General features: G+C 41.4%; 1 protein-coding gene across 10 annotated transcripts; it reads left to right on the top strand.

Annotated features, from left to right (window-relative positions):
• Nucleotides 1-44,715: 44,715 nt before the first annotated feature.
• On the top strand, nucleotides 44,716-119,162 carry Igf1 (insulin like growth factor 1). Of its 10 annotated transcripts, none has more exons than XM_052165034.1 (7): nucleotides 45,312-45,395; nucleotides 46,473-46,603; nucleotides 46,914-46,972; nucleotides 50,189-50,345; nucleotides 101,132-101,313; nucleotides 102,687-102,738; nucleotides 118,935-119,162. In XM_052165034.1, the coding sequence occupies exons 3-7, from the start codon at nucleotides 46,958-46,960 to the stop codon at nucleotides 118,958-118,960; spliced, it is 432 nt and encodes a 143-aa protein (XP_052020994.1). In that variant the 5' UTR covers nucleotides 45,312-45,395; nucleotides 46,473-46,603; nucleotides 46,914-46,957; the 3' UTR covers nucleotides 118,961-119,162. The 10 variants fall into 10 exon arrangements, with proteins under 10 accessions (XP_052020991.1, XP_052020989.1, XP_052020992.1 ...); XM_052165033.1 differs by having other exon boundaries at nucleotides 46,882-46,972; XM_052165036.1 differs by lacking the exon at nucleotides 46,914-46,972 and having other exon boundaries at nucleotides 45,313-45,395.
• Nucleotides 119,163-144,179: the final 25,017 nt, after the last annotated feature.

The following is a 144,179-nucleotide window of genomic DNA, read 5'->3' as shown; positions in this document are numbered from 1 at the left end:
CAGAAAATGCAATGCCCGCAAGCAGAGACAGGAGGCAGTACAGAGAGGTGCAAGCTGAAGCTACCACTGTACCCTAAAACCTCAAGCGTGCTTAACCCTTCAAAAATGAGGTTTAGTCAAATCTCCTGCTGCCAAAGAGCTTGTGACATGCAACTTGACATATTCTCTGTTTGACACCAGGTAGGGGTCAAGATGAACTAAACTGGCTTGATAAGTGCTCAGCAGTTTCCTGGCTGTCGGAACATAAATCCTCAGCTCTTCTGCCTGACCTTTGAAACTCTATAGACACGAGCCTGCCTGTCCCATTATATAACAACCGTAAGCCCTGTAAACACATGATCTGTTTTGCCATTTGCGGACAGGGCTATTCCGAAGCCTTTATTAACATATTCTCTCCAATTCCTATGAACCTTTTCTCTGTTCCCTTTACCAAAGTCCCAGTGGAAATGTCTAGACTTTCAACAAATTGGAACTCTGTTGGATTAGTTAATGAAATCAATGAAAACCTGAAGCCAAGTTTTACAAGTATTAATACACTGATGCCTACCATTAGGAAGAAGATGACTGAAATGTATTACGGTTTGAATATTTGTGAAGCCCCAACATGTATATGTTGAAACCTACGCTTGAGGCACTGGGGTTATATGAAGTTCTGGGACCTTTGGGAAGGAATTAGATCCATGAAGGCGGAATCCACACAAAAGGGATATGAACTCTTTTACAAATGAGAACCCTAAAGACCACCACTGTAGTCTTTCTATTGTGTGAGGCCACAGTGAGAAGGTGGCACCCAGGCGTCAGGAAGCAGACTCTGCAGACTCTCCCAGTACCAGTAGAAGCAGAAGAAGTAAATGTGCATTCTGTAGATGCCAGAGCATCCCAGAGGGAGAGGACAGACTGGATACCTTGATGCTTAGAACAAGTCTCAGTTCAGTCACTGTACTCACCCTGCTTCCTGACTCCACTTTGCAAACACAAGGGACTACTCTGCCCACCTGGTGTAGATGGTCTTCTCTCCTCCCTCCTCCCTCCTCCCTCCTCCCTCCTCCCTCCTCCCTCCTCCTTCTTCCCTCCTCCCTCCTCCCTCCTCCCTCCTCCCTCCTCCCTCCTCTCTCCCCCATGCCTTTCTCACTGAACTGCACAGCTTGCCAGGATCAGTGATGTGTGCATATTGTAATTCCCAAGCCAAAACTGCTATCGTATATTTTCAAAGAGGCAGAGACTGGTTGATACACTAACTTAAGTATGTTATAATTTTCCCACTAAGGTGAGTCCAGAGCTGAGATCATGCTAAATTACCATGGGAATTTTGATTTCACTTTTGTTTTGTTAAGAAATGTTTATTATCATCATCATCATCATTTTACTTAATCACTTTACACCCCACTCACTGACCCTCTCCTGGTCAGCCCCTCCCACAATCCTTCCCCCATCTCACCCATCCCCAGCAAATTTATCCATCAGTGGCTGAAGAGTATACATTTTTCAGCATAGAGCATTACTGCTGACGGAAACCACTTTAGGAAGTAAGATTCCTTCCCTTATTCAGAGAATGATTCATGTCACACACATTTCAATTTTGACTCACACAGTACGTCACAACAGGCTTTGTAAGGCTTATAATTACTTAGGCTATTTTTGTGTCTCTATTCATTGCTTTTTCTCCCCCGCCTTCTCTGCATTAATAATCAGCTCCCCCTCTTCATTATCTAATACCCAACAAAATAGAACTGGTGCCAGCCAATCAGCATCTCGTATGGTGACTCAGTTTTAGGCAAAAGCTTAAAAACATTGGTTCTTATCAACAGAAATTAAGCCTGCTGCCACACTATTACTGAGGTGGGTCCCGGAGAACTCTGAAATAAGATGGGAACAGATCACATATCTAATTAGATCCTTTCTATCTCTGAGCATTGTATTTGGTACTGTAATTACTGCCAGCTGCTTGATGGCGTATAAGATGCTTTGTTTTTAGTTACTTCACATGAACATTAAGCAGAGAGCTTCCCCTCTACTGGATCCATTCAACAGACCAAACCACTGAGGCTCAAATTAAAAACCAGGCTCCATGTGATTTGATATTTCACAACCATACTTTTTTTTTAAAAATCTCACTCCATGTATCCTCTCAGTCCATAGCCCTTCCCAGCAGATATGGATAAAAATATTGCAGGGTGCTTTCAAAGAATAATTCTGGGTTTCTTCCATCAGGGTCATGTAGGGAGAGGGAGCTTGCTGAATGGCTTGTTAGATACACAGTGTAGCTTCCTGGGCTGGCCCAGTCAGGTGGTTGTTTCACAATACCAGAGATGACTCTACAGACCACTGAGCATCTGCAAAAGAGGCCCACAGCTATCAGCATCGAGTAAAAATTCAGCTAGACTACGTAAGATAGCTAGTAAGTTCTCCTAGATGAAGAGAGGTGAGCAAACTGGATTTTGGAGGATCGAATGGCGTCTGTAATCTGTTCCCAAAATCCATGGCAATCCCACAGTTAGCCTCACAGTCCATAACTTCCCCTTGAATCAATATCTAGATGATGCCATAAGACAGTTACTGAGCCAGGCATCTTACAGGCATGTCTCTGGGGCCTTAAACCTCTCCAGCACCATCAGCAGCTTTGGTCTGGCGCCGGCTGCAGCAGCTGGAAGTTCAGAAGTCAGTGTCTTGTGAAGCCAGGCGCTCTAAATCTAATTCCAGACACAATCTGCTGCCAGCTGCGAAGAGCTGCTTCTTCCTCGGGGACGTGTTTCTCCATGAGTTACATCAAGGTTCTCAAGAAGTTGGCATATGGTGATAATAAACAGCTGGACAAAAAGCCAGGGGTCTTGGGTTCAAATCCTGTCTCAGCCACTATAGTTGTACCGGTGTGATTGCAGGTCACCTAAGCCACTTTAGCTAACTGGGTAGTTGGGAGTGGAGGCATTCACTGAAAAATCACGGTAGAGTCTCAGCTCTTGGAGGTAGAGCCAGACTTCTCGACGGCATACTACTTCTTTCTCTCCTGGTCCTTTCTGCCTCATTCCAGGAATCTATTATCTTGCTTTCCCTAGCCATGATAGGTTTTCTTTTCTTTTGTTTGTTGTTTGTTTGTTTTGCCTCAGTGAATACGTGTTGGAGCACAGCTGCCTCTCTGCTTCTCTTACAGAATGAGCATTTCTCATCTAAAATGGAGAACCCCAAAATGCTTCCAGATCTGTAATCTTCTGAGCACCTAACAGAGCTGTAAAAGGGAAAGTCCACTCCCGAACTCATCGGGTGGGTCACAGGCAGTCAACTCAAGCTCAGGGAAAGTATTCTATATGCTTTATTTTAGGCTGTGTACATAATGAGAGCACGAGACATTGATGAAGTGGTGTTTAAACTTGGGTCTCATCTGAAAGTACCTCATTATGTATATGCAAACATTTCCAAAAAAAAACCCCACCTTTATTCACAAGCAGTTCAGATAAGAAATACTCAGTTTGTAACAGCCAACGTATACTAGACACTTTCTTAGATTATACTATGTTAAGTCCGTACTATACTAGACTATACTGTTAAGTGCTGTCAAATTTAATTGCCATAATTCTTTGTGGTAGGGGTGATGTAATTAGTCCCTTTACATAAATGATGGAAAGAGAGTCACACCGAAATTATGTAACTCACTCAAGAGCTCATAGCTGGTTTTATTGTGGATTTGAGGTAAGCTGATCCTAGAGACAGTGGTCTTTGCCTTTAGCCAGCTTCTTTTATGTCCATGCAAAGACTCATGTCTGTCCTTCCATCTCATTCTATATTACAGAGTAGAACTAGACTGTCTCTCAATGCAGAGAACCAAGCAGGCCATGCTCACAGAGCCAAGGGCCCAGGGATGTGACTGCATCCTACTAACGATCACTTCATGACTCATTCGTCCTTAGCCAAGCGATTTCCTACAAGTCCATCCCATAAGAAGACCAAACTACACAACCGATTCTTCCATGATGAAGTGAAGGTGTCAATTTAGTGGTACTTTTATTGTATTAATTATTTTTTTTAATTCCTCAGAGCATGTAGAAGGACATGTTAGCGGTGCACATAGTGAGCTTGGAGTTTAATGGAAGATGATATTTTACCAAACACCTCTTGGCCATTTACCTTGATCTTGTATGTAGTTAAAGCTCTAGCAAATCCTTTGGTGATATTCCTAAGGTTTACCTCTGTCATTTCCTCCCAGTTTCTCCTCCCATCTCTCCAGTCCACTCTTCCTTTAGTTCTCTTTAGAAAAGGGCAGGTATCCTATATGCACCAAACATGGACTATCAAGTTACAATAAGACTAAGCACGAACCCTCATATCAAGTTTGGCTGTAGCAACCCAGTAGGAGAAAGGGGGTTCCAAGAGCTGGGAAGGGAGTCTGAGATGACCCCTGCTCCCACTGTTAGAAATCCCATAAGAAGACCAAGCTACACAACTGTAACACATATGCAGAGCCCCCTCACCCCCATATAGGCTTACTGCTTATTGGCTCGGTCTCTGTGAGTCGCTATGGACCCAGGGTTATTGGTATCTTTGAAAATTCTTCCTTTCTCTCCCTCACAAGATTTTCCAAGCTCTGCCAACATTCAGCCTGGGTCTCTACAACTATTTCCATCTGTTGCTGGAGGAGGCATCTCTGATGACAGTTGGGCTAGGCACCAATCTGTAAGTATAGCAGAATATCACTAGGAATCAATTCATTGACCTTTTTTGCCAGTTGTGTTTGGTTCTATACTAGGTCTTTGGGACATCCAGCCTCTGGTTTCTAGACTTCCAGGCAGTATCAGAGGTAGGCTCTCTCTCATAGCACGGGTCCCAAGCTGGACTAGTCATTGGTTGACAACTCCCACAATTTCTAGGCCACCTTTACACCAGGACATGTTGTAGGCAGGGCAGATTGTAGGTCAAAGGATTTGTGGTTGGGTTGGTGTCCCAATTCCTCCTCTAGAAGTCTTGCGTGGTTATGGGAGATGGCTGGTTTCAGGCTCCATGTTCCCTATTACTAGGACTCTTAGCTAAGGTCACATTCGTAGAGTCCTGGGAATTTCCACTGAACTAGATTTCTAGCTCATCCCCAACATGCACCCCCCCACCAATTCCAGTCTCTCCCAGTATTCTTTCCTTCCATCTTTCCCCTACATGAATGTTCCTCTTCCCATCCTCACACTCATACTGTACCCATTATGTCCATGATGTCTGTCCTTTTTCTCCTTACCAGGGAGATTCACGTGTCTCCCCCTTGAGCCCTCCTTCTTACTTAGCTTCTGTCAGTCTGTGGGTTGTGGCATGGTAATTCCTTACAGCTAATATCTGCTTATAAATGAATACATACCATTTTTGCTTTCCTGTGTCTGGGTTACCTCACTCAGGATGATTTTTTCCTAGTTCCATCCACTTATCTGCAAATTTTATGATGTTTTTTTAACAGCCAATTAATACCCCATTGTATAAATGCTTCACATTTTTTTTTGTAATTCATTCTTTTATTCACATTGTGTCCTAATCACAGACTCCCTCTCTCCCAGTCTTACCCTTACAAATCCCTCCCCCTGTTGCTGTCTTCCTTTCTCTGAGGAGAAGTGGAAGCCTACTTTGGATATCACTCTACCCGGGTACATCTAGTCCCAGCAGAACTAAGTGCATCCTCTCCCACTGAGACCCAACCAGGCAGTCCAGATAGGGAAGGAGAACCAATGGCAGGCAACAAAGTCAGAGACAGCCCTCTCTGCAATTGTTAGCAGAACACATGAAGACCAAGCTGCACATCTGCTACAAATGTGTGTGTGTTGGGGTTGTTCCAATATTCATTTTATCCAAAGAAGTTCCTGTTGGGATCATCTATGGCCTCCATGTCACCTTGTCACTAAGTTTAAAGAGCAATCTGGTAGTCCCCTTCCTCTTTATCTGAAACACCAAGAATCAAGTCCTTCTATTAAAGCTCTTTCTAGAGAGCTTAAAGAAGGTCACTCCCCTTTCCCAACCTGTATCACTCCCAAGAAGTAACCCCTAAGATTTGTAGCTTTATGTCTCACTGAAGAGTGCCAGAATCTCTCATAGATGTTTCTCATTGTACCCAAAGCTTCAGGTCCAGTACCATCCCCACGATCAGTATCGGCTTTCCCTCATTTACTCCTCACCTCTACTATATACTCATTGACTACTGGCTTCAATTATGATCCATTCTTAATGGTTGGGTTGCTTCCTATTGTTTTAGGATGAAATAGAAACCTTCCTTCATGTGGCCTCCAAGATACTGCACCATGATTGTATATGGGTACATGCCAACTTATTCCCCAGTGGCACGTGTATTGGTGCCTCTCATGCATAGGGTGCCAATGTGAGAGGCAATCTAAGATCTTGAGGTGGGGCATATTGGGAGGCTCTTAGGCAAATCTGAAGCATCCCTTGAAAATAGATGGAGAGACTCCAAGACCTAATTGCTTTCTTTCTGGTAATTTGATGTTTTTCCTCACACATAAATGCCTGCCAAAATGTGATACTCCTTGATGTAGCATAGGCAGGAGAGTGCTCACAAGATCTAAGCCAGTGTCCCTATCATATTCCTTAACTTAAGTGGAACTCTTTGCTTTATAAAATTGGCCTGTCTCTGGTATTCTACTCTAGCAACAAAACAGATAAATCATCTATGTAGTACCTTCCTCCTCTCAGGTTTAACTGTCTATACACAGCCTCCTGCTTGTGGTATTGAGTGAATAGACACAAAGTGAAGCAGGATAAACTCACAGGAAAGTTCTCACAGCCAAGAATTACCCATCCACAAATATATATAGTATCTAGTCTTAAAAGCCTGCATCAAAGCTAATAATCTGCTAGGCTTGGGTTGACAAGATGGCTCAGTGTGTAAAGGCCTTTTTACCACAACCCTGACACCTGAATTCAATCCTCAGGAGGAAGGAGAGAATTGGCTCCAAAGAGTTGTCTTCAAACTTTATATGTTCACCATAACACTAATGTGTGTGTGTGTGTGTCTATATAAAATTGTTTTTAAAGTTAAAAATAAAATTCCAAGCTTAAGCCAATAAATATCACCGATCGTATCATTACCTTTATTGTTATTTCCACAGAATATCTGACAAAAACAAATTAAGGAACTAAGAATTGATTTTGTCTGCCCACTGGTGCTCACACTGTACTCACCGCCAGGAAGAGCCAAGATGGAAGCTAATCCACTTTCTCTGTCTGAGTACTGGCTTCAGTCCATTGGGCGGTGCTTCCCACATCCAGGGCAGGTCTTCCCACTCAGTTACCCCAACTTAGAAGCTCCTTCTCCAGAAATGTTTGATGATGTCTTCTAGTTGATCCTAGATCCTGTCAAGCTAACAGTCAGAATTAACTGTCACAGGTTCCTACCTAGTCACTGGGTTTGGTCCAGAAGTGAGAGCACGTTTCCTGAATTATTTCAGAGAACTACAGAATTGCAGCTCTCACTCTGTAGTTGAGGAATCTCTATCTCCTCCCTTCCTCCATCCCTTCCCAGTCACTGGTTGGAAAGAAGAAAGAAGAGTACCCTACCTACTACTGACAAACACTTTCTAAAAATTCAAGAATACAACCCATAAACTAAAGGTGATAATACAGACAGGAAAAAACCTGAACTTGATAGCATTGTTGAACTTCTAAGTCAACTAAACCTAAAGCCTTCATACTAGTGAACTTACTACATTAAACAAACAAACAATGTCAGTGTATTAGTTACTTCATGTTTCTGTTACCTGTGACACAGTAAATTGATCCATACAGCTTTTCTCAGTCCTTAGTTAAATGAGTCCATGATTCTAGGCATGGCTCAGACTGGCTGCAGGTATCTTCCATAGTCTAGGAACTGGTGGGTGATGACAGTGTAGACTACATTTTTAACACACTTGTATCATTCTTTGTCTCTTCTTTCCAGACCGATCCCTGATGCATTCAGGGCAGGACAGAAGGCAGATCATTTATTACATGGAGTTGACGACAGGTGTGTCTGTGACCCATTGCCCCTGCCTCCTGCCTCTCCTTATGAGTCCATTCCCCTACAATTGCTTCTTCCCACTTCTGATGCACTGGTTGTTAGGAAACATCTATCCCCATGGAATCAGTATCCATCAAACCTCCTCTACAGGACCAGAGGTGAGAGCCAAGAGACAGCTGTGGCCACCACCTGTTTTGACTGTTTGGGGTTGTTTTTCTAGACTCCCATGATGCATTTCGTGGTGGCATGGCATTTGAATGATATTAGTGATGCCCACAGTCGTTGCATACGGAGCTCTGCAGTGCCCTCACATCACAGAAGCTCAGCACTGATGCAGACATTCTTGTAAGCCCCATTTTCCACATGAGGTAATGGGCCAAGGGAGGAGAAATAAGTTGCCAAAGTCCACACAGCTGGTGAACGAAGCCCCTATTTCCTGGATCATAGAAAATAAAGGTAGAAAAAAATCGGGTCCTATGATTTATTTTGGTTTAATTAAATCAGTCTTTTCTAAAAGTTTCAATGAAAAACAATAGATATGAAAATGAACCTGACCAAACAGTATGAGAAACAGAAGCTTTTTGGGCTACTCGGCCCCCTTGCTCGTTGCATCCAGCCTTGTATGGATTACCAGTGCTAGAAAGTTCTGGAACATTTTTGCAAAAAATAAAAATCCTCTTTAAATATGCCAAAAGAAATAAATTAATTTTTTAAAAAGCCCTTTCTCCTTCAGGCCATCCCTTCCTCCCTCCTTTTTCTACAAGGCAGCATCTCTTGTCCTCTGCTTAGCTCCTGAGAATAGCAACTGCCCACTGCCAACGTCCGCATGGCCCTTGCCGCACAATCACTGAGGACAGTGCAGCTGTCTGCACCTGGTAAAGAGAGAAGAGTGGGAAAGAAAACCTGAAGAGCAGATGCTTCTGGAACAACCATTCCAGTCATTCTCCCAGCCCTGTTGGCCAACTGTCCTGTCTTCTGCCTGAGGTTTCACTATAAATCTAGAGTTCTGCCTCAGGCTGAAATGTCAGGGTGAACTTTCAGTTGGACAGTTAAATAAACGTACCAGGTCACTGGCAAGGACGGATGCTCACAAGGCCCTGTTCTGGAACTTTCCACGTGAAGACAGGCCCCTGTGTTAATTTGAGGTTCCACCCCGGGTTCTGCCTAGCTTTAGCAGTTTAAATCTCGGTGCAACTGTCTCAAAGAAATCCCCAAGAAATAACCTTTCAAACAGAACTTTCCAATGCATTAAAGGTTCTCCCAAACATGGCTCTGTCTGCTACAAATCCAAGCCCATTTTACATCTCTTCATTGAATACCTCAACAACATCACCCTAGTTCAGTGAGTGATAAGCTCTTCCTAAAAATGGATGGAACTTGGGCAGGGAAATTAGAAAATTGCTCTCAGGTAAATCCAATGGTTTTCATGAGCAACAAGGAAGCAAGGCTGGAGGCAGGGGGATGCCATGAGAGAGCTAAGAATGTAACTGGGAGGCTCTTTGAAGTGGCACTCAGTCCAGTATGATTTTGAACTCATAACTAAGTTCTTTCCTTCTCAGATAAGGTGTAAACCCAAATTCTAACATTGTTTTAGAGAGTTCGTTCCTCCCCTCCTCCAACCTTCACCCTGATGATCTCCTCCACGCACTTTTGTCTCAGACTAGGTATCTGGGACTCTACAGTTGCACCTTGTGCATGCTGATATTGTTTGAACGTGAGTGGGGCTATAATATAACTCCGTAATCTCCAGGAACCTGCACTGGGTTCATTCATGGATCTACCTTGTGGGCATCAACCAGTTCAAGAGAGAAAAGCCACAATTTGGTCATGGGTCCATCAGTAGAACCCTGAAGAATCGCATTGTTGGGAAATTTCTTCTCTCCTCTTCTTTCCTTGATATTTATCATTTCACAAGATCTGAGGCATTTGCTACTCTATATTATTTATTGGCCATATGTTGTGTCCTAGCAATGCTGTTGGCCTTTTGTATTTATTAGTGAAGACCCTTCTCTGCCTGTGATATTTGTTGGAGCAGCAAACACAAGCTGTCCTGACAAGGGAGACAGAGTCAACAAAAGGCATGGTAGCTTCATGAATTATATATGAAAACGTAGGGGCAATTACATCAGAATCAAAGGCGAGCGGAACTAATGTGGTATCGGATTGATGTTTCAAATTAAATATTTAGATAGGGCTCAGTGAAAAAAGGGTCAAACTGAAGCACAGAGCCTTCGTCCATGTCTGCTTGCATGAGATCAAGGTAGTGAGAGGGGCTGACGTAAGGTGGAATGGGAGAGAACAGAAGAGACAGAACATTGTCCCTACTGGCCAGCCGTCGGTCAGAGGCATCTGCTTTTTCCTTTTTTTTCTTTTTCCATAAGCTATGTCTCTAGGGTTTCCCTAGTATGTCCATCTTCTATACTCAGCCTATGGGTTTGAGTTGAGCCCTGTGAAATTTCACCAATGCAAGTCTAGAACAGCCAGAACTTGGGAACTAGTGCCCTGGTCCTTGTTAACTAGTCTCAAACTAAACATGGGACTTGTGTTAATTTTAAAATTTGGTCCTAAAGCTTTCACTGAACCTGGCCGGGGTTGTCATGTTGATGGAGCTCAACACGAGGCTTCCAGCAACTCTTGTGCAGTGTGAAGCAGGAAGTTGCTTAAGAAGGAGGACAGGACAAGGAGTCCTGGCAGCATTATTTGTATACCTGGATCCATCTCTCCCTGAAGCTAGAAGGCCTAGTCTTTTAGATGATGTATTTATTGGTAGCTCTCCTTTTGAACTCGAATGACTCTGAGGTTCTCCTTCTGAATGGAAGAAGTCCTGATCACAGCACTAATGAATGTGCACTGAGTTCTCAGTGGCCTTTCTTATTCAACCAAAGAGCAAGGGCCCAAGGAGTTCATGTGAGTTACAGGGTAAGACTTAAAAAGAAATTTGGACTACAGTCCTGTTGTTGGATGTTACAGCCGTGACCAACAGATCCCAATTCATCTGTTCCATTTCATTTCAGAGTCTAGATTTTTTTTCCACCTAGAAAACTTTTCCTGGAAAACACATAAATATTAAGATTAAAAGCTAATATTTGGGAATATAATGACTCTTGGATAGAAGTCCTTCTCACTTCTAGTAGCCTAGGAGGCCAGTTTCTAGCCTTTCTTCCCTAACATTCTGAAATACCAGGACTTGCTTTCCTTTTCCTGTACCTCGATTTCTCTGTGCAAATGTAACATTGATTCCTTCTCCCCAGTACTCACCGTGCTGTCTTCGTGAACAGGACATATTTTATTTTCCTTGCCTTTGGGTTCAGCTATATACTTTACCCTGAACAATAGATGTATGTAGAAACGTCAGTGTGCTACTCCCAAACTTTGGCTTCAAGTGGCCTTGTACTCTTGTGCTTAGTTAACACCATCAGAAGACTCTGCCCCAGTTGCCCCATTGGTGTCAGAATAAAGACCCTGTGCCCTATAGCGAACTATTCCAACTGAACCACAACTCTCCAACTGGAGATGAAGCTATTCATGCGAATCATCCGCCCTAGCTGAACAGACTGCACTGAATCTAGCAATAGGAAATGATGTCCGTCTTAAGATTCAGGAGTGCGGGGTCATTTGTTATACAGCTGTTGTTAACTAATATACTGACTTTGTAGTATCTGCCACCCACAGCAATTCTCTAGGGCCAATGTGCTTGGATACACACCCACCATCTGCCTTTCCCAGGCATTCTAGACACCTTGAAGTAAGATATTTAAACTCTGTGCCTATGAAAGACTTCTATTTTCTTGACTGTAGAATTTCTAGGCAAAACAAAAGTGCCTAGTTTAACTAGAATTTCAAGTAAAAACTGAATATTTTGGTATAAACATGCCCCAGGTATCATATCCAAACATTTGTCTCCAAATAAAATTTATTCAGAACTACAATCTGCTACTATTAAATATCACAATTCTATTCCTCTGGAATGCACTCTGATTTATAGAAACCAAGACATCTACCACCATTCACTTAAAGCTTTGGGCCATCTATTTCATCACTGCATGGCAGGACAACTTTCAGTAAATGCTAAGACCACATTTTGGCCACAGAGATAGGCATTGCATATTCTCTCTAAATTCCTAGGCACAGAGGTGAAGAATAGAAGCAACGGGGAGTTATTTCACTCCATATTCTGTTAGCTGAGCCCATTCACTCCATTTTGTTCTTGATTAGGAAAATTTTTCTATTCTCAACACACTGGGGGTGAAACAGAGTTGACTAGCAACAACCACGGCGTCAGATTGCAAATGGCTGCTTATCACAGCTCAGCTCGTAGAAGGACTGTATCTCATTGTCAAGTTGATTAAAGTCTTCAACTCTAGAATCAAACGCCTGTCCAAGAAGCTTTCAGTTTCCTTTTTGATAAATGGATATAAATCATTTTTCTCTAATGTTATTCCAAGTTGCGCTATGTTACAATGGGGTTTCTGTGAAGTCTCAAGACCTTTTGAAGCTTTTGTTATCTTTTCCATGTGTTTGCTAACAGCCATAACAGTGCTCTCTCTGGCATCGGGTATATACAATCATGCTCTAGCAAAGACTCGAGAAACTCTCTGGCCAGTAGAAGCCTTGGGTAGGAGAGACACAAGGTTGCATGTAAATTCTTTGTCATAGGGCTGGTGAGCTGGTTCAGTAGTGAGGGAGCTTGCTATCAAGTCTCATGACTTGTGTTTGATCCCTGGAAGTCACAGGTTAGGAGAGAACTAACTCTCACAAGTTGTCTTCTGACTTCTATATATTAACTATGGCACATGTACAACCGCCCCCACCCACCAACACGCGCACACACACACACACACACACACACACAAAGATAGATAGATAGATAGATAGATAGATAGATAGATAGATAGATAGATAGATAGATAGATAGGCAGCAGGCAGGCAGGCAGGCAGACAGACAGACAGACAGACAGTGGCTGGAATATAGCATACTGCAATATGCCAAGCAAATTGCTCCAGACTCACTTTTCAGTAAACATCTGAACAGCATTGCATATCAACTGATCCATGTGTGATACAGTGTGAATCTGAAATATCCCCAGATCTGATATGGTGACTGTTTGGTCAGATGTGGGGGCTGTAAAAACAAAAATCATTTGATAATGAGATGTGGCCCTAGTCCATACCTATTCTGTAGATATGTTCATATCTTTATTGGAAATGATACACACCTCAGGAGTCACTGGGGTCATTGAGGGATGTATCTTGGCCCTGGTCCCTTCTCCTCCACCGCCTTCCCATCAGCATGAGAGGAGCAGCTGTCCTTAGCTGTGTCCTTCTGCCATGAAACAATGGGACTATGTGAGTTTGGCTTTAACCTCTTTCGAAAAATTAATTATTTTATTTATTTGCATCCCAAATGTTGTTGCTCACACCTGTTCCCCTTCACTCTGAGATGGTGCCCTCGCCAGGGCATCCTCCTTCTATGGGGCATCAAGTCTCTTCAGGATTAGACGTGTTTTTTTTCTCACTGAGTCCAGATAAGGAATATGTGTCCTTGCTGCATATGCGCCAGAGACCTCCAACCAGGCTGCGTATGCTCTTTGGTTGGTGACTTAGTCTCTGGGAGCTCCCAGGGGTCCAGGTTAGTCGGCACTGCTGTTCTTCCTGTAGGGTTGCCATCCCCTTCAGTTCCTTGAATCCCTCCCATAACTCTTCCATAGGGGTCCCTGACCTTTGTTCTATGGTTGGCTTTAAGTATCTGCATCTGTCTCAATCGGCTGATTGTCAGACCTTTCAGAGGACAGCCGTGCCAGGCTCCTGTCTGCAAGCACCACATAGCATCAGTAATAGTGTCAGGGTTTGGTGCCTGCCCATCTCTTTTAAAGCTGTTTATCTCAGGCATTTTTTTCCACTCTGAGGGGAAGTAGACTAATACAATATGCAAATAGCTCTTGACCTTGACTAATGTTAGCATCGCCTAGAAAAACGTTTTAAGGGATACTGTTCCCTGGGGGTCCTCCTCCCTTAGCCTGTCTCAATTGATGCAGCATAAGCATCCTTAAGCCCTCAGAGGTCTACGATGGGGGAATCTAGAAGGACTTTCTACACATGCAGCAGTCGGACAGGACAGACAAGGACTCTGATCGATCCTGACTTCTTCCATGACTTCCTCTCTCAGCTTCCGCCCACACTGCTAACAAAGCAAGGCCACTTCTCAGCACCGTACTGCAAAGCAGGGCTTTGTCTTGCTTCATTTGTTCCTCATTGATTCCTCTATAGACAGTATAAATGCACAGCATAGCTCAGAAAATCAAATTCAGAACACCGAAAACATCATACAGCTTTTAAAAATGTCTGTTTATATAATGTTTACTACAGCATAGAACCCATGATCGTCAGCCTCACTACCCAGCACCCTGCTTCAACAGTCACAGTTTTTCCCTAGTCTTGTTTCTTCTGATTATTTTGTTTTAGGGCTTTATTAGGTATTTTAAAAGTAACGTCAGTGACTTGATCATGCACCTATAATTGCACCAGCGTTTTTCTCTAATACTTTAAAAATGTTCAACTAATCAACATAACACAACCATCACAGCAGCCATTGTTAAGTGCACAGTTTGGTGCCATCAAGTCTGTTTGTGCAGTGAGCATCACCACCATTAGTCTGTGTTTGGTTTCCATCGATGTGATAAACATCATAAGCAAAATCAGCTTGCAGAGAAAAGGGTTTATTGAGCTTAGGCATCCTGACCATAGTCAGTCACTGAGGGAAACCAAAGCAGGAATTCTAGCAAAGCAGGCCCCAGCAGCAAGAACTACAACAGAGGTCATGGAGGAATACTACTCACGGGCTTGCTCCCCATGGCTTGCTGTACCTTCCCACATTAATCAGTTTTGACGAAGATGCTCCTACAGACATACACCTACAGGTCAGATAGATACAACTCATCCATTGATGTTCCTTCATCCATGATGACTCCAGCTCATGTCTGATTGAAAAAAATCCAACAGTCACTACTACTATTCTCAAAAGCCATATAGTTGGCTCCTTAGACTAAAATTGTATTGACTCTGCATTAATGCCCAATTAATCTCTCCTGGCCCCTGGGAATGGCTATTCTTTTTCTGTTTCTAGGGATTTGACAATTCCAGGGACCTCATAAAAGCCACACAGTATTTGTCCTTTGTCTGTGGCATCTTTTGTTTAGTGGCATAATGCCATTAAGTTTCATCCATGTTACAGTATGAAAGGCTTAGGGCTGTGTCACAGCCAGACCCTACTGTTTCCCCCACCATTAGCAGAATATAATAATGCCATCTGATTGGGTTCCTTCCTCTTGGACATCCTAGAAGTACATGCAGGAAAAGGACTCTTCCCATGAGCTATCTCTTCAACCCCAGAATGGCTGTCTAAAGAAGAGTGTTTTAGTGGACATGTTGAAGATTTAGACCAAAATGTACAGAGACTATGCAAGATAATAGGCCTAGAATAGAGAGCGTAGCTGGGAAAATGGCTCATCTTCAAATAAAGATGAAGGATAATTCAGACTATGGAGCTAAGATGCAAAGACCAGACCAAGAGAGACGGTATAGGAATCTTTGTCAATGATTAGGAGGAACCAGGACCAAATTTACAAACAACCATCTGTAGTAGCTTCATATTTCTTATTTCAATTCTGTGTTTGGATAAAATTATGTACATGGGGTGTTCTATAGCTGCCACATCCTATGCTGGATGTGAAAAGAGCAGATCTCTTGCTCCCTAGGCACAGGTAGAAGTGACACTCAATTGACTGCTGTACTTAATGAGATAAGGGGACAAAACCTGGAGGTCTAGGAAAAAAGTTTATTTCATTTCACATAAGGATGAGCAGGAGTTATCCAAAGAGAAGATTATGGAAGAATGTATTTTCTAATGGTTTTTGATTCTATGTTCGCAAACTTGCAATGTGATCTAGACACCCCTCTTACCCTGTTTTGTGCTGCTACGACATAATAGCTGAGGCTGGATAATTAAATTGAATAGAAATCGATGATAAGGTCATTGAACCATTCATAGTGGCAAATCTCTTAAAGATCTCACCTCTTAATACAGTTAAAGGATATCAGCTTTCAGCTTGAGTCTGGAAATAGACAAGCCTCAAACCATAATACTGCCCTGCCAATCACGATGCTGGGTGACTTTCTGAGGCCAGGTCATTTCTATGTGACATGCTTCTGCCTTGCTATCTTGGGATATATATTCTTGGGGTTGAGCCACCATCCTATGAGGAAACCCAAAGAAGTCCCTGTTGAAATCACCAACCATGTGAGTAAGCAGGAAGTGAATGTTCCAATCTTAGAAGTCCCATCCTAGCCGACACCACGTAGAGAAGAAATGAACTCTCCCCATTGAACCCAGGCAACACTATAGGCCTGTGATCAAAATAATGCCTGCTGGGTTTTAAGCTATTCTTTTAGAGGAATCATTTATCACATAGCAATGGATAACCAAAATGGTTAGCAAAATGACACTCCCAAAGGTATTATGACCTCAGAATCCAAATCAACACCCGATCAAGAATGCTATGTTGCTCAGGTCCCTACTTAGAATATATATTCTCAGACCCACAGTCGTGACCTTTTCAAGGATAGCCTGCATCTAATGCCCAGCTGATAGATTGATATAAAAGCTAAAAAAAAGTCTTATCCCAACTGGGGCCAACTACAAAGGACTAGCCAGACCTCAGAGTCCTCTGTAGGGTCAATCAAGGCCTAGCTGCTCATGAGCCTAACTTCCCTCTTTCCCAGGTCTGCCTCTTTCACTTCCTCTGCAGATGCTGTTCCTGAGAAAACTAGCCCAAAGCTCTTACACACAAATTTCCACTGCAGTCTTTTGTAGGAGGCCCCTCTGCAGAGCTGCTCTTGACCATGATGAGAAAAGGAATGGACTGAAGATGCTTCCAAAGGAGGCCAACGGCAGGCACTCAGAGGCAACAGTTCATGAGCAGGGCTAGAGGAACTGACTATGTGTACGCAAGTTGGGTTGAATACCTACTCTGTGCTTTGAATTTAAGGATAAAAGGCCACATTGGTCTAAAAAAGTTTCCCATCTAAAAACAGATACAGGCAAAGAAATGAAAACACTCAAGACAGAGCAATAAATATTAACACAGAGGTAGGGTATAGCAGGTGCATGAAGCCCTAGAAAGCCAGCATTCTGAGTTTGATAATACAGAAGGTGAACTTCATACAGGAGGCAGGAAGTATTGCTGAAATATAAAAACATGGGAGATGGAAAGCAAGGTATCTAGAAAAGCTGATGGGCAAGTGGAATGTGTTTTACATTCCTATTTCTCTTTGTTTGGGAAGACAAAGGTCATCCATTTCCACACGGATTACTGCATTAGCAACTGTGAACACACATCCCGTCTCTAGCCACACACACTCACATTGTATATCAAGATGTGGGGCATAAGGGATATTTCATAGGACAATAAAGTCCTGCTAACTGCTTTCAAGCAGTAGATCATCAGGAGCTAGAGGAGATGACTCTGTAGCTAACAGTACTCGCTTGGCAAACATGAAACCTGTGTTCAGACCACCACCAATCACACTATGAGCTGAGCATGATATGAATACATGTAACCCCTAGCTCTTAGTGGTGTTGGTAGAGACAGGCAGGACCCAAGGGTTCACTGGGTGTGTGGCCTAGTGGAAACGGTGAGGTCCAGTGGGAGACTCTGCCTCCAGGTAATAAGTAGAGAGCAAAACAGGAAAGAATCTAATGTTTGGTTCCTGTGCCTGAGCACTCGTGTGCGCTCACACATAAGCAGAGGAAGCAATGGATCATTTAAGCTAAATCTATGTTTTACAAGGATCACCGTGGCCAATACTCTTAATATACAGTGTAGAAGTGCACAGCTGGAGACAGGCCATACACCTTTTGTTTATTATTTGATCATTTGTTTTGATGATTTTGTTTTGAATTCGGTAACTCCAAACAAAAAAGAAATGGAGATGCTGCAACTCTCATCATACAAATTGCAAAACAAATTAACAAACAAACAAACAGAAAGAAAAAAACAAGCAAACCACAAGCCATCCAGTCTGGGCACTTTAGGTCAGAGGTGGCTCTTGATAGTGACCGAATTGAGCAACTAGCTGATGAATCCCACTTTCTGAGACAGCAGAAAAATAAAAGTTTGCCAGTTTCATAAGAATATTAGTTCCTCTACCCCTTGCACCCTGCAGAAGGCACCAGTTCCTCAAAATGAGGAGGATCCATGCTTGTGAGACACTTTCTATAGTACCACAATACCCAGGCAGATATTGAGGTACCCCAGGTAACCTAGTAGAGGCTCAAGCATGCCATGGCCAGTGAAGGACTTTGCTCAAGGATGAACATTGCTACTCACAGCCTGCCATCAAGAACATTTAGTGTGAAGCTGGAGAGATGGTTCGGTGATGCTCTTACAGAGGATCCAGGTTTGAATCCCATATGGAATCTCCCCCATGAGGAAACTCCTGGCCATCTGTAACTCCCATTTCAGAAGATCCGATGCCCTTCGCTGACCCCCCCCCCATGGGCACCAGACATGCATACATTACACTTACATATGGACAGACAAACTGCTTATATATATAATATACAACAAATCAAATTTTTTCAAAGAACATTTGGTCTAGCCTGAGCTAGAATCTATTTGTCATTTGAGTTTGACACTTACAAGCCACCATGCCTTTGAGTCACAGAAAGGCATCAGCCATTGAACAAAGCAACACAGAGAGAACCCTCATGACATTACTCTCCGATTGACTTAAGGGGGTAGTCCCAACACAAGGGCATTGTCACCATGCCTTGGGAATCCCTCTTCTTTAGAATCAGAAGGTAGAAAACAGGCACTGGGAAACATTTGTGTTTTATACAGATATACAGTATGCATACACAACCAGAATTCCACTCCACTCAAAACTTTAAATTCTTAAATTTAAAATAAGTATGAACATGCCTTTAAAAAAAATCACACAATAAAACATTACAACTTCAAAATGTCCCTCTTCCATCTTGTCTGAAATTTTTTCCTCTCTTTTCAGTTTCCAGGGCAAAATGATCAATCATTGTTTCTAGCTTCTCGGTATCTCTATGTTGAAGTCCTATGTGTATGTGAAAATGTATGTAAATATGCATACCATATATGACAGCATGCTGTTCTATTCAATACATGATGCATCTTGCTTTTTAAAACTTAATGTGCAGTAGACTTTTTTGCTGTTGACACACGTAGATCATTTTAAAAACTCTATCCTAATCAATGCTGAGGCCATATTCAATATTTCCTTACTGAAATAGATTGACAGTGAATCACCTTGTGTTTCTCAAGCATATATGTTTAGATAAAAGTGTGAGGTTACTGCATGAAAGGACTGGTGCTTTGAATTTTGTTTGAAAGATACTGACAAGTTACTATGGTAGCTTTTCTTTTGAGGCTCCCCCTTCTCAGTTACTTACGGTTTTCTGCCACAGACATGTGTATCACTCTGTCTGGGAAATTTCTCCAACTGTAAAGACATGGTCTGCCCATTCACAGAGCAGATAGGAATTGTTGAGGACTGGACATTCCCAAGAGCAGCCCTCACTCACTGACATGTACATGTGATGAATAAATGACCCAGTTTGTTGCTTAGTCAAGAGACAATTCTGTGCCATCTCTCAAAGGTGTCCAGTGGCTCATTAATATATCCTCTTTTATCCTTCTCTCCTTTCTTTCTCTTCTTTCCCAGGCTTACTTGGGGTCACCTTTCAGATAAACTCTTCGTATTTCTGAACATGTCTTTCAGGACTTAAGCTTTGCAAGCTTAATTCCCAGTGTAGTACTGGAGGTGGGACCTAACAGGACATGCGTAAGTCGAGGGGATTCCATCCTCGGTTCCTGCCACTCTCTCTTGGCTTACCACTCTATGCCACTCAAAGAGAGAGCCAGAAGAGCATTGCAGATGCTGACACATTGGTTTTCAACTTCTCAGCACATCAGATGCCTCCCTGGACTGTGAATCATGTCAGGTAAGATTCCCAATCTCCATTGCCTGCACTCTGTCCACCATTAAGAACACCTCTCACCGTCTATTCTGTTTCTATGGCAAAATGCCCAAGGCCTGGCAGTTTCCTTTTTTTTTCTTTTTCTTTACTTTTATTAGATATATTCTTTATTTACATTTCAAATGCTGTCCCCTTTCCTGGTCTTGCCCCCCAAAACACACCCTAACCCATCTCCCCTCTCCTTGCTCACCAATCCACCCACTCCCTCTTCCCTGTCCTGGCATTCCCCGGCCTGGCATTTTCTAAAGAAAGGAGGTTTAGTTAGCTTAGTTTTAATGGTTGAAATTCAATATCAGATTGCCCCATTCTTGTCACCCTTTGGAAGAGCCTTTTGACTCAACCAATAACATGGCTGAAAGATGGTGTCACATGGTGAAGTTGTGTGTGTGTGTGTGTGTGTGTGTGAGAGAGAGAGAGAGAGAGAGAGAGAGAGAAAGAGAGAGAGGAGGGGGGAGGGAAAGAGTTAAAAGAGATCGTGCAAGAGACAGGAAACAAGAGAAAGTGAGCCTTTCTTTATAAATGAGCTTTATATATGTATTTATATAATATTATATATATGTAAATATTTATGTATATATAATTGCATTGTGTGTTTATTACTTATATAATATTTATATGTAAATATTTATGTATTATATAATTGCATATTTATATATTACTTATATATTGTATTTTATATGTAATTATATATCACATTTATATAAATGATTATAACTGAGCTTTATAATCACTTACTCTTTAGTGACCTACTAAGTCTCTTGAGACCTAAATTATTCTTTCCAATTAGGCATCAAACTTTTATAAGTATGGTTCCTCTGGTGACCTAATGCTCAGATCCCACAAAGCCCCACCTCTTAAAGATTTCTACCTCTTAATAGCATGGGGAACCAAGCTTTCAGAATGTGAGCCCATGGAGGATAAACCGGATCACTGGAACACCATCGTTCCTTCGAGGAAAAATAGCTCCAATACTATGTCACCGTCAGAAGGAAGGCGTGGGAGATGGCGATCCCAGCTAGAGGAGCGCATGAAGAGGACACCAGCAGTTGGTAATCAACAGCAGCAATGCTCATCCTCATCAAATCTTTCCCAGGTTTGCTAAGGGAGGCTGGTGGGCGCCGAAGGGACCAGAGATGTCAGGCCTTTGGAATAGGTCAGGTGGACCCGGGGCACAAGATGATCTTTGGAGAGTTCACATGTAGATCTAGGGTAGAGTCCTGGTCCGAGACAAAAAGCATCTGCAGACCAGGCAATTTTGTGATAAGGCTCCAGATGTTCTGCTGCTGTGATTTCTGGGCATGTTTCTGTTTTACAGAGGCCTGCTTTCATAGTAAAGGCTTTTATTCTCGGAGCCCCCATTAGTGGAGGTATTAGAGTCAAGGCACAGAAAGAAAGTCATCTCAACCTTGCTAAGCCCACCCAGCCTTTCCTGCTTCTAAACCAGGGCTGCGGAGCATTGGTGGAAAGACGTCTCTCTGTTCTTTAGTTTAATTATCAACTACAGTGTTCCCTTGATGCTCCTTTCTGAACAGCTATTGAAAAGGACCCCAAAGTCTCTTCACCTCATCCTCGTGTACTTTCTTGCTTGCTTTAAGCACAGGATCCTGTTTTCTTTTAAGGAAAAAGAACCGAGCAATCAAAACATGGGCTTCTTCATCCACACACGCTCCTCCTCAGACTCCAGCCCTCCCCTTACTAACTGTCCATCCCCTCCTCTGTACTTCACTTATTTTCTCTGCTTTTCTCCACCTCATGCACCTCGTGCCACTGGTTCTCCTCATCTCTCGTGTTTCTCAGGATCTCACTGCCTTTCTCAAACACTGCCAGGTAAATGTCCTCACACTCAGTCCACATGTGGATAGAAAGGCTTTCATTGGCACTCTCTGTAGCTGGCTTTGTTGGTTCTCTGCTCATCTCTCAGCTAACAGAATTAACTAAACCATCTCTGCCCCACACTGCTTCCCAGCTGCCCACATGATCCGCCAATCAACGTAACATAGATATACTCTCTTTCTCCACATGTTCACGTCTAATAAACCTCTGCCTGACTCAAAATTTATTATCAGTGTTCTCAGAGGTACGAACATACTATCAGCTGGGAACACGGTAGGCATGAACTTACTGACCCCATCCAACATCTGCTGGGGATGAAGCCCAGTAACTTGTCCTTTATCAAGTTCCTTGAGTAATTCCAATGTACACTTTTAATTTAAGCTTCATATTGTTACCCCCCCTTCTTTCTTTCTTTCTCTCTGTGTGTGTATGTGTGTGTGTGTGTGTGTGTGTGTGTGTATGTGTGTGTGTGGTGTGTGTGTGTGCCATGGACATGAGTACATGGATGTGTGCATACATGCATATACATACAGAGGCCAGAACAGGATGTAAAGTATACCCTTCTATCACCCTCTGTCTTGTTATCTCGAGACAGGGACACTCGCTAGCTAGAAGTTCACTATTTGGGCTGCCCTGGCTGCCCAACAAGCTCTCAGAACATACCTGTTTCTGCCCTCCAATGCTGGGCACAGTCACATGTGCCATGCCTGGCTTTTAACATAGAGGCTAGGGATTGAAACTAAAGTCATCCTTCTTGGAGAACAGGCAATCTCACTGAATCATCTTCCCAAGCCTCATTTCTTTTCTGTTATGCATTCTTTCTTGTTTTCTACCAATTTAATTTCTTTCCTCTATGTATCTGTCTTCTGAGCATTCATTGAATACATTTATAATCCCTTTTGTTCTAGCCACACATTATCTATTCTGTGCATATGACTTCCTCCATGCAGATCATTCACTTACAACTTGTATTAGCCCAGATTCTGCTGCTTTTAAATGGCAGAGAGGGTAATTAAAGTTCAGTAAGATTGATCAAAATTAGAGAAAAGTCAGAATGTGTTTGCTACTGTTACATGCTTGTGAGACATGAACTTACTGACCTCATCCAAGATCTGTTAGAGGCCCAAGGTCTTAAAGTCAGCATGACCTGGTTGTTTTCTTTTTGTCTCCCATCCCTGTTTTCATTTGAGTTGGCATTGCTTTTAGTTCAGGACCCTTGAAATGGTACGTGAAGACCTCCGGAAGTGTTTACTCACACTTCTAGGCTCTACTGGTTGATGTGACCACACTAAAGCCATCACTGACAGCAACAGGGTAGAGAATGCTGGCACCCTAAGCTGGAGTCACATCACTACTCCTGAAGGAAGGAGTGAGAGAAACTTGACTCACTATGTGCAGAGTATCACTCCTGGTTCTTAAATACGATGCTGGGCAAAGATGCCCATGGTCTCATGGACCTGGTAATCCAAAAGGAGATAAAGATAGGTAACAGGTCAAAATTCACTGTCAGCTACAAGTGTAAAAGAATAACACAATATAGAAGGGCAAGGCTGCAGAAGAGAGGGTACATATTGCTTCTCTGAGAATTTTAAGATGGTGCTAATCAGAGGTTCCTCGGTTCTCAGTGCCTGTTCTCTCCGCTTATGGCCTGCACTGCAATTCTAAGTTCTACTTCTTAAACTGCTATGTCCAGTCACCTAGCAGGTGCATCCTTCCATATGGAAATGGAGATGTCCCCAGTGGTAATTAGTGCATTCCTTCCCTTGGTTTGCGTGACATTTCTTCTCTTACATGGGGATTTTTATAGGGGGGAGGAGCCAGCATCTTTTCTCTATCCTCTCATCTTGAAGATAACAAATAGAAATAGTAGAATAAAAGGTATAAAAAATATATAAGAAAAGCGTGAAACATCAGGATTGAATCTTCGGAATGTTGATGGGTGGAAAGGGTAGCAAGGCAAAGAGAGACTTTCCTAATAAGTCTCCTCTGAGGAAGCACTCTGGGTAAATTGTTAAATTTAGAAATGACCGCCTTCACCCATGGCTTCCCGTTTCTACCCGGTTGGCTTAGATCGAGGCGGTGGTAATTGTCCCAGCTAATGACACTTAGCAAATCCTGCTCACCCACCTCTTAAAACGTGTCTAGAATTTCCCCATTGGCTCACACAACGATGGCCACTGGTATAGTCCAGGCTGAAACACCGAGCTCTGTTTTTTTGTTTGCTTGTTTTTCCTAATCTCTTATCTGAGTCCTGTCTGGTTTCCTTCCCTTGGGTTTTATCCTCTCTCTGAAGACTCTCCATGTTATTCCCAGAACCATCTGATTTCTAGTTCTGCTGAATGAAGACTGAAGAGGTCTGGCCAGATCTCTAAAGTGGAACCACTCAGTGAGCTTAGGTTTTCTCCAACTTCAGATGCCTGGAGCGTAAGCATGATAGAAACTCAGATGGGGTTTGTTTTGACAAAGCTGGGGAGAGGAGGAAAGGACAAAGCAGACCCACACAAGAGCTGAATTAGAAGAACGCTTCATGGAATTTAAGTTGGCCATTGGCCGCTGAGGCCACAAGGAGATAGTGAGTGGGGAAGCGGAGTAGACAAAGAATGGGCACAATTGAGACAGATCGACGTATGATTGAGGACAGATCGACGTATGATTGATAGTACATATGCAGCTGGGTTATTTAATTAGAGTTGTTGGAAGCAATGCAGCTACATATCTAGAGAAAGAGAATGGAGATCAAAAGGTGAGGTAAAGGTGGAGGAGAAAATTAAATGCAAGGAGACAAGAAGGAGCTGAGAGGAACCTCAGCCACGTGACGGTGTAGATGGATACTGATGGAGCCAAGAATGTTAGTAGAAACACTGATGGAAAGAAAAGCAGTGTCCAGATGGTAAGTCGTTATTGAAGGTGGGCACTGACTGGGAGGACAGTGGATAAGGGCTTCCCTGGGAGGAAGATGGTCTGCCCCGATGCTTGGACTCCAGAGGAGCGAGACATGGAGTAGTAGAGGGTCTGAACTTTTGAGAAAACATTCACAGGAAATGAGGAAGACACCTATCTGTCCTCTCCATCCCCCATGCGTGTGAGATGTGAAAAAAAAAAAGTAAGCCCCGCCCAGTGGATAAGATCAGTAAGCACATGGGTTTCGGAGCAAAATGGGGAAGTAAGAGAAGATGAAGAAGTGGAAGATTTTGCTGATGATGTGTGCTATGAGTTCTAGAGGACGCAATGAAAGGGCTGCGGGGGCAGGGAGGGCACAGATTACAACAGGTTACAAGAGGTGCAGGATAATATCAGGGGTCTCCTGGATGAAGTGAAAAGAGAGTTTAAATGACACAAAGTTCATCTGTATGAAGGCAGTGAGAGAGAGTTCTGACTGCAGCCTCCCTTTCGAGATTAGTCTTTTTTTCTCCTCTTTTATCTCTTATTTATTCTTCTCTCATACAATACATCCCAACCACAGCCTTCCCTCCCTCCAGGCCTCCCTGTCTTTTATATGCACACACACACACATACACACACACACACACACATACACACACACCCTCTCCCCCAAACCTACTGCTCCTCTGTTTCCCTTCAAAAAAGACCAAGGATAGCAACCGAACACGGCGTAACAAGATACAATAAGTCTAGGCACAGACCCTCATATCAAGGCTGGGTCAGACTTAAGAGCAGTTTTCAGTGGTGAGCTTGGAAGTACAGGGAGACAGCACAGGCTCACTAGGACAGGAGGAGTTCATTCTTAGTCTCCTAGGGAATACACATCCTCCGTGAATCACAACCTTCCCAGGGACTGTTTCCGGTTTCAAGCAAGGTCCTCTTCCTGAAGTAGACAGAGAGGAGAAGTGTGGCGCCTTGGATTCCTGCTTCCTCTAGCCTCCATTTATGTGTTTACCTTGACCTTTAACCTGACATTCTGCCCTTATCCCCATCCCAGTCAGTCCCTTACCTAGCAGGGGTGTACAAGCCTTGGTCAACAGGGTGTGAGAACAAATACACAGTTATTCTGCATGGTATTACAACACATTATCATACACAAAGTTCATGTTCAAGAACCATACACACACATACATACACACACACATACACACACACACACACACACACACGCCCCATAGTGTTTTAAGTATGTTTACAATGTTGTGTTAAGCCACATCCATAGCACTCCTGGAGCATATGTGGCCTGCAGGCTAAAGAATGAACAGGTTTGAAGGCATTAACAATACAACAAAGATTACAGCTGAAACTAATAATCATCAAACTATCAAAATCGAGTAAACATGCAATGATAACCTCCCTATGTACTGCCATAGTCTCTAAATTATGCTGGTATCTAGTAACAGAAGGTTAATACGGTTACTCATCACTTGAATTGAATTTGATAGTTTTAAATTTTTTTGAGACAACTATCAAGGTTGAACATTTAAAGTCAATGTTCCTGTAGGGGTAGTTAAAAAAGGAGAGAAGATTTGGAAGCAGATGGTATTCCCAAAGTTTTGCAATCATATGTTTTAGCTGGATTATTTCTCGAGACTTAAATACGTTGTAGATATTAAAATCAATTTAAACAGGTCACGTTGACCTTGACCCGACTTTGGCAAGTCACCAGAAACTTTATATATAGACGGCCATTGTAATGGATTCCATTAAGGAGCTTTGGGGGCTAGCAATTTGTGTTAAATGTGTACAAATATCTTCACAGTGGCAACTTCACTCTGTTACATTATTTGTGTTACCCCTAGGAGATGGGTATTGATAATCTTACTTTGATAAGAAAGAAGATTCCAGAGCACAGGTACTATGTCCAAGGCCCACAGCCAGTGACTGTTAGAATTTCTTTCTGGTCTCTTTCTGTCCTTGCTTTTGTTAAGATGAGGTTATGCTATGCATAACCAGGCTGGCCTCAACTCCTGGTCCTCCTGCACCTGCTTCTTGAGTGCTGGAATTACTGCATGGACCACCATACCATCTTCAGTCTGTCTCTGAGATAGTTGGCAAAGCCAGAAAGGACAACTGACTAGCTCAAGGCCAGAGAATTACAGGTGACACCTTTAATACTTACTTTGGGAACATTGTTTTTCTTTTATTAACATAATGCTTTACCTCTTTACTTAAATTATTGTGAAGCCTGGCCTATTTCCCAAAAGCCTGTTTCAAAATTTCTCTTACTTTAGTGTGGCAAATTTTCTGGGTACAGAAATCTAAGAAAAACTTTCCCCCCAACAAGTGCCTATCTTGTTTCTCATAAAAAGCAACATTAGTGAATGTATGTGGCAAAATATCCACTTCTTTGTTCTCTTGAGAAGTTTGGGGTCACTGCACCCAATTATTATGTGCAGAGCTCCTTATCAGATCCCCCTCTCTCCACCTCTATGAGCTATAAAATCAATAGAACGTTGGACTTTATACTGTTTTCAACGCAGGTCCCTTCCAGTTCTAACATTTCAACAATCCTGAAGTATTCTGGCCTTTAAAATTAGAATACAAAGGAACAGGTTTCCTCAGTGCATTCACACACACATACACATACACATACACACACACACACACACACACACACACACACTCACACTTACACATTCATAGACACACTCACACACTCACACACTCACACACACACACACACACACACACACACACAGTGTCTCAGTTCTCCTTCCCCACCCTCCCACATCCCCTCTCTACCTGTACCTTAAACCCTTCAGTATTCCTCTCCCCATGTCCATGTCACGTGTTCATGTCACGAGTGTTCTATTACCGACTCCACCGCACCCTCTTAATGTGTCTTGTCACTCTTGTGGTCCCTTTCTACTTTTAGGATCGTAACTCACATTTGCTCCTGTGTAACAGCACATATATCATATGCATTAGAAGCATATCTTTCTGAGTCTGGGTTAGTTGACTTAGTTTTCAACTTGATCCATTTTTTTCCCTGCAAATTTCAGTTCCACATTTTTTATTGCTGAGTAAAATTCCATGTGAATATGTAGCCCATTTTCATCATCCATCCGTTGATTGATGTATAGCTAGGTTGGCTCCATCTTGCTGCTACTGTGAATGGGACAGCAATGTACATGAGTATCTACATATCTCCACACTAGGATGCATACTCCTTTGGGTATATATCCAGTAATGGTATAGTCAGTCATATGGCATCCAAAGCATCACAATGGGTAGAAATTGCTTAAATATCAGACCTCCATTTTTCTCATCTCTTCCACGAGGTCGGGTGCACAGGCTGGAGCACAGGAAGGAAAAGGGTTGTGAGTTTCTGGGTTTGTGATCAGTGTTCCCAGGACTCAGTAATAAACTGAAAAGAAGCATGCGTTTGTCCTTGCCCTCGGGGATAAGAATCTGTCGAATTCCTCTAGAGCAGTGGTTCTCCCTCTTCCTAATCCTTCGATCCTTTAATACAGTTCCCATGTTGCGGTGACCCCCAACCATAAAATTATCTTGTTGCTATTTCATAATTACATATTTTGCTACTGTTATGAATTGTAATATAAATACCTGATATGCAGGATATCTGATATGTGACCCCCATAAAAAGGCACTTGCACCTCCAAAGGGATTGTGACCCACAAGTTGAGAACTGCTGTTCTAGACATCTGAGAATGTTAGAAACCTCCTGGCTGGTTACCACCTAAATTTTATTTGCTACAATTTCTCGTTTTCCAAAATAGGTATCCACCTGATTATAACAAATTTTGATGCAATTTCATAATTTAAATTAGCATTCACTACTACAGTTATGAAACCATTATGCCTAATGCACTAGTAATTTATAGTCTAAATTCTAGTAGAAACGAGTCAATAATTCAAAGAAATCAAAACTACATGTTTAACCAAAAGATGTCTATGTACTTGCTAGACAACTGACTGTCCATCATGGTAGAGAATCCCAGCACCCACTTTTAAGTAGTATTTGGGGCTCTCCCTCTCAAAGCAAAATGCTTGATCAGATTGGGATCAGACTAGAGCTGTGAGATTTTAAAATGTAACACAATTTTAAAATGTTAAAAACCAAAAGATTCAACAAAACAATGTTACAGTTCATGAAAGGAGAAAAATGAGGTAGCAGACGGATGGACGGACAGATGGACGGACAGACGGGTGGGCCAGCAGGCAGGCAGGCAGGCAGACAGACAGACACACAGACAGATGTGAGCTGGAAGAGGTACCACAGCATGTGTGTGAGGATGAGGATGAGAAAACAGAGGGAGACTGGGGATTCAGGTCGCTTAGTCAGTACTCGCAGCACCCACTTTTGCCTTCGTGGTTTCAGAAGGTGTGTTACTGGGGGTTCAGTGCCTTGGCTATCTGGGCACTTGGTATCAGGCCATGGTGGCTGAGAACCGTACCTCTGAATGCATGCAGATGGAAGCGATGACACTTAGGTCATTCTACACCTCTAGACACAATACCTGGGCATTTTAGGAAACAGCAGAAGCTGCAGGTCTCTTTGACCCCTCTCCCCACCTCCTCCTTTGAGTCAAGTCATAAGGTGCTAACAGGCTACAGAGGACCAGAATCAGGGCAGAGGCACATCAGAAGACAGAGGCACTGCACCATCAGTCCCCCACCCCCACCCCAGATCACCACCATGGCATCCTGCCATTGTCCTCCCATCCCTTGGGACCACTCATCCTTTGTGGAGCCTAGCATAGATGCCTCTGCTCATCTATGTCTTTGCAGCTTCATTTCCAAAGCATGTTAAATAAAGGAGAGGTAGGATATGATCAAAGGATTATATACATGTATACCTTTTATATAATTGGGATACGTTAATAAAAGGTATGTAAATATGGCAAATGCTTGATCATCAGTCAAATTAAATTATTCTTTTAATTTTCATTTCTATTTGGAATATTACACATTTCTCAGAATATTTATTCGCCACTTACTTTTCTCAGTTGTGAATGTAAAATTTAAACCACAAGTATGTCTTATAGATATATCTAAAAATATTTACCGTCTCTAAATAGTTCTGGTTGATGGCAATGTGAACACATGAAGACGTGAGATATGATAATTAAATAAATAACATTAAAAGCCTTAAAATAAACTTAATAAATGTGTATGTTTTTGTTAGCCCGATTTTTGTTTTAAGGATCACAGAAATAAGCTAAGCGGAGATGATGTGATTTTTTTTTTTCCTCCTGTTGGAGAGATCAACAAATAGAATGGTGACCTCTGAAAAGCTCAGGGAAATGAGACAGAAATGGCTCCCACTGGACTCCCTCTGACAGGGTCATCTCTGGGTCACTGGCAACGCGGCTCCTAGTTAACCCTCCCTGAGCTGGTTTGCTTTGCTCTCCCACTGCTGTTACCTTGACCTGTTCTATTGTGCTTAGTGCTTCCTGGAATTCTTTGTTTCTTTTTACGCTTATTTTCCAGTCTCATCCTCACACACACCAACATGCAAGCACACACACACACACACACACACACACACACGCCCACGCACGCACATGCACACACACGTACATGCACATACACACATGTACTTATACACACATGTAGACACAGACACACATTCACATACTCACACACAGGAACATGCACACACATACACTCATACATACATGTACACACAGCATACACACACACATACCGCACACACACCATCACCACACAAAGCTCATATGACTACTTAGACAGTCCGTAGACTGTAAGCTGAGTGACATCTGTGACACCGTGTGATCCTCATGGGCTCAGCAGCAGCTAGTGATGTCTGGTGTGTAGGCAGACTCCAGAAACATAACATGATGATGGAAGGAATGGCACATAGATGAGTAGCTATCTGTGGCCCATTCTAGACAGAAAGAAATACATACATGCACACCACACATGTACACACATACACACACACACACCACACACACCACACACACCACTACACACATATACAAACCACACACACACACACATACCACACATGTAGAAACACACATCACACCGCACATATACCACACACACACACACCAACCACTGCTTGGAAACTGATGGGGAGAATACTAAAAGTGGATACTGAGTGAATCTGCACATATATTTGTCTCTGTGTCATTGTGTCCCCAAGGAATACTCCCCATGTCTTCCTCTGGTGCCCTTGCTATCTTGCTTAAAAGCATAGATGCATATAAGAAATAACAATAGAAATCTTGCAGAGGCCATGTAGCTCACTGGTAAGCATCCACTTGTTAGTATGAGTAGCGAACGAAGCACTGTCTTCCTGCCCTGGATAGAAAGTTTCATAGAGGGAAAATGATGTGTCTTTAGTTTACTCTTTATCTAGTTCTTGGCATATGGCCTATTCCAAACAGTGACTGTTTTGTGAGTGAAACCATCGGTGAGTATATATATTTACATACATGAATATGTATTTACATACATGCATATAAAAAGACAAGGCACAGACAAAGGCAAAGTGAGATAGGAGTTCACAGGGATGAGCCATTGTTTCTAGGTTGTTCAGACAGGACAGTATAGTCACTGTCTACTTAATAGTCCAGTGTGGCCAGAACAATGGGTGAATTCCGTAAAGCCAAGTGTTCTCTTACAGAGCTCAGGTTAAACTTAACGGCAAAGGGCTTGGGCTGCTGTGTTGACTTCATTGTATCCCCAACATAAAGACTGATGATGGAATTCAATGTATCACACTCCTGAATAAAGAATGCTTTAAAGCAGGTTTCTGTGGTCTAGAAATCTGCATGCTGTGTGCTTTACACATAAATGTGAGTATTTTTTATTTGTGTGTGTGTGTGTGAAGGTTCATGTGTGTATGGGTGCATGTGTGTGTGCATGCTCATGTGTGTATGAGTACACGTATGTATAGTGTGTGTGTGCATGTGTTCTTGATCATGTGTGTGTGTGTGTGTGTGTGTGTGTGTGAAGGCTCATGTGTGTATGGGTATACGCATATGTGCATGCTCATGTGTGTATGAGTGCACGTATGTATGGTGTGTGTGTATGGGTGCATGTGTGTGTGCATGCTCATGTGTGTATGAGTGCACGTATGTATGGTGTGTGTGTGCATGTGTTCTTGATCGTGTGTGTGTGTGTGTGTGTGTGTGTGTGTGTATGTTTTCAGGGCCAAATGTCACACCACGTACTTTCCTCTATCACTTTATTTTTAAGGCAAGGACTCTCTCTGAATGTGGAAATCACAGATTCAGCTTCTAGCTCTCCCCAGCTTTTCGGAGTAAGGAGTGTGCCTCCATCTGGTTTGTCATGTTGGTAATGATGAACCCAGGTGCTACTGCTTGAGCAGGAGATGCTAAACCACCCCCTCAGTTTCAAATATACTATAGACTTTTCTTTTGTAAGACAAGTCAAGTTTATTTTGTCACCAGCATATTAGCACAGTAGCAAAAGGGGAAGGGTCAATGTTTCAAAGCCATATGTTCAGGGGTCACTTTCTTTATTAATTTTTTACACAGAAGCATAATTACTTACAGAAAAACATACATTCTTTTTAGAGGAACTCATTAGAAGTTGCTTACCATTAATGGAAGAGATTGTAAAATGTAAGCGATAGATCAGTGCGCCTTTTTCCTTGAAGGTGGGGGACATTAAAGAGTCTCATTTCCTACTAGCCTGTTACTCGGTGGTAGTATTGAGAGGACACAAATCTAAAATTTGCTTTCCATACCCTCAGACCTCCTGAAGATGATCATCAGTTTGACAATAGACAGGGTCGTGCTGCTCTACGAGCAGGAGAGAAGTACACAGGACCCAGGATGAAACTTTCTTTTTTGCGGGTTTTTTTGTTGTTGTTTTTGGTTTTGGTTTTTTTGGTTTTTCCAGACAGGGTTTCTCTGTATAGCCCTGGCTGTCCTGGAACTCACTCTGTAGACCAGGCTGGCCTTGAACTCAGAAATTCACCTGCCTCTGCCTCCCAAGTGCTGTGTGCTGCACCACCACCGTCCGGCACCCCCTCCCCCAGACTTTCTTCAGTGTTCCTTTCTTTCTTTTCTTTCTCTTTCTCAACACCCTCCTTACTTTTTGCTTGTTTTGCTTTTGTTGAAAATACACACACACACACACACACACACACACACACATACACACACACACTTACTTAACTGGAAGAATGGGAATTAACATGATAATCCCAAGGATATCAAGTTTCAAGTGTATTGCTGACTCACTTTCTAAAGTTTCTTTACATGATTACCCATGGACCCAATACCATTGGGTTTCTCCCACTAGCCTGTTCCTTGAGAGGAATCTGAAATTTGCTTTCCATACCTTCAGCCCTCCTGAAGATGACCCTCAATTTGACAATAGACAGGGGGATCCTGCTCTAGGGTACATCCTGTCTTTCTCCATGAACCGGAAAATATGTAACCTAGTTAAGCCTCACACATGATTTTGTCACATAGCATTTGTTTAAGAAAGTCACTGATAGATCCATTTAAAGTGATGTTGGAGTTCAGGACATCCATACAGCCCAGCCTGGCCTTTCTTGCTCACATTTTATGGACTGAACTAACTTGCACGATCCTAGGTTACTGCATCGAGGAAGAAAGGCTGTTGTTCTTCTTTAGGGTGATCCAGCTTCAGCACAAATGGACCGTGCCAGCAATGAGCCACATCCTCCAGCCATTCATTAATTTCATGGCTTTCCCCTTCCTAGAGAAAATTCCCCAGGGTAGGACAAATGCAGTGCTGGCATTCTTGGGCTCGTGACCTAGGTGCCACCGGTGGAAATGTTATCTGTGAGCTGCAGGATTTCACAGGAATGGCTGCTGGTGCAGAACAGGAAGGACTGTCATTAGTCAATTCTCTGTGACCTCACTTAGCATCTGCTCTGGGCTTATTTCTCCCACTGTAAAGATTCCATTCAGTCTCCCGGAGCCTTTGGGTTTTATGTTATGCTTCTTTTACATTGGGTCCTAAGAGGCATTTGGTTGCTCTATTGGGCTTGTACTTAGGGGGCAGCACCTGGCAAATTGTCAACACTTTCATTTGCATTATCTGCAGAATCCCCTGGAGTGAGAGGTTTGGTAAAGGCCAGGTGTCAGGAGGCTTGACCTTAAAAACCCCCTTGGTAAGAACAGAGACTCGCACTTAGACGCCTCGGGTTTCTCCCAACTCTGTAAATACTACAATCATCCCGGGATGTCTCTTGCTTTGCCAACCAGTGGAGTGAGATTAACAACCCTGGCTCCTTGCAGAGGAGTTCACCAAGGCCAGGATGTGGGATCACTACCTTGATGGAAGCCCAAGTTGGGAGAAAGCCTGCCAGTTGGGTTGGCAGGCCTCTGACCCCAGCAAGGTCCAAGTGTGAAGTCACCATTTTCCTTGGGAAGACTCAGGGATGTAAAGCCAGGGTTGATTCAAGGGGGCCAGTTCAGTGTGTACTTATTAGACAGGGAGAAAAAGAAAAGGAAGAAGTGAGGTGGAGAGGGACCCCAAAGAGTACCTGGCTTCTTCAGCCTTATAAAATCCAGGCATCAAAACTGGTGTTTGCTCTCAAGCCTAACTCTCTAAGAAGCTCATCTAAGTCACTTTGGGGGTCTCAGCAGGATGCCACTTAGCATTCAAGTTGCTTGACTGTAGCTTTTCACTCCTAAAGCTCCAAGAAGACTACAATGCAGGAAAGCCCATCTTTTATCCCTACCAGAAAAGTTTAAGTGCTTTCCTAAGTATAAGTCCAGCTTCAACTGAGCGGAATTCTTCCTTCTGCAAAGTAAATGTCTAACTGTGTTCCTCTGGCTTCCTGCTTTGTTTCATTGCAGACCAGTTTGCAAGGAAGTCTGTCTGAACGTGCATCAACTAGATCACTCTGTATATCAGACCAGCCTGAACTGAAATCTGGGGTCTGAAATGTACTATCCATACATTAGCAAAAGCACTTAAGTTCTCCCCTTGCTCTCCTTGTGTGTCTCACAGCTACTTGGAGAGTGTCATATATTCCTAGAACTGCACTAAGGCATTTTAACTCAACATGAAAATAGAATATGTCCATTAAAGGACATGAGATCATTAAATGAGATCATTAAAGTAAGATGAAAGAATTGAATATAATATACACTCAATAATGGTAGTAGTTATATCATCATACATTGACCAATTATATTGGCCAGCCATTAAATACCTAGAAGTATACTCAGAACTAGGGATATGTGGATAAATGGTGACAACTTAGCTGTGCAGATGCTATACTGGGACTAACAACAGATGAAGCTACTGAGGAAGAGGATGCTTTTAAAGTTAAGAGGAGAACTTAAATGGAACAAAGGACTCCAAGGACCCATTTCACGTCCAGGAACAGAGCATGTTAGGAAAATGGCTCCAGCCAAGGGCATTGACTGGATTGCTTGGGGGAAGACTGGTATAAAGAAAAAAGGAATTCCACAATGTAATAAGGTATACATCAATCCAATGGAGGATGAGGGAGGAAAGTAGAAATGAAGGGGGCAGGTCTTAAGGACATTGTCAGAGAATGGAAGCATATGGTGAATTCCAATGAGAAATTGTATAGAGTTGTGACGAAAGCAAGCTGAGACCTCACCCTTGAAGAGGTCAGGGTTCTTGAAGAATAAAAAGGAACACTGAGAAAATAAGTATGCACCTACACAAATGGACATACACACTAGAGATTCAGCTGACCTTAATAACAGAGAGTGAACCTAGTGCCTAACACCAGAAAACGATATTCTTAATAAATGTTGTAATACCTGACCAATGGAAAGAAATTGGAGAATGCAGAACAGCATTATGAATGTTAAAAAAAATTCCCTAATCACCCTGCAACTCAAATTGTATTGTTGTGACACAAACAAGGCCAAGCACTGAGGTCCCCTCTAAAGGCAAAGAATGTACAAATGTCTATCTTCATTGGGCCTTTTCCAGAACACAACCTGGCCTTGATTAGGCCTGAAATTTCTCTCCACTGATTCAAACAACAGATTGCACTGTGAGGTAATGAATACACTTCATCTCGTCTAAAAAAACATAGCACAGATGCTCAAGTAGGTACTTGTGTGAAGGTGTGCGTGTGGTGTGAAGGTATGCGTGTGATTTATGTATATTTATTTCTTTCAGCAAAAAAAAAAAATCCAAAACACTGTCACCAGTAAGCAGCAGTACCTTTGTAAAATGTTAATGGCAGAGTAAAGGCAAGTGCTGGAAAGGGGCCTCCTTTGAGCAAAAATCAAGCAGCAATATGTGAGGGAACCAAGCATTTGAGGAAATAAAACTCACAGATGAAAACGTAAAATCAGGAAACATGGACCATTCTCTTGAGATTTCTTCTTTGTAACCTGGGAAAGATTTGTATTATCACAATTCGGTTTTAGTGAGGGTGAGTGAGGGTGTCTTTGGGCAAGCCATTGGTTCATTCTGTGTCAGCTAACCTAGATACTTAGTCAAATGTCCTCTAAATGTTACTATTTAAAGTTTATTAATTTTTATTTAGAGTATGAGTGCACTTTTGTATGAATGTGCTCGTCTACATGAGCATTTACATGCATGTGCTGACAAACTTGAGGGAGTTGATTCTCTACCTTATGGTTCCTGGAGCTACAACTCAGGTTGTCAGGAAAGGCAGCAAATGACTTCACCTGCTGATCTATCTCAGTGGATTTCCTGTGATTGTTTTTCTAAAGAGTATTAATATTCAAATCAAATTCTTGGTAAAGCTGATTTCTATTTACGATGTAGCTGTGCCTTACCCAACTGATCGAAGGCCTCACTAGAGAGTAGCTGGCCTCCTTGAAGGAACTGTGATATCAAACTGCTTTTATTTGCTCAACAATTCATCCTTGGCTTTCCAGCCTACTGGTCTACCTGTTGATTTCAGCTATCCAACCCTCTACATCTGTGTAAGTCAGTTCCTTAAAAGGGAAATACTACATGCATCATATATTATACTTCTCTAAGGAATCTTGAATAATGCAGTTATGCTTAAATTTTTATTAGATCAATATTAAATAATTAATATTCATTATCTGAAAGAAGCTGAGACTGTCACCAAGATATTATAGGGTATAAAAATGTGTATTATAACTACATATGTGTCTTAAGGAGTTGATTCAAGGTTCAAGGTTCAAGGAAAGATATAAAGGGACTCTACAGTCCAGGGTGGCAGCCAAATCACCCCAGCACTTGAAACTTCTCATTCTTGTGTGCCTCTGCTTAAACTGTTCCCAAAGGCCAGGACAGCCTCCACTGTGCTCCAGCCTGGAGGTAAGCTCATGCTTCAAGAGTATATGCTTACGGAGTAGCTTATTACCAAAGGCCCCAGTGGATACCAATGTTTGAGTACTTTAATTGAGTACTCAAACATTTGTCCATGCAAGGAAGTAGTTTAAAAGGTTCCCAAGAGCCTCCTTGATGGTTTTTTTTTTTTTAAATGAGGCTGGAGGCCATGTTTCTTGTCTCAAAAAGCACCACAAAGCATCCTCAACCACATGAAGAGGTGGGGTGAGCTGATAATCCTGTTTCCTGGACAGTTCAGGACTTCATAGAAGTTAGACCCTTCATCTCAATTCTTAAATTATTATCAAGTATTATGCTCTCATATTTCCATACAAATCTATTTCTAAAAATATAAGCATTACAGTTGGGATTTTTCAAAAAATGGAATCACTGTGAACTCTATGGAGTCAGTGCAGATCCTCCGGGCTGCTGAAACCAACCCGAGTAATAATGGAAACTGTGTTACAGTAAATCCTAATTATCAACAGGATTTGCTATGGAGTCTGCAGAGATATGCCTCCAGGAGGGTCTCTGAGGGCATCTCCAGGAAGGACTATCTGAGGGAAGAAGACCCTTCACCTCAATGGGGGACATCTTCCAGATGCAACCTAATTCCTCCAGAAAAGTAATGTCCCTTGCCTGCTTGCCTTTGCTTCCTGGTTGTGAGGACATCTATTTTGTAAATGTCTCTGTTGCTACCATCCTTCCCAACACCAGAATCTAACTTTTCCAGCATTCCAATGTGGGCTGAAGGCCAGCAGCTCTACAGAAATCCTGCAGCTTTCAGTACCAGACTTAGGGTTCATCCAACTGGGTGGGCTGTAGAGCTACAGAATTCTGTCTATCAAGTTGCAGGTGGCCATTGTTGGACGATCTACGCCCTATTGTGTAAGTCAATCTAGTGCACTTGTTCTTTCAGTTCTGTCCTTCTAAAATCCCCAAATAACACAGTCCATTCCTGCACAGGATTTTGTGGGGTTTGCTTGTCTTGTTTTTGTTTTTGTTTTTGTTTTAAGCTCTGTGTTGTTCCCAGGGTTCAATGTATAAGAGAAACAGGAAAGGTTGAGACTCTCCTCCAGTCATTCAAGGAAGCGGCCAATGAGGGAGAGGATAAAGGGACTCCACAACCAGTACACCGTGACCATGGTAACAGCCTCATCTCCTATGTTACCCCAACACATGGAACTCACCTGGCTCGGGCCTGGAACAGCAGCACTAGCTGTGCTCCAGCTTAGAAATGAACCCCAACTCAATTCCAGCTTGTGACAACCTCTCCAGATCCTCCCAAAGACGGGCTCCAAATGATCATGAGACGAACAGAGATCTAAACTATCCAGAATGTGATGAACCCGTGTGTAGGGTGCCGTTTTTCCTTATCAGCATTTTGTCTTGTAACTGAAGTTGCTTTCCCAACACAATAACATGTCACACAACATGACACTCAACTGCTCTACCTCCATACTTTCACACTTCCATGTACTGTCCTATCTATTGAACATCTAGAGTGGTGTTTACTTGGTTTTAGAAATAATTGATATTTTTGAGTCTTGGATATATATATATATATATATATGCATATACATATATGTATATATAATATTCATTTTAAATTATTAAGGTCAAGCTCAGAAAGGCATAAAATTCAAGCTTTTTTTTCTCATAGGCAGACTCTGTATTTAAGTGTGTATGCCTCTGTGTGTGTGTGTGTGTGTGAGAGAGAGATGAGACTAGAAAGGGAGAGGAAGGGAAGATCTGAAAGAAGAAGGAAGAGACCAATGGAAGGCATGTGACACGAAAGTGGAAGAAAAAACTACTTAGGGCCAAGATAGGAGCAGGTATGGGAGGGAAGGTAACGGGAGCTGAATAAAAACAGATTATAATGATGTCTAGTATGGAAAAAGCATAGTGAAACCCACTACTTTGTATACTGACTATAAAATAAATTCATTCCTAGAAAATAATAATATGTTTATTCTAAATCCAGCATCCCTTCTCTTAAATAGGAATTCCTAAAATCAGATGCCTAAAACAAGCCTTGTAAATTTTAGTAGCATTAAATATTAATATTAATAATATAAGACCATATTATTGAATTCTGGCTAGAAAGTGCTACCTCTAAAGACTTTGGGCTTGAGGTCTTCTGTCCTGTTGTTATTAAAGGGAGAAGCAAGATGGGGGGAGGTGTTCGAACCAACTAGGGTCAGATTGAAACTTTCTTCTTCATAGATGCAGGATACAAAGAGTGTTAAAAATGGAGTCACGGCTGTATTTAGTGAGTCTGTGACTGCAGGCGTCCTAACCCACATTCTGAAAACCAAGGTGTCAGAAACTAGGAGGAGTACACAAGAAGACTGACTCAAGCCCCACTCGGGAGCAGCTAAATTTAGGTTCCATGTAAGACATCATTTTTCCATCCAGCGATCCTTACACCTTGTGTCTTTTTTTTTTATTAATAAAATAGGAAGCTTGTTCATTTTACTCAGAGGCTTTATGACTTTAAAAAATATTTTGCTTTTAATATTTATTTTTTTTTTGTACCCTACTTCTTTTAACACTGTGTTTTAAGTTCATACCAGGAGACTGGGCATGAAGAAGTCATTCCTGAAGTTTACAATATTTCTTTCCCCCTGAACACTTCTCCCTTTTAAATGATAGTGAGGGGAATACACACACACACACACACACACACACATATATACATATACACATATATCTATATATAAAGAATATATATATAAAGAATATATATGTATATATATATTCTTTATTTTAAAAGGTTTTATTAAAGATATGCACAGCTTATGTTTGAGTCTAGGACTGTTCAACCCTCTCCCAATACACAACTGCACGCGCGCGCGCGCGCGCGCGCGCGCGCGCGCGCACACACACACACACACACACACACATTCCTTCAGACACATGCCCAATAAAGACTGAAGTGGCAGTTTCCCAAATGTCCACAAGAGGGCACGCTTTTTTAATTCCCAAGGAAAGAGCCTGGGTGGGTTCTAGCCCCGAGGTTTGAAATTGGAGCGTCCTTGCCCACTTTCCTGCTCAATCTGGACAAGTACCGTGAACTCTCAAGTTCTCTCTCCCTCTCTCTACCAGCCCACACTCGCCCCTTGCGGTGACGCCTCATCTACCACCACTAAGACTGTTTTGCTCACAAACCCACATCAGTTTGGTTTCTGTTTCCAGTATTTGTCCTTTTGACATTTTAGAAGAAAACAAATCCAAGTTTGATGTTGAGGAGAAACACTGATGTCTTCAGTGAGTGCATTTGTAGTCCCCTTCCCCTCTGGGGAAAATGTTCCTTCAAGTGGTTACAGCAGCTCCCCGGAGACAGAGAATGTCTTTCTAGGATCAACTGGAAGGAGGCTCTAAGCAGGAGCGTTGGAAAACCTAGCAGGTCCCCTCTTTGGCACTCTGAGTTTTGGGGTGCATCCCTTTCCTCTAAGATCAATGTTAGATATATGTGTTCTCCACATGTATTGGAGACATTGGATCACAGTCCAGAAACCCTTTCCCAAAAAAGCACACCAAGAGAGACACCAGTGTCACCAAGTTCTCTGTCTGGTAGCCTTTGGGGATGGCAGAAGCCCTTTCCTCAAATTTTCATCCAGAACTTCTCTTCTTTCCTCCACTCCCACCCTGCTCTCTCTGCTTTCTTTCTTTCTTTCTCTCTCTCTCTCTCTTTCTTTCTTTTTATAGGATGTATTTTTTAATTTACATTTCAAATGTTATCCCCTTTCCCAGTGTCCCTCCCTACCCATGATTTCCCCATGCTGGGGCATCTATCAAGCCTTTATCGGACCAAGGGCCTCTCCTCTCCTCCCATTGATGTCTGACAAAGCAAAACCACCCTCTGCTACATATGCAGCCAGAGCCATGTGTGCTCCTCGGGTGATGACTTAGTCCCTGGGAGCTCTAGGGGGTGTGGCTGGTTGAGATTGTTGTTCTTCCCATGAGGTTGCAAAATGTGTTCTATTATTTACTTTGTCTTCTTGCTCCCTGCCTTTCTTCTATTTCCCTCCTCTGTAACACTGCACACACACACCACACACATCACTGACATTAATGTCAGCAACAATGTTAAAGACACAGATTATTAATACACCCAACAGTGCTGCATGACCTTTGAAGGTGACCCCTCTCTAAGGAACACAGAGGAGCTGGGGATGGGCGCCCCCCACACCCACACCCACCCCACCCTGTCAGAAAGGCCAGGGGACCAGGGAATGCCTCATTTTCTGTGACTCTCAGCCAACCTTCGCTTTCTGAAAATGAACAAGTTCATTTTCTTTCTTTCTTTCTTTCTTTCTTTCTTTCTTTCTTTCTTTCTTTCTTTCTTTCTTTCTTTCTTTTTTTAAGAAAAGTATCAGAAGTCTTCTGAAGCGGTGGCTTTATGCAAATCCCGCTCAAGTAGAAGGCTCCAGGGAGAGTTATTTATAACCACCAGGCATTACACATGCAAAGGTGAAACTGTGAATCCAAGTCTCCAGAGTGGATGCTCTCAGGATGAGCACATCTTTGCAGCTAGCTATTTTTGTGGCACGCAAGTTCCCATATCTGTTAGATTCTTTTTCCCAGACAGGCAATTATAGAAGCATTCACTAATTTCAAAATGACCATGGATATTCCTCACCAGTGGGATTTTCCTGGCCTGAACTCTCCCCGGACATTAACCTTGCTATCACCTGAGCTTCATCAACAGATGTGCCCCCTTGCTTTCTCTCCTAAACAGGTACTGGGACCACCATTAAAGGTCCTTTCATCTTCACACTTACTCCTGGAATCTACAAAGAAAACAGACACTTCCCCAGGAATCAGTGACCCCTGCTTCGTTGCTAGCTCACTCTCCCCACTAATAAAGACCATTCTCCAGCTTGAAATACATGGCAATCACTTCAGGAAATTGCTCCCCGCCCCCAATAGGAAACCGATAGTTCACCTCAGAATGTGGCCACGGCACAGCTGATGGTAATCGCAATGCGCTGAAATTCAGTTTGCTTTGACTGTGACATAAACGGAGACGTAAAGTAAAAGTCGATTATCCTTTAAGGATGACTGGGGTGACAAGCCTAAAGAGATTCCCTGTGTGGGCACTGATGGAGTGCAGTATCTCATGGAATGGTATGTGTTCCCTCCTCAAAGCAGCCCTTGAGAAGAAGGGTTAGGCGACCTCTGTTGTGTACCGCATAGCATCATTGCACGGCACGGCACTGCACGGCACAGCATAGCTCTGTATGGCAGGACACGCCAGCACAGCACAGCATGGCACAGTATGGTGTGGCACAGCACAGCACAGCACAGCACTGTGCTGCCCAGCACAGAGCAGCCCAGCACAGCACACACAGCTCAGCACAGCACCCAGAGTCACAAACCTGGAGGAATGCAGTAAGCTTCTAGAATGTATCAAGACAAAGTTTGCTACAACTGCAGTGGAGAGAAGTGATTTAAAGCACTGGTTTGCACAAAAGGTGCCCAGAAGTAGATGAGAATGCCTAGACTGGACTCAATTCTCCCGACTTACAAATCAAGGACCTGTCAACTCTCAACTGAGAAAGAATTGAAAGCAGGAGGTCTTTGGTTCCATATAATATACTCGTCGATGTCCTAAAAAGGAGGATGAACTATTTGTTCTCTCTCTCTCTCTCTCTCTCTCTCTCTCTCTCTCTCTCTCTCTCTCTCAGACACACACACACAGACACACACACACACACACAATTTCCAGAAGTTGTCATAAATCAAGTGCTCAAGGACAGCCTGTTCGCAGAAGCCTTGGGTTACTGTACGTGCAAGGGATTTCCCACACTGTAGGACCACCTGATGATGCCGCACTTCTGTGTGTCCTCAGAGTCGATCCTCACAGGACTACCCAGCCCGGTGCCCCTCACATAGCACTGTCCCCTCCCCCATTCTCCATTTCCAAAAGGCTTTCACTTCCTTCCTGCCTCCCTTAGAAACTGTCATCCCCTCCCACTGCTCATAAGTCTTCATGCTTTGCATACTCAACATATGGCCAAGAAGTGTCTCTCTCCCTGCCTGTTGCTTCTCCAGAGGTATGTGTAATCGAGCACATAGTAGGTGCTCTCATCACGTGATCCCTTCATCAAATGATACCTAACATCACCCACCACTGGAACTGCCTCACCCTGGGTTTCTAACGTTCCTGTCTGAAAGGTAAACATTGCTGTGAAGTATTGACCACACAGAGGGTTGGACCAAGCCCAAACCCCTTGCAAAACCAAACTGGTTTCATTTGAGGACAACCACCACCTCCCCAAGCAGATTTCTAGCCACGGGGCAGCGTAATGAGGCGGTGTAGAGTTTCCAGCTGGCCTCTGTTTCCACTGGTGTGTCAGTACCTTCAAATCCCCCGAGAGTCCGAGTCCAAGGGCGTCAGAGAAGGACACAAGTCTGCCTCCTTTCCATCTCCCCCTTTCCTGCCCCCCCAGGAAAGCACACCTGGAGAGACATCCATGGAAAGCACAGAGTGTAATCTGGGCTTCTGTAACCTTCTTTCATAATTCACTTTCTTATCTATCACCTCTAAAAACCACTGAGAAATAGGTACAAACTGTATCAACAAAAGATCAGAAATCGATTCTCTATGGCAAAGGCAAGCTTAGACATTATAAATAGCGAGGCAGCCGGCTTGAACGTGCTGCCAGCCACTTACCCAGTTGAGGGATTTGAATGACATCATAGGGTATTGCTAGCCAGCTGGTATTATTTGGAATACACACACACACACACACACACACACACACACATATAGACATACATATGCACACATGCACACACACACACACACACACACACACAACTGTGCCCCACTTCTACATACACACACATACAGTTTTGCAGGAAAATACAGCCAATGGGAAACAGTGTGTGCCTCCCATACTGCTTCCTTGGGGTCGAGGCATCTAGTTTTGTTGAAAACAAATAGGATCATTTTATTTTTCAGTCTGTCCCAGAGCTCAGCATAGCCTGATTCTCTGCACAAAGCATGATACAGTGTCCTAACAGGAGCCAATCCACTGCTGCCTGGCCACCTATAGGTTTTAGGAAATGAGATCATTCCCCTCACTTGGCAACTAGGACAAGGGTCGCCCCATCTCCTCCCCCCCCCAACCCTCCTGAAAGGAGAGCTGACTTTCAATGTAGTTTACCCTGGTCATTTCAGGGTTAACATCATTGTGCTTTCTGGACATGGTCTTTTTCTTCCTTTTTTTTTAAATTGTTGTTTTTTTCTTTTTTTAAATTTTGCATTTGCCCTAAAATATAAAATTGTTGCCTTGTCCCACTTAGACCCTCTAATCCTGGTGAGGTGTGTTAGCAAGTGTAAAGTGTACCTTCAAGCCCCGTGGAAAGTTAACCAGAGAACAGATGCTGTTCTCCTCTGGCAGGATTTAATGTCTGCTAACCCTGTCAGAAACACACATTCTTTTCAGGGGGGTGGGGGGAACGCTTCTGTGCTCCAGTTTTTAAAAGCAAAGGCATGATGTTATTTGTCACCGTGCCCAAAAAAGTCCTTACTCGATAACTTTGCCAGAAGAGGGAGAGAGAGAGAGAGAGAGAGAGAGAGAGAGAGAGAGAGAGAGAGAGAGAGAGAGAGAGAGCGGCGAATGCTCCCCCAGCTGTTTCCTGTCTACAGTGTCTGTGTTTTGTAGATAAATGTGAGGATTTTCTCTAAATCCCCCTTCTGCTTGCTAAATCTCACCGTCACTGCTAAATTCAGAGCAGATAGAGCCTGCGCAATGGAATAAAGTCCTCAAAATTGAAATGTGACATTGCTCTAACATCTCCTATCTCTCTGGATTTCTTTTCGCCTCATTATCCCTGCCCGCCAATTCATTTCCAGACTTTGTACTTCAGAAGCGATGGGGAAAATCAGCAGTCTTCCAACTCAATTATTTAAGATCTGCCTCTGTGACTTCTTGAAGGTAAATATCTCTTACTTCTTTTTTTTTTTTTTAACTCGTTGGAGAATTGTATTTAAACTGTGGACTGTTTTCTTCTGCCTAGAGTCATTATTCGCTTTAGAATTTGCATTGTTTCAGAACTGGGAGTTATTTACAAATTGCTGAATGTGCAGTTCTGTGCGAGCTGTAAAAGGACCTCCGGGAGATGAATGCATTTGCAGAGATATCTGTACGGGTAGAAACTATTGCAAGGTACTTTTGCTGAACCCTCCACTTCTACAGGGCTTCCACGCTGCTGTTTTAAAAGATTCCTTTAAATCCTGCCTATGGCTCGGGGCTAGAAAGCATGAATACAAACTCAGGATGCGTTTCTCTCTCACAGGTGCAGGCGTTTGCTTTTTCAGATCGTGGTTATGTGTCTGTATCTATGTATGTGTGTGATTTGTCAACTCTTTATTTACGAGGCATGTCACAGATTAAAAGTTACATTTTAGATGATAGGAAAGCTTTTTTAAAAAATGCTTTTTGGAGCCAAGAATCGGGAATTCTTTGCACTTCTGCCCAGAAAGTCAAAGTTAGAATGAAGTTTAATTTGCTGTTCTGTAAAACCTCGTAGACAACTTGCTGTTTTTGCATATTCAGAATTTTTAAACAGATCCACGCAGTGCTCCGAGAGCAGGAGCATACTGGCGGCTGCTTGTCCAACTTTTCTCTTTGGAAGGGGACTTTCGTGACTGAGTTTGGGGCTTTAATTTTGGTTTGAGGCTCTGCTCTTAAGACTCGGCGTGCAGTAAAGCCTCTTTAGGTGAAGCTGGCTGCCGATTGCTGCTGCCACTGCCGCTGCCGCTGCCGCTGCCCCTGCCTGCCGCTGCCCCTGCCTGCCGCTGCCCCTGCCTGCCGCTGCCCCTGCCTGCCGCTGCCCCCGTCGGTCCTTGCACTGCCTTCTCCTTTCGGTCACTGGCCCTACTTCAAGTTTCCATTCTCAGCAAAATTATATCCTTCCAGACTTGTGTTTTTTTCAATTTGCAAGCGCTTCTGAGCCGCTGTCACTGGCTCCTTGAAGGCAGTTGCCGGAGGGCTTAATTCATAAAAGATCCCAGTCAAAGAGTGCAGCAGCGGTTCCCGTGCTGCTTTCAAATGCTCCGTCGCTAAGACTTTTCTTAGGCAAGTAAGTCGCTTGGGACTTAGGGAGACCACTTGTCAAGCACCTAATTGTGCTGTCCTTACGGTGCCAGCAAGCTCCAGCCACCTTAAAGGAGTGAAGTCAGCGTTCCTATACGCTGTGTGGTCTGGCAGCCGAGATTGTGTCTCCCAAAGGGATTGTGGAATGTTACCTCTGCAGGCTTTCATTTCGCGTTTGGGAAACCGGCTCCAAATGAACTTTCTTTCCCTGCTGGGTGTGCAGAAGATTTCAGAAGCGGAGCTAGCAATACGCTTCAACTTTTCCCTCTACTTGCAGCAGGAGATGGCTGAAGCGAGCTGTTGCTGCTGCTGCGTGGTGGTCTTTGAAACGTAGCTCAAGGAATAGAGGTCAGCTGCCTAGAGCGGTGCACACAGGGCACAGGCTGGCTTTGTACCCTGAGGCTTAAGGTATTTCCCAGCGCCTGAGCCAGGGGAAGGAAGATGGGGGAGGAAGGGAAGGAGCTGGAACTTGGATCACTATTCTGGATAGATAGATAGCCATACAATGGAAATGAGTGGCTTCCCTTGGGGGAAAGGATGGACTCCAACACCCAGCTGTGCAATTTGCTCATTGTTTGAATGGACAAAAGGCAGTTTACCCAGGCTCAGAGCATACCTGCCTGGGTGTCCAAATGTAACTAGATGCTTTCACAAACCCCACCCACAAAACAACACATGTTCTTAAGTCCTCAGTTTTGTGTTCACCTCGGCCTCATAGTACCCACTCTGACCTGCCGTGTAAACGACCCGGGACCTACCAAAATGACCGCACCTCCAGTGAGTACCTGCTTACAACGATTGCCCTCGTATTTTGACCAGCCATTTTCACTCTTGTTCAGACATCTGGAATCAATTGATAGCTCTCTTGTTTAACAACAGAAAGGTCCTTGGAGACGTGGATTTGTCACTGATCTTTGAGGAAAGTGTTCTCAGTTCAGGATTGGTGCTTTTTGGCCCTCTCTTGCTCAGGTCCTTCCTTGTCATCTTCCTATTACATCTATGGCTTCTCTCTACTGGTTTTCCTTGTGGTTGACGAAATAAGAGGCTGGGGAAATGGAAAACATATGGGGAGACTTGTTTTGGACTTTTTTTAAACTCCTAAGCAAGTCCGTTATTGTTTTCTGTTTGGGGACCATGATGTGATAAACTCCGACTCTCTGTGGGTATGCGGGACTAGTCTCTGAGCTAAAGGAAAATGCACAAGAGGTCCTAGGATTGTAACTACTGATATTTATCAGGCAGTGGTTTTCAGTATAATTCCATGCAGAAAGGAAAAGAAAAATGGGTTCGAGCAATTTTCAGTTGTTTTCAATTCTACAGGTGCATATGTCTTGCTGGACTTAAATGCACTGCCCCTTAAAATAACTATTAAAATGTAGTTTGGGACAGCTCGTGACAGTCTAAATTTACAAAGGCTGTGAGATTGAGTAACAGTTCCTGTGGAGTTAGTCCAAACTATCCATTGCAGGTGCCTGGCCTTCACCCATTGCTGTCTGGAACTGAGCAGGGGTAGGGGGCAGTGTTTCAGAAATGGGTTTGTTGGAGTAACATTCATTCTAGAGCTGGCCTGGGGCCAGAGTGTAGGGAAGTGTTCTCCAAGACCAACTATGAGGATTACAGGCTTGTCCTTTCACAAAGAACCATGAAGCCCTGTTGGGTTGGATTTGATCAAGGTTCCATGAGAAATACGGAAGGGGGAGCTCCCCTTTCTTCTCTTTATAATGAAGAGGGATGAATGGATATTAGCTCATTTAAAGCTGGCGTCTTTGGTTGTATGAAGATGGAGCACTTCCATGCTGAAATCCTGCCGAGCAAAGGCACTAAGGGATTAACTGAGGATGTGCCTCCTCAACTGCCTGTCCTCTGTTTCTGATGACTTGAGAGTAAATGGTTCCTTCCATCTCCAGCCACTCTATATGCATGACTTAAATATTTACCTTGCGAGATCAAGAGTCGGGGCCTTTGGCTTCCTTGCCCCCTCCAAATGCTAGGCTGAAGAACTAGCCATTCAATTGAAAGCGGTTTTAAAATAGTTGAGAAAGATTTGCCAGTGGTACAGAGCCATTAAGTGGAGGACTCACACAGGGGAGTGACCATAAGCTAAATATCCGAGTTGGGATTGAATGAATTTGCCTCAACTGTGAAATTCAAAAACAAAAGCCTCCTATAAAAATTATAGCTTCCAGTATATATCCATGACCCTCACATCATTCCCTCTTGGTGACTCCTTCCACAGTATTAAAAGTGTATGTCTCTAAAAGGGGGGGTGAAGTCGCTCACCTTGGGGGGTCTTCTTGGAAGAAAGTACAAGCTGGCTCCACAAGTAGCAATACTGAAAAATGGACTGTCACCACGGTCTCTGTCTGCTTCTTAGAATGAAGAGAGACTCAAGCCCTGGGAATCCTGACTGCAGGGGTGCCATCTGGCTAACAACCATCGGCTAGTTTGTGCCAACCAAGGGTCCCTTGGTAGGTTTTGCTATCAAGTTGATTAAGAGGGGTACATGAGTGCTTCCCAGAGATGAGGTCAGAATTCTTGGGCTGCTGTGGGTTTTAAGCCCAGCACCCAGCATTTAAAAAACGACTCTCAAAGGGATGTACCTCTCTGATAGTGAGTTAGAAGTGAGGACCTTAGAATACAAGGCTGGCTACATTTATGTCCTGTCGAAGCTTGGGAGATGATTTTTAAACTCCCTGACCTTCTGCCAACCTCCCTTTTCCTGCTTGTCACTCTCCCCCAAAGGCAGGAATAGAAATGAGAAACCCTCTTGCCCAAGGCAGTCATAAAACATGGAAATTCCCTTCGGACCTCCCATGACTTTCAGTAGAGGAGTTGGCCAGTGAGAACTCTGCTGCCTGCCCTGTCTGATGGCAGCTCACTTGCCCCTCCCCCAAGGGGGCTTCTAAATCTTCTACCCAGGCTTTATGACTGCTTCACAAAGGGGCACAGAAGAATCAGGAGAGGCAAGATGTGCTGGGTTTGCCATCTCCATCTACATCATTAAATGCTAATTCTGTCCACTGTCCACACCCCGTTGAATTGAGGCAGCAACACATGGGAAAGTTTCCCTCCCCAATGTAGAGGCTCCCCCCCACCCCCCAAGGCTCTCACCACATATAAACCTTTGATTAAATAAAGACATTATGATCTCCGTCAATCTGCCTTTTGTTATGGAGGTACAGACTATGACCTCCTTGATGCGCCAGCTCACACCTTTCTGTCATGAAGCTTTTGTGAGACAATTGTGCTCCTACTTCTTCCATGCTTTTCCTGTTTTGAGATTGCTTGTTTGGTTTTCCACCTGTGGTTGTGTTAGCTGTTAACATGCACAGATAAGATTTCTCCTCCTCTTCCTCCACGTCTGCCCTCCCTGCCTCCCTTTCCATCTCCCTCTCTGAAATCTATCAGTGATGCTAGATTTTCATAATACCTTTCTGGGCAGTATAATAAAATCTTCTTAATCTATGGCCAGAAAATGATGCCCTGGTTAATTTAATATTCTGATCAATAATAAATAGAATGAATATATGTATGTACCATCTGGAGATGGTCAGGTTTTAGGTTATTTAAATCGAAACAATTTGAGTGCAAAGCTGAGAGAAAATTAATGTTTGATAATTCAGATGTTTTGTCTCAGATTGGCATGGGGATCCCAAACACACACACACACACACACACACACACAAATAACTGCATCTTTTGTTACCCAATAAACGTTTGTAGCCCTTTTACCCTATTTACTCATAACAGGAACTTATAAAAGCCTCAGGAGAACTTCCGAAGACCCAGTAGTGAAGGGACTAACCACGGTTTGTCTGATGTCAAGACAGACTCAGGCCAGGAGCCCTCATGCCACACTGCTCTTCTAGGTTGGAGAGTTTTAATGAATGATGATGACAAGGAGTACCAAGCCAGAGTCAACATATCGCTGCCCCATCCTTTCGGGACCCAGAAGGATACCTGACCCTCCTTTTTTTTTTCCGCCTCCGACAGATAAAGATACACATCATGTCGTCTTCCCATCTCTTCTACCTGGCACTCTGCTTGCTCACCTTCACCAGCTCCACCACGGCTGGACCAGAGACCCTTTGCGGGGCTGAACTGGTGGATGCTCTTCAGTTCGTGTGTGGACCCAGGGGCTTTTATTTCAGTGAGTAGCTATCCCATCCCAACCCCCCTCTCCCAGCCCAGTTCTAGGTGCTACAATGATTCTGAAGTATATGGTTTCCTGGATTTTTTACAACGGAAGGGATTGGGCGAATAACTGAATGACTGCCTGTGGCTGACAGCCATCCCCAGGCTCCTAGGGATATCCTTAAAGTATATATAACACTTCAGTGGGGCTTTGGCAGGTTTGGGAGATTTAAGGTCGAATTTTCTTCCTTAAGAGTTTGCCTTTAACTGCTTCCTCTGGGGCCCTCTTCCTGAATTTATGGTCGATCCCCACTCTCCTGTTCCTCGAAATGAAGAAATGAGACAGAATAACCCTAGAGTACTGCAGATTTTGTTCTTAGACATCGGGGCACATATATAAACATCCAGAGGGTGTACAGGACTACTTTGAGTGTTCTGAAATTTAAAGTAAAATGGTAAGGATCCTGCAGCCTACGTTCATGTGTATCTGAGAAATGAATCCAATGGAGAACAAAGTTCTCCATGCAACCCAAAGCCAGCGTGAGTGGACAAAAGGGGATCTTTGCCAAGAGATGTTCGTAGGTACGTAAGCTTGCTAACTGTGCATGGTGGTGTCGTGACCAAAGTACCCTCTATGCAGATTGACTTTGATACTTTCTTTTCTTCCTTTTGTCATTCCATTCCTTTGATGTAGTTCTTCCCCAGGTATTAATTATATCCGCCTAGAAAGGAGTCTTTGAAAAGTTCAGCACCACCTATCTTAAAAGTAGGTCTCAGATAATCGGAAAGTCAGCAGTCCGTGGGAAGGAGACAGAGGAATCAATGTCTGTAAATAACACACACCCACAAATCAATGACCACCGAGGGGAGCGATCACTTAAAAAAGAAAACCTACCTCACACGCATCCAGCTCACAGTATATTACAATGCAGTGAAAACACTGAAAGAGATGCGAACTCTGTACATTTCTTTGGAAGTGCAAAGAGTTCCTGGAACCTGGGCATGAATCATTCGCCAGGGCTCCTGTCACTCAAGTGCAGACAAATCATCTCAGCGAACCCTGCCCCGCCCCCAAGCTCAGGCTCTGCATAGCTCCTGAGTTGATTTACATTCTTGAAGTCTCTCTTGTCTTCTTGCCAAATGCTAGTCTCTCTTGGGGCAAATGGTAATGGCTGTGGCTTGTGTGTTATGGTGTGTGTGTGTGTGTGTGTGTGTGTGTGTGTGTGTGAGAGAGAGAGAGAGAGAGAGAGAGAGGCAAAATTTTATTCATATAAGTTTGAAACTATGAAGGGAACTACCAAGGAGACTGGTAATGTGTATTTACCATGGTTTTGGCAAAATAAAATAAAAAAGACAACTTGGCAGAATATCATCAGAGTCGAGCATACTTTCAGCTGTTGGAATGGGAAAATGTCCACTTTGTGTTCCCTGCCAGTCCTTTATTTGAATAAATTCACTTACTTTTCTGGCAATAGAACAGTTGCATCTAGTTCTCTGGTACAGGGTAAATGAATGAGTTCATTAGGTAGATGATTTTTTGTTTTAATACCAGACTTGCTTCACCTTTAAGAACATTCTATACCGAGTGAAACGAGATGTGAACACAATTGAACAATGAATTGAGAACATTCTATAATTCACTGTGATCGAGCCATGTTTTCTCTTTGGAAAACATAAGTTGTTCTTATCTCCAATTCCCAAGAACTTTGTTTTCCCTGGGCAAGGCACTTGTGCAAGGGCCTTCTGGGTAGTGCCAGGTTGAATTGTAACACCCATCATGATGTACTCCAGGACTTCCATACATGGTACATGACCGACCATGCCTGCGATATTTATGTTAGATAACAAAAACTAAGACAAGAAATAACGACTTAGCTCTGGATAACTAGGCAATACTTATATGTAATTATATGTTCAATGCACAGACACTTGAGCGCTGAACACTGACAATGGAATCTAATTTTAATGGGCTGGAAAGGTTTTTGCATTTGATCACATGAAGTTCAAATTTTGGTAAATGTGTTTAAGCTGTGTTTTAATAACAAAATGAGAAGAGCACATATAGTCATTTGATATTTATAGCAGGGTTCTGGGTATTAGAACAATGACTGGGTGAAACACGTGCTGTTTCGAATTCTGCCATTAAGAGTGTTTTTAATCACATTCCTCTGTATATGATTCCATGACTTAAGCTAAATCCTATCCCTACTTTGTTCCTTAAGCATGAAAGTATATTCTCGATAGCTTTCTGGTCAACCCCACCATCCTCTCTACATGGGAGCAGCTGATCCTTTTAAATTGTTTAAGTGTTCTCTAAAACACTGGGGGAGCATTTGTTGTGTGGTAGCACAAGATATAAATGAGAAACCAAGAGGTGACTAAGAGACTGACCTTGCCTTTGAAGTACTCAGAGTCTAGTCAGAGCTTAAAAAGAGAGTGTGTATATCATATGCTCTACGGGAAAAGAACCTTGGAAAAAGAAGTTCAATTCTTTAAGCCTTTCCTGAATCTTCCCCATTGCTTATGACATGTCTTTGCCAGGCTCTGCTCTCTAAGAGAACTCAAAGGCCACAGCTATTTATCTTTGAAGATCAGTGGTAAGTTATGAATGAAACAGTAGCTGATGGGCTCTATCAATTTGTACTGGCAAGACTGAATCCAAGTAAACTTAATAGAACTGTTTCTGTGGGACTCGCCCAGTAAGAACCACCAAGGATTGTGATAGCCAAATTCTTTAGAACATACTTCTCCCCTCATGCCTACCTAGTTATGTGATGAAACTGCTTGGCTTTCCTCGCAGAATGCAATGTATGTATACCAACAAGAACTTAGAAGCTGTCCTTTCGGTCTCCCCAAGCTATGCTCAAGGTCCATTTCCTTCCTGAACCAATTATTCTTACAGGCATTAACTGTCATCAACAAATTTTATTGAGTTTCCTTTTCATCCCCTAAGATTTACTGTGTGTGGGGAAGGCAGCGCTAAGCATTTACAGTCCTCGAAGCACCTTTTAAAGGAGAGAACCCTTCACATTTCTGTCCCCCCAGTTGACATTTACTAGATTTTACTCTTATTTACAAAGTTTTACTGAGCCCATACCTTTTTATTTTAAGCTGGTTCAACTCCATTTTGGAAGTATGCGTTTCTCTCCATTATAGAAGGCAGGATCTGATCTTGGTTTGATATTTAAACATCATAAAGAAATTTGCCTCTAAATTTGTTTATTTATGAATACTACAAACCAATTAACAAGGAGGGGTTTTGAATCCTATTAGAACTGTTTTGAGTAAGAGTTTTGTTTGTTTGCTCTGTTTGTTTGTTTTGTTAATTCTTGCTCTGTGTAGGTTGACCCAGTTTTGCAAATGAGCTCACGCTACCCTTTTAGGCCAAGTTCTGTGGGAGCACAGCAGATATGACCTCCAGGATGATCAGTTGTGAACATCCCTCCAGCATAAGTAGAGCAGTTGATCCAAAATTAATGTGGCTTCCCCAGACATTTTACAAAATGAAGGGTCCAATGAAGAGCTAATTATGGATTCTTCCTCATGTCCCATAGAGAGAGAACATGCCAATCAGATGTCTGCTCTTTTGGTTCTGTGAGGAGGGCAGTGCCCTTGTGGAGGTGAACGCGTACTAGCAGAGATTAACTGATTTTTTGGAACCCACACAGAGGACAGACGTCCCATTATAACTTTGTTTTGTCTGAAGCACACCAGTGGGTAAAACAAAATGAAAGAAGTTATGCTTGCCACAGGTAGAATTTTAGACAGCTATGGCAAGAAACCATTTTTAACATGCTGTTTGGGAACTTCTGGAATTTTTCTCCTTTGAGGTCTTTAAGAAGTTGACAGACGACCAACCATCTTGAATGGTTTCAATTAAGAACAACCAGAAGAAAGAGAGGTTCTGGGGTCCTTTTTCAGTTTTAAGAGTCTATAAACAGTCCCTTAAATAAACTGTATATGCCTTACCTCAGGCAGTCTAGGGGAAAGGAGAAGTAAATCAATTAGAAAAGAAAGTTGGATACCCTTTCAGCTACCCCAGATTTATGGCTTTTGTAAAACATCCCTCCAATGTATGCTTATTAGGAACAGATCTGAATAAACGAGCGACATTCTTCACGTGTTGAAGCATACTGTTTTGTAAAGAGTTTAAGTGAAACTTTGCAATTAGCTTTCATTGTTATGGATTGCACAAGCCTTCCGAGGCTTTGGTTATTATTATAAACTGGGACTTCTTCCTTTGATATGCAGAGCTCAGAAAACTACCTCCAGACCTGTCAATCATTATTTATAGGACTTTGGCAGGCATTTAAACTTCCTGGGCTGAAATGTCCTTGTCTATAAAACAAGGGGATTTTGTAAAAGCAAATGACCTTTAACTTTAACAGACTTGACTTCTAGGTTGCAGACAACAAGCTTTCATGCTATTGGAGAAGGGAAAACCCTGGATTTAACTACTGCCTGAGGAACATTTAACTTCTTTTATCTTCCTGACACCATTTCAGTTGGGCTCTAAAGGTAGCCAATCCGCTCACTTCAAGAAATAAGAGCCAGCTGCTTTGCTTTGCTTCAGTTTGGAGCTTCAGTTCTCCAAGGACAGAACAGAAATTCAGACACGACCACAAAGTCCCAGGTCGTAAACCTAAGCTTGTCATTTCTCTTTGTTATCAAGTACAGATCGGATGATACTCATCCTTCAAACACTTTCACACCGCTTTGACATTGGGGAGCAACAAGTAAATCTGTTTATTATCTCAGAAGAGAACTCTATGGATCCAACCCAAGCCTTTGGGCATCCTATTAGATGCAGCCTGTTTAGCTAAAGAACAGCACCTTAAAAAGACACACACCCACCACTAGCTTTGGGACAGTGTGGATTTTGAGCTCCATCCATATAGATTTCCTTGCATAGTACCCCTGTGGGAATTCCAGGCATGCATCTGTGTGAGTTCTGGTCCAAGTTAGGGGCATGGTCGCTGCCTATGGAAAAACAATTCTCTTTGAAATGGATACATCTGGAGCTGACCTTATAACCCTGCCCTCATTAGTACACAGAGCTAATAGGCCACAGATATTGGGTTTTTTTTTTAAAGCACTGGGCTTTTATCTTGACCCTCAAATGCTTGCAACTACTTTTTAAAATATACCCAAGGGAACTTGTGTGGAGAACTAAAAAAAATGAAGGTTCCTGTGTAAAATTAGAAAATAACTTTCAATTTTATGACATGTTAATACTCATTGAGACTATCTTCTCCTGGATCAAAGACTATAAGTAGGAGAATGAAGGGTCCAAGACCAAGATTGTGGCCTCTTTTGACAAAAATACAGGGTTGAGCCTTGGCTCTGCAAACTTACTCAGCAGGAGACCTTGAGCAAGCTCCTAAACCATGCTGTGCTTCAATTTCTTCATCTGTAAAATGGGACTTGCCTTATTATGTTGATATAGGGGATGGATAAGCTGAGGGATTAGAACATGTTAGCTTAGAGTGGCGTGGCACATCACACCCATCCTAATTAGCTAGTCTGTCTATGTGCTCTCATCTGAGCCTCTGTTTAGAGATCTGAAAAGTCCACTTAGTTATTGACTCACTATTTTTTTCTGCTTGGGGCAGAAACAATTGTGGAGACAATTAATAGTAGTAGCAATCCTGCGTACAGTGTCAGTATAAATGACGAGAAGAATTATCTGCTTGTCTCATAGTTACTTCCTCTCCTGCTCTGTCTTTATCACCACTTTGGCAGACAGAGATGATTACTGCATTAGACGAACAAGAAATATAAAGGCATGAGCTCAGCAGGCCATACTTGTCAAGCAAATGTGAAGATGTAAAGCCAGATGTGGTGGTGCAAGTCTGCTCCAATAAAGAGACATGGGAGGTATTCACAGGAGAACCCTTTAGAGGCTTGCAATCCAGCAAGTCTGACATATACAGTGAGGACAAACCCTGCCTCGTACAAGGTGGGAGTCTTGTATCTGTTAGCCTGGCATTCATGGGACTTATACCCATGGATGACCTCTAACCTCCACACATATGCGATGACATGCACGCTTGTCCTCATATGCAGAATAGACACACCACACGAATGAACACATAAACACAAACGGAAATGAAAGGCATGGAGATTTTGAAACTTGATGAATCAAAAAGCCAAGTCCACAGCTTCTTGTCTCCATGAAACATAATCATTTGGTCACTTGTATTGTTTAGAAGCCCACGGTTTTGTAGCCTGTGGAAATGTTCCCAAGACCCCTGGAAAATACAGAGTAAGACCCCTGGTATGAAGCAGTTGGTTTTCAACATTCTCTTGAAATAAGGCCACTAGGGAATCAGGGATGAACTTGTATTTTACCTCTGAGACCATCAAGAAAATACTAAGAGAATTTCCTCCAAGTAAAGAAGAAAAGTTTCCTCTGATGAGAGATAGATGCTATACAAGACATTTCATAGGACTCCCTCGGACAGTGCACAGCCCCTTTCCTCTGAGATCCAATATGCCCTCTGTTCTGGAGAGCCTCACCCATCACTCACACGTCTCATTCTTCTTCCTCTACCAGAAAACCTCAAATGTTTAACTTCTTGAAGCATTTAGTTTGGAAGGCTTGCTTTTTCTCAAAGAATCACCAAGAGGCTATTTAGTTGGAACAAATGTCTCTTGTGGGGTACCAGGAAAGTGTTTTCAAAAGTGATGAAGGACCAGATCTATGGTAGGAGCTTGATAAAAGTAGGAACAGCTGGTAGGTTATAACACAAGATTTCTGTCTGTACAATGTATATCTCAACCATGGGATGAGAAGGTCTCACGTCATCATTTAAGACGTAGACATTTAAGATTCAAAAAAGAGATTGAGTGTTATATAGCTTAAGTGTTCTTGTATATCTTGTCCAGATACCACGGGCCACTCCATTGTCCCTTAGATACTCTGTCAGAGCCAATCCCATCTCTTGTGAGCTTCTAAACAATACAAGAAAGCAAATGAGCATATTTTGTGGAGACAAGAAGCTGTGGACTTGGCTTTTTGACCCATCAAGTTTTAGAAGCCTTCCTTTTGATTTCAAAACCCATAGCACAGATCCAGACACACTGAGATCCAGGCACAAGGTCTCTCCCAGGGAGATTCCCTATTGTCTTCACTAACAAGCCACAGAGGCTTTGATCTTTCCTCTAGCCAGATGTCCTTGACAACCATGGTGGCAAATTACCCTGTTTGCCCTGAGCTGTTAGCCTGGCACCACTCCCCATCTAGCACCTTTCCATGAAACTTTGTAAGCTCTTCTATCCCAAAGAAATATTTTGGTTGCCTGGAAAGTTCAAACCTCTCATTAGCTGTCAGACCAAGGAGACGACATCTCTGAGTTGTGTTTGTCTTTATCTATATGTGAGATCATGTTTAAAACACAGCAGAGCTGTTACGTGACATGCAGTTCCCTAACTGTAGCAAGTTGTATGCCTATTTAATGCATTGTTTAGTCTCACATTGGCTAGAGCCATTTAAAGAAGCATTTGGCAAGCTCTAGTTTTTCATTCTTGGCATAACTGCCCCCTTTCGCTTTCCACTGAACCCTGGATACCGAGAAAACCCCTTCGCTTGCTCTACATCTGGTATACTGCTTTATGCAATTCACTGGACCCTTTACGCCAGGCCCTCTGTATTTGTCCTAAGGTAATTAATGGCTTTGCAATATTTGATCAGCAGAAGCAGAGACACAAAGGGAAATTGTGCAACCCAGAAGAGACCACACAGCCTTTTAAATTAAAACCTTTTGCTTTAAATGTTCTTCCTCCCCCGGCATTCTGCAGGAGTAGAAATTTCCATTTCAAGACTCAAAATAAAGTTACACTGAAATGCCAAGGAAGGTACTTAAGAATGTGATAATTGATCAAATAGATGCTGTCTCTATCTCCCTTTTAAAGCTACCTGATTGTTGAAAGGAAGAAAGGGAGGAGGGCTCCTACAAGCTTGGAAACTTGAAAAAAATAATCTTCCCAACACTAAAACAGAAACCCAGAGAGAAGTAATGTGTTCAAGGTCACATAGCTAATTAGTGGCAGTAGAAGATGTGTGGATTCTGTTCTCTAATCCCAGTGCAGCCTGCCTCTGCTTAGCATGATTAATCATGCCTGTGCGAAATTACCTGGTAACTTCAAATGAGCAGGAATGGGGGGGGGCAGGGCAGACAGGCAGGGGGGTTGGGGGAGTCAAACTCATGCAAAGGAGCAGTTCCAGGGGACCCTGCATCCTAATAAGTGTACCTGAGAGTTGACAATTTGCTCCCTTGTGGCAGAAATACTAGAAATTAAAGCCATCTACCTTCCTGTAGATATGGGGTACAATGCCTTCAGATGTGCTTCCGGCATTGAAATCTACTTACGGTGTAATTTAGACTATTATTATATATTATGTTCTTCTGGTCCTCTGGTTACTCTCTCTAATGTCAGCTTCAGTAGAACTGCTTTGGAATGACTTAACAAAGCTGTGTGTTCCTGGAAACTTTGAGAAAGTCTCTTGAGTTGGAAAAAAATCAGCTTTTTTTTTTTTTTTCTGGAGATTTCTCTGTCTCATGCCAAAAGAAATTTATACCTGATTTTTTTTTTCAGACTCTTAAGTGGATACTCTATGAATCTCTAGTGATTTCCTTCTTTGCACCCTTTATGGGATTCTAGGAAAGGCTATCTGAGGAGGAGCATGATTAAGCTAAAGTTTGGTTATACTGCGTAAGAACTGTCAGGCAATCCTGTGTTTCTGGGAAGATAGCACTACCTCTGTGCCATTTACCCTGGTGAAATGGTTCTTTCATCAGAAACAAGCAATTTAGAAAGACATCGGAGCCAGCCACATGAAGCCAAGTTCTGATTATCCAATGAAACTAGGGAAAGGAGCACAGAGTTAGAACTCTGGATTAAACCAATGTGTGGACTCTGAGGGTTTCTTTTATCCCCCCCCCCATGCCCATTTATGAAACCAGGTAACATGCTTTGAAATTATATTCATTCTTACACAGCCTTTCCTTTCGTGGCAACAATGTTACTAGCAATAGGAGTTTCAGCTGCAGGAATATTGATGTTTGGGGTCTCATAACTTCTACTGAAAGGAGAGTCCTGTCCAGTATATTAAAATAGGTTCACGCTGGGCAGTGGTGGCGCATGCCTTTAATCCCAGCACTTGGGAGGCAGAGGCAGGCAGATTTCTAAGTTCGAGGCCAGCCTGGTCTACAGAGTGAGTTCCAAGACAGCCAGGGCTATACAGAGAAACCCTGTCTTGGGGGAAAAAAATAGGTTCAAAGCAGTACATTTGGCTCCTACCAATCAATGCCAGTGGTCCCACTGTAATAAACCCAGATATTGCCTAATATATTTGGAGGCACTAAATCACCCCCAAGTCAAATTGCTGGACTAGAAAAGTATCTAGAGGAAGGATAACTAATGAAGTGGAGCAAAAATCATGCATAAAATTAAAAATACCATACCACCTTCCTAAGTGAAGGGATTATGGGCTCAGGCCTCAGTCGGTCACTGGTTCAGGAGTTGATGGCCCGTCATCTGGACCAAGAAATGGGCAGAGTCAATGGAGCTAGGAACGCTTTATGGAAACATAAATCTCCTTCTAGAAGCTATTTTAAAAAGCTTTTGCAGGCTTTCCTTTTTGTCTTATAGCTACAGAACCCACTCAGTTTTGGTAAAAGAGGCAAGAACATAAAGAAATAGTCCACTACAAATCTGTAGGCTTTAGAAGTTAGATTGAGATAACCTAAAGCTAGTATAAAGGACACTGGCTACTTGCACCTCTGTGCCTATGCCTGTTCCTTTCTTAGGCCCATAATAAATGAACTCTCTCTTCTCCACTAGTAAAAGGCCTAGGTCAAAGTAAATGACCTTTTTTTTTTCTTTCTCTCTTGGTATGCTTTTCCTATCTGAGCATCACCAGACTCAGTGTCCAGAAAGTCTTTGAACCATATCCCCTACCAAAAAGCTCTGGGAGTTCTGGGGAAGTCACTCTGATCACGAGCCTCACCCTCCTCATTGTAAAACTATTATGAGTAAAATATTATGCCTCAGGGCTGTTCTGAGACTCAGCCACCGAAGGGCTTCCAAAACTAAAAGGACTATCCAGACATGTCCCAATTAACACATTGAAGAAGATACTTTGCCTTTTGTCCTTACTCAGGGCTGACAATTTAGTTCAGTAATCAATCTCTGCAAATCTTTCTGTAATAATTATAATCTCGAAAAGTTAGCTTGGCCATGTATTCCCCTTGAACTTCTTAATTAAAAATAAAGGCACACACTGAGATCTTACCTAACTCTTTGTCTTTTGAATGGCCAAGGGCTAATTAGTGCTTGGTTGGAATACTCATTGGGTATCAGTTTTATTTTCTCTTGCTGGAAGAAGCAAGAATGAGATGAAGCCTTATCACGTTACCATACTGAGGCTGCTGAGAGAGTTTATTCTCTGGGAAGTAGTCAGGTAGTCCCTGAAGCAGCACGCATAGGCAAAATATCTGTTTCCTCCAGTCAGCTATTAGTGAGTTCTGTTTAGCCTAAAAGCATAGTGTTCAGCAAGAGGGGATTTATTTCTAGTCTGAAAAGTATCTCTGTCTCTCAAGTTGCTCATCGAAAATATGTTTTCTTTTCATAATTGTCTGACTTAGACAATGATTTGCAAAGCAACTTCTCGCTTAAGCATAACTTTAATGTAATCAAATGTATGGGTTTTATCACTATATGGACCAGTAACACAGTGGCTTTTCTGTCTCAGAGGATTTACATGCAACAATCTCTAGAGATACAGATCTGATGTAGGAAATATATATCTGGGGCACACAATGAAGTATTGGCTACTATTGATGTGGATTTTCATCCTTTTTTATAGTTCATTGGGGAAAACAGAGACTAAATGTCCATAGACTTCTCTGTCCTCACTGGCACAGTTGCCAGCATGAGACACTTAATAAAACCCTCATTTGATACTGAAAACCTCATTCCCCAGTAAATCTAGCTTACTCTTCCCATCCCCAGAATAATCCCCTTGACTTTCTGTTGGTTATTACTGTCATTGTAAGTGGAGAATGAAGATATAGAAGAATTCAGTCTTCGGGTCTACTTGAGCTGTTGACTTTAAGGTTTTCCTCACCACTGAACAGTCAGCTCAAGACTAAAGCAACAGAGACTTTTCAGAGCTGTCCAGACCCTCATACGTATGTTCTATCAAGTCTGAAAACCCTAACTAATACCCCATTCTTCTTCTCTCTTGTTCTTCTTGATTCATTTATAAGAAGCCATTATAGACCAGGGAAGTGAACTCCTGACATATAATTAGACAGGCTGGAAGGCCTTTCCTCAGCAAACACCGCAATAAGGTTCTATTTGCCAACCAGAACTGAAGAACTGAAGAGCTATGAAGAACCACACACAGCAATCAGATCCAGAAAACCAAGAATGGGAAAAAAAAAAAAAACTGGTGTGCACCAGGCCCTAAAGAAGACTACTGGGGAAAGCATTCTTGTCATCCACATCCAGTCCCAAGAAACTCTTGAACAAGTAGGCGCATTAAGTAGAACCTTGAAAAACACGTAAAGTAGTCCTGCTGACTCCAGTCTAAGTCCCCATGATGAACTAGTAGGTCACATTTTATGGCTAGTGAATGAAAATAGTCATGGAAACTCTAAGTGCTTAATCATTCTGAAAACACTTCTTCCAGTTTCTCTGAACCAACTTCATTGGGTTTCATTTCTTCTCCATCAGCGTGACTATATATTATTATACTAAAGATAGCTTCCTAAACCTTAGACATTTCATATATTGGAGGCTTCAAAGAGAAAGAACAAAGGTGAAAAAAGAATTTTCCTGAGTCAGTTTAATGCCAGCTTGTTGGCTAGTTACTGTATTTTCTATTGCTTACTGATATAAGCTACCCAAAGCAAAAGGTATATAAGACACAGTCGCTGTACTCTTGAAGGTCTTCCATGAAGAAGCTTAACTTTTCCTACGTATTTTGAGTTTTCTATTTCTTTCCATTAAAGTCTCCAGTTGTTCATAGGCTTATTTAGTTTGGCAGAAGGTGATAGTGATTCATGGAATGAAAAAATTTGAAGGCAAAGCTACTGAAAATGGATCTAATTTCTTTAGGATAATTTGGGAGCAAGAAATTGATAATTTGTCTCCTTTTTTTCTGGTTTCACTGGCTGCCATGCTGCCAAATAGTCTCTCCATATGGATGCTTGGCCATTCCTGAAACGCATAACAAATCTTAGCTGCAACTCTATCTATCTAATTTGGTTGAAGAATAAAACTATAGTTGGCTCATTGGCTCATTGTTCTTGGCTGGACAGCCTTGATCAATGGCCATTGAGTGAAAAAACAAGATCAGATGGAAAACATTTCCAGCTTGTTCCTTCCTATGGATCCAGCCAGTTTGCTGTATTCATCAAACACAGCGAATGTTCCCATACAAAAAAAGTATGGCTATATTTTCAGCACAAATGCAAATACTAGTGAGTTTCAATCTCTCAGTTTGGGTGTTGAGATAGTTTTGTGTGTCTGGGGATTACTTCTTTCCTGCTGGTCCTTACCTCCCAGTATGGATATTTGGGGATGACATCTTAGATGCTCAATGATGTAGTCATATAATAGGCTTCCCTGAAGGTAGATTTTGAAAATCTTAAACTTGTAGGAATGTAAGTCTTTGAAAAGTGTCCGTACCCTAAGTCTGGTTGGCATTCATGTAGACTTATCATGATAATGCTTTTGCATGAAACTATGGAATTTTATCTTAGGAGATAAGATATTGGCCAATAACTATGCAGAAGTGATGTAAAAAGCTAAAGACAAAGAGGGACTTATTTCTAGCTGGTTCAGAGGCACACACTTGCCCCTTGGAGCCTTACAGTCACTGGACAGGTGATTGGTTTCATGATAATAACTTTGACCCCACTATCACTACCACATTTAAAAAAAGCAATACTAAAGAATAGAGAAATCTATCTTTTTTCAGGAAAAAAGGATGTGATTTAGATATAGAAAATGTTTTATATCCAAAAACAACCTGTTGTTTACATTGGGTCAAGTGTGTTTGATTAGCAAATGCTCTTAAAGATGAATGTTAATGTTGCTTGCTTGGAATATGAAGGTATATCTGGAGGCGGGCTGCTCAAAATATCCTAGGAGCTTGTTAGAGATACAGGATCAGGGGCTCCTAGCACCCCCCAAATCATCTCAAATCTGTATGATAATTAATTCCCTCAGAGGATTGTATGCACATTGCATCCTGAGGAAACTTGTTCTAGAAAATAATTTGTGCCACTCATCCCAGAAGAAAGACAATAAAAACTAGGCACTGCTCAGTTTCTCCTGAAGCCAGATGATAATGCTGTGATCATGCCTGCTTACAGTCTCTACCAATGTAGAAGGCAAGGCAGTAGTCCCCTATTTGCTCAAGCTAGTGGTTTCTCTACAGAGGAAATACAGAGATGCTCTAAGGATAACCCTCTGGCCTGATTTTCTGTGAACTAGAAATTGGAATTCCCAATTGCTGTGGCTGCAATTTTCAAACATGTCACCAGGGCCAGGAACTAAGCTCCAAGACCTTAAGATCTTGCCAGTTTCGTTTTCAAGAGTTACAGTGTTCAAAAATAACCTAGCAACAGTGCTGTGAATACATGCGCATGCATGTGTGCGTGCATGTTTGTGTATATGCAGGCATCATATATATATATAAAATGTAAGATTGCACTGAGCAAGAAAATGTGTTTCATTCCTATCTCTTTGCCTCCATCTTTATGCTAGTCAGATTCTCAGATTTCTATTAGTCTCAGCTGACTAGTTCCCTTAGCACTCCTATTTTGGTTTAACAGAAATGATTGAAAATGAAGAGAATATATTTCTGTCACCCATCAGAAGGCAAAGGACAAACCTTAAAACTGTGCCTCAAGGTGATATCCAAGTCTCCCCAGAACCATTCTAGAATATGATAAATCCCCTGCTTGAGCATAATAATATAGGTCCAGGTACACACACACACACACTATAGCCTCCTAGGGATCCTGTGGTGGAACAAGCCAGTTTGAACTTTTGTCCCCTAAATGAGGCTAGAAAGAAACAAAAGCGTGATTTTACATCAGACAGCTAGAAGATCTACTACTAAATAAGTCCAATGATCAAATTTGCCACAGGAATGTTGCTATTAAGATTAACCAAGACATTCTACCTTGGAAATTGGTAATGATGATCTCTTTTCTCTGTGTTTTCAGGGGGAAAAAACAGACAATGAATATAACTTCCATATTTTCTCACATGCACTTTCCTTATGCTCTTTGAAACTTCTTGAACATACTCGGTCTAGGATCTTGGTGGTGTTCTTAGACCAACATGTTACATTTGATCTGTTTAGAGCCAGGTGGCACTATTTGCATACAATGATATCACTGGATCAATATTGACAAAATAATATCTACAGCCTTATCTGGAACAAGTGGTTCACATGGCATCTAAATCTCTTTAGTCCTGCTTTTAAAAGGTCCAGTTAGATACGGGTTTATTGTTTGTTTTCACAGTTGTTAGCACTCTTCTCTCCTTAACCTTTACTTGGTACTTGGATAAAAACATGTAGAAGTTAAATTACAGCAACCACGAGTTTCACTGTAGAATCATCCACTGAGTGTCTGCTTTGTTCTGAACAGTATCCATGGAAAAATGCAGCCTGACTTGGCAGAAGATATACTCTGATGCCACAAGGACTCCTTAAATATCAGTCTTACAACCCAAATCAGATAGGCATATCTCCTCCATCTCTGATTCCAACTCTTGATTTCATCGCTTATGGAACGTGCTCTGCTTAGCCCTGTGCTGGCAACGAGGGGCTTAAAAGTAAGCACAACCACTACACCCATGGAATTGGTGAGCAGATCTCACAAGATGCCAGGCGCCACTCAAAACCCATGCAACTGTAACCCACATACAGAAATTGTTTTAAACGTGTGTGTATTTATAAAACTCAAAACATCCTAAATGAAAGCAAAAATTAACACAGTCTCTTGGAAAATAGACTGACATACTATATGGCTGGGTCTGCTTTGAAGCCCAAGTGGCATTCCTTGGCTACAGACTTCTGTATATGTACTGCAAGGCCAGCACTCAGTGTAGTGTCCTTGAGGGGTTGCTTTATTCATGTATATACTCCTCTGCTTTTAGCGCGGACCCATGCTGTCTCTGCTTGAGATATACAAGATCCCCTTGGATGCGAACTATCCACTTCTCTCTCATTCAATCCATCATGCACTTACTGGCTCTGTACAATCACCCACCCACTCAGCTCACTTCCGCTGACTCATGGGAATACCACACAGACTTTATCTTTTGCACAACTTCATAGCCCTCCCCAGACATACCAAAGGTACACGTCATCTGGAATTTGTAAGATATCAGGCTCTCTTGATTGAAAGAAGAAGAGCCCAAGTCCTAAATCCCAAACATTTAATAAACTTAGAGATCATCAAAGGGAGGCTCCTTCCACAGCAAGTGGAGAATTTGGCTACTGGCCTTGTCAAGCGGAAAGGGCCAGGTTCCTAGCCAACACAGTGGATCATTTACGCCATCACCCAAGCATGCCTAAGACAGTGTAGACCATCAAACTCAGCTTTCTTAGACAAAGCAAGCTGTAGCATTATCATTTGTTTTGAACCAAGATCTAGAACAGCTGTTACCAATTCACTGGAAGATTTCACATGTGTCCATCCATCCGCTCCCATCACCATTCAGAATCTCCTCATCACTCAGCAAAACTATTGCAACAGCCTGCTTGATGCTAGCGCTGTGTCCAATCTTGCCTGACACTAGCCATCCCACCCAGGAGATTAATCTTTATAAGCACAGTTCTAATCACTTTATTCCTTTCCTAAACAACTTTCCAGTGACCATGCATGGCTAAATAAATTGAGCCCAAATTCTCTAATTCAACAGCAAGGCATGTGAACGGAGGGCCACTGTCAGACTTTGCCTGGTTGCATTTCTTAATGTTTCCCTGCAGTGGGACTCACAAACCAGAAATGTAAATTCTGTACATTGTATCTAGTCTTCATAAGTATTTTTCTAGGAAGAGGCTATGTCTTTAAAAAAAAAACAACTAAATTATCTGTCAATATTTATTTATTTATTTATTTACAGCCCAAATGTTGCTTCCCCTTCTGGTCCCTCAACGAGTTCCTCTCCCCACCCAACTCCCCTTAGCCTCTAAGAGGCCAGCTCCCCTTGGTTATCACTCCACCTTGGAGCATCAAGTCTCTACAGGATTAGGCACATCCTCTCTCATTGAGTCCAGATAAGGCAGCCCTCTGCTACCATATGTGCCAAGGGCCTCAAACTAGCCCATGTATGCTCTTTGGGTGGTGGCTTAGTCTCTCAGAGCTCCCAGGGGGTACAGGTTAGCTGACACTGTTGGTCTTCCTGTAGGGTTGCTATCTCCTTGAGGGCCTTTAATCATTGCCCTAACTCTTCCACAGGGGTCCCCAACTTCCATCCAATGTTTGTCTGTAGGTATCTGCATCTGTCTCAGTTGGCTTCTGGGTAGGCCTTCTCAGAGGGTTGCTATGCTGGTCTCCTGTCTTTAAGTGTAACATAGCATCATTGATAGTATGAAGGATTGGCACCTGTCCATGGGATGAGTCTTAAAATAGGCCAGTCACCAGTCAGCCATTCCTTCAGTCTTTGTTCCATCTTTGTCCCTGCATTACTTTTAGACAGGACCAATTTGGGGCCAATGTTTATTGAAGGACAACTCTCTTCAAATTAATATGTCTTTTCCTTTCTGCCTCACCTAAACCTCCACTGTTCTCAACTGTCTTATTCTGGCCCATTTCACTTATCAATATGACTTATTTCAGTCAAAGGTTCACTGAATCAATTGGCTCATTGGGTCTACAAATGTCCCCCACATCTTCCAACATCCAACCTATATGACTTATTGCCAGGTTTTGTTTATGAATTTGTTCCTTCAAATGTAACCTCCTTTGTAAAATCTTCTAGTAGATGTCAACTTTCTTCTGAAACAAGAAAGCAGTGGTATTACTCTAGATTCCTTTGTAATGTGTTCTATGTCATGTTGTTGGGTTTTGGGGTTTTGGGGGTGGGGGTTGTTATGTTTTGGTGAGTGTTCCTGCTTTCTACCATCTGCTTAGAAACAAGCTTGTAGAAGGTGAGAGAGTGTTATATTGAATTAATTTCTATAAGATTTCCCTAGCTCCCTGTACACAGCTGCATGTTGCATGGAATTCGTTAAGTTACCCATATTTCTTTGGACCCCACAGGCAGAGGGTAGTTGTGCATTCCCACAGGAAGGCAGTAACTCATTTAAATGCACACATGGCTACATTGGATGCTCCTTCTGGACTTCTAGGCATTTTCAAGGAGAAAGTGACGAGTGATGTATCAAAAGAAAACTGCTGAGGGAATTTAGGTAAATAGAACAGGAACCTTTTGGTTGGAAGCTTGCTATGATCTCCAGATTAAAACCCAATGGCGTGCCTCACAAGCAGCAACTTGTTTAGAATTAAAGGATCTCCTCTGTCCTCTGAAAGCTGAGCATTGAGCCTATGCCAGGAAATCCACAGATATCACAGGAAAATCCAAAAATGCCTATTTCTATAGTTTTGAAATGCCTATAAAACAGGCTCTCATCCCTACCATCCTGAAAAGATGAGTTATCTGCCACCAAGATTATAAAGTCGATTTTGTGTTCCAGAAATGGATTCAACATAATGAATTTTGATTTGAATGGTCAACCGCAAAATGCTGTAGAAAAAGCAGAAAGTCCCTATTGCAAATTTAATTGAAGTCTGCAATATTTCATGAACTATTATTTGTTATAGAGTTAGTGTCAACAAGAAAGCAGAATGAATAAAGTCAAAGACTATATAGTACTGTTGATGGGCACCTATCATATTATCAAAAGTCTGTTGTATGGTCTGTCAACAAGACCCTACAAGTTTTTAAGAAATAATCCTTACCTGTGTATTAGTAAGTACCATAACCTACTATTTAAAATGATACATTAAAATAGTATTCCTTTCTCTTTGTTTACCTTCAAATCGTGTTATTGAATTTCCAAATCAATATCAAGAATTTTTATACACAATCACGTAAGTGCATCCACTGATGTTTAAATGGAAGATGGGTTGAGTTACTTTTGAGCACTCTCTGCTGAGATCCTTGGTGAGGTAAAGGCTTGAATGTGCTTCCTATACTGAAAGAGGCCAGAGATGGGGTGTGGACAAGCTGATCCCAGTTGGAATTGATGCAAAGGTCACCTAGGAATCCTTTTTGTGAACTTGCTAGACCAGCCTTTCCAATATAAAGCTAATACCTTCCAAATCCTACCTAGAATTGTAGGGTCCATCCCCTCACTCCCAGCCGATCTCTGTCCCACAGTACAGACAGGGTCTGACAGAGAAGAGAACATGGGCATTGTTAATTTCTCAAAGCATAAGAATATTTTTCCTGAATTAAGCAGAGATCCTGCTCTAAGTGGCTGTATATATCGACTTAACATTTATTTCACTACCAAAAAAAGACAAGAAGGAAAAAGGAACTCTTAGCTTAAGGTTAGGAGCTCTGGTCATCACGAAGGGCTTTGAAGTACCTGGCTTTGAGCTGGGAAACTTCAAGCAATTTTCTCCCTTTAAAACAGGGATGTGAACATCCCACCTGTCTGCCCAGTGATCTGAATAATATCTGTGATGTCCTTACCAAATTCTGAGACTTAAGGCTCACCACTAACGTGTAGGTGTTATTTGCATAACAAGGTCTCAGAACTGAAGGAGAATTGGACTACAATATATGATAAAGCAGAAAGTGGGTTAACCAGGCTGGTCTTCAGGCACCTTTCTGCAGAACCTGGGGGGGCTAACATTTCTTATTTGGGGTCATGTATCATTTCTTCTGACTGGAATGTCAAGGACAAAAAATAGGAGTTGTTATATCATTGGTCAGTCCTTTACACATTCCACCATCCCCTGCGTAGGGCTAAAAGGTTAATTACACACATCTCTTGGGCTACAGAAATGATCAAGGCTTGTCCCTGGGATGCAGTTACTTCAAAAACTAGGCTTTTGTTTCAGGGAAAATCTCCCACAGAGAAACATGGAAGGCAAAGGAGAACTATAAATAAGACTGCCATTTATGTCAATTATAAATAGATTTGTTCCCTTTTGATTAGAAGATTAATGGTAGCAGAGCATCTACATTCAAACAGAAACAAAGGAAGAGTCTCTGACAAAATATTGACATGCTAACAGGTTTGACACCTGCTCCTTCCAGAGTTAGTTTCTCTGACTTTTCCCTAATTGAAGGTTTTTCTTCTTTTTAGTTTAAAATTCAGCATAGTCTTCTAATTCTCTGCCAATTCACCATGTACATGCAGGTCCTTATAAGCACTTATAAGTAGTGAGTAACCTGACCAAGGGATAGCAGAAAAAGGGAAAGTCTACTTTTCACACCTGGACACTTGCTAGATCAGGAAGGAGTTTTCCTTTCATTCTGAAGGGGGTGTTATCCGGAGGGATCACACTTCTTGTTTCCATCACTGGTTTGCTAGTTCCTTATTCTCGGCTTGTGTTCATGAGTCATCTTTTCCCAGTGTTGGGGTGAGAAATAGCAGCTTCCGGTCCAAGCTGTCTGCTGAGTTCACCCTGGGATGAGGGCAAAACAGCTGGGTGCCTCTGTCCTGCACCAGGCTCCCCTCATGTAATGCAGTGGTGTGCATCTCCTCTCTGCTAGAATAAGGGGACAGGACATCTTACCCACCTCGGCCCATTAAGGATTTTGACTCTAGCCACCCCAGATGGGGTATTAAAGGAGGGGCAGTTGACAAAAGTAGCTGGGAGGTGAGGGCTGGGACACTGGGCATCGACCCCTCTGGAAAACTCATGTACACCTGACATGGCCTCTTCTGGTTTCATAGTGGGATATTTGTAAATGAATTTAATGCATCAGTTAGAAATTCACTTCTTGACAAACAGTGACCACCATGACAAAACTGATTGGGTATTGAAAAGCCTGGCTCCCAACACATGAAGAAATACAGAAAACGTTTAAACACTATGTGCAACTTCTCTCTCCAAGTGGCATTGCTGAACATCTCAGCTGCCGTTGGAAAGCCGACATGCTGTTGTGTAACCCAGAGCCACAACAAAGGCATTCTGCTAACTGCACTTGCTATGCATTCAAGTTTTGAGTCAGACGTTCCAAACAGGACCATTCCCCCTGAAACATGAGCCCTTTGTTCCTCTTATATGTCAAAATACCTTTGGACCTTATATGTCCAGACGGTCAGATCTAGTATTTTCATAATCAAAGCCTAGAAATGGCACTGTGGGTGGCTGGAGCCATGGCTTCCATTACATTTTTACCCTCCCTCCACACCCTAAGCCAAGATTCTTTAGGCTTTGCCAGATCTGCAGTGACAAAGCAATTCGGGTCCTTACGTGACCAGCCCGCCAACCTCCCTGCCAAGCACTACATTAATGGCAGACTGACTCAGTGGGACGTGAAGACATGAGCCTCTGTACACCAATTTGTTCCCCGACTGTTAGGTAAACAGAAAACAGAAAACACCCTCTAGTCATCCCTGTAAGATGTCTGAGCTGAATCCAATAGCCTGACTTTAGATCCAGTGTTGACCTCTAACTTAAGTGGCCTCTTGATGAGCCATCTTTCACCTCCACTGATTCATGTATCTGGCTCTATCTATGAACAGTTTTCATGATTGAGGATGAGAGGTCTTTTAAAAAAAAAATGATTCTTAAATAAGCTGTCCTAGAATGTGCTTGGAGGCTTCATAAAGAGTGCCAAGTCCTGGCTTGCTCACAAAGGTGGAGATGGCCTTTAGACTCAGCGAAGTCAAACATTGGCACATGCCATTGACCAGATGATGTGTTTGTCTTGTTCCTTTGGTGTTGCTGTCATCTTTCAGGGAAATCTAGGAATAGCAGAGAGATGAGTCTGCCCTTTTCCTGCTGCATGTCCTCCTCTCTGAGGATGAAGGAGAAGCCCAGCCACTCTGGGATCCTATGAGTCAGTCACTCAGAAAGGTCAATCTTGGGCTTAGTTACTCTGAAGGCAAGTTCTGCTACATACAATGAGAATCCTTGTGTCCCCTCTTAAATCCGTAGGAGTAGTTAAGGTAAAATGTAGCACCTGATGAATGGAAATGTTCTGGCGAGAGAATGGGATGGACAATCTAGAGAGCATTGTATGGAATGTGTAGCAATAGTCTACGTATTAAGGTGCTGGGGCGGGGGGGGGGGGGGAATAAGCCAAATATATTTGGTATAACATTTACATTGAAGAAGAAGAATAACTTACACATTCTGAGCTCTCATTATATGCATGGCACTGTTTTAAAACACTTCTGTGTATCATTCACACACTTCAATCTCAGCCACCTGTGTACAAGAGGAAGTATCATCACAATTATGAGTGAGTGCACTGAGAAACACAAATGCACACAAACACCTATGAGAACACGAAAGTCTAAGTGTGACCATTGATGTCTTCGCTCAGGCAACAAAACTAGGCACCCACTGTGCTGGTGACATTCATGTCTTTAGTTCTTTGCTCTCTATTGCAGTCCCTTTTCTGGGTAACACCTAAGGCTGAGACCATTCCTTCCATCCTATATTCTCTTATACCATTAGCAAGAAGCAGTGCCTTCATATTCCAGGAAACTCTTTATTTGTACATGGAAAAAATCCCCATATATGCTTATAATAGAGCTAACTGTACATTTAATCATAAGTTTCATCTGGCCAGAATTGATGGCCTACTCCTCTATATAGCCTCAGAACTCAGGACAATGTTTAGCACATTGAGACTACACAATCAAATTAGGGCTGCATATCAGAGCTTCAAAGTACTTTACTATTGCAATATGTCTTTAAGATTATCTTTTCAAATTCAAAACAAAAGTCCAAAACAAATAAGTAACTATCTAAGAAATGCTGAGCCCTATAGGGAACTCTCACACTCCTTAAAGTCTATAACCCGTAAAAATGAGTTTGGAAAGGCACAGTATAGGCATTTCCGGGTTACAACCAAGGACAACCATTCGAGGCTTAGCCACCCACAGCCACAAAAGAATACCATTGACCACAATGCTTCTAAAGGCAAAAATGTGTCCACACGTGGATGATTTGCCTCACCAAGGGCTGTGGGGGTTCCAGGATTTTCTCGAAGTCTTCCTCCATCCTAATAAATGTTCTCAGACTAACAACCCCTAAACCTAAACAACTCTGAGGGAGATTAAAAAACATCCAATTTAATTGAAACCTTTTTTTTTCACATTGAAGTCACAAGTTGTCACAGGGTACGATGTGTTGCCAATCTAGCATTTTCCACACTAACTCTTCCGCAAGACACTTGCAGTTTTCTTTTTCAGGAGCATGTCCTCAAATTGCTTTGCATATAGTTGTCTCTAAGTATCCTTTGTTCTGTAGAAGAGGTTCTCAGTAGAAAAACAAATATCAACTTTTAAATAGACATTTCTTTTAATGTTTACCACTGGTGGTCTCAACTCAGCAAGTCCATATCAATAATTAGAATGTCAAGTGGCCGGCACTGATCTAACAGCTAGTGTTCCAGATGTGCAAATCAGAGTGCTGATAAGTACATGGATGTGTGAGCACCTATCAGGAGCAAGTGCTGGTGCTGAACTAAACTGCTGATATAGTCTTTGCCATAGATGCTCGGAGCTTAGAAAAGTACAGGTAGGCAGTGCTACAGGACCATGAGAAAGGGAACAAGGCTTCCTACGGGAAGCATCTGATTCGAAGACACACAGTATATTTCCTAGGCATTCTTTCCATTCCGATGATTGGTATATATACATGACCAATCTCCTATCTTCTTCTTCTCTCTTTTTCTCCTTATTAAATCCTGTAGCGTGTGTTGTTGTATACCCACTGTGGTGGGAACTAAAATTCCTGTAGTAAGGAAGCTTCACTGTAAGGTGCAGTTTCAGCTCTTAGTTGTTCCTTTTATGTTGCAGGAAATATTTAAAAAGTCGACCCACCAACTCTCCGCAGGTTCTGACCACACTCCAGTGCTTCTGCCACTGCCAACTCTGTAAAGCTGCTGGTCTCTAGGCCCGAAAGCTCTCCGGCCTTGCGAGGGCCATAGGGCTTCTGCTGGGCCATCTCACTGGCGATCTTTCTGCTAGCCATCTCTCCAGCCGGGGACCTCCGAGTTCCTCTTGCACACAACACCCCCACACACCCCACGATCTACCTCTTCACCACCTAATTACCAAGTAGAATCAAGACTCTTAATGCTTGATTAGTTAGCCAATTAGATTTATGTATATTTAAAATCACAATTACAAGATGCCAATAGAGTAATTTCAGAGCCAATTGATAATGACAAAAGCTTTATCCCAATTATTCTACCACATCCTACTCCATTTCTGTTCTCTTTCCTTCTCTTCCCACGACCTCTGTCCCCCTCCCAACTCCTAGCTCCGCCTCCCTTCTCCTGTCCAATCACAGGCCTTCCACTGCCATAATGTGATTAGACATAAAAAATCCTGCAACGCTTTTATCTCACCTCACCAGAGGAGGCATGTTGGTTCCTATCTAACATCAGATCTCTCATTCCCACTTGTCCTGTGTACCCGTGAACATCCTGAGTGCATTGTCCTTGCCAGGAGAAAGTCCTCCATTTATAAGTGTCAAGAAAAGGTATCTTGGCACCCTGGTGTAAAACTTTTAGGAGTATGAACTTCCTTATCATGTTTGTAAACATTATGTTTACCATGCTCTGTAAACAAACAAGAACGATGATGGTGAAAGGTAACACCCATGGTATTTGTTGGAGGGATGTGGACTTTATCTATCTTCAGTTGGTGGGACAGATACACATTTACTGACCAAGTCAATCCCAACCAGGAAGTTCAATGGTTTATCTGCATGATTTCCAGAAAAATACAAGCTAGACTAAATGTGTGGAACCATTGATAAGATTTCACACAGGAGGCTTTGACTTCACTTGATAAACAGCTTTGGGGTGTTTTAACCCTAGCTTGTTTGTTTGTTTTTGTTTGTTTGGTTGGTTTTTTTTAAGATTTATTTATTTTATGTGTATGAGTACATCATTGCTGTCTTCAGACACACCAGAAGAGGGTGTCAGATCCCACTACAAATAGTTGTGAGCCACCATGGGGTTGCTGGGAATTGAACTCAGGACCTCTGGAAGAGCAGTCAGTGCTCTTAACCCTCTGAGCAATCTCTCCAGCCCTCCCTACCCCCAGCTTGTTTTCTTACCAGAGCCTTTGTAATCTAACAAAACCCTTTTCTGTTTGTCTTTAAACACCGCCAGAGTTACCAACTACAATAGAACAAGATCCTGACTCTATTTCCCCAGAATCTAATCCTAATTCTAGTTATCAGAGGCTTGAAAAATTAACTCAATCTCCCTCTTCTGACAGCCTACCTAAGGTATTATTAAAATTAGACAGAATAAGTCAAAAATAGGTGAAAACATGGAAAGATATTGGCAAAAAGCATATAAATATGGGGAAATGAAGCTGAGTATCAAGAGAAACTGACTTAATGGACCAAAACAATTATAACAAAATACATAAATAATTTCTTAAAATGACAAATGTATCCTTTATCTGTATTGCTTGTGTAAAGAATTAGAGAGTGGTTCATCTTAGTCTTCAAATAAAGAGAGTAAAGAGGAGCTAGAGGAACCCCCCCACCAATAATCAATACTTTATCAGGACTAATCTAGTCTCAGAGCCAACGAGAGTGCATCTGTCTCCATGTGGAACATTATTTAGTGAGTTGTTTTCATTCATGGCAAAAGTTGCTTGTTCTATTTGGGCAACTGAGGGTTTTGATCTCTGTGACATTTTCAAATTCTTTTTCATGGAAAGAGTTCATTTCAAAAATAGTTCAAAAGTAGATTTGTTCTAGTCTAGCCAATGTGGCAGTTGTTAAAAGAACAAATAAAAGAAATGTTGGCCAGGATGTGGAAAAAAGAGACCCTTATATACTGCTGATTGGAATGTAAACCAATCCAGACACTGTGTAAGTCAGGATGGAGGCTCCCAATAACTCTAAAAGGAGATCTATCAGATTCATCTATACTACTGGTGGGTATTCCTCTGAAGGACCTCAAGCCAACATATCATAGAGATAGTTCCACACCAGCACTTGCTGCAGCTCTGCCCACAATACCTAGTTACAGAACCCAACCTAGATGCCAGCAACAAAGACTGGATAAAGAAAATGTGGTCTGCACGCAGTACAAGTAAGTTATGTGCTTTTCAGGAAATGGATACAACTGGGGATGATGGAGAGAGTTAATTAAGTACATCTTAAGGACAAATACCATGTCTTCTCTCATTTGTTACTCCTAGATTTTTACACAGATACTTCATGCATGTACATATGACATGAGAGTAGAATCTAAGCTGTCTAAGGGAACAAAGGCCTGATAAAGGGGAAGGAGAAAGGTACAATGGGAAATATAGTCAAAGAACAATATAAACTTACATGAAAAATGACTATGTAACATGGTATCCTGTACCAAAAAATAGACAATGGAAAAAAACAAAATTAAAAAAAAAAAGAATCTCAGAATTAAGGAGTTGGAAAAGATCTTCTTCCTCATAAAACATGTCTGTAGAGAAGACAGTTGTTTCCTCCACATCCTGAAAGAGGCATGTGCTGAAATATGTCCAGGGATAGGGACCAGAAACAACTTCACAGCCACTCCTATTCTGCAAACAGAAAAGCACATCAGTGAAACATCACACCAGCCAGTGGGACAATGACTCAGCTGAGTTCCTTCCCTGAACCTTCCTCTCTTGCACCTGCTAAGGCACTCAACGTCCTTCTCTTTTTTATTTTCATTATTCATGGGATACTTTCCTCTACTGAGTCATAAACTCCTTAAGGATCACAGCTTTTGCTTTCCTATCCATTTCCACATTGCACAGCACTGGGAATCAGTTCCCTAAATATGGTGGGCAACCAATGGTTTTGCTTGTTTTTTAATGACTGATGTTTTAAAATTGACTAACAGCTTAACTCTGTGAGAAGGCAATTAGGATAAAAGAAATTATGTTCACTGAGATGGATAGACCTGGGGTCCAGTAAATTTTGGTGTGTTCTGTTTTTATTTATTTACAAGTATTTTATAATAAAGTTCATGATTTTTTAAAGTTTTTAATTTTTTAAATTAAAAAGAAAATAATTTTTGTCAACATCCATCCAAATCTCCTTACTATTTAATAAACTGAAAATTATTCCTGGCATAGTAGACTATAAGTAAGTATTTTGGAGTAAACTTATAAATGAATGAATGAATGAATGACTACTCATAGTGATTGTTGTCCATTTCCCTGGAAAGCACAAACCTTGTCCCAGAAGTACCTGTTTTGTGCATCCTTTTGCTCTGTTCATGTCTTGTATGTCTTCCCAGAATCTCTATCCTAATTTAATAGTCTAAAGATGTAATGGTACCATCTGAGGCCCCGTAGCCTCCCATTCAAGAGGTGAGAAGGAAGTGTAATGGAATTGTCCAAGCTTTAATAAGGTGAAAATACAAAATCACTCATCTATAAGTTTTAAGCTACATAGTTCAATACTGTTGAATATGTCATGCAAGGCAGTTGTGCTCCATAACATCCTTAAGAATCCTGCTCTTGAGCTAGTAAGGCAACAGATAGATATGCTTGTTCTGCAATCCTGATGACCTGAGGTCAATCCCCAAAACCCATATCATAGTGGAAGGAGAAAACTGAACTGATTCCACACAGTTGTCCTCAGACATTCATAAGGTGCTGTGGTATATGTGAATACACACACACACACACACACACACACACACACACATCATAATGCATGAACACAATATACAAGAAGGAGGAGGAAGAAAAGGAAAAAAGAAGAAGAGGAGGAGGAAGAGGAGGAAGAGGAAGAAGAGGAGGAAGAGCAGGAAAAGGAGGAAGAGGAAGAAGAACAACAACAAAAACATTTTGTTGTTTGTTTTTTTTTTATATATAAAGAATCCAGCTCTTTCTGGCATTCTATTTCACCATTCTGTGTTATATTCCTCACCTACTTGGCCACAGATGCTTGCTAGATATTCAACATTATAATCATGCTACACAAAAAAAAGATGTCAGAGAGAGAGAAAGAGACAGAGACAGAAATGGAGACACAGAGAGAGAAAGACAGGGAGATGGAGAGAGACAAAGAGAGACAGTCAGACAGACAGACAGACAGAAAGTAGTGAGGGTTTCTGGTTGACCTTTAAGGAAGAATCCCAAAGCTCTTATATGATGCTTTCACTTATATTCTTTTGTGCAGAATTTGAGAAAATGGTTAAATGTAGCTGCAAGGGAGGCTGGCTAAGAAATGTAGTCATCTGAAGATTAGTAGTTCTATTATCACATAAAAAGGAAGGGTAGGAAAACTATAAGAATAAATCTACTTGGGTTCTTTAATATGAGTTGGCTGCCCAACCTGGAGGCACTATAAAATCTGAGGCCTCTCTCATATTAGTCAGGTCTTTACTTGCATCTTGTCTTTTGGCATCATTTACTGAGCTGTGTGATTTCCAACCCATTTCCAAAGCTGTCAAAAACTGAAGCAGAATCTCTTGCTAAGGTTCCTGTGGAATGATATGGGACAACTGGTGATGCCTAGCACAGAGAGAGAGTATGATGCTCAGATCACATTTATCACGCTTACAATTCAGCTGGCATGTAAGGCTGGCTTTAATTCAACCTGGGCAAGAAAATATTCCTGAAGTTCCTGACAGCTGTGTTTCCTGAGTAATTTCACATCCTATCCACTCACCAGCTGCATTTGAGCAAATGAGCAGCTGCTGAAGAGAGTGTAGTGTCCTTATCCTCATCTACCCTTTCCTTCCCATCTTTGTTGGATGCTATTGAACAAGGCAGAAGAAACTAATAAACTTCTCAGAGATATTAGAAATAATTATTGGAATCAGGAATAATCAAAAAAGCAATTGAAATTTGTACAGCATAGTGGAAGGGGATTTCCAGGATGCTGATAGTATTCCTTTCCATTTCGTTCTCTTTATCCATCCAAGAAAACTAATGTGGGCATTCACTATGATAGAGTAAGGAAACTACCTTTTAAACACTGTTTATGCCGCGTCAAGTAAATGGTTAAGAGGTGTACCCAGATTTTATTTTCCCCCTAGTTTCATGCTAAATGACTCTTAGAGAATGTTCTAAGAGGCAGAAAGATCTTCCCATTGACTTCTAGTCATTTCCATTGACTAGTTAGTCAGGAAGTTTCTCCTTAAGGTAAGAGGCAATGTAGTAGAATGAACCTGTGCTTAGAAAGATCCTAGTTTGAGTCTTTCTTAGCCATTTAATAGACAGCTGAGCTGGAGACACATCTTTAAACTTTTACTAAGCTTCAGTATTCTCAATAAAAACTGAGGCAAATAATGGTGCCCTTATTATGAGATTCTTACATGAGATAAATGATACAGCCATATCTAAGTCAGACATCGGTCTCCTCAGGTCATGGCCCTGTTCAGTAGCTACTTTACTCTGGCTTATGCTTCCTCTCCATTTTCTGTGGGTTTTTCTTTAATCTGAGTCTTCGCATTTCCACTCTTGACTTCTAGGACTAGTATTCCATTGCCTCTCTCCTTTGCTCTAAGTTAAACCACTTAATTAATAGGAAGGAGTGGGAAGGAGGAAAATCACAAGTTGTTGACATCTTGAAAGAGGCAGTAGAAAGTATAAAGGGGTCACAAGACCTGAAGAAAGGATTTACATATAGATCTCAGACTTTGAGTCTGGATAAACAGGAAGAAATGGCAAGTCTAAAGATCTGACTTGGGACAACTTCCCTTTAATTGGTAGCAAAGATGCTGCTTTTGATTTTATAGATACTGAACCACAAATAATAGGCAATTCCCATGGGTTGTTAGGATGAGAATCCAAAGCTGAAAGCGGGCATCACAAAAGAACTAGCTTACAAGTTCCACTGCATAGACAACAGCTACAGCACAACCTTATTCTCTATTCAGCAAACCTGAATTACTTTTTTAATGGAAAAATTGGTCTGGAGAGATAACTTCAGCTGGTAGTATGCTTGTTGCCCAGGGATCCAGATCCCCAGGGTCTATGTATAAGTCCTAGTGTGTCAGCATGTATCTTTAACATTAGCCCAAGGGGAATGGGGGTGTGACTGAGAGAAACAATCCTTAAAGCTCATTGGCTAGCCCGCCTTGCTTAACTGAATCAATGAATTTCATGTTCAGTGAGAAAGTTTGCCTCAAAGAGAAGGTGGAGAGCCATTAATGAAGATTTATGATCTCCACATGTACATGAATATACTATCAGTGCATATACTACACACACACACACACACACACACCACTACCACCACCACCATATCATACCATACCATATCATATACATACACATGTATATGCAACTTTTTTCAAAATAAATAAATTAGAATTAATATTTTAGAGTCTTAGAGGTGATCTTGTAAGCAAATTCATCCTTTGCACCATTGACTGAACATTTACCCATTTTGATTTTTGAAACCATACTTTCACAGAAATATAACATATTGTACCTGGTAGTAAGACTTTCAATGCTTTTGTCCCAAATGCCTCCCTTGTATTTGAGGATAACAGCAATGAGGTAGTAATTCTATTAAATTGTCTGTTCTCCCTTGCTCTCCATCTCACTACTAGGTAAGCTACCAAAGATAGGATCTTAGACACTTTATCCTCATCAAAAATATTCCTTCTAGCTAAAGTACAGACCCAGGTTAGCAGTAGACCTTGTGGGTTACAGGGTTTACCATTCCATCCAATGCAGAAAGAACCAGCTGGATTCCTTGAGAGTTTTGTTTTGTTTTTTAAAGTCCTTAGTCTGAGCAATAACACGGGGATAGATCCAAACTGGATCTCAAATGTCTTGGAGATCTGGCAACCCATGACTCTGTCTAGTTGCGTCCACCGTCCAATCCCACACAAGAGGGAGAAGTGCCTGCTGCAATGTTTGGAGCCCCAACAGGACAAAAGCTGGTCTTTCTCTGGGGGGCAAGGAGGAGGGGGCTGCATAAGGGAAGCAGCTGAAGCAACACTATCAGTTTCCTTCCAGTCCTGAGAAGAACAATTGAGCTCTTCCCAAGGGAAGCCATTCAGAGTTGGACAGTGTGGGGTCTGTCCTGTGATGGGAATGGAGGATGACTGAAGAATGGGGGTGCTTAGTCACCACAGTCCTCTAAACACAGACTCAAAGATGGATGGAAAGCCAAAAGGTCCTTAGGTCTAGTCCCCTGCCTCTGTCTAAGCCTTCCAAGGCAGATGGTAGTCATCCTACATTTAGAGATCTCCAGGGTAGCAACCTCTCCCACAGGCCCTGGGTCAGCATGTTTCCCCCGGTTTAATCCGATTCTTCCCGATTCTAAATGGAAATGCATTGGGTGTAGAGAGAGCCTACTTCTCCACATCTGTTCTTCAGTGCTTTGAATGTCTAGTCCTCAGAGGAGACGAGGATCATAACCTTGCTTTTACCTCACCACAGTAATTAAGTCACCTTGCTTAGCCTTGTGTTTCTAGAAAACCTATATCTTAACTTTGTTTTCCATCCAGTTAATCATTTTATTTTTTAAAAAAAATCTTGTTGGAATATCTCCAGTTTATCCAAACGAATCTTAAAATAGAGTGAAATCTAAGTTCCCACTCTAATTAAAAACTCAGGAATGCCAAGTTTTGTGGAAAGATAACTCTCTAGGCTTTCGTTTCATAATCCCCCTCATGAGCCTGCCTCAGATTACAGTGTGTTGTACTTTCCTGTTCACCCAGAGCTCACAGATATTTTGCTATAGAGCTTGATACAGTGTTTGCTGCCAGATGGAATCCATTTCTGTCTATTGTAAACAGTTTTCTGTTTTCAGTGACTCTGTATTGAAGTCACTAAAGATGTCTCTACATTCTAATCCTACCTTCAACTGTTCTGATGATCTATTTCCAGACTCAAGGCAATGTGAAAACTATTCTATTGTCATTAAGGAAGGAGTCTGGATTTACACCAATCCTGTGAAGGGCTGGAATATCACTCATTTCTCCCACTCCCATGAACTTGATTTGAGCATGGAACATTGTGCTGATCCCCCTCTCCATTTGCTTAGGCAATGGTCATCTCTTGAGAACTAATCATGTGAGATGATGATGCAAGAATAGACAAACTGGCCTCCCTATCCATTCATGAGCCCATCTACCCATGTATTAAAATGGTTTTGTTCAGCAATGACGCTCTGCAGAGCTATTTTGACTGGTGTAGCAAAAGTCTTTCGCTTCAGAGATCTCACATTGTAATGGATTGATGGCAAAATGAGACAAAGTACAAGCCAATTAATTAATTAATTAATTAATTAAAAAAGACCATGTTGAGAACTTTGGTAAATGCCTTGGAAGAATTGATAGAATAACAGAATTGAGGGTGGGGAACTGCCTTAGATAGGGTGGACAGTAGGGCCTTCTTCAAGTAGAATATACTGAAGATATTACAGCTTAGAATGGATCTGATATTCTGAACCAATCCCCTTTAGCAAACTGACCCTTCTGTTTTCTCTGACCCAGAACATTTAATGGGAAGTTAGCATTTGGTGACACATTGTTCCTCAGTTAATTATTAACACACCTCGTGGATTCTCTTCAGAACTCTTAATCAAATGTGATAAACAGGGAATTTTGGGATTGCTCACAGAAAAAAAAATGCAAGCATAGTGTCATTAATCGCAGAACAAGTGACTTTAGTGTCATCAGATAGACTTCTTCATTAGGGGAATTCCCATGAGCTCAGGAATCTCAACACATCCTTTCAGCCCAATCTGAAGATTTTTTTGTACAGAATACCTTGAACAACAAATACTCCTTGATGAGTGCTAACCTAAAGAAACAACTTCGATCTTTAGGGTCTTTTAACAACATAATTGGCATTAGGGATATGATTCCTGATAGACAGGCAAGCCCTGGATGTCTGAGGAAAGATTTCAGTGGGAGACAGAGCATTGACTATGCTAGTTCCTCTGTGAGGCCATGTCTACCTACACTTCTCCAGTTTCTTTAGATGATGGAGGCTTTCCTCTCTGTTAGAAAATCCACAGACATGTAGTTATATATCAAGCAAAGGGTTCTGAAGAAATCTAAGCAGATTTCTGCCCTTTGCTGTAATGTGAATAAGCCTTTGCTTTTAGGTCACATGAGCTTCTAGGTCAGGATTTGTAGTAGCTTTTGAACATTTTGGACCAGGCAAAGAGTTTTTAGGTTTTCTGGTGGACTACCTGAATATTAAGGAAAGCTTATCACTGTTTCCGGTACCTGTGGCATCCTCCCTAAAGGCCCTTGGAAGTTTTTGTAAGAAATCAGTAAACAGGATGGAGAGTATCTTCAACCCAGAGATGCCAGTCATCCCTGGGGATACAGGGCAGACTTCTGGTTGAGTGATTGAGACCAGTCCTGTTTCATCTATCCCAGGAATAGATCTTTCAGGAAGATTATGTAAAGCGCCCCAGAGAGTCAATGGAAAGTTAACTAGGAAAAGAATGATTGAAAACTGTAGCTCTTTTGCTCCAGAGAAAAATGCAAACTAGGACTTGAAGGAAATTGTAATCATTGCACCAGCCACAGCTCCTGTTTCTCTTCTCCATTCAGTCAGTTTGGGAACTGCTGCCCACAGGGCACTACTTGGAAACTAAATAAAGCATTGGTCACCCCTCCCTGACACTTCTCTCTGAAAGCAATCGAATTGATGAATGTTGCTTTTGCAGTGAGACCCATCCTAAGCCTTTCTTGAGACAATGTTGATAACTATGGATGTAGCTTGACTGACAAACAGAAAGTCTTCTTCCCACACACGTGTTCATCTTCCCATCTGTCTCCTCCTAGTTGGCTCTGTAAGTAATAATTAATTGTATACCTCCTCCTACCCACTTTGCACCAGTTCTGAATGGTCCCAAAAGGATGTTGTGATGATATAGTTCTGGATGTGTGTCATAAACCCACTGCTCTTTATTTTACTTCTCTATATTACCCTAGGGAACAATAAAGGAGGAAGGCACAGAAAAGGGCATAGATTTTGGTGAATCCTGTCTTCTGGGCCTGAGCAGGGTGGCAGTGAGGATGAGTGAAGCACCATGGAATTTTGAAAGCTCAAAAATATATGGAACTCAGCAAAGCAGTGTTCAGTATGAGATGGTAGCTCTGTGTTTCTAGTTTTCTGGTTTGGCTAAGGGACTTGTTAAGGCTCCAGTTTCCTACCCTCAGACCTGCTGTCTTGAAGGTACTAGCTGGAATTCTGACTGACACAGACTGAAAAAGAACAGTAAAGGGGGAAAGGTCAACATATGGTTTTTATTTCCTTTCTTCCGTTAGAAGGTTTTTGATGTTTTTTTTCCCTTCCTCTCTGATTTGCAATAAAATTGGTTCTGCTACCAGACTAGCATATGGATACCTTTATGAGACAATCATCAAAAGAGATATGAAAATACTCTGGTGTATTTTAAATATTTGGAAGAGGTTTTTCTCAGTACCGCCATTCTCAATGGCTGTTCTTTCCATTCTTCCTATCCTCATGTAGGCATTATCTGGTGCCATTAGGTGACATTATCCAGGACCACACAGAAGCAATGGTATCAACTGAGAACTTGAAAAATATGAATTCTTAGGCACTAGGCCAGACTGACTGAAACGGAGATCTGAGGTGTAGTCCATTGGCCCACGGTCTAATAGCCCCTCCAGGTGATATCAATACAAGCTGAAGTTTGAGAACCACTGCACGTGTTCATTGCGTATCCTGGGATGTGTTAGTGCTCTTGGCCACCAGCTGCTTCAGGGACCGCCACATATTCATGAGCGAGAAATCCATTTCATCAAGAAGCTTTGAGGATAGGAGTGAGAATCAAAGACCCGCCATTTGAGGGCAAAGGAATTTCCAGATTGATCCACCACTTAAGCTTTGGCTTGTTCGCCTATACAATGGGAAACAATTCCGGGTATTTTGTGGGGTTGTTGAAAGGGCGAAAGGACAGAAGACCTGTGACAATGATTTGTGCTGCCAGACCTTCTCTGGAGATAGTTGCAGAGAAAGTTGACTGTATGGATCGATAGTGCTGACGTCCATTATGAAGTGCAAGTTCCAGGAGGTGGGGACGAGGGACGGGAACTGTCTGTTTCCTTTGTCCTCCTCTGCATTCGGAGCACCGAGTCCAGGTACATAATGGCCGATCAGTGACTCTTTTGAGGAATGATATCAACTAAACCCGTCAAGTGCTTCCTTATGCACGCATCCTGAGCCTTGCGAGAGGCTCCTGCTTCTTCAGATGAGCCCTGAGAGTTTCAGTAGTTTCCTCGTGTCAAACAGCTTGACATAGTGCAACCAATGCCCTAACTCAAGAAAAGCTCCATATTCCAACCGGCTTCCCACATAATCTCACTCTCTAAGCATCATCATGGTGATACTTAGAAAAGAGATCTGAGGTGGCATCTTTCAGGTGCCACCTGATGCTCCAGGCTCTCTTTCTCTGCATCTTAATTTGAAATTACCCATAGAGATAAGTATAATTACCATGCCTTTAACAGAGAAGACCTTGAAATACAGATGCTAGGCACAATCACTTGGGGGGGGGGCATGTTTTGTTTGTGTGGTAGTTATTATTGTGAGTAGTGGATGATGTATGTGTGGTTCCAAACTCAGACCCAGGACCACACACAGCCATGAGGCCAAAATTTTATTGCTATGTCTAATCCTCAGTCCCTGCTGCTAGGTTTCCTCTTTCTAATGCCCAGATGGTTTTCATATGGCTTCTCTTTGTAAGCTACTTGTGTACCAGCTTTGTCAATGTGGGTGCCAATGAGCGTTTAGGAAATGCTCACATAGCTGACATGATTTTAGACCTAGAAGTACATGGATGGCACTTCTGGGTTTAAGGGACATAAAACCAAACGAGAAAAGTGGGAAGATCTTCAAAAAGCAGAAGGCAAAGGCAAAGAAATGGTTAAATGCTGCTTGTTGGTTGTTTTACATGTTCAGAGAAGTTAGCAGAATTGAAATAGAGCAGAGTTCACCTGGGACCCAAAATAACTTTCTTGTGCTATACCGAGACTTAAATACTTTCTCTGAATAATTGTCACCGAACTGTTGAATTCAGTATCCTTGCAATGTAGTATCCAATAAGGTTGCCACAGTCACTAGGGATATAGGTATATTAATCTGTCATATCCTTCATATCTTTTGCTGAGAAGTATCTAGACCTTGAACAGAATAACAAATATGGTAGCCCATGTTTTGGTTTAGACAGGAAGTTTAGATCATCAGCATCTTACATACCACCACCACCACCCCCCCCCAAAAAGGAAGGGTGAACAAGACCCCGGTCCTGCAGAGAGCACCTCAGCTCAAAAGAAGCATCACAAACAGCACCTTTGTTATTTGGGAGGGGAAAGTCTACTTCTTCCCCTGGGGGTGGTGTGTAGCTGTGGCCGCTGTGACCCTTGAGTGCCTCCCTAGAGAAGAAACCTCGTAAGTACATAGTGCTTTTGAAAACTGAGAAGCAGGATTTCTTGTCATCAATTTCATTTCCCTTGGTGTTTCTCCTCCTTGGTAAACCTTTGAACGCCAAACTCAAGCTTGGTTACACCCCATGTTCCTGTCATAAGAAACAGCACTAGTAATTGAAAACAGAATGTGCTTCCTTTATTCTAATTTATGGGACACAGGTAAGTTTCCTGTCTGGGCCCCACCTTAACTTTCTGTTTCTGAACACTGGGAAAAAAATCTGGATATAATTATCTGCTTTGGTGACTAAATTTTTTTTTCTAGTTCTTATGGTGAAAAAGCAGTCTGTCATCAAAGTAGGACTGTCAGATAATATCCTTTGATTCTACAACTCGATTTCTAAACATTCACTCTTATAGATAGTCTAGAAATAGATCTTTAAATAAACACTTACTTGCTGCATTAGTTAAAACAATAATAAAACTGAAAATAGCCCAAATGTATAGCAACACAAAAATGAAGAAACGAAGGATGCTTAATCTACCCAATAAAATATTCTGCAGCTTTAAAATTATGACGATGAAGATCAGGTGGCAACATGGGAAATGCTTGCAATAAAACATTATTTTAATTAGATTAAATAATTAAATAAATGTTAATTAAAGAAATGCAGCATTACATTACATTTTGGCTGTGACTGTAGCTTTATCAGAATAATCTATGGATGAGAATGAGGAAAAATTGCAAAACCATTGGTAATGCAATTTGTTGGGATATTAGAGTGATGGGTGACATTTCATTATTTTGCTATAACATTTGAAATCCAGTAGGACTGGAAGTGAGATTGTCTAGGTGTATGACAGAGCTGAGAATCCCTGTCTGAAACAGTCTTGGCTTTATGAATGAGATGTGAGCATCTATTTTCCAAGCTATGTCTTTGGTGACAGAAGTTCAAAGACATCCCTCACCCAGGGACAAAAGCCACGTGTTCCCTTTGAGAACTTGCCCCCAATGTCTAGGAGAAAGCAGCTTTAATGCAAGTGCTTGAATAACTGAGTTGAGGGCTCAGCTTAAAGGACTTTCCCTCTACCCTTCACTTATACCATGTGCTATGCAGGTCTCATTAATGGTTCTCTCCCGTTTAGAGTATTCCCAGGAAGGTGGCTTGATTCTGTTACTTTAATAAACTGAGTTAAAACATAAATCTTTGTCATTCCCAGCTTCCAGATATGCTGAATGAATATAGGCATAATGCCTAGCCCATGTAGATGCTATAAAGACATAAATAAGACATACAAACTTATAGGACATGAAAAGTTTAATAGAAATCGCTTAAAAGAAAGATGCTGTTGGCTGTGTTTTCAGAAAGGCTTCCATTTTTTTCTAGATGTGACAAAGAAATCAGTGTTTAATGGATTGTATCTCTGTCTTTTTTTTTAATCAATTAATTAATTTTTTTTTACACTCCAGATTTTATCCTCCCCACCACCACCATCTACCCTCCAACTGTTTTCACATCCCATACCTCCTCCCCACCCCCTGTCTCCACATGGATGTCCCCACCCCCACTCCACCTGACTTCTAAACTCCCTGGGGCCTCCAGTCTCTAGAGGGTGATGTGCATCTTATGCCCATTGGCTCACTCCCTAGTGGATTTCCTGTAGGTATCTATCTTCATCCTTGTTCTTATTTCCACGGAATTATTGTCTATACTATACTGTGTAAGTTGAGTTAGAGAATTTTAGACTTCAGATTAGGTAGCATAGCCTCCTTAGCAACTCTAACATTTGAAGAAAGGCAGAATGTCAAGTTAGGTAGAAGGATTAGAACAGCACAGCTGGAGATGCCTCCAATGACTAAGCCAGATGGGGACTGTGAGAGGACTCAGATGCCAAGAGCCACAGCCAAGGGCAAGAGAGGGATTCAGTTAAAAGCAGACCGTTAGGCCATGCACAGTCTGAAAAAAAGAAGCAAGGGGTGATTTGCAGCCTATTGAGCACAAAGGGCAAGGTTTGGCCAAAGAAGGCACAGATGTTGCGCAGAATGTGAGGAATTTATAACAGGGTCATCTTCCCACTGCAAGAAATGTCTGCCAAAGGCAAATCTCCATAGACCCAGTCTCTCGTTCAGTGAGAAGAAACTGAGGGGCTTGGACTCATCAACTGACCTTAATCTGAGTATCTTTTCTTGATGCAGAAGCAGAAACGATAATGAGAGCTTATGTTAGGGGGGAAAAGGAATTGGTGTGCTTTTAGAAGTCAATGGAACTGTTCCTACACCATCCATTTCCTATCATTCTCTTCTTCCGAAGTCATCTTCTTTCTCTGTGACTCAAGTTTACAGTCCAGGTATGTTTGATTTGAACATGAAGTGATGCCCCCAGCAGCTTCAGATCCTTGAGGCCTGGGTTTCCAGTTTGTGGTGTTATTGACAGGTGCTTAGATAACAAAGACATTAGCTTCATGAATGGATGGTTCTGCTGATGATACCTAAATGGACCAGTATGGAGTGGGGCATGGCTTGAGGAGGGAGATCATTGGAGTATACTTTTGAAGAGCACATCTTATCAATTCATCTCGCTCTCTCTCCCTCCATTTCCTCCCCTCCTTCCTCTTCCTTCTCCCTTTCTCTTTCCTTCCCTCTGTTTCCCCATCTCTCCATGAGGTAAAGTACATTCCTTCATTATGTCTTTCTAGCATGATGCTTTTGACCCAAACCCATACCCAGAGCAACTCAGCCACCCAGCTAATCATGAACTGAAACCATAAGTCAAAATAAACTCTTCCTTCCTTACGTTAGATAGTTCATCACAAGTGATATCAAGATACCCAACACAGTGCAGAGTATCTGAGGCATTCTCTACCCATTCTTAGGAGAACTTCTACTGTTTGAAGCCAAAAGCTTCCCTTGTCTCTTCTATCTCTAATATACAGAAATGGCCAGGAGACTGTGAGGGTTGTTTCTTCTTGTTAGCCCATTTATAGATGAAGTTCTCAAATGAAAACACATGTATTTATGATGGCGGAGCCTGTACAGACCCTATCCATCACAGGTCACTACACTTTAAGCTGTCCTTTCTTCCAAAATAAGAAACTTTTGGCTTCTGAGGAAAGGGGTCCTGAAAGGCAGGCTGAAAAACAAAATGGAGTCAAGGCTGACCTGCTGCAGGACTACATATCAGAAGAGACCATTAGACCCCCATTTTCTGCTAAAGTCGGGACAGAGTTTATTATACTTTAGTACCCCTGAAATTTCCTTAAACTTCAATCTGAGCTAAAGCGGGCAGACAGGCAGTCAGGGAACCACAGCAGTGTTGGCACGGCGTCCCTGCATCAAATATTCCTCCCAGCTGTGTGTCACATTAGGTCTCTCACTGCCTGCTCTCCATGAGGCCAACTCAGTCGGCAACTGTGAATAAGTTTTGGGAAGAACTGGAAAATGACTTCTGAAGCAACGGGCTCCGGTTCTCAGAAAGGAAATTCGCAGAAGTGAGTGAATGGTCAGAAGGCCAAAAGGCCATTGCTTCAGACCAAGTCCCAGGGCAGAGTGCTGGGGCCATTCTGCGTTTAGACTTGTAATAAAAAAAATTTAAAAAAAAAATACAAGTAAAACTGTGATTTCTCTATCCAATATCACAACCCCAAAGTGGTTTTTCTATGCTGAATTTAGTAAAATAATTAAGAGAGTCGTTTTTTTCCCTTCTTTGGTGGAGAATTATATTTGCTAAAAAGCATTTAATGAGTTTTGGAATGTAGGCATGAGATTGGTCCCAGAAGAAATAAAGAAATAAAGATGAGAACATCTTCTAACTTGGAGTCAAGCAATTACTTGACTCTTTTGCCCTCCATCTGTCAGCCTCCTCCTCTTTTCTCTCTCTCTCTCTCTCTCTCTCTCTCTCTCTCTCTCTCTCTCTCTCTCTCTCTCTCTCTCTTTCTCTCTCTGATTATTCACAGCTCACCTCCTTTGGGTGGGGCTAGGTTGGGAGTGTAATTGGCTCAAAGCTAACAGGCTCCAAGTTTGCCAAAGGTTCTCCGAGAAACCACTTTAGTAGACTCTGACTTTGTTGGACTCTCCAAAGACATTTTTTTTCCCAAAAGCTAAAGTGCAAGAATTTGAAGAAAACACATAAGGTCTCTTGATTATATTTAAAAAGTCAAATGCTAGGGAGAAGAGATAAGAACCAAGGCAGAGAAAACTAATAATGATCTAACAAGTTTACTTTTATAAAAAAAATACCCTAAGATAATTATTTATCAATATGTATTTATAGTATAATATCTATAATATTTATATACTATAAATGATCCATCTGGCTTTACTCTGTATGCTTGCTTGGTACTTTGACAAATAACAGGTTCTGGCAGGCTTAAGAACTTCTTATATACACTTAAAAATTTTAGAAACCATAGGAAAAGTTGGTTTTACAGACACAGAGAGTAAAAGAACAAGAGAGAAAAAGGGAAAGGGAGAAAGAAAATGAGAACAAGGGAGCACTTGAAAAAACCTGATGTCTCCCCTGGGACATGGCAGCCTGCCTAGAAGCCCATTTATATTATCTAAGGTGAGTTACTATAAACTGTAACTAGTCTTTTCCAAGGAAACTGTGTGCCTGCCTCATAGGAAGGAAATATCACACAGAAGGTCCATATACCATTGACAGACATTATGGAAATTGGAAAGTTTTAAACCCCCACTGAGTATCAGGAAGTTAAGCATTCTATTCAACAATATTAATATCCTTCCTGCCTATCGCAGAGAACTACTCTTTACCTTCTGAAGATGAAGGCTTTTAAATAGTAACAATAGAGTAGTAGTAAAATAATAGAATACTAGAAAAAGACCCGTCAAAGGTTTGTTTTTTTTTTTTTTTTTAAACAGTACTAGAGAGGTGGTTCAGCAGTTAAAAGTATTTAATGTCCTGGCAGAGGACCAGGGTTCCGTCCCCAGCACCCCATCATGGCTCACAATGGTCTGTAACTCTAGTTTCAGGGGCTCCCACACTCTATTTTGACCTCCATGGGCTCTAGGCATGTTTGTATGTATACATATATCCAGGTAAAGAGTTCATACACATAAAATAAAATATAGCTTTCAAAAAATTCCAGGGACATTTTACAACCACTCTTCTTTATACCAAGGCTTGTCGGCAAATCCCAAATGTATTGAGTCATACTCCTCTCTGTTAACACCTTGGTTAGCAGTATGTAGTTAGTTTCTTCCTATTGTCTCCAACAAATGACTTCCTGGTGAGTTCGTTCTTATTCTTGTAATTTACACTTGAACCCTTACTTCTAGTCGCCTCTGAAGTCCTCACTGACATTCCTGTCCTTGTCCCTTAATGGAGCATCAGAATTTGACATTTTTTTTCCACTTTTTTTGGCTACTAAGCCTCACACTGGTCTTAACTGCCCTTAAATTACGTTGATGAAACATGCTTGTATCTAAAACTAATCAGAGAAGAAACTTCTGATTCCCTTATCAGACCCCTCTTACTCCAGAAAGCATTCGTGTACCATATGTAAACAATATTTAGCCACAAACTGGGACGTGTAGTCCTCCTGATACTGTGAAGAGTCAAGGCTTCAGTGAGGGTGCCTGATACTACCCCCCAAGTTTCATTTGCTTATGTAGATGAAACTCTGAGAGTCTGGGTAACTAACTTGCGAGTCCATGAGAAGGCTGTAGCGCTGAGATCCAGTTTTGCTCTCAATATACTATACCACCACCTTTCTCTCTCCTGGCTGTGTATGGTGCAGCACTGGGTGCTACAGAAACACTCTCAGGGACCTTTCAATCAGAGAACAGCAGTGTTGACATAACAGCATGAAAGAACTATCACATACAACCCAGCTGGCATCTCAGCACACATCAGGAAGTTATTTATGATGTGTAACACCCAAACCGTCTCCTCCTGCCCACCCTCCTCCTTTCCTCTCCCTGTGTGTGTTTCAATCTGTCGTTGACTCTGGCTGCCTTTTTCTCTGCCATAGTGCCAAGAGTTGTTTCTGCTGCTGCGAAAGCTGTCTTCCAACAGTTCCTCTCTGGTGCAAGTCTGGATGCCCCGTCTTTCAGGGCATCCACCTCTCAAGGCTCTCCCTTCAGACATTCCAGACTTCCTTGGCAGCTGTCACCCCTTTACCTGCCACAGCCACCCCTGGGAAAATGTCTAGATGTGCCCCATACAAAAAACAAAAGAACACCCCCCCAAAAAAAGCCCAGAAGCCTGAGTAGAGGAGATCAACAGGAAACAGGACCCCTGAGAACCCAGGGCAGGTGCCAAGTTTCAAAAAATAAAAGGGGGTGCAGAGCGAGAGACGATAGACTCTGGAGTGAAACTAAAAATAAAGAGTGTTTTAATACACTCTCCCTGCCCCCCTGTGTCTGATTCATCTCTCTGTAGCACAAGAAAGAGAGGTATTGCCTTCTAATCATGAATGCTTGTGTTTTGACTACAAGGCTCCTATCACAGCTAAGAGAAACCAACAATAACAGTGTGTCTGAAGAAGACTAATAGCAAGGCTACTATATCTCCAGATTGGAGCCAGACTCTCTGACAACTTTTGTCTCAATGTTTGGGCAAGAGAAAGGAGAAAGAGGACCCTGAAGCTCAAAAAATGTGGTTCCCCAGCTCTGTTTCTCTTTCTTTCGCTTAGAGTTTCTACCTCATCCAGGCCCAAGCCCAAGATGCAGTAGTGATTAGCAGTCTCGCAATCCTGGATGCTTGGTGACTATTCATTCCCAAAGCAGACCTGGCCAGAAGGAATCCTTAGTTTTCGATTATTTAAGGAGAGAACTAGTATCTAATTCCTAACCTACCACGAACTCAGCATGGCATGAGCTTCCCTGCCTGATATTCGTTAGTGAGGAAAAATAACACCAAATGGCCTTCCCTATCGAACTGGGGAAAGGCAAACTTAAGGGCAGAAAGAAAGGTGAGAGACACAAGGAAAGAATAGTGTCTGAAAGTGTGATGCTAACCTCTCTGACCCCGTGTTCAGCCCACACCCGTCTCATGCCTTGCAAGTCGTTTTAACCTAAGTTGGATACGGAAAGGCAATGGTTTTTTAACTCATAGATTGTTTGGGAGGAACCAAAGGCAGCAATAGGCAAAGATTAAGCATATCTGGCATCATGTAATTAGACCTGGTTGGAGGATCCAACCAAGGCAGGGTGGCTTGCACAACATAAATGTTAGCTATCCTCTGAAGGGAATGGTTATTTATTTACCTAAGTGCAAACAGTCTTGTCTATCTTGAAAACCTGTGTCAAATAGACTCTCCTTTGGGGAGGTGTGCATTCTAAACAGTGAATGAGGAAGGCAATCCTTGCCCTAATCACCCTGTTAATCAATATGACCCAATAATACAGATAGTCAATATGTATATAGCTCACTGCATACCAGTCATTAAGCAAAGAGTTCCTTAATGCTCTCAGAACTTCTAGGAGACATTTTTGGTATGGCAAGTCTACTCAGGAAGATCTGAATCTTAGATTTAGTCCCATCCCAATGCCATGCAGTTGAGTAAGAGGCAGAGTCTAAATGGTCTGACTCCATACCCTGAGTTTTAACCACTCATTCCCCTGCCTCCATCTTCGGCGTAGCAGGCATTACTGGAAGATCTTAGATTTAGTCATGTGTTGCAAATGGAAGAAATCACCTAACTAGTTAATGGTTGCTAATTTACATGGAGAGCCCCATTGAAATAGTTCCAACATTAAAATGACCTCTTGGTATTTGATTACCTTTCACCTTAGACATTGATAAATCAAACTGTTCCCTTAGGGCAATAGTTCTGTGCAGGGAAGCACTTCTCTTGCCAAAGTATAATTTTATTGGCTATATCTATCTCCTTCAAGCCTTGGAATAAGCCCCAAACTAGTAAATTCTGCTGCCCTGGCAAGATGCTCTCCCTCCAGGGCATTGTATCAGGCTAAAGTAATACATCACATTGCTTCCCCCTCTGTCAGCCCATTTCTCTGAAGAGTCTTAAAGCAGTTTATGTTTCTGCTTTGAATCTCAGTTGTTCTTGCCCCTAAGTATTGTACTTTGACTCTCTGACCTTTGAAACAAAGGCCATCCAAACATTCTTCCCATACCTGCCCTTGAGATGGGGCTTCCAGAGAGAGGGGGGGTTCAGCCTCCTGATGCTTTATTTCACTCGTTTTAGATCCAGAGATACATAATCATTGACATGATTGGGTAACAAGGAGACTTTGGTCTTTGGCATTATAGGGATTTAGTAGATGGGAAAGGGCTGCTGAGTGGTGGGGTGGGGTGGGGTGGGTTTTATAGGGTCATGATTCCTAGAAAAGATGACTTCATCCAACTGAGAAGTAGTGGGAATAGCAAAAACTGTCAATTAAAAATTAACATAGGCCAAAAGTGAAATCGATACCTAAGTCTGATAGGTCGTCGGGACTGTTTCTGACACATAGTTCACAGAAAAGAGAACATTTTCTCAGTGTGCACTTTTACAGATGCCAAAGGTCAAGCTTTGGAAAGATCCTTCCACAGACAGGCAGGACTGAACACAGGTACCTACAGCAGGCTTAGTCAGGTGTTATTTGTAACATTGAACATTGAAGAAGGTTTTAAACCTTCTTCAAATAATCCTAATTTGAACTACTTTAATATTGGTTATGATTCACTTTATCCTCTAATACGTGTGAGTCTATAAGTACAAACCCATGTTATTGTAAATAGCTAATGATAAGTCCAGCAATGAATTCCCTTTTTTCATTTTTTTCTAAGCATACAGCCATGCATACCTTATTAATTTACTTAAACTAAATAAGACTTCTATAAAGTCTTTAAAAGATAAAATATTGACTCTCAAAGACATCAAATGTAAGTACTACGGGTTCAGGAAATATCAACCATACAATGTTTTATCATAGTTTTCCTTATATTAGGAAATATGAAATATGCCAGTTTCCATATAAAGCTATCAGAGTAAGAAAGATTGGGAAGCAACTTCCATTTATACAAATGATCATTAAAATGTTTCCAGGAGTTGCAGCTTAAACCTACAGTCCCATCACTCAGGGGGCTGGAGCTCCCAGGTTCAAGGTTAGGGCTAGCCTGAGCAATGTCACAAAACCTGTGTCCAAGAAACAACGGGAGGAAGGATGGAAAGAAAAAATGGAGGGAGGGATGAAGGGAGGGAGGAGGAAGAGAGGGAAGGAGGGAGGGATGGGGAGGAGAGGGGAGGAGGAACAGAGGGAGAGAGAGGGGGAGGGAGGGAAGAAGGGAGGGAAGTGGTGGGTGAAGGAAGAAAGACATTAAAATGCTAAAATGTAGGGTTAGGGGCTTAGTTCAGTGGCACATTGTGTGTTCAGCATACATAGTGTCTACAGGACAACAAAAGAAATTTTACTGGACAGCTATACGATTGCTTCTTATATAATTTTCAAAACTCTCCTACTAATATGCAAAGCAAATTGATGTCAACTGAATTAATTTCTGTTAGATAAGGTTCTCATAGACCAATGCTAACTTAAGAGTTGTTCTGTATTGTCAGTGAATCTAGAGATTGGCAAAAATAATAACAACAACAACAGCAACAATAACAACAACAAAAAATAAATAACTTATATAAGAAAACAAAGGTTCTGACTCCTATAGATCCTTACTGTGATATTTGGTTTTGTGATCAAACTTCAGCTAATAAACGTAAGGCCAGATTGTTTATTATCTAACAATATCATTTATATTTTCCATCAGACGCATTACTGAGAAATTTCTAGAAATTACCCCCAAATGCCAGCTTGAATTTTCTTGCCTCTTCTTCCTGTTTTTAATTTAAAAAACTAAATTTAATTTATAAAAAGAAAGAAAGACTCTCCTTTGGTACCTCTTCCTCCTATTAATACTGGTTTTTAGAGAACTGTTGTTTTCTTTATAACCCAGAAAGTAATAACTATATTTTCAAATATATGTATGTTCCTAAATTGAAAATGCTTGATTTGTCATTAAATATTGATGCACCAAATCAATAGTTTTCTCCTTCCAATGACAGTTTTAAAAGCTTTCTCAATAATCAGAAGGGGAAATTTCACAGAGAATCAAAGTAAAGCACTATCTCAAGTACCTTCCCAGAAACTGATGAGAAACACAGATGTGTGTAGGTTGGTAGACATAGTTTTGCTCCTGATTGATGGCCACAACTCTTTGCTCTAGAAACAATGGCCCCAGTTAAATCTCAGAAGTGCTCACTTCTCTTCAGAGGAGGGGAGTGAGTTGCTTACATCCATGGCAAAATGTGATACTCAGCTAATTGGTGTGGTTTTGATGATACCACAGTTCTGCCCAAAACCCTTGTAACTAGCAAGTTTGCCCTGAAGACTCTTGAATTACTCTACTGACCATGCATTATTTAAAGGGAAGTGCTACTATTATAGAGGCCATCTGTTTAACCATTGGAAGTCCTCTCTGTTGGCCCTTAATTAAACATTATGTCTACTCAGAGTGGACTCAAAAATCTAGGTTAAGTGGTGGCCAGCTTGTCTGGAAAGCTGCCTTTGGTCTACATTCTAGACAACCTCTGAACCAAAACTACTGACAAAATAAATGTATGTATTACTATAAATTTTCTCTCTTTTTTTTTCTTAGTTTATTTTTTTATTCACTTTACATCCTGGTCATGGTCTCCCTCCCTCCTCTCCTCAAGTCTCACCTTCATGAGTCCTTCCTCTCTCCCCCATTGCCCCCTGCCCTTCTCCTCAGAGAAAGGGAAGCCACACTTGGGTACCAGCCCACACTGGGACATCAAGTTGCAGCAGAACTAGGTGCATCCTCTCCTACTGAGAGCAGACAAGGTGGTCCAGTTAGGGGGAGGGATCCAAAGGCTGGCAACAGCACCAGAGACAGCCCCTCTTCCAATTGTTAGGGGATCCACATGAGGACCCAGCCACACATCTACTATAAGTTTTTAATGTTAAGTCTGTGTCAGCTAAACATCTGTGGAATGTTACACGGTCAAACAGGTAAGCTTATGGACAAAGTTACGGACAAAGTTAGAGGATCCTCAGATTGTGACTCATTGTAAAAGTTACTATCTCAGTTTTTTACTGTTGCTTTAGCTAAATACAATAAGTGGTTTTGAGCATTCTGGAGAACTGAATGATAATCGATTTCCATCTTCTAAGTTCTTGGAGACAGTGTGTTTCCCAACAAGGCTGAATATGTAGCCAAGATTTTCTATACAATATCTGGTATACAAAAGCCACAGAAGCTGTCTACTTTCCAGTATAGGAATCAGCTCCTGAGGGCACTCACCGGGATTTATTTGTTCAGCCTTCACTTAGCTGCTTTCTGCAATGGAGACTTTGTTGCATTTCAAGAAAGTCAATTTTCTTTAACTTATTTTTTTAGTAACAAATTGTCTAAAATCTTTTATGCTAAGACAATTTTGTTTTCTGTTTACCTGATAATTCTGAATGAACCGATCAGAATAAAATAGGTAACAGGAGTTTTTAAAGGCAGTGATGAAACAGCTAGTTCCACATCATTACAAAAATAATCAAATGACTAAAATTTTCTGTAATTTAGATGTGATTAAAATACTCATTTATATCAAAAAAGGCGCTAAGAAGATTTGCTTGCTTGCCCAGCTGATAAAATGTATTGCATTAGTCTTCCTATTTTAGACCACAGCAGTAAATACTTTTATTAGGGTTCTGAGAGAGAGAGAGAAAGAGAGAGAGAGACTTATAGTAGGTTGTTGAAGAAAAACCTAAGACTTTGACACATAACCATGGTTCCTCAATTGCTGAGAGGTGGCTATTAAAATCAAGCCTGTAGGAGACTTCAAAGGATGGATTGAGCTTTAAGCAGCAATAGGTAAACATTTGCTATATTCATAAATATTGAAAAAGTACAATGAGCCCATTGTAGTCATTATGAATTGGGAAAGACAAATATCCCTTGTGAATCATGGTAGCTAGCAGGAATAAAACTGGTTGTTGTATTCCTGGGAAAATCCACAGGTGTGTATTACTACTCCAATAGCATTTTTTTTTAAAAAAAGAAACAGATGTAAGATAAGATCAAGCCTCTTAATCGAACATTATATAGAAATCCTAAAGCTCTGGGCTTCAAACCCCATCGGTGAGTGCCTCGGAAAACACAGAAAAGCTCCAGACTGCACTCCTCAGAGGGATTCCCCAAACTAGGCACCACACACATATGCTGTTCTCTGCTGTGGTGATGGTTACGGTCCATTTCATCTTCTGAAATGGTCTCATGGCTGTTGAGAGTCCCCAGGAAGAATATGTAATGCATGGAGGTGTCTTTGGTTATGCCGAGACAATGACTGGTATCGTCTTCTTACAGCAAGCAAAGATCACAGAAGTAAGGTTAACCGAGATGTGCTTAAAATGGAAGTCCTAAATGGGTCCTGAAATCCCCCCGCCCTTCTCTCTCCATTTCAGATCCATAAGCCTGAGCTGTGAAAACAGTTATATCTCAACTGACCAAGTTTGGAAGTTTCTGGAAGAACTCCTACAACCCTAATCCCAAACATCAAATAACTATTCCGTAATTGACAACTGATGGATTAAGAAATCAGTTTCTTAAGAAATCAGGCCCTTTAAGAAATATGCACTACAAACAAAGGACGGTCATTGCATGGGGGTTACCGTTGTGATAGGTACAGCAAAAGAGAGAAAACTCTTCTCTCCTTTGCTCCTATCTGCAAAGAGAGCCCAGATGCATCCTCTAGCCTTAACTGATTAGCCAGTTAGAAAACTATGCACAAGTCCTTCGAGGATTACAAGAGCCATGAGCATCCGCTGTGTCTTTTCTCTAATTTATAGTCCCAGGAAAAGATTATTAAAGAAAAAAAGTCAGGAAAACAAAAAACATTGTTTACATTGCCCAGGGGACCAGCCAGTTTGAACTTGCCAGAGCCTGGCTGGCAAACAAAAGCCCTGAGTCCAATTCTTTGTTAGTCTTTTCCTCCAATGGCCAGTAAAAGTGTTGCTGAGACTCCATTGGGACCAACTGCCTGGTCCCTCCCAGAGCCTACAACCGAGAGGAGCCCACAGGGTGGGCTGAGAGAGAGAGAGAGAGAGAGAGAGAGAGAGAGAGAGAGAGAGAGAGAGAGAGAGGATCCTTCCTGGAGAGACCACAAATGAGCCCTCAGTAAGTTACTACCTCCAGCTGCCCTGAGAATAAACCTTCCTTGTGTGAGGAAGCAGCAACAAGGTACCTGTGCCAAGCATCAGGAAAACATTTGGGTTCTTAGAAGACGCCATGAACAGTTGGCGTCTCCAGCAGGGAGGCAGCCAAGCTAGTGTGAATGCAGACCATTGCCATGGTCCTGATCTCCCCAGTAATGAAGCTAAAATACAGATGAAGACATTGATTTTCAAACACCCATTCTTAACTATTGCGTCATTACCTATGTGATGATAAGTCTTCATTTAGTGCCTTCTTGGGTTGAAAATTAAGACTAAGCACATACTGGGTTGTTAATTGAATTCTTGTGGTGTATGACTCTCTCTCTCTCTCTCATTCATTGAGAACAGGCCAAAATTTTGTGCTCCTATCTAAAACAACACAGCTTCACATTTTGTGTGAATCAAATCAAATGGTGCCCATACAGTACTGCATCAGAGTCAGTAAAGGTGTAGTCAAAACCAAGATCAAATCAACTCAATACCTACTTGGCCAATAAAGATGTCTAATTGATGTGCAAATATCAAAGTAGTCGTGATATTCGTGGTTTCAGTGCCATTTAGCTCTGCCTGTCTCAGTCCAATAGTTTCGTCTGTAGGAAACAGAAATGGTTGCTCCAGGCTTTCTGGGGCAACTGGGCAAGCCCCTTTGCCACTAGTATTATAATCAGTCCTGAGTTTCCAGGCTTCTGCATATGGTAAATAGCAACAATGGGTTTTCTAAATAGGCCATTTAAGACCTTGGAAAAGATCCTCAGGAGAAGCAAACTAACATGTAATTAAGATCTCTTCTCTAGCAAGTGTTATATATTACTTTATTTAATACTTTATATATTACTTTATTTAATCATTTCATCTTATCCTCAATTCTGACAAGAAATATGTCATTGTCTATCACACAATTAGATTGAGACCTACAAAGGGCACACTGCTTTTCTGGGGTTATTCACCAGTGTTTTCTGAGCTCCATGAGGTTCTTGGGCTTAACAGCACGTAGATCAGAGTTTGAATCTGACTCTACCGATTGCATCAAACTCTGAGTCTCAGTTTTCCCATCAATAAAAGAAAAATATATGCTTTGACTTCAAACTCTGCTTATATGCAATTTAATTTACAAGAGAAATAGATGATAAAAGGACATCTGAGCTGCCCTAGGTATAAAACTGTAGACATCTAATAAAGTGCTTGAGCACTATGCATCGAGGAGGATTCCTACCCAAATGTTTGAAATGAACAGCCTAAATACCTTCAGTTGATTATTAAACAGTATGTATCACACTTTACCCTCCCAATATTACAATTACCTTGTCAATTTAACATAAAACAATATGTTTACAACATGAAACTTGATCTGTAATTTTGCTTTAACTAGAACTCTTTTTTATTATTTTTCTTAAATTATTTACTATTTTTTATATTGGATATATTCTTTATTTACATTTCAAATGTTATCCCCTTTCCCGGTTCTCCCCTCCCAGAGAGCCCCTATCCCATCCTCCCTCCCCCTACTTCTATGAGGGCATTCCTCCACCCACCCTCCTCCCACCTCATCACCCTCGATTCCCCTACACTGGGGCATCTATCGAGCCTTCATAGGACCAAGGACCTCTCCTCCCATTGATGCTTGACAAGGCAATCCTCTGCTACATATGCATCTGGAGCCATGTGTACCCCTTGGTTGAGGGCTTAGTCCCTAGGATCTCTGGGGTGAGGGGACTGGTTGGTTGATATTGTTGTTAAAAGCCTCTCAACTAAGCCAATAAAAATAAGGTGATAGGGCTGGACATAGACAGGATCCTGGAATACAGGTTGAAAACATGGGAAGACTTTAATACAAATAAACTGCACGGCAAATGAAGTCTTACTCATGAGTACGCTAGAACTCCAGGGAACATAGAGGAATCTAGAAGAATGTATGGGGTCAGGCATATTGGAGACACTTCAAGAAAAGGGTGGAATATGGGGGAAGTATGTAGACTCGATGTGGGGAGACAAAGGGCACCAGGGGCCAGATGGAAGTCGTGAGCATAGGTAGTTCTAACACCAGCCCATTCTCCTTTGTGCAGACAAGCCCACAGGCTACGGCTCCAGCATTCGGAGGGCACCTCAGACAGGCATTGTGGATGAGTGTTGCTTCCGGAGCTGTGATCTGAGGAGGCTGGAGATGTACTGTGCCCCGCTGAAGCCTACAAAATCAGCCCGCTCTATCCGTGCCCAGCGCCACACTGACATGCCCAAGACCCAGAAGGTACGCTCATGTGGGTGAAATGCAGTCATTCTTAAGCGATCTGTTACATGTGGTACACGGATAAAGGGGGGGGGGGCAAATGAAAATTCTATGTCTCCTGGGTGACAGGTCAAAAAGTTCCAATCCTACCAGTAGGATGGTTTATGGGTCCACTCTTCCAGTCACTCTCTACTCTGAATTATCTTTCCCACTGCCCTGTATAATCTGACACTTGGAAGGTGGTGGAAAGCCAGGACTAAACCTGTGAACACTCAAGTTGCCCAATGAGGCCAACTGGCCAAGTAGAATACCAAGTCTTAGCTATCAATAACATTGTGATAATGACAGAATGCCCTGGTACAGGTGGCCAGAATTTGGTAAGTTGATATACTCTAAGATGTAGACAGTGTACAAGTGGAATGCCTGCACCAAGTAACCGTTAGACCAGGATTAACATTTGTCAAAATTGTATCTAATAACAAAAGTAGCAAGTCCTGGACTTCTACAATGGTCCCAACACAGACTCCTTCCTGGGACCTATTTGAAATCCTCAGCAGCAATTATAAATTAAAGAGAAATACACTGAAAGCAGACATACTCAGTTTAACTGTAAGGGATATTTAGATGTTTCCAATGATCAAAACACGAGGCATTCTTTGTCTAAGCATTTATTATAAAGCAACCTCAGGAAGACCGTCTGTGCCATAAGAAACTGATAAAACATCTGACACATGTTGTCCACTTGATACACTTATAAAATGAATAAATGAATGAATGAACAAATATATTAGTCTAAGTAGAATCATAGTCCTTATATAGAAATAAAGAGAACATAAAATAGAAAAGAGAAAAGAAGAAAGCTAAAGAAGTAAAAGGCCTCTCTTAGGTATTTTGAGGCATTGTTTTAAAAAGTGAGCACATAGATTCTATGACTGAAACAAAACGAACACTGTGCAGGAAGCACAAGATAAGAGACTCGAACATTCACACTGACGCCTTTACTGCTTCCTGATCCTAAGCCAAAGCCGAGGCTGAAATGGACCATGGGGTCTTAGAGACATCACCACAGTGAGTCTTCTGAAGGGATTTGAGGAGACTGTTTAAGACTTGATGTATAGACAGAACACAGTGGGCATAAGAGTCAGAGAGGATGCCAGTGTTCAAATTAAAAGGAAAGGAGTGTTCCTTCTAACTGAAGAGGAAGTGGGTGTGAGAGAGAAAGCTCAGAGCTCTGGCATGTCGGGTCTGTCTGGTGCCTGAGGTGTAGACCCCTCTTCAGCAGTTAAGCTGGCTCCTGTTTCCTATGGATCCCAGGCATTCTGGGAAGATTCAAAGACCGTCTCCAGCACAGGAGCCACTCGTTCTCAATGCAATTATTTTTGTGATGTTTGCAGTCCCAGCCCCTATCGACAAACAAGAAAAGGAAGCTGCAAAGGAGAAAGAAAGGTGAGCCAAAGACACAACCAGGAGGGGAACAGAAAGAGGGAACGAACGGAGGCAACTCAGAAAATCTGAGGTCCCAGAGAAAGGAGACTGAGCTAGGGACTGTAAGCAAGCAGGTGAAGACGGACGTGCAGGACAGGGATGAAGGAGGAGCAGACGGCAACCCGGAAAAGCCACAGGGACATGGAGCAAGGCAGTCCTCACTAAGCGAGATAATGTCTGTGACGGAAGTAAGAAGGCCCTCCTCCAGGATATGGCACTTACAACATGGGAAGCATGGCACAGGGAAGTGTAACACCTCAGAAAGTGCCAAGTGACAAGGATAGCACAATAATGATTAAAAACATGCCACCAAGACACGCCCTTCCCTTCTTAAAAATATAAATCAGGGTAAAAAAAAAAAAAAAACACTATGCACACCAAAGATCACATCTTCAGCCTGCATTCCAAATTTTATACAAATCTGTTATAGAAGAATTGCCCGTGTCAATATATGTTCAGAGTTAAACATTAACTGTAAATTCTCAGCAATGCTGTATTGTGTCATTGAAGTTCCCAGATTTCTGTCCTGAATTTCACTGATGGTTCTGCTTCTTGGTCAAGTCCAGGGTATAGGCCAAAGAACATTGGGTATTTACAAAAAGGCCTGTGAGGTAACTTTTAAAAAGATCAGTGAACTTTTATTTTGTACTGTGGTATCAGACACAAAGACATATTAGTTCACCATGGCTGCCATAATGAAGCGCCAGAGACTAAATGACTTAATCCACAGACACAGTTTTCCCCTCATAGTTCTAGAGAGTAGAAGTCCTCACTTGAGGTATCAGTCCCTTGGAGGCCTCCCGCCTGCATTCATACAATCTTTCCTCTGGAGATACCTCAGCGTCTAAATACTGTGTTTTCCGAAGGATAGCAGTGAGACAGGATTGGGGTTCACCCTAATGGCGTCATCTTTTTTTTTTTTTTTTTTGGTTTTTTTGGATTTGGGTTTTTGGAGACAGGGTTTCTCTGTATAGCCCTGGCTGTCCTGGAACTCACTCTGTAGACCAGGCTGGCCTCGAACTCAGAAATTTGCCTGCCTCTGCCTCCCAGAGTGCTGGGATTTCAGGAGTGCGCCACCACCGCCCGGCTAATAGACTCATCTTAATTTGATGACCTTAATACAGACTCTGTATCTAAGTGTGCTCTATTTTTGAAGTATTAGGAATTGGAACCTTAAACATGAATTTTGGGGTAGAGGGTAGCAGTTAACCCATAGTGAAAGTATCTGATATCAAACTATGTCATTTAGTTCTCCCCCCTCCCCCGTCTTCTCTCTCTCTCTCTCTCTCTCTCTCTCTCTCTCTCTCTCTCTCACACACACACACACACACACACACACACACACTCAAATCCCATGAGATTCTTCATAAGAAAACCCTTAGGATCATGCTGTTAGTGATGGTAAAGGCCTTTGAAACCGTTTGATTCTGCCTCTTTGTTTTAAAGACTAGGGTACTGACATCTGGGTGTAGGTGAGATCTCTACTTGGTTTCTAAGCTTCTTCTGGGCACCAAATGACAACTATCAAGTGAACCAAGTAACAAAAGAGAAAAGGGGCACAGAATTGGTCATGGGTGGTCTCCTGCCCGATTTAATATTTGCCAGAAGAAAGCTTGCAAGTGCTATCAAGAGTGCTGAATTTTCTGGAGAAAGTGACAACTCACAGAAGAAGGTGGGTCCCAGTGACCTTTGCAATCACTAAAGCAAGATTAGCATGGAGCATAAAGTAAAACCTCAAGATTATCTAAATTTGAATTCCCACAGCAGGAGAGTATAGAAGACAGAAGAACACTGTATGCTAACGGTGACCCTTTGGGGTGATAGCATAACTGAAAGCCATAAGTAAGACATTTCATCTGTATTATCTACTTCCAAGAAGACCTGGTGTAAAGAAGCATCTTTTCTGCCTAGTCCTTCCTGTGCCTGATATTTTGTTTTTCTGGATCAAGATCATATTTTCTCCATGGCTGACTGAAAATCTTGAATGGCCTCAATTTTGCAAAGGTGTTCAGAGCTCAAGATAGGATTGAAGATTCAATTACAAGTCTGTGTCAAACGCCCCAATGAAATCGAGTCTACTTCTGTTATCATTGCAAAAAGTATTCCTACATTATCGGGAGAAGCTGTGTTCTATTAAGTTGGCACACTTTAGGGCCAGACTCAGACAAAAACTGTCACTAACGTCATTGTAGCCTGAGCCTTCAGACTAAGACGGCTCTGAGAGCAACCACAGTTCAACAAAACAATTCAGAATCTATGTCCTATGGAAAGAATTGGGTGGCTGTATTTCATTATAAAACTCATTCAAAGAAAACTTAAAGTGACAGGACTTCCTAGTTAAAATAAGTTCTCATAGCCCTAGACTGTGTGTTGAAATCCATTTCTTTATGAAGTAGGTTTTAACCATTGTAAAGCAAATTTTAAATCCTTGGAATGCCTACATGTCATTGCCATGTAATATGGATCGTGAAAACATGACCATCGCATTGTTCTTTCATGAAGCATGTTTTCTTACCTAGGATAATGAGGAAGTCACAAAATAAATCAGAAAAGGCAAAGGAGCTTGGCTGACCTCACAGAATTGAAATTTAGCTCAAAATTGAAGTTGCTCCAAGACTCAATGTAATAGATTTTGGTTAGCTAAATACTTCTCAGTGAATGTGACTTATCTGGTCAGTGTTTTCTTGAAGTCAAAAGAGTGTATAGATTCTTCTTTATAATCCCCACAAGAATTGATAATCTTGTTTAAAACTGATTAAAATGTGTAAGGACTCATGATTTTGATACAAAAATCATTGAGAACCTATGGCTATAAATGTCTAATTGGGACAGGAAGCTTACACATCGGGAGCGGATAGTATCATCGAGAAGACAGAACTCTTGTCAGTCTGCCTTGAAGCAAGTCAGAGCTATTTGACTAGCTGTACACTCATGGGCAGACTCTCTAGATCACCTACATCTTAGTTCCTTCATCTCTCAAACATGCCAACAACGGAATCTATCTCATACTGTTGTAAGGACATATCAAAAGTATATTTAGACATCTGTATTTGCACATATATGTGTGTGTATGTTTATTGTACATGCATATATTATGGCTTACTCAAAATAATACTAACACATAATATAAGCACTATTGAACTGCTAAATAGTATTGACATAATTCTGGAAATTGGAGCAACAGAAAAGTCTCCTGAAGTAGAAGTGTCTCATATTGCCAATAATGTCAAGCCAACATTTGACAACAGTTCCAGCAATATACATAGTCTCCTTCATATGACAGAAGAGAGCTTAGTGGTCTAAGATTCTTCCCAATCTGTAGAATACCTGATTCTGTGACTAACCCCAATTAAAATCGTTACTCTGGCTCTTCCCCATGAAGAACTGTCTATATTTGTTTTAAGGTCAGTCTTTGTCAGAGTTTCTATTCCTGCACAAAACATTAGGACCAAGAAGCAAGTTGGGGAAGAAAGGTTTTATTCAGCTTACACTTCCACATTGCTATTCATCACCAAAGGAGGTCAGAACAGGAACTCACACAGTGCAGGAACCTGGAGACAGGAGCTGATGCAGAGGCTCCTTACTGGAGCATGGAGGATGCTGCTTACTGGCTTGCTTCCCCTGCCTTGCTCAGCTTGCTTTCTTATAAAACTCAGGAGCACCATCCCAGGCATGGCACCACCCACAATGGGCTGGTCCTCCCCCCTTGATCACTAATTCAGAAAATGCCTTACAGCTAGGTCTCATGGAGGCATTTCCTCAACCAAGGCTCCTATCTCTGTGATAACTCTAGCCTGTGTCAAATTGACATACAAAACCAGTCAGTACAACTGACCCCTTGTCAACTTGACACACAAACATATCACTATTAAGCCTCAACCTTTACTTTCTTATTCATCCCCAAGATCTAAAAGTCCCACAGTCTTTACATATTAAAATTTACATCCTTTTAAAATATCCAATATCTTTTAAAATTCAAAATCTTTTTACAACTCAAAGTTTCTTAACTCTGGGCTCCATTAAAATACTTTCTTACTTCAAAAGGGAAAAATATCAAGGCACAGTCACAATCAAAAGCAAAATTAAACTCTAACCATCCAATGTCTGGGATCCACTCACCATCTTCTGCCTCCTCCAAGGGCTTGGGTCACTTCTCCAGCTCTGCTCTTTGTAGCACACACCTTGTCTTCTAGGCTCCAGCTGCCTGTACTCCACTGCTGCTGCTGTTCTTGGTGGTCGTCTCATGACACTGGCATCTCCAAAACACTGCTGTCTTCTGCTGTAACTGGACAGCACTTTCACAAATAGCCTCTCATAGGCTCTTTTCATGGTGATGAGCCTCAATTTCTCTGCATGACCCTTTCAGCCCTGGGCCTTCAACTGCCACTGAGGCTGCACCTTCACCAATGGCCTCTCCTGCTCTCTCACAATGTCAAACATCAGCTGCCCCTTCATGTTTCAAAACCAGTACCACATGGGTGACTTATATATTACTAAGTCTGGCTGCCAACAAGAGGTACAACCGTGGCTTCCTCTGGAACACAGCTTCTCTGTGCTCTCAGGAAACACTTCCCAGAAGATTTCACCTTAGTAATGCTGGTCTCTTCTTAATCACTGCTAATTTCTTAGCTCCAACTAACCAGTATCAGTAATGCAAAGGTTTCACTTTAATAGTTCTGGTATCCTGTTAATCACAGCTGATTCTTCAGTCCCAGGTAACCAAAACCACAGAATCTTTACAATCAAAATAGAAACAACCTTGATAAAAATCTTTAATCTTCTCTCTGAAATTTCACAAGCCAGGTCTTCATCATTTGCACGGTTCTCAACATTATCTTCCAAGCTCCTACAGAACATCCTACAGAGCTCTTTAACATCCCAATGGATCTTCTAGCCCAAATTTCCAAAGTCCTCCCACAATCCTCCCCAAAACATGGGCAGGTTGTCACAGGAATACCTCACTACACTGGTACTAATTTGTCTTAGTCAGGGTTTGTATTCCTGCACACAAAAACACCATGACCAAGAAGCAAGTTGGGGAGGGATGTGCTTTTTCAGATTACACTTCCACATTTCTCTTCATCACCAAAGGAAGTCAGAACAGGAACTCACACAGAGCAGGAACCTGGAGGCAGGAGCTGATACAGAGGCCATGGAGGATGCTGCTTTTTAGCTTGCTTCCCCTGCCTTACTCAGCTTGCTTTCTTATAGAACCTAGAACCACCAGCCTAAGAATGGCACCACCCACAATGGGCTGCCCCCTGCCCCCTTGATCACTAATTGAGAGAATGCCTTACAGCTAGATCTCATGGAGGCATTTCCTCAACTGAGGCTCCTATCTCTGTGATAACTCCAGTTTGTGTCAAGTTGACACAAAACAGGTCATTCAATGAACTTTTCAGAAAACCACCATTTTCTTCTCAACCAGTTAAAATCAAATATAATAAGTAGTTTTCATTCTATGGTGCCTGGGGGAATTTTAATTGTAGCCTGAATTCTAGATCTTGCTAGTTTCAAGTAAAACTGTCAAAATAAATAGAAACATGGGATATTTCTGAGCTCACAGACCTTCCCCGACACTTTGGTTCCTAGGGTAGCTGATCTAGTGCTTTTCATTGGCATTTGATCTTTCAACTGTCTCTTTAAAACAAGCCAACCTCATACAGCTTTGAATGTGCACTGTTAAGATGGAAAGGGCAGTAAAAGAAACAAAGAAAATCTCCCAAAGAGTAACTCCTCTTCTGTTAGCATCTCCTGACCACCTGCCTCCAGGCAACAGTGGAAAGGAAACAAGGCTAAGTTAACACAGCCAGCCAATGTTCAAGTCCATAACAGTCCTTGAGGCGGAAGAGAGCAAGCCAGTCTGTTTATTTCCTGGGTAGAAGAGAATTCACCTTTTCTGAACTATGTAATAGATAATCCAAAGTTGACTCTTCAGACAGAATGAAGTTGACAGCCTGAAATTAATTTGAGAGCTCTTCAAATCAATGGGAAGATTAACAGGTTTTACTCACACACAATCCCTTTGTATGAGTTTTAGAATGTCCACTGTAGACTGTACTGTAAATATTACCTCGGGACTGAAAGGCCAGTTATTGGTTCCTTTAACCCAAGCAAGAAAAGGCCATCTGACACTAGTTAAAGAAGATTCTTCAGGAGCCACCAAACATGCAACAATGAAGTCAGCTTCTCTCCCAGGGGCCTGATTGGAATCAGAATTCTTTCCTGAAGCCCACATACTTGGGAACCCATCTCTAACAAGGTTTCTCAACACCACTGGATCTCATCTGGCAACCAAGATGTATAATTTAGAAATGTCAACTTATGTTTACACTCCAGAAGACAGAACTAGATATAGCAGAGACTGGGGAATGGGTGTGAGGTAGGACAGAACAGATCTGCGAATCCATGCCTGATACACAGCACCTCTAAGAAAATTCTCAGCACACCAGGCACTCAGAAACAATGCTGGAGCCTACTGGATGAGTCACAAGAACTCTTCCCATCTCTATTAACCATTATATTTATAGTTTCAGAAAGCGTTGGTCAGGAGATTTTAAAAATAAGTGAGAATAATATATGCACTTGCGGCTGGTTTTAAGTCTAACTACCCTTGCTGGGACTTTGGAATCTGTAATTCACTACAGCAAACAGTCTTGTGAGAAGAGAAAGAGTGTGTGTGTTCAAAGGAACACATGTGTACACGCATGTCTAGGATGCATGTGTTTATGTAGCTCTGTTTGACCCAGTAGGGTGGATGTAAATTCCTTTGTAAACATCACTTGTCATCCACAAAAATCTCAAGATTCCTTTGTCTTCTGGGAAATAAAGGGAATGTTTTTGGATGGGCAGAAGGAAATTGGTCCTTGTTTTCATAATTTCTTTTAGGGAACAAGGGACTTCAACCAATTCTCAGCTAATGTGCAATCTATAGATCCCTCCTGTCTGTGGATCTCTGTAGTTTCCCATAGAATGGTGTTGCAACTTGAGACACGTGGTCCATATCGAAATCTTGACTTCATAGATAGGCCCCAGGCATCCACTCAATGTTCCCTCCACCAACCTGTCAGAGATTAGGATTACTGTCCATAACTGCCCCAGGCTTCTGTTTCCTCTTCCCCTTCCTTTAAAACATTTAAAAATCATGTCTGTTTTTTCTGGAGGAGGGCATATGCCATGGAGTGTTTGTGGGGGTGGAGAACAACTTCATACAGCTGGTTCTCTCCTTCTACCATGACACTCCTGAGGGTCAAACTCAAGTCATTCGACTTAGAAGTAATTTCCTTGACCCTCTAAGCCATATCACCGTGCCCCGACTCTTTCTTAGTCATCAGTCTCTGGTGCCCTCTCCTCACTTCAGAACACCCACTCCCATTCCCTAACAGTCTAAGCATGCTAGCAAATATTCTTCTCTTTGTGAAAATGGCTCCAAAGTTCCCAGGGAAAGACCAAGAAATTTCAAAAAAAAAAAATTTTTTTTAAATCAGCACTTAAACCGGCTGAATGGCCCTGACTTCCAAGCAAGAATTCATATGCCAATTTTTTTTTTTTACAAAGTTCTGTGTAAAGTCTAGAAGCATTCACATGGGGCTTTCTGTCTGGCCAACACCAAGAGGTTAAGTAATCAAAGACCAACCAGCCCTACCATCTGTGAAAATAGGATGGGCTATTTTCACAGCTGTAGATAACCATGATGGCAGGACAAACAGATTTCAGATAATTAAGAGCAAGAGTATGGTAGGTTGGGAGTTTGGGAAAGATTCCTACCCATTTGACAACTGTGCTCTTGGAAATGGGTGATGCTGATGGTGGCAAGCATGTTTCAAAGTTTATGGAGCATTGCAAAACAAGAGACGGAAAGGGCGTGTAAATGAAGAGGGGTATGCATTGCATCATTGCTCTTCTTTGGCCAGTCTTAGTTGTCCCAGTCATGATCAGATACTCTGTTTGTCTCCGTGAATAATATTCACATTCTTCAGAAGAGTGTGAGGCTAGGAGTCGAGGTGCTTCGAGCACGACAAAATGATTCTCAAATTTTAAAGCTGGATGAGCCACCCTTGTAGACTGTTCTGTCTTGGAAAACCACTGACTGGCAGCTCCCTGGTTTGCTTTTATATGTCGAGAGGACTCCCATCAACCTCAAACAGATGCAAATCATCACTTCAACCGGTCACTCACCATGGTATTTTGTTCATCTGAAAAGTTCAGAAGAGTCTTCCAAGCTTCCAAAATTTCTCTCGACTCAGTGAGAAGGAAAATTCAGAACACAGAGTTTGAATGTTCTGCCCAGATTTGCCACACATTCAAAGACTGAGTGGAAGAAGACAATGCTTAATACTAACCCTGTGGACACATCACCAGTGCCTTGAACTGACACTAGAAGACTTTTTAGGGCCTCAGGTCTCTCAAGGATACCGTGATACAAATTAACACACACACACACACACACACACACACTAGCTCAACCCTAGCCTAAGCCATATGTCAGTTGGAACAATGGCACTGGGAAATGTGAGGAAGAAGAACATCAAAACTGGTCCTCAGATGTGACATGCAAACATCAGTCACATTAGCAGAATCTGGTATTGTACTTTTGAAATGTTGCATTTGGACCCTTTCAACAATTCCAAAATCAACTACTGTAACTGCCTGCAGCTACAGCGAACTGGGTCCCTGGAAGAAAAGCTGGGTTAGATGAGGGGGGCAGCAAAAAAGAACTAAGGCCAGGACAACGACATTGCTGATGGAGGCCCCAAGTTTTTGGAGTTCTGAGGGTTCTCGGGGTGAGTCTTGTGAGACTCAGCTCAGTGAGTGTTGGCTCCACAGTTCCTCACTACTCAGTGGATAGCCTGCTTGATTCAGGAAACTGTAGGTCTGACAGATAAAGATTTCACCTTGATCCCAGCACTCCACCCCAGGCTAGTACCAGGTGTTGGCTAGTGGCTCGCAGGTATTCACAGGAAGTCCCAGGCTCTTAGGAGAACAATGGGTCAGACACTCAAAGGCTGGATTGTATCTAGTCTCAAGACTGGGGGGGCGGGGGGCGCAGTTCCCACACACTGTAAAAATGGCTCCCTACAAACTACCTCTGGGGACAGTAGTGTGGCTTAGTTAGACTAATTTGCCACCATCACCACCATAATTGTTACTTTTGTCACTGCTATTACTGCTATTGAATTTATCACAAATAAAAATACCTAAGCAACTTGTCCATAAAATCCTGTCTAGACAACTTTGAACCTGCAGGATTTTGTAACATCCTTCCAGACTGTTAAAGACAATATAAATATTTTCTGCTGCCTAGCCAAAAAACTTTCTTCAGTATTTTCTTCTTCTTTTATTTAGCCTTTAAAACCATTTACCAGCAGTTTCTTGCATCATAGGAAGGTACACTGGAAATCAAATCAGGTGGCTATTTGCAGTGAGAGAGTTGCTAAATCAGGCCGAGCTAAATCAGAAAATAAAGGAGGAAGAAGGCAAATTCCTTAACTCCTGAGCATGCCTACTTATTTATTGGACATTTATTTATTACTTATTTATTTGTTATCATTATTAAAAGAGAAAAGGGGAAAAGAGCTGTGGGCATGCTATTCCAGCATTCAAGGGTACTCTGCAAATCCAGAAAGCAGCTAACTTAGCCCATAATCAGCAGAAAAAGAGGTAGCATTCAAGCATGGAAAGTACTCTGGTAGTAGGAACTGTTAAACACTGGATAATAAGAATAGCTAGTAGTTATTCAACACTTATCCTACCCTACGGCACCGGCTTTAGTGAATCCACCTCATCCTAAGCCAACATGGGAAATGCTATCATTTTGCCTGCTGTGGAGATAAGAAAATAAACTGAGAAAGGCTAAATGTCTCCTTAAGATTTTGCTCTCATTTGGACCAAGTCAGGACACACCCCCAAGATGGATCCCAACATGTTAACCAGGCACCCCACTATTTCATTCACTTCTTAATGAACGTAGATTGTGCCATGGTCATCAGCCTGAGTTCTGAGACAGAAGAGGGCTATGTTATATTTCACTTTGTGAACACAAGTGGCTGTACAGTGCTTGCCGTTAAACTAAATTCTATCCCGTTGTTTCTGCATAAAATTTAAGTCAATGTAAAGGAGAAGCCACATTCACTGTTGGCTTTTGTTTCTCAAACACCCAGCTTGAGTTTAGTGAGGATACAGAGATAAAAGAACTGTGTCCCCTGGTCTCAGGGAGCTTCCCTTTAAGTGGGGAGATAAACACGTTCAGAATTTAATCTAAAACGTATTCATATTCTAACAAAGGTGGGCACACCAAGATAGCACACAAGGAAAATTAGAATGGCATGGCTAAGAGCCAAGTTCACAGAATGGATCTGAACCAACTGTCTCTGATAGTGAGCCTCCTTGCACACAATGGTAGCTATCTCCCTATGCTAAATACAAGTAACTAAAGTTAGAACAACCAATCAAATGGCTTGGTGACATCAGTGCTTTTACCCCTCTCTCTTTCAAGTTATAGAAGAGAAAACCGAGGAACAAGTCAGTGATTCATGAGGTAGGGGGATCTGCGATCAAAACTAGACATGTAAGCCCATGACTACTGGGAAGACAAGCAAGACTTTATTAGAAGACGCACATGCCTACGTCCAAGAAAATAGGAAATTTAGTAGTTTTGGAAAACTATTGAATAGCAACAGTACCTGATCCCAAGAGAAGAAGAGGTAGAAAGGAGCTCAGGTAGGACTGTCTGAGACTCACATTAGGTGTTAAGGGCAGTGTAACAACCTTCAGGGAAGTCTTTGAGATAATGTTGGCCACTGAAGATGTATATTTTCCAAGAGTGGGTCCAGTCACAATATTCCCATTACACTCAGACACAGCTTAGGTGAAGGGTCAGCCTGGAACATTACAAATGTTCAAAGGAAGTAGTCACGGGGATGGAGAGGGGTGAATAGCATTAAAGAAGGAAGAAGGTCGTGCTAGGAAAAAAGCCAGAGGCTCGGCAAACTACATGTACCATGTGGCCACACCTGTGCCTTGCTCCTAAAGCGTCAGCCATATGCAGCAGGAGAATGGGTCTCTCAAACTGTCTTTGGTTTTAAAGTCCCATCCTAACATGTAGGCTAGATCTCATAGCTACCAAAAAACAAAAGGTCAACCGGAGTGTCCTAGAATTTGAACTTGGGATTCCTTGAAGTCAAAAGATGACAGAGCTGATACCAAGACATCTGAATCATTCCCCAAGTGCTGTGTGTTCCCCCAAGCCAATCAGGAAAAAAAAGGAACTATAGCATATCCTTTTCAACAAGTGAAGAGTTGTTGTCTGGGCCACCTGTCAATCATCCACTGTTCTTTCTTCTATTTGCCCTTCTGTGGAGAAGGTCAATGTTTTGTGCTGTAAATAAGTGCTAATATTCTATGACAGACATTATTTTCCTAGCAATTGTTTTATAGGATGCCAGGCCCTTCATAGACTATGCCCTATAATACTTCACTTGTTTGCAGTGGGTGGAAGATGGAAACACAGTCTATTGAAACTATTGAGCCTTCCTTCCTGAAGTTTAAAGAGTCTATCATCTTTCTTTTATATTCTGCCCCCTAGGCAAACCCCACCCAAAAATTAGGCATGGTGAAAAGAAAACCAGAAGTAATAATATCCAAGAAGATAGCTCGTATTAACTGGACATGCTACAGATCCAAAACTCTATAAACAACCATGCAAGTGTGGCCTAGCATGGTTGTGGTCAGGAAGGATACCCCACCCTGTTAGCTCAAAGTCCTCCAACGCAGACATCGTGCCTTTAGTCAGAAACCAGCCGGGGTGGTGGATAGCTGATGACATCATGAACTACCACTATTAGAAAGAGATCTTTGAAACCCTAGGGGTCTTTTTAACCTCTTTGGGGTGGTAGGTAGCAGGGTAACTAACAGGTCACCCCTAGAATCAGAAAGCACTTCCAATAAATCTAGACCAGAAGCCCAGCTTAACTGTAAGAAATAAGCAAGTTTTTTTTTTTTAACTCTTTCCGTCTTCAGATGCCTTAATGACACCAGTGCCCATCCTGTGTAAAACTATGGGGTAAACAAGAAAGCTTAAGCAGAGCCCATGGGTGACGTAATCCTTAGCATGTGATGAATGCTCCGATGCTGATTTCTGTCATTTCTTCTCTCGAATCTAACAATCATCTTAAGAGGAATCTAACAGTTCCTCTGCAGCCTTAGTCACATCAGGAAATTTTAGCAAGCCTCAGCCTGGAAGTGGAGTGGACATAAATAAGGTTACCTTGCCAAAATGGATGTGAGGAGCAGGTGGTGAGAGAACTCACTCCACAGTAACACTGCCTCAGCAGGTGTCAGACAAGATTCCTGGGACGTTTACCATTAGTACTATCTGATGATCTTCACCCTCAAAGGGTCTATGGGTAACCTTTCAGGGGAAAGCACCAGAGCTACAGGAGGAGAGTAAATAGCCTCTACTACTAATTAATTCCTCCCCCAGCTCATTCTGCAATAAGCTGGTTAGCCCTTCTTTCAAAAGGGTGGCTTTCTTCCCTACACCCCAAAGAGCTGGAAATCCGGCATTTTTTTTTTTAAATAATCTTACCTTCTCTGGTGTCAATTGGAAATAATATTTACTCACTACTGTTTTCCTTTCAAAAAAATCTGTCTAGTTGCACACCAGAAACAGTTTCAGCTGGTTTGTTTGTCTTGGACAAGCTACTGAAGTGAAAAAAAAAAAAAAGTTTTTGCTTGGCTGCATGTGAAACTGTTTCATAACCGTTCAAGAAGTGCATTGAAGGTGGGTGCCAGCTCAGGACGGCTACTCCTGACAGGGCCTCCACGTGTAGCCTATTGTCCAGGGGAGCCAGCATAATTAAATTAAGACAATGAGCAAAGCAACCGATCCAACTGAGACCAAGTCCCCCGTGCTTTTGTTTTTCACTATCATTGTCTGCAACAAAGAAGTCACATGTGAGAGACTGGGAAGGGAGCCAGCAAGCCAGGCTACCCAGCTGGTTTTAAATGGGTTCTCTGAGCCCAGGTGCCTGCACATTCTCTCTCTCTCTCTCTCTCTCTCTCTCTCTCTCTCTCTCTCTCTCTCTCTCTCTCTCTCTCTCTCTCGGCTGAGGCAGACCCATGAAGTAACCACCAGGGGACACACTTCTGCCCAACCTCACCCTGACTAACTTCCTCTTTCAGAGACAAGAAAGGCCCAGAAGAATAAAGATCTAACCTCATGTCTCTCCACTTTAAGCTGCCGCACGACCCTCGTGCATTTAAAGAGTCAAGCACAGAAGGCGCCTGAACGTGATCTTTGTCAAATTTGCTGCTCAGCTTGAGAACTGGGGTTTCCACAGATCCTGGGATCTCTTTCACTGTTACCAGCTCCTTCTTGAACTGGTTGACTGTGCGCACTTCTTGGCTCGCCCTTCTTTATTTCTAAGCTAGTGTGTACCTTAAATGGGAAATAAAATATTCAAATTCAAATGAGGAAACTTCCCTATGCACTAGTTCATTTAGTTAGCAGCTTTGTAGAAGAGTGCTGTCCTTAAAGCTATTTCAGACGTGTGGTGAGATAATCCAATGAGCCCACACGTAAAGTTTCTAATAGTTTGGGAACTTTAATGACCCCATTCTTCTGCCACAGATATCTTCCTTTTATTTTTCTACCAAAAAAATGATTATAAGAAGCAGAAATTAACCCTCAAGAGACTGGAGGCCCCAGGAAGTTTAGAGGTTAGCTGGGGTGGGGGTTGGGGACATCCATGTGGAGACAGGGATGGGAAGAAATATGGAAGGTGGAACAGTCAAAGGGTAGACAGGGGTGGGGGGAATAAAATATGGAATGTAAAAAAAAATTAATTAAAAAAAGAAGAAGAAGAAGCAGAATAAGGAGCAAAAGTTCATCCATAGCTTAGTGGCTAATGCTTTGCCCAGCAACAAATGTGTGCTGAGTTACCTTTATAAGCTATTTAATGGGAAAGTCTCAGGATTTTTACCTGATGGCACTTCGAGGTGCTCTACTCAAGTCCCCACTTCCTACTGGCCTGCTTCTTTTATAACAGCCATGAGCCTGTTACTTTAAAGAGTAATTTTTTTATATAATACTACCTTTCTTCTGTTCTGTCAGTATGATAATGACCGTTGACTCACAAAGGCATAGCTTCATTTCATGTTGGGTGAAGGACTCAGAGACAGAACTCATGTTCCGGTAGTGCTGATCAACTTGTACTAGAAAACTCACCACATGCCTAAGAGTCTTGGTTGATAGGTATTGGGTCGTATTGGTTTGTATTGATAGTATTCATCAGCATTAGATCTGCTCACTCCCACTAAGTCTCTAAAGTCTCTTAGTTCCTAACAGCATTGAGACTGAGTGGGTGTGCACTATCTTAGGTAGGAGAAAAGTTTGGCAGTTCTGAATGCCAGTTCGAGAATGACTGGTCTTGACAGAAACATGTAACTATATACCTATAACCGTCAACTGCATCCTCCTATGGAATACCCTCTGACCAGAGGTAAAGTGCCTGCAACATCCCAACTGAGACTCAGAACTGTAACACTCATGAAGCAGTTGAGTCTCCATTCTCATAGGATTTCTGTTCTAAACAAAATTCATATTCCTTCATTGACATTTTTATCTGTTGAGGAAGTGATAGGGATATCACCTCAAAGAAGTTGGCATCTGGGCCTTTCTGGTTAATGTGTCATGATAAGGGCAGGGAGATATCTTAGTTAGGAGAGAGCTTACCACTGAAAGCATGAATGCAGAATCCTAAGCATTCCTATAAGGAACCGGCAGCCAGACATTAATGCTTGAGAGAGTAGGGTGGAAATAGGCAGATGCCCTGAGATCACTCTTCAATATTCTAGCCACATTCAATGAAAATGCCTGTTTTAAAAAAAATATTGCAGCCGGGCGGTGGCGGCACACATCTTTAATCCCAGCACTTGGGAGGCAGAGGCAGGAGGATTTCTGAGTTCGAGGCCAGCCTGGTCTACAAAGTGAGTGCCAGGAAAGCCAGGACTATACAGAGAAATCCTATCTCACAGGTGTAGCCATGTACACATCTATATGCATACCCACAATACACACACACACACACACATACAGACACACAGACACAGACGCACACACACACACACACACACACATACGTGGATACAAAGACGAAACAAGAAAGAGAAGAAATGAATAATATCATCTAAGGCTCACCCTGGTCATGCCTCTGGCCCAGAAAAGGGCCTCCATGAATGCCAAACCCTTATAATGTAGATACTATTGTTCCATTTTATGTGTGAGGAACCAGTTACTTGAACAAGTTCACATGGCCGGAAGTAGAGGAGGGTAGGGAGTTGAGCTCAGGTCAGACTGTTGTAATTTTTTTAACCCGATTCCCTAATCTTCTGCTTCAAAGACGCTGCCTCTCTCCATCAGGGGTGGGGAAAACACACAATTTAAAGCCACATTTCCTTTTGTACAAAACAATGTATAAAAGACAACAAAGGTAACCCCAGAGTCTGACGGGTTTGTGGTGTTGGTTGGGTTGGGTTGGGTTGGGTTGGGTTGGGTTGGGTTGGGTTGGTTTTACTCACTGGGAAAAATATGCTTCCAATCAGAAGGTTAGAGTTCTCAGCATCTCCTTCTTGTGAGTGAATCTGGAAAGAATCAGATAGAATGGGTAGCAAGTTAGTGTAATTATAAAGCAATGATACCTATGCTATGGGAGCGCCTAGAGACAGGTCAAATTTGGTTGAATTGTTGACTAAAGACCTGTCGATCTGTATGTTTCTCAAAGAATTAAAGACTCCAAACCCTCCTTAGGCTAGGTTGGTGAGACACAGGATACAAAAGGCTAAGGGCCAGTGTTGGAACTGGCTGGCACAGTATCTAGAAAGAATCAGTACAGGTCTCCTACAGCATAAGAACAAAGGGGAGAGTGGTTTAAGTTCCAAGAATTTATTGTATATCTTGTAACGAACTACAAGAGAGCACGAAAGAAATAATGAATCAGTAAAGGTACTGAAATACTACTCTGTTTGGCTATTGTATATGTGTATCAAGCTAATTATCACACAGTGGCTAAAAAACATAAGGGATGAATCACTTAAAGACATAGATGGATATAGAAAACCATGACAACTGAATGGCCGCTTATCTTTCTTATTTGCAGGAAGTACATTTGAAGAACACAAGTAGAGGAAATGCAGGAAACAAGACCTACAAGATGTAGGAGGAGCCTCCCCAGGAGCAGAAATGCCACGTCACCGAAGGCTCCTTTTGCTGCTTGAGCGACCTGCAAAACATCGAAACACCTACCAAATAACAACAATAAGTTCAATAACATTTCAAAGATGGGCATTTCCCCCAATGAAATATACAAGTAAACATTCCAACATTGTCTTTAGGAGTGTTTGTTTAAAAAGCTTTGCACCTTGCAAAAGTGGTCCTGGTGTGGGTAGATTGCTGTTGATTCTTTATCAATAACGTTCTATAGAGAAAAAAAAGTATATATATATAAATATATATATATAATTATATCTCCTAGTCCCTGCCTCTAAAGAGCCAAAAATGCATGGGCGTTGTAGAGATTCAGTTGCACTAAATTCCTCTCTGGATTTTGGCTGCTGAAGCCATTTATTTAGCAACTGTGTAGAGGTGGTTTATGACTGATCCTTTTATCTCCACTTCTTCCCACATAGCTCAAGCTGCTTGTTTTACAGAGTCTAGTAATCTTGTCTAGCTCCATTAGACCCGCCCTTTCCTCACATTTGTATTTGTTGAATTTGGCCTCCTCAAAAGCAATAGCAAATAAGTAGTCAAGTGGCCCACCAAGTTTTAATGTACCTGACTCCATCTGTGGCATTTGTACCAAATATAAGTTAAATGCATTTATTTTAGACACAAAGCTTTATTTTTTTCCAACATTGTGTTTCAAGAAAAAAAATAGAATAACAATAACTACAACTTTGAGGCCAATCATTTTTAGGTATGTGTTTGAAGCATAGAATGTCTCTTAAGCTCTCAGTGGTTCCTTCAAATGATAAGTTAGTATGTACTCTAAGTAGCAGTTTCTCTCTTTTTTATTTTTTTCCATATAGAGCACTATGTAAATTTAGTATATCAATAATACAGGAAATATCAAACAGTATGTAAAACTCTGTTGTTGTTTTTTTAGTACAATGGTGCTATTTTGTAGTTTGTTATATGAAAGAATCTAGTCAACACAGTAAAAGGAGAAAGCAAAGCAAAAACAATGAAAGCCTGGAGCCTAAGATGACAAAATGAGGAAGGGAACTGAAAAAATCCTTCCTCTTGGGAGATGCAAAGGCCTCCCCAGTTATGCATTCCAAGAGGAACTTAAGATACAAAGTCCATTAAAACACACTTACTTGTCAAGTCCAGAGAGGAAGCTATGGAGTGGAAAAAGCAAAGGTTAGGGATTTGGGGAGTCCTGGTTTCTCTTTATCACTGAAGAAATAAGTGTTTGCAACCTTGGTCACACAAAATCACCACTGTGTGACCTCAGTCAAGTCACTCCACCTCTCGGTGCCTCAGTTTTCCTCATCTACAAAATGGGGGTAATATGTCATCTACCTACCTCAAAGGGGTGGTATGAAGATTAAAAAGTAGACCTTCAGATTTCTGTTCTGGGTTTCCAGGAGGGTACAACATCAGAACCCTTGAATTGCTAAGATGCAAGGAATTCTGTAAATAACCCATTAAGAGTGTAGCTCCAAGGATAATTCATCCGTCACTGGGATGCCACCACAGTATCCAAGTTTTTATTGGTGAAGCGGTTGCAGCTAACTAGTGACAAGCTAATGACTCAGTCTCTCCAACATGTCACAACGTAAGAGACGTTTGATTTGCAATTTGATTTTGCTTCTGCATTTGAGCTTATGATTATAAAGACAACTGAAAAGAAAAGAAAGATGAGAAAGAAGATCCTTGCCAATTAATTATTCCATTTATCCACTCTCATTAATCCTTCCAGTCACTTAGTATGTAGAAATAACTCTAACATTATCAATGAGACTCTACTCAGTTTGCCACACACAAGTCTCCTTCTCCTTAGCATATGAAAAAACAGACCTTGACATACTTAAATTTTGAAATATTATCTATTACAATCACAAGTTGCTGTAGTGGATGTAGTCTTGCCCTTGCTTCTATATGCACACTTTTTTTATTTTATGAAAATATGATGGCAAGAATTGCTACTTGAGGGGCAAAATTTTTCCTTCTCAAGCCTGAGGTTTTCCCTAGTGTCTTCTTAGAAGGAAGAATCCAGCTTCCTGGAAATGTGTTGGATGCATTCAACTGGGCATTGTTAACCCAAAACATCTAGAAAATGTTCTCTACATATGGAGCAAGGTTGTCTCCATCTTTAAAAAAAAATTCCATATTCACATCTTATTAACTGCAGCCTTGGTTCTCTTTTGCAAGCTTCCTTAATATTCTTATAAAATGTATTATTAATAAAAACAAAAAGGACACCTTTAGCTCTCCACCCACCAGGTTGCCTCTAGAATCTCTGGGGCAATGCAGAAAGTGCTATTGAGTGAAGCCCTCAGAACTACTGGGTTTAAGAACAACAGGCAAGCTGTACATCTCCTGATGACTATAGAGATGTAAATGGAATAAGAGGCCAGTTTGCTATCTACCTGCTTCCCCAGAAGGGTGCAGGGAAAAGCTGGGTCCTCTCACACCCTGGGTGGCACTTCTGACTTGTAGTTCTTGTTCACAGTCTGTTCCTTTTCAAATTGATAATTACCAGAAAAACATATAGGCAGCCTTCTCCAGATCTGTGGGCTTCCCGCCATGGTTGGATTTGGTGATTCCAAGTGTCTATCCCATATTCTGTTCACTTAATTCTATACACAGAAATTCTCTCAATGAGGAAAGTTTAAGTATGCAATCCTTTATCCAATACCTAATTCTTTCCAACTGGATCATAAATCAAGTAATAAAAATTAATTGTACTAATTGATCACACTAAAGTATCATTATTTCATTCATTAAATGAATGAACACCATAAGACAAATCTACATAAATTCTGAAAGCCAACTGATCATTATATGATGAATCAAAATGACTCAAGGTGGATAGAAAGGGACATTTAAAATTTTACAACTCGAAATTTTGTAAGCTTTGCTGTGAAGATAAATTGTTTTAGTGCCTAGAAATGGGGTGGTTTTAATAAATTTACAAAAGAACTATAAAGATAGGTAGGAAGGAGTTTTCATTTGATAGGATTATTGCTGATTTACTTAAAAAAATACATAATACCTAGGTCAAATGTTGATCCTATTCCCCAAAGAATATCAAGCACTTGAACATGGTCAAATGAGTTAGTTCCCCTGAAAACGTTAATGCATCTCTCAATTATCATCTATTTTCCTGGTGTAAAAAATCCTTTTTTTTAAAAATACCCACCCTACATTTACCTACCTTACATGTACATTTGCACACACATGCACATGCGTACACACACACACACACACACACCCCTATTCACCCCGAAGAGTAAGAAGAAATCATGTTCTTGAAAATCCAATCTTTTAAAAAAGCAACGGTGCCACTTGAGGCTCCTTCTCCTTTGAATGTCATTGTGAGATGTGACATGTCTGTGTAGTCAAGACCCTCTCATACCCCATGGCTCCAGGGTTCCTGTTACATTCCATGTGCTTGGGAGGATGCACAGAAGACAGGATGCATCCAAAGTTTTGCTTTCCCCTTTACTGTTTGGCCAGCTACGCCAATGTGGTGCTATTGTTTCTTTAAGAAAGTACTTGACAAAAAAAAGAAAAAAAAAAGAAAAAAAGAAAAAAAAGAAAAGAAAAGAAAAAAGAAAAAAAAAGAAAGCATAGACATATTTTTTTAAAGTCTGAAAACAACAGTTCTATAGTAGACGGCTTACTGAGATAGCATTAGATCTAGCCACCACCCTAGCCACCACCTTTCAATTATGTGTCAACTTGCAAGTAGAATATTGTTCACCAAGTTGTGAGTTTGGGGATTCAGAGACAAAGGATGGAAAAGTTTTAAAGTTAGATGGCTCAATTATTTCATTGGCTCTCAAATTTAACAAAATTAGCCATACTTTACCCAATCTGAAGTGTTGGTCAATAACTTGAACTGGGGGAGGAGGGAATAACTTCAGGTAAATGGCAGAAGAAAATAATTAAGTTACTTTTTGCATTTTTGTTGTTGTTGTTGATTGTTTGGTTTCCTGTTGAGTTTTGGTTTTGGTTTTGGTGTGGGTGAGTTACATGTGTGTAAGTGTGTGTGTGTGTGTATGTGTGTGTGTGTGTTTCACTCAAAAACAAATACTCAGAAAGTGGAGAAAATACAAAGATTTTAAGAACATAGACTTACCTACTACTAGAAACATCCTCTGGGGAAGGCACTGATTTCTGGTTTGTAGAGTCACTCTTCCATCAGTGACCTCAAAGAGTGGCAAGTCTCCTAGAGTAGTGGTGGATCTCACCAGGAGAGGTCGGAAGTATTTCCTTATGAATTGGGCTTATCTACTGACAAAGAAAGGGAAAATTTTATGAGAAGTTGTTGAAGAAGATGGCTAAAAATCTGTGAAAGTTTTGTTCTGTTTTTTTTGTTGGGTTGGGTTTCGATTATTTTTTTTCTTTTTACTTTATATAATCTTTATGAATGGAAGTCTTAATGCTCAAAAAGCCTTGGTCTTTTTTCTCTTTCATAACAGAATGGAAGATGACAAACTCACATAGAATCTTTATAGGCTGGCTAGAAAAGGTGCTGTTTGACTTATTTGAATCAGACCATTTTAAATGTTCCTTTCTATTTTCAATCATAAAAGATTGTCTTAATTTATTAGCGTAGGCCCTGTTTGTCACTTCTCAAAAGGATGAGCATTCCCATTCAAAACATGGGGTTTTCCCATGCTTTCAAAACACGAATGATTAATATTAAGGAATCATTTACTTCAAAATACAGTAAAAGTGTGAGTCTCTGTTCCCATCCCCCACAAAGATCCTTAAGTCCTGAGTCTGCGGAGGTGGGGGATATTAAGGGAATTATTTTTTGTTCCTCATTTGTTTTCAACACTAGTGCTTAATCCTATAGTATACAGGTTTGCTTCTTGCTATTGTGATATTCTGTAATACTTTCCTGTTAGGTATTAGAAATTGATACATAGATACCTTTTCTGTGTGGTTTCTATTTAAAAGAAAAGAGATAAGACTGTCTGAAGTTTAAATGCATAAGGTACAAGATAAAGATATCACTTTAAATAACAAGCCATATCTGGTACAATCCTTTCTTTCTTATCATTTTAAGGAAAACTTTCCCAGATAAGACAGAGGCCCAGGGGACTTTTGAAACTGTCTTTGTTCCTCTAATTCTTTTTCACTGGTGGTGATTTTCCCCCAGTGTCTGCCTCAGAATCTTTAAGAGGCTGGCCAGACCAAATCCGACAACTAAAGAACTATCTTTTAAAACACACATTTCACATAGTTCCTCTTAATGAATGATTACACTTATGTTGAACATGATTTTTTTTTCTCTCCACTTATTTTTTTCCTGTCATTGATAAGGGTTCTTAAGAAGAAGAATTCATTACCAAAAAGCAACAAAGCGTACAAAAAAACCTAAATGTCACTGCCCAATTGAAATGAGCTAAAATGGAAATACTTTCTCCTGCTTAAAACCCAGACTGAATCACCTTCAAAATGACCTTTCACAATCTTTCCAATTTGCCTTTGTTTAAACTGTCTGGGCCTAAAAGCAAGCATTATTCATTTTCTCTTGCCCAAAGTGAACTTGTGTAAAGTAGGAAAATTAAAAGAAACCAAAAATCCCTTCCAACCACTGGCTGATCCCACTCACCAGCTCACAGCAAAGTCTCCTCTGTTGATCTATCACCTAACCTCATTTCGTTTGAATATTTACATTGTACCTGCTGCTGAACACACCATAGGAGGCTCCATCCATATCTCGTATCTGTGTCTATGTATCATTAAACCTTCCAAACCCCATACACTCTATATTCAGTTTACTCAAAAGCTCCAAATAGCATTATCAGACCTGATCTCTCGCTGTTAAAGATTTAAGGAGCTGTGAGGATTTGAATTACAATGTGCATTTTGCTTCATTTATTTTCATCACAACTTAAAGGCCAAGCAAGGGTGATGATTAACTTACAGACATTGAATTTTAATCTCCCTACTGAAACCTGAAAGTATTCTTTGGTCATTCATTGTATGTGTTTTCCACAAAAGCAAAACAAACAAAGTATCTTCTATCAAATTAATCCTGACTGTATTTGAAGTGGTCATTCAATTCATTTATGGTAGAGCAATATCAGTCCTAACGACTCCTAAAAATGTAACTAACTGAATCATTATCTTACATTTACTGTTTAGTAAGCATATTTTGAAAATGTACGGCTAGAGTGTCATAATAAAATGGTATATCTTTCTTTAGTAATTACATTAAAATTAATCATGTTTGATTAACTGGTTCCTTTGATGTAGTGTCTCATTTCTTAACATGTCTACTGTTGTACAGCATTTTTATTAATGACAATGATTGCAATTCATAAGTACAAAAACACTCAGAATAAAATTAATCGTTTATCATAGCCATAGCTTATAGAACTTACAGATGAAATGATTCAAAGTATTGTATAAGAGATGTGTGGCCAGGCGTGGTGGCGCACGCCTGTAATCCCAGCACTTGGGAGGCAGAGGCAGGCAGATTTCTGAGTTCGAGGCTAGCCTGGTCTTCAGAGTGAGTTCCAGGACAGCCAGGGCTACACAGAGAAACCCTGACTCAAAAACCAAAAAACAAAAAACAAACAAAGAGATGTGTGGATTGTATAATATATGCATGAAATGAGGTAGGTAGATGAGACTAACACAATTGACTCTGACCCAACAGTGAGTTATAACTAACCCATGGTGCAAGCATTTGGGAAAATATTTTCATACCAACAGATCTAAATACATCTTATAAGGACCATATACAAATAATACTGGATGCACTCCCATACAAAAATATTTCGTAAGACTATGATTTCTCAGCATTGAGTTGTTTCAATAAAATCTGTTTACTGAATACATACCACGTTATCACACTCACACAAGTATGACTGTTTACTGAATTCATGCCACAGTAGCACATTTGCACAAGTACTAATAGAAAGGCAAGTTACAGAGCACAGAAATGCCTCTCCTGTTTAAAGGAGTCTTATTCTATTTCCCTTTGTGTAATCCTACCTTTAAATCTTTGGAAAGTTACCCAAGTGGAAATAGGAGTCATGAGATTGGCCCTTGAATTTAAGGAAGTAAGGCAGATTTAAGGAAGTAATGCAGATGTTTTCTTCTTTCATATTGATCCACACACCATTGGTAGTTGATCTTACCTTGACTCCTTTGTTCCTTTAAAATTGCTGTGGATTTTCCACTAACATTCTGCAGCTGTCTTCCAAATCCCAGATGGGTTTTATCTCCCATGCCCATAGTCTTCTACATAGCTCTTTTCCTTCCTCTACCCAGGATGATACCTTTCCCCTCCATGCACATCCATGTAACCTAGTCATACGTTTTTCTAAAATGTTCTGTAAATAATGAAATGAGAGGTTATCAGGTGGCAGAGCAGGGTTTCCAATTTGACACCAATCATCACTATTAATACAAATCCATCAAGGAATTTCTGACTGCTCACAGGCCTCATTGTTAAGACCCCAGCCTATTCTGAAACGCTCCCAGGAACTACACAACTTTGTATCAAACCATTCATAACCTTGTAAGAAAACTCCATCTGTTCTGGAAAGCAATCTTCCCTCACAGCTTTGCTTCTGTGTGAGTAGACTAGCTTACTTTTTCTATTATTGACTGTGTCCAAAGCTGTTTTCCTCCCAAAGAGCCAAGGAGCCATTCTATCCTTGGAGAGATCTATAAGATCATCTAGGCCAAATGATTACTTTTCTTAAAAAGTAGCCTTCCTTGCTCTTTGATGAGTATCAGTGATAATTACTTCTGACTGTAACAATAATGATGCCTAATAGTCATACTTACTGTGATCTTCCTATACTGTCTCATTTATCTTTGGAAAAAGTATCAAACCACATTATAAACTCTAAAGGCTAGGAATGGTGGTTCAAACACACTAATAACACTAAAAGACAAAGACAGCAATGGAGACCTGAATAAGTTCTGAAGACATAAAATTCTACATACTTACAACACTGCCATTCCACATTCAGTCCAAGTGCAAAGATACTACAGCACACTAATTGATGCTTCTTATTCAAATTTTGTTTTCCAAATTGAGTAATAAGCCATACTGAAGTATGTAATCATGATAAATAAGCATTTCTGCACAACAGCCAACCTATTTTCCCTCTTACACTTGTTTAGGCTACAGCATTCAATCCTGATAATGCATTCAATGGTGTTTGGAAAACACAAGGTCAACCCAATCTCAGGAGATGTCAATGTGTAAAGCTTTGTCTTAGACCCTCACATAGTCCAGGAATAAACAATTCATACACAAGGAAATGTGTAATTTAGTCATGAACACTCTACCAGAAGCCTAGAAGTAATTCATCTGTTTTGTTTTTTTTTTTCAACAGTTTGTCAAATTTGTTGAGGTCTCAGTGGCAGATGACTGAATCAATCAAAAGGTTCGGGAGGAAAAATGTCTTTATAGCCTAGAGTTTCATGAATCAGCAAACCTATACTTCTTTCTTTCCAACTCATCTTAGTTAGGTCACATGAGAGATTCCAATTTTTTGATAAACTTGTTGGCACTCAGAATAGTTGAATAATAAGGGAATTATTATTGGCATTTATTGAACAGAGATCAAAACTTCAGACATTTCCTAGAAATGATAATCTGTAGTCATCAAAGCCTAGAATACAATTTCAACTTACTATAAATTCTAAGTATTTTTCCATGGTTTTAACTTAAGCTGGATATTACAAGGATGAAATTACCATCTAATCAAGGGAAGGTAACACCGTCCATTGGAACTTTACTAAGTCTTATCCACCATTTTAGAAAATAGCAACCATATTGTGTGACACTCACTGGATCATTTGAAGTCACCATTCTACACAGTATCCCTCTATGCCACTACAGTTCTTCATATGGTTACAAACATTTAACAACTTCATGATATTTTTCAGTGGAGTGCGGTCAGGCATTTCTATCTTGGATGTATTTTGTTGTACATTCTTTTTCTTTCTCCCTACAATTGCATCTCATGCGTCATTGCAATGATTCTCTGTAGAAATTACATAAGCGGGCATTGTTTCACTTCAAAACATTAACATTAAAAATAGCCATTATTAAAGGGGGGAACTGTGGTTCTGATAAAGCTGAAGACCCTGGAACTATTAATTGTGACTCAATACATAATGGAAGATGCATTGCAGAACATTTGTCCCTAAGCAAAGATGAGTCTTCAGTGCAGAGCTGAGCTGAAAACAGTCTCCTGCTTATAGATAGAGACTAACTCTCCTTGGGATCCAGGGAAGGATAATGGTTATAGTTAATACAGCATCTGCTTTCTAAATGTTCTTTCCTTCATCCTGTTAATGGGCTGAGATGACTTGGAAAAGAAATACAGCAATCACTGAAAACACAAACAGGTGTAAATTGGATCTGAAACAATTGCTATGGTGCATGCTTAGCAGAATTTGCCCTTGGGTTTCAAGTTAGGTGGGATATGTTCTTCTTCTTGGCTTCAGGAAAGAGCTAAAATTGAGTAACTCTCCTGCCATTTCCTAACTCAGGTTTACTTTTAAAAATTAATGGCTCCTGCCTACCAGCAGCATCCTCAGAAGGGACAGAAGAGAAAGCTTCTTCCTCCAAATGGAAATTTGAGACAGGGGGTGCATAGGCTCTAGCCATAACAATGTCTTTATTCAAATGCTGTAAAAAGAACCCAACATTCCATTCCATAAATGTGGAACTACTCTTCCCAATCTCTTAAGGGGGTGGAAAGAGGATGAGGTGGGGTGGTTTTATTTATTTATTTATTTTTGAGCTATTCAAGGAAAAGACAGTAAGAGAAACAGAAGCACTGTGTGTATTTGTGCCTCCCTGCCTTATTTGGCTTGTGACCTCTATTTTAGCCATCCTTATGTAACCTAAAATACGCACAATTAGAACTACCCCAGAGTCAAATTTCTCTTTATTTCTCTCTGTTTTAAAGGTCATTTGGAAAGAGACATTCCTACCCTCCTCCCACAGCCAAGCAGATAGTTCTCTTAGACTGTGCTGAGATGTTATTCTGTATCTTTAGACTCCACTACTATAGTAAAAGCTGCGGGGAAATAATTTACTACTAATTGTGCTACAATGTGCTGGGTATTTTATTTGCCCTCACAACTATTTCTCAACTTTTTTTTTTGTTTAAAAAAAATCTGTTCCCATAAGGAACTATATTTCAAAGCCCCTCTCATCTCTGGTTAAGTGTGGTCAACAGGAGACATTCACAAAAGATGGGGACATTAGGAAAGAAAGCAATCTGGTTTCCCCATGTCTTTCTTTTCCAAAATAGCACTTGCTTGAGTAATCACAGCTCTTCTGTCCATGCTCTTTGCCTCCCAGAATAAGGACAGGTCCCTCCTGATAGACCCATAGCTATCTTCGTGTTGCTTTCCCAGATAAAAAGACAGGTCCACTCTGACTCTCTAGCCATGGGTGTGGCGACTCTTTGGTGCTTGTGCATCTTGGGATTGCCATTCTCCCTTCCTTGAATACTCACTTCTTTATCCCCTACATTAAATTCTGTCTTTACCTAAGATAGTATCTGCTTTCCTCGGGGGAACCTTACACAATGAAAACATATACAAGATGAAAGGAACAGGAAGGGCTGAGAACAAGCAGATGGTGGGGCTTGGGTGTGGCTCCAACACTTCCACCCACGTGCTTTAGGCAATTAAACCATTTCCAGGAGACTGAGTTTCCTCTTTCTATAAAGTGGTAGTAAAGCTTGCCTTGTTTCAGCATAAAGATTAAACATTATCATCCAGTTGCTCTTATATGTCTAACCTAAGGCTTGCTGGTTTTCTGGGACTCCTAGCAGAGTGAGCAGGGACTATTTCTGATGCTTCTGCCTTCTTTGGGAACCTTTCCCTCCTACTGTGTTGCCTCTTGCAGCCTTAATATGAGGGAAGTGCCTAGTCTTATTGCAACTCGATTTGCAATATTTGGTTGCAGTCCCTGGGAGGCCAGTCCTTTTCTAAAGGGAAATGGGGAAGAGAGGTGGATGGTGAGGCAGGAAGTGGGGCTGGGAGAGGAAGGAGGGGAATTGTGGTTGGAATGTAATATATGAGAGAACAAATTAATAAACGTTTTTCAAAAAGATCAGAAGATAATGACATGAGATGACAAGAATCTTTAATAGGCTAAAACAAAGATATTTGTAAAAATCATCATCACTATTTTTTACTAAACAAGGAACAATTTTAAAACACAGGTCAAAGGTATAAAGGGCTTCTCTTTGCGTTAAATACATTAAAGCTATATGGGAAACACAGCACACTGTTTTAATTATTCTCCTCTTTGTAATTTCTCTCTGGTTGTGAAACTGCTGGCCAGCCTAAGGCTCATCTGCTCAGTCACTATTTTCTTTTTTAAAACCTATTTTTACTGTCAAGAATTTCACACAATATGTTTTGATCATGTTCCTCCCCAATCCCTCCTCCCTCCAACTCCTCCCAGATCAGTTCTCACCTTCGGACCTCCTCTAACTTCACACCCTCATTTTGTTTTGTTTTGTTTTGTTTTTTAATAGCCCACCAATTCTTTTTATTATTTTGTTTTAATTTTTTTATTTATTTATTGAAAAGGGAAGTAAAGGAAAGTAAAAACACTTTATGACAAAATTAAAGATTTACATGGAAAATATTTCAGATATAAACGTTAAAATTGACAATTTTCATGGAAAATTAAGGTGTAAAGTGGTAGACATGTAGAACATTGCTAAATTAATTGAAATATGGGATAGAAACATTTTATGATAGAATTGAAGATTTATGTGGAAAATATTTCTAATAAAATTGTAGAAAAACATGTTAGAATTGAAGATTACCATGGAAAATTTTATATATATATAATAATGTAGGCATAAAAGTATTCCTAAATTGATTAAAAGTGGAATTATAAACATTTTCTGATAAACTTGAAGATTTACATGGAAAATATTTCTGATAAAATTGTAGAAATACATAGAAAAACATGTTAAAATTAAGGATTATCATGGATAATTATATCCGTGGATTATTATATAGATAAAATGATAGTCATAAAGATAATTCTAAGCTGACTGAAGGTAGAATTATAAACATTTTCAGATAATATTGAATATTTACATGGAAAATATTTCTGGAAAAATTCAAGAAATAAACAGACAAACATTAAAATTGACTATTTCATGGAAAATTTTACATAAAAAGTGGTTGATGTAAAAACTATAAATTAATTGATGATGGAATTAGAAACATTTGTGATCAAATCAAAGATTTACATTGGAAACATTTCTGATAAAATAGAAGAAGTATATAGAAAGACATTAAAATTGAAGATTATCATGAAAAATAATGCAGATAAAATGGTAGACATAAAAGAAATTACTAAATTAATTAAAAAGGGAATTATAAACATTTTCTGATAAAACTGAAGATTTATATGAGAACTATTTTATTAGTCTATGTCCTTTTATTGGGGAGTTGAGTCCATTGTTGTTAAGAGATATTAGGGAATAATGATTGTTGCTTCCTGTTATTACTGATGTTATTTTTATGTTTGTATGGTTACTTACTTTTGGGTTGGTTAGAAGATTACCTTCTTGCTTTTTCCAGGGTGTAGTTTCCCTCCTTGTGTTGCCATTATCCTTTGTAGGGCTGGATTTGTGGACAGATATTGTGTAAATTTGGTTTCATCATGGAGTATCTTGGTTTCTCCATCTATGATGATTGAGAGTTTTGCTGGGTATAGTAGCCTGGGCTGGCATTTTTGTTCTCTTAGGGTTTGTATGAGGTCTGCCCAGGATCTTCTAGCTTTTATCGTCTTTGGTGAGAAGTCTGGTGTGATTCTGATAGGCCTGCCCTTTTTCCCTTACTGCTTTTAATATTCTTTCTTTGTTTAGTGAATTTGCTGTTTCAATTATTATGTGCTGGGAGGACTTTCTGTTCTGGTCCAGTCTGTTTGGAGTTCTGAAGGCTTCTTGTATGTTCATGAGCATCTCTTTCTCTAGGTTATGGAAGTTTTCTTCTACAATTTTGTTGAAGATATTTACTGGGCCTTTAAGATATAAATCCTCGCTCTCATCTATACCTATAATCCTTAGGTTTGGTCTTCTCATTGTGTCCTGGAGTTCCTGGATGCTTTGAGTTACCAACTTTATGCATTTTACATTTTCTTTGACTATTGAGTCAATGTTTTCTATGGTATCTTCAGCACCTGAGGTTCTTTCTTCTATCTCTTGTATTCTGTTGTTGATGCTTGCATCTATGACTCCTGAATTCTTTTCAAGGTTTTCTATCTCCAGAGATGTCTCACTTTGTGATTTCTTTATTGTTTCTACTTCCACTTTTAGATCCTGGATGGTTTTGTTCAGTTCCTTCACTTGATTGTTTCTGCTTTCCTGTAATTCTTTAAGGAATTTTTGTGTTTCTTCTTTAAGGGCTTCTGCCTGTTGACTCATGATCTCCTGTATTTCTTTAAGGGATTTTTGTGTTTCCTCTTTAAGGGCTTTTTCCTGTTGACTGATGTTCTCCTGTATTTTAAGGGAGTTATTTAAGTCTTTCTTGAGGCCCTCTATAAGCATCATGAGATAAGATTTTAAATCCAACTCTTGCTTTTCAGATGTGTTGGGGTATCCGGAACTTGCTATGGTGGGAGAACTGGGTTCTGCTATTGCCATGTGGCCTTGGTTTCTGTTGGTAGGGTTCTTGTGCTTGCCTTTTGCCATCTGGTGCTAGTTGGTATTGTATCTGGCTGGAGTTTGTTCCTCCTGTGGGCCTGTAAGCCCTTGTCCTTACTCCTCTGAGCTCAAAAGTGAAAGCACTGCTGGGAGATCTCTCTCTCTCTCTCTCTCTCTCTCTCTCTCTCTCTCTCTCTCTCTCTCTCTCTCTCTCCTTCTCTCTCTCTCTCTCTGCCAGGTTATGCACAGAAGACTGTGGAGTTTCCTGGCTCCCTGGTGCAAATGGTGGAATAGCCCACCAATTCTAATTGGTGCTGCCCACAAGCTCCTGAGTGTGGGGCTAGCACTGGGGTATGGCTGACTTACCCTACTAAAGCCCACATCCTTAAAGAAAACTGACCCCCATTACCAGAACCCACCAGCTGTCAATTTCTCTTCTGCTAGAGGTGGGGGCTGGTGAGCCCCTTGTCCTTTTATGCTGGAATGGTGACAAGCTTTAGTTTGGGCAGGAAACCACAGCTGTGGTGACATTAGGAGTACAGCAGCCCTTCCACATCCAGAAGACACTGGCTCCATTCCTCCTCAACCTATGACTCTCCCGATCTTTCCACAGTGGACCCTGGACCTGTATGCAGGGATGATAGAAATATCCCTTCTGTGGTTCAGTACACCACAGGTGCTTATTCTCTTATGCTTTGGCAAGATGTGAACTACTTCTCTAGCCATCATTGACTTGCACAGAGAAACTTCTTTGATAAGGTCTGAAAACTACGCTCATCTATGCTTATAGAGCTACAAATGCAAAGGCAATCTGATTCATTTAGCAGAATAAGGACAGTGGGTTCACCCCTGGGGCCTGTGAGCTTCCCAACCATGGGTTCCTGCCCAGAAGACTAATACAGGGCATGCACTCTCTCTTGTGGGTCAGCCTTAAATCTAATCAGAGATCAGCTGGTTATACCCCTAACATTCATGCCACTATTATGCCCATAATATCTTGATATGCCAATCACTATTTGTAGCTCACAAAGTTTTCAGCTGGGTACAGAGGATGACAACTCTCTCCCATCCCCCAGTAGCCCGAATAGCACCTTCCAGTATGTGAAAGGGAGTCCACAGGGAAGAAGTTTCCCAGTCAGTACCAATTTGATGTTTCCATGCGTTGGAACTAAAGTGTGAGGTGTGTTCAGCACTAAAGTCTTACCATCATGTTCTTGTGGGAAACTAAGACCAACAACAAACATCTGATATTGCTAGAGATGCTCCTGACCAACAACTTGGGAGGAGGTACCTGACACCTGGCTCCAGGTTTTTTATTTGGAATCTTATGGCTTCTAGAAGGGGCATTGTCCCTGTGTAGGGTAATTCCAATTAAATCGTTATTTTATATAAATTATTAATAAATTATTTTCATATTGATTATTTCACACACATGAAGTTTATAAAATATTGGTTTCCATATGAGTTTTCAAATAGTCTTAGAGTCAGTTATCCAGCCTCTTCTCCTGTCTTCTCCCACACCTTACAGGTAAGTCATAGGAACAGGAAGGTGGGAATAACTGTCGCTGACTTCATTGTCACTACTTCTCTTGTTATTAAGAACAGAAAATTGTCAAATATGGTGGCACACACATTTAATCCCAGCACTCAGGAAGCAGAAGCAAGTGGATCTCTCTAAGTTTGAGGCCAACCTTCTCTGTATAAGCCAATTCTAGGCCAGCCAAGGCTATACAGTAATATTGCTGTTTGCAAAGAGAGAGAGTGTGAGGGGTGAATTAAGTATCTAATATTCTCACAGCAGAATCCTCTCCAATGGCTTCCTCTTGCCTCTCCTATGCACATATGACTCATGACCTTGATATAACAGTAACCAGCTGACCACCTTTTCTCCACCAATCTGATTCTCCTTGGCAATAGCAGGGGGGAAAGCTAGGGGGGAATGCATTATTGTACACCACGCAGCAAACATAGACTTCCAAGTCAGGCATCTTCTTGGAATGCCATTGTAGCCAGTGCTTGCTCAACCCAGTCCAGGTAATAGAGCTACAGCTCATCAGTGTCATGATCTCTAAGTTCTTGGATGGTATCAGGACACCTACATATATCACCCAAATAATTGTTCCTGTCAGTACAACCAATTCAAAAGAGCAATGATTATGAATCAGGTACTTCTTGTTATGCCCAAACACATAATTTTTTTTCAGTCAGTTATATTAAATTCATCAGCATGTAACCATAGTTATTCTGTCTTTTACATTTAGGCATTTATTCCACAGTGTAATATAAAATATTAATCTTATTTTTTAGTTACCTGTTTAATGGCTATACAGTGTATTTGGTGGTCTAGTCTCTTACTCCTCAGTCTTAGGTGGTGTAATGTCCCCCAGCATGACAAACTTTAATTACCTGAAGAAAAGGCAGCATGCTTTCTAGTCCCTCTTAAACTCTGAAGAATTCTTCTTATGGGCATTTGAGAAAGTATGAAATATTCTTCTGAATCTTCTTTGGGAGGGTCATGCCTATGGGACCCTGCAATGCATCAGTTGGCTGGGAAAGTAATTTGGAAACCTCTAAGACTGATGTTTTGAAATTGCAGCATCCATAGAAATAGGCTCAGACACTACCCCGGCAAGCATTTTTAAGGTATATAAGGCAGAAGGGTTCTGGACACTTGTCTCAGGGCTAATTTATAAATGTTATCATTCCTTTGAAAGGCATGGTATATTTGATGCTGTATTCTTGTATGACCCCTGCACAAGAATTGCATTCTGTATAGGGATGTGAGTTTGTATTTCTCAGTAAGAGAAGCCAGAGAGGTAAAGCAGCCTGGTACAGTATGGAAAATACTGTCCATGAAAGGTTTGCTTACAGTCTTTTGGGGCACACTCACACTCTGCAGGATTTATTTGTATATTGGAAAGCCAGCTCTCAAAGTCAAACTAATAATACTCCAGCAAGGATAAAGAGGCATTGTGGTTAATGACCACATGTGGTTAGTGACCATGCACTCCTGGATCACCACAGTGGACCAGGAAAGGCAGATGGGAGTCGGGGAGCACGTGACAAATCCATGTGCAGCTGGTTATGATGCTCTCTCTGAAAATGTGATTCCCCCAAGAGCTTAGCAAGAAAGGCAGATTGCGCTTCTCAAAGAGGCGGCCCAGATAAGCCCGTCTGAACCTGTTATTTCAGTAGCTTTAATGGACCGTGCTTGACTCCTCTTTCCTTCTGACCGGGTCCTCTAGGGACAATGCTACATACTTCTGAGGCAAGTTAACTGGGATTAGAGGTGAAGTCTGTGAACCACGGAAAGCTATGTTCCTCTTTCTGAAACAAGCTGGCCCTTCTGGGGATCAAACCTATGACCTTGGGATCGTTAGCACTTTACTCCAACCATGCCCAGAACAAATACAAGTTTGAAGCCAGAGGAGCATCAAACCGCACATAAGAATGTAATCAATGGAACCACAGGGAAACATACAAAGTAAACACATTCTGTATAGGCAAAAAGAACAGAAGGTTTGGAAAGAAACTACATTTTCAGACTCCCTTCCTCATCTCAAGTCTTACTGGAAATTCCCACTTAGACAACTTTTTTTGGGGGTTTTCGAGACAGGGTTTCTCTGTGTAGCACTGGCTGTCCTGGAACTCACTCTGTAGACCAGGCTGGCCTCAAACTCAAAAATTCATCTGCCTCTGCCTCCCAAGTGTTAGGATTAAAGGCGTGTGCCACCCACCACTGTCCGGCATACTAACACTTTGTCTTCAGTCCATTTTCCTCTCTCAGTGTCTGCCTCAAAAAGCAATTTTCTATTTGGAACTGACAGCCTATGACGCCATCTCTCAGTAAGTAGTTCAGAACCTTGAAGTTGTCCTTCACAGTGAATTCAGCTTTCCAGTACACATTCAGATTAAATCAACCCAGCGAGGGCACTGCTAGCACACCTGCCATTATTTCTGTTCCCATCTATCCCCTAAACCATCATCTTAATCCAACTCTTGCTGACTTCTAGACAGTTGCAATAACTGCCTGACAGCTCTGCTCTCTCCAATTCACTGTCACAAAAGTCATGCTTAACACAACTCAAATTCTGCTACTAGCCAATGGTTACCGTTCTAGCTTAACTTGTTTCATTTCTTCGATATCTATTTTATCTTAATTTTCCATATGCATTCTGCCTTCGCATGTCACTTTACCCCACTGTTTGTCTTCTTTCCCCTTTCCATGTATTCAAAGGCCAGCCTTTGAGGTAGCCATTTAAAGACAATCCATGCTCCAATTCTACTATTCTAGGCTACTCCAAAGCCAGCGGATTCTTTTTCTGTTGAATCCCTGCATCCCATATTGCAGTAGTATCAAGTCTAACTCTCTATTATCAAATGCTGGATTCCTTTTTCTCTGAAATTCCTTTCTACTAATCGCATTATAAATTCATGGAAGACAAGGATTTGGCTCTTATAGCATAGGCAATTTTGGAGATCTCTTATATGAGAGGTGCTAGTCTAGAAATGTAGCTACAAAGAAATCAGATTTATACTACCATCATAGAGAGATGGACAATTAGAATAGTACATGAACATGGTTCGTGTCAACTTTTTCTGCAGAGATGTGAAAAAAATGTCAGTTTTCACCAGATAAGGCACTAATGACAGGCCACGGAAACAACTGCACCCAAGCCTGACTTGGTGAACCAATAACTAAATAACTAAAAGAGGTTACTTAAGGGAGCACGGGTAACTTACAGGTGGCTAAACTACAGAGAATACTCCATAGTGTCTCTCAGTAATTGTTAGATGATTCCATATCCTCAGGGAGGTGAAGGGCTCTTCCTAGAACTGCCTTCTTAGTCACCTCCTTAGCTGCCTCCTGTACTGCTGCATGAGCCCTTGGCCCCCTCCCTAGAGAAACGCTAGTGGGCTCAATCATGTCAGAATCTCACATGAGAAGCTGTGATTACAGCTTTTCTGATTTCAAGATAATAGCAATCATAGCATGCCCTGAGAACAATAGTCTACAATCAACCAAACAAGAGGACACCAGGATCAAGACGTAAAGTGAATTACTCTATTCATTTGCCTCTTATCTGGGTCCAGGCAGTATAATAAGGAAAGTGATTGCTTTCAAATTATATGTGATTTGCGTGTGTGTGCTCATTGTTTGTATGTAGGGATACATGTGTCTACATACTTGTACAAGCCAGAGTTCAACCTTGGGTGTTGGTCTTCAGAAGTCATTACCTTGCTTTTTGACATAGGACTCTCACTGGCCAATTAAGCTAGGCTGGCTATACAGTGAACCCCAAGAATTTACCTGTCTCTGTCTTCGTAGCACTAATATTAAAAATACATGCCACAACGCCTAATTTTGTTTTATGTTAGCTCTAGGGATCAAATGCAGGTCCCCATGATAGAATATTGGGCATTTCACCTATTAAGCTATCTTTCAGCCTCAGGATTTTTGCAAAATAAATGACCCCCCAAATATGACTATGGAATATCATCCTGTTATCTAGGATTTTTCCTTCCATATAAGCCATGTGAGACTTACTTCCTCTTTTGAAGTCTTGTCCCAATCTTCAGTGTGGGCATCATCTCCAGCTTTAATAACATTGTCCAATACAGCAGAAATTGCATTCTCAAGATAAGGCTGGTGCAAACATGGATGTGTATGAATATAAAATACTAGATTTCAAAGACTTGCCATGAAAAATGACAATAACAACAACAAAGTGGTTTTGTTTGGGGACATGGGCTCAAATGTCTATTCCACGGATAAGCAACAAAGACAGATCAAAGAAATGTCCCCATGGAAGTCCAACTTAGTGAGCTGGGATTACTTATTTACAGGAAAATAGATGACTCAGAAACAGGTGCATTATCAAAAAGCCTGCTCCATGGGATTTTTGAAGATACATCCCCAGAGCACCTCTGCAGGACTTTCAAGCAGTTCACCTGGTCAGAGATTATTCCTTTCCCACCAGTTGCTGCTACTTATTTAACATGAAGGACTTATAAGTTTCAGGAACTTCCTGTGAGTTAGGTGTTGTTTACTTCCTTAGCCTTACACAATTTCTTTACTTTTTTACATCTTGACAAACCTCTCTCTGGTACTGAATATTTCAATTCAGAGAACATTGCTACATAACACTAATTAATATTTTACATTGACTGTGAATTGGAATGATATATGTTAGTTCTAATGAGTTAAATTATATTGTTAAAATATGTTTCATCTGTCTTTTTTAGTTTTATTTTGTTTAAAGTAGCAACTAAAAATTCATTACATGTAGTTTACACACCTTCTGTTAACATCTATGATTGTACCTCTGGGTGTGGGTTTTTGTGTGTTGAGGACACAGAGAGCATGTGCCACAATGTACTTGCAGAGGTCAAAGACTTTCAGGAATCAGTTCTCTCCTTCTTCCATGTGAGTTCAGGGAACTAAACTCCAGTCACCACCCCACGCAGCCATCATTATATTTCTGTTAGATATTAGTCACCTAGACTATCTGCTCACCATTATGATATTGAGCATTACAATGTTCCATCATTCTGATTATCTGGACTGCCATGTGGTAGAACTAAATACACCCTTTCTCTTCTCAGGGCCACTTTACAGGTTGGCTTCCCTATTTCCACCAAAGACTCTTCTTCAATTTTCCAAATTTATAAAGTCATAAGTTTTTATCTTCCCTCATAGTTCATCTCTTACCAAGTCTTCGGCAGTTTTCTCCCTTCCTTCTACTTTCATGACTCTGCCTTAACTAATTTCTAAGGACAATTTCAGGTAGCTCTCTTGTCTCTTTCTATTCCTTTGTATTCCCCCTCACATTTCCTCTATATCAGTTTCTTAATCTACTATCAGAATCAGAGTGCTATACACTCACAGAAGTCTTTGAGATCCTTACAGGTTCCTTCCGAGTGAGATATAAAAGGTTGCAGGCATCCCGTCCGAATGTCCTGATTTCTCTATTCCTCACATGCACAATCACGTCTAACTGACCCAACAATAACCTCCTTCCTTGAAAAAATGGCTTCTCCCTAGATAAGTAAATGGTTTTGTATGTCTACTAAGTGGTTCAGGTGAAAAGTCAGAGTTATTTTTGATCTTTCTTTCTCTCTCAATCCAAGTTGAATCTGTTAAGGAATCCTATAACCTTCCTCTGAAAAATATGTCTCAAATCTGATTCCCCATTATCTTTATACATATATCACCAAAAAGATACTCCCACAGTGTACTCAAATTTTAATTTGGCTCTTTACTAGTGTGGTACATTGGACTGTGTCCCTTGGTAAAATAGATTCAAGCCTCCCAAAACCCTTTATGTACTAGTGGCAGTGAGTATCTGGATATGAGAGTCTTTGCAAGTGAATTAGTTAAGACTCTCCGGACATAATCCTCTAGAACCAGGTAAGCCTTAAATTCAGTGATTAGGGTCTTCCTGATGCAAAGAAGAGGACTGGAAAAGAGGGACATAGACGTAGGGAAGTAGTCACGGGCCAAGGCTAGAATGACTACAGCATGCCCAAGGTGCTAGAAGCTGCCAAAATTGGACAAAGTCTTCAGAAAGAGATGGCCCTGCCAGCATCTTGATTATTTATATCTCTGATTTCCAGAACTGAATATTTAAGACAGAAAATTCCTGTTGTCTTAATCTATTCAGTTTGGGTTAGTTAGCTAACTTATGTTCTGTTCTATTTCATGCAGTCCGTCCGTCTTCTTGGTTTTTAGAGACATTATCACATGCTATAGGCTCAGACTACCATTAAAATTATCAGAGTCAGGGTTGCCTGGAACTAGCGCTTCCCTGGCCTCAGCTTCCCACACACTGATTTCAGGAACAAGCTACTACATCCAGCTTATGATCTGTTCTTAAAAGGGGCACTTTGGGTCTCAGTTTCTTCATTTAAAGAATGTCAGAGTCTAAATTCCATCCTAACAGGTAAATATTAGAACAGCCTGCAAAATCAACAACTCCTCTTGGATTCATAAGAAAGAGAAGAGCACAAGATAAATCATAGGAGGATACAGACTCACAAGTAGAAACTGTGCGAGGCAGGGCTAGGATAGCAAACCATGCACTGCAAATGGCTGAGTCCTGAAGACTTGGCACTGACCATCCTGAGAGTTATACTCTGAGGCAGCTCTAAGATCTCCCCTACAGTATTCTGAGATTTACTGCTGGACTCTCAGCAAAGTTGCAACAGAAATATCAGGAAAAAATTCTCTCTTACTTCCAACATGGTAGTTGGCGTAGTACCAGGCAGGATACACTAGCAGACCAGAGCTTATTCTGTTAAGAGTCATCACAGTTTAAAATATCTAAGTGAAACATCACCATGCACTCTGTCACTACTAGAGGAAAGGGTGTCTACAGGGTTGAGAGCCCATGACACAGGTTCATTAAACACTAAACTTCATTGCAGGACTATGCACCATTTTTCCTACCCAATGCAACACATCTTCACAGTCCTGACAACCTATTTACAACAGCTTCTTTGACCCAGCTATCAGCAAAGATTCAAGGAATACAAGGATGAATTAATGAACAGTTGGGTTAAAGCTTGGGGGAAAAATAGATTAAGATTTTATGCAGGTTCTAAGATTATTATCTGGATAATATAAATGCAGATTGCAAAGAAGAGCCATGTTGAACGATTTCTGTATGTCAAGCAGGATGCAAAGAGCTTAATATTTCACCTCAGGCAATTCTTGAAATCACTCTAATGGGAGACCACAATCGCCTATTGAGTGAGCTGGGCTTAGAATGGTTAAATAGCTTCATTAGAAAATATGGGGGAAAGTCCCCAGAATCTAAGCTGTAATTCCTGTAAGTCAACAAGAAAATACAAATAATCCAGGTTTAAAAAAATGATAGAGGATATGAATGGAGAACTTGTGGACAGGAACCCACACACAATTGCATGGAAAACAAAGCACTACTCTCATTCATAAACAGAAAAACCAAAGATTAAGCCACAGTTAAATACCAGTGAAGTGGAAACTTCTGGTTTCTTGGGAAAATCAGTGATGTCAAAGAACGTTTCACTGAAGCAGACACAGGTGAAAGGCTGTTTTGCTAAAGCAAACACATGAAAGTACACCTGATGTTAAGAAGGACCCAATAGACCGTGGACAATGCTGGATGGTTTTGTTACACTTTGCCATTCCATAATGGTCATCATCTGTCATGACTGCATTGAAATAAATGCAACAACAACAACAACAACAACAACAAAAACTTGTGGTAGTGTACTGGTGGCTTCTTGAAGCTTTGGCGGCCAATTGGTAGAATGATGTCAGCTGATACAGACTCATGTGGAGTTTTGCTGAGGAAGATCAATGGGAGGACCTGTGATGTCTTGAAGGGAGCATAAATAAGACTCAATGGACAATGGCAGGGCCTGCATAGCAAGCTTCACAATGCTTTATTGGTCTCAAGTCTTTGTCTTTGCTGAACTTCACTTCATTGAGAGAGGCACAACAAAGAGTTTCTCCTGGTATCCTGCTGGTCCTGGTTACTCCTACTGACTCACAGCCATTCAGCTGAGGCCTGGATATTTCTTCTCAGTCATGCCACTGCTGCTGAGTCATGTTTTCTATCCTGACACGACTGAACTGGACTGCTGGTATGTATCCTGACAACACAGGTTGGATTTATTCCCAAGAACTATTTCTAAACTCCATTTCCCTCGCACCCTAGTAACCTTTCTTTTCTACTACCTCAGGTGGGTGGTAACTAGAAGGGAGGTTGAAGCATTTAAGAACCCTTATTAAAGGTAGGATTTGAAAAATCTAAGCCAACGTCGCACATAATATTGGCAATACAGGAACACAGGTGTTCCCAAATCCTGTGTGTAGGTGCATTCATGGATTCACTGACTAGCAAGTGAAGAGGAACTATTTGAAATTTTTAGCACCCACATTCTCTGACCCAGCTGATCCACTTCCATTAGGGAAGCTTTCATGTCTGTATGCTCAGGGAAGGAGATAGCATAGGGATGTTTATCACAGCATTTTATTTTCCAGACGAAAAACTGGGTAGAGCACTAAGGTCCCTAGTAGGAGATATTTAACTCACAGTTAAGTCCCTGGGAATGACGTTTTCTAGTCTGGGGATGCTACTGTAAAATAATGATCAATCTATAAATAATGAACATGTATTTCTCAAAATTCCAGTCTGAGAAGCCCAACATGAAGACAAATGTCAACGGATTTGCCCTTTGCTTCCCAAATTATGCTTTCCTGCTGCATCTTCCAAAGGACACAGAGACAGGGAAAGGGCTAAATATGAACGGAGTGAGCCACTTCTTCCCATCCCTTTAATGCATTGTTCCGCCATTCATGACGATAGCATTCTCATGAATGAAGGACTTCTAAAAAGGCGTTGGCAATACTGCCACAGTGGGGATGTCTCAATAACTTAATTTTAGGCAACATTAAGACCCTCAGAATGTTTGTGGTCATAAACAGACAGAAGCCTTTACAAAGAATGGGGGGAAAAGTCTCCATGAAGCATATAATTGGAATCCCAAAGTGTTAAAATGAAAAGCATGGTACAAAAGAATATCTGAAATAATATATCACATACACAATAGTAAACAAAACAATGTGTTACTTGTTAAAAGCCGGGTGGATGGATGGATGGATTGTTTTAATCAAAGAATTATATGGTTTTTAATTTTTATTTTTGTGTTTTGGTTTTGTTCCATTAAATCTGTGCTGGGAGATTTATCAGTCAATGAAATGAACAGAACTCTTTTGTCCCAACACATAAATAAGAAATAGTGTGCATAAACAGGTTATCTGTGATTCGTTGTTCCTACATCCCAACTATTTCACCAGTGTACCCTCCTGCCCTTTATCCACTGCTACCATTCAAGTTCATTACTGGATCAAAAATCTGACCACACATCAGAACCTTATGGCCACACTCACATGATTCAGAATGTCTGGAAATTGGGGCCATAAAATATCCATTTTTAACAACTCCCCTAAGTGATACTTTTCCACTTACTGTCTGTCCACATTTGGAATCCCAGTCGCCTTATGAAGATATATACTAGGATCCTTTGGCTTTAGAAACACTCCCAACTAACAGAGAAACATGTTAGCGACTGTTTACAAACCAGTGTGCTATCCTTGGGCAAGACAGACAAGGTTAGTTTGTGTGAAGCAAGCAATAGCTATGGAATAAATCAATGCATAGATATCAGCTGATCCCAGGAGAATGGGCAAAAAGGTGCTCCATTCAGTAGAGGTCTATAGATCAAGAACTTTGCACATCCCAGAGTTGAAGGGCTGCCAGGGAGAAGAAAAACCCAAGGCTTTTTTCTAAAGAAGGATACAGAAGCTTGGAAAGAGTACCATACAAAATAAAGAAGTCATTTACTGTTTTCTAATCACAACTCTATTTAATGAGGAGATTTGGCAGGGAGGAGGCCCTGGTTGGAATAAAGAAGTTTTATTAACTAAAGAACAACCCAGGAGAGATTAT

Source organism: Apodemus sylvaticus, chromosome 20, assembly GCF_947179515.1.
Source record: "Apodemus sylvaticus chromosome 20, mApoSyl1.1, whole genome shotgun sequence".
NCBI classification, from domain to species: domain Eukaryota; kingdom Metazoa; phylum Chordata; class Mammalia; order Rodentia; family Muridae; genus Apodemus; species Apodemus sylvaticus.
This window is presented reverse-complemented; position numbering and strand designations above follow the sequence as displayed.

Excerpts from the sequence above, each read along its gene's own strand:
- Igf1 (XM_052165029.1), top strand. The coding sequence starts at position 45,179 with ATGTGCAGTTCTGTGCGAGCTGTAAAAGGACCTCCGGGAGATGAATGC. Across the intron at positions 50,346-101,131 it reads ACCCAGGGGCTTTTATTTCA|ACAAGCCCACAGGCTACGGC; the intron begins GTGAGTAGCTAT and ends TCCTTTGTGCAG. Across the intron at positions 102,739-118,934 it reads GCTGCAAAGGAGAAAGAAAG|GAAGTACATTTGAAGAACAC; the intron begins GTGAGCCAAAGA and ends TCTTATTTGCAG.